The following is a 143,112-nucleotide window of genomic DNA, read 5'->3' on the forward strand; positions in this document are numbered from 1 at the left end:
GCAGCAGCTATACAGGATGTCAGACTAGGATCTCTCTCGGCCCTACCTGGAGATGCCGGGGATGGAACTTAGAACATTCTGCACGTTAAAGAGATGCTCTGCCACTGAGCTAAGCCTCTTTCCCAGGAGACTTTAACCTGAGAAGGTAAATGCTAGTGGCAGCCCAGCTCTCTTTTTGTTCGGCTCCAACTGTTTCACACAATGACATGATGAGTCAGGCTTACAGGCAAGAGTAGGAATAGCCACATCAAAACAATTATGGTGCCCCCCCTTCCTGCAAGTACCAATCTCTTTTCAAAACACCGTGTTCTGTATGCCAATGACAAGCACAGAAAAGGAAGATCTTGACAAAAGAGGTCAGAGCCACACACCCAAAAACACCTTGGACCATTTCCAAGTAAGGAACTCCCAGGCTGCCATCGGTTGAGCAATTTCCCCAAGTCTCATCTGACTGGCTTTGCCCCACACAGAGACAGCACTAGCAGGTGAATTGTCTGCCATTATGTTTCTTTAGTAACACAAAAGCAAGTTTAATAATAATAATGAGAAGAATAAGAATAATAATTTTAAAACCGGGAGGCTGACTATGAGAAAGTTTGAGAAGCCTTCACAACAGCATCCAGACAATAGTTACCATTTGTAACATTAGGCCTTTCTTCCTGTGGAGGCGAGCAGTCACAGGTAGAACCACGGACAACTACCGAGAAGACTACATTTAGGCTGCCTTCTCCAACCTGGTGCCCTCCAGGAGTTTTGGATAAGAACTGTCCTTAGCCTATACCAGCCCAAACATCTGGTGGGTGAAGCCTGGGAGTCGTGGTGCTGAAAAGAAGACTGTGCTGATGGGTGCCAGTGCCCAAAACATTTGGAGGATACCAGTTTCGTGAAGGGTGTTTGGAAAGTAAAGAAAACCTTTAGGTCCCATGGATTCAGCTGGAGGACTCTAAAAGGAGGAAGTGAAGGCAATGCTGTAACTATGGGGTAGCTAGCTGGGTGTGAGGCCTGCAGAGGGGTGCTATTGAGGCTCCCAGCCTGGGGGGGGGGGCTTGCCAAACTAGGTCTTTCACTCGGGTGAAATACAGCCTAGTTTCACCCCTGGGGAAGGATCACCCCCTAAGCCAGTGGTTCCTAAAGTGGGTGGTACCACCCAAAGTGGGTGGGGCAGTGGGCTAACCTAGGGAATAAACAACTACAGTGGTACCTCGGGTTACATACGCTTCAGGTAACAGACTCTGCTAACCCAGAAATAGTGCTTCAGGTTAAGAACTTTGCTTCAGGATGAGAACAGAAATTGTGCTCTGGCGGCGCGGCGGCAGCAGGACGCCCCATTAGCTAAAGTGGTGCTTCAGGTTAAGAACAGTTTCAGGTTAAGATCGGACCTCCGGAACGAATTAAGTACTTAACCCGAGGTACCACTGTATCTGACTTTTAGAAGACATCTGAAGGCAACCCTGCTTAGGAAAGTTTTTAATGTTTGATGTTCTGTCGTGTTTTTAATATTCTGTTGGGAGCTGCCCAGAGTGGCTGGTGAAACCCAGCCAGATGGGCCAGGTATAAATAATAAATTATTGTTATTATTACTAGAGGACTTCTGGAGGTGCAAATGACTACAGTATCAGACTTTGACAAGCTGGTCTCGCTGGATCAGGTTCATCGATGTTGTTGGATTGATTATACTAAAAGTTTTTAATTGGACTTGGAACAAACGTGCAATTAACTGTTACTGTTTTGGATTGCCTTGTGTTCTTAACTTCCTTCGCGGGTCCTGCAAACCACTATTCTGAACAATGCCTTTTTTTACAGGGGCGTGTTCCCCAAATCCTACCGGAGCCTAGAGATGAGCCCTGCTGCAGCCTCAACCTGCTTCAGGACACTCTCTTCCTCAGGCGCTGCAGCAGCAACTAAGCTGTGGTTTCAAACTGGTGTTGACGTTCCTGCATTGCAGCGGGTCGGACTAGATGACCCTGGGGGATCCCTTCTGCGACTCCTCCTCCGCCACCCGCCTCGCCGGCAATTCCCACACAGGCCTAAACACACGTGCTCAGTTCCTCCTCCTCTTCTCCCGCCCCGCCTCAGCCTTCATTGGCGGCCTCCAAGCGGGGCTGGCTCAGGCGGCGGGCGGTTGGTTGCTGCTCCTCCGCACGAGACCCGGCGCGGCGGTTATCCGGGTGCGCTCGCCGAGAGGGGGCGGGGCGGAGGCGACGGAGTCCGGGTACCTCCAGTCCCGGTTCCCGCGCAGCGCTGGAGGAAGAGGCGGCCTGAAAGCGCCGGGGAGGCGTTGCCCGGCGAGGCCGGGAGTTCGCCCCCTGCCCGGGGTGCTGAACAACAAGCGAGGAGGAGGCCGCCCCCGAGCAACTCCTGGGCGAGCGCTGGGGACGCCGCCGCGTCGCTTTCCCGCCACCAGGGTGGCCGCTTGGATAGCGCGGGAGGGCGAGCGCGAGGCGCCTCAGCAGCAAGTGGCGCCGCCGCCCCGCGCAGACCTCGCAGGAGGCGGGAAGCGCAGCCGCCAGGAGGCAGCGCTCGGCGGCGGCTCCCCCTGCCCCGGCCGGCCGCCATGGCTGCAGCGGCGAGGCGACGGCGAGGGACTCGAAGCGGTGGCTGCTGCTGCCGCCTCCTCTGGAGGAGTCGGAAACAAGCGCCCCAGTCGAGAAGAGGTAAGGGCTAGGAGCCGACGGGAAAACCCCTCTCCTCTTCACATATCAGTATTTTGCGGGAAGGTTTCAAGTGCATACTGGAAATTTAGGTTTGCGCCATTAAGGTGGATTAAAGCACTCTGTCACCCTGCTACAGCAAATCCACTGTTTAAAAAAACTGCCTTTTGCAGGAATGTGACATGGCCTCCCTCCCTAAAATATTCGAGCCCCCCCACCCCAGTTGATGGGCATTGCCATTCAAATGGTGTGCGTGCCCCGCGGCTGGTGATCGATAAACCAATATTTTATTCAAGTTGGCACCCTTGTAAAGCAGCCCAAAGAGACAATACGCTTTGAGTTGCCTTTCCTTTTTACCAGCCTGAGAAGGGAAGTATCAGCACCACTTCGGAGGGTCATTGCAAAGCTCCTCCTCCTTTGCATGTTTGCATTTATTTGCTTATTTGTTGCATTTACTTTTCCCAGCTTTGTTTTTTTTAACGAAGAACGCCCAAAATCACCTCCAAACCCATGCCAAAGTTTTGCTGCGAATTCGTAGTTAACTAAGTGTTTTCCCCCGCCTCCCGGGAGCTCGAAAGTTGTGCATATATACTGTAGTTCTTGGGCATCCCGTTTTATCCACACAGCAACCCTGTGAGGTGGGTTAGGTGGAGGGGCAGTGATTGGCCCAAAGTCACCCAGGAAGTTTCTTGGCCAAGTGAGGATTTGAACCCTGGTGTCTTCCTCAAGTCCCAGTTTGACATCCTAATCATTACCCCTTGCTGGCCAATAATGAAGAACTTGGCTTTAAATGCAGGTTCGACATGAGCAAAAGGATACTGAAGATCATTTAAAAAATAGTAATAACTCCAGTTTGCATGTATTATCTCTCATCAGCTGAAGAGAGAGAGAAATGTATATTGCGTGTGGGCTTACAAAGTAAGAGAAAAGCACAAGACTTTTCTCTTGGTTTGGTAGATGTGGGAGATCAGTTTGATATTGCCAGAATAAAGTGGTGCATTTAAGGCCTGTTGGGCAGGGTAGTCTTGCAAGGGATGGAAGTGCTGCAACTAACCCACCTGCCCTTGTTCCTATGGCTGGTGGGAAAAGCTAACTAGGAAATGCCCAGCACCCTAGAGCGTAGTAGCCTGGCAGGGGGATTCCACTGCACTTGGTTGACCAAGTGCACCTTGTAGCCTTGTACAAAACCTGGCAGAGAGACATTCTGCTGTGCCATGCCTTGCTTTATTTCATGTAAAGGACCAGCCTGCCTGGAAATTGCATCTTCTGTCGTGCAGCGAAGTCGAAACCCAGAGTATTCACAGTAAATGAATGAAACTTTATTGAGTTAAACATATTTCTTTACAAACACATAATGGAGGAGAGCAAAGTAAAACCCAGGCACCCCCAAACTCGGCCCTGCAGATGTTTTGGGACTACAACTCCCATCATCCCTAGCTAACAGGACCAGTGGTCAGGGATGATGGGAATTGTAGTCCCAAAACATCTGCAGGGCCGAGTTTGGGGGTGCCTGGTAAAAACAGAAGAATATTAGACTAGGCTAGAGAGCACTATGTGTGTCTTCCTGCAATTGATAGAATATTTGTACAAGGAATGAGTCATCTAGCTGAATGAGTCTGCACTTTTCAGCATTTTCCAACACTTTCTGCACTTTACTGTACTGCTTCTGCTCTCAAAGACCTTTGTCACATGACATCTTCTGAGCTATAGCCATTGCAACAAGAAGCCATGGATTGCCTTATCCTCTGTGTCACAACTTATCCCTGTTCCTGCATGTGTGGAGACGGGTGAGACCGTTTAGTTAGCCTGCACATGTTCAGCAATGCTCTCTTTTTCTCTTGCTTCTCAGGATTTGGGGCTGCAGCCTGGCAGTGTAGACAGATCCCAAGGCGTAAGCTCAGATTCTGTTTATGATAACAGCAGTGCCTGTGGTGAGGCAACTCCCAGCTGCTTTTCCAGTTGCTATGAAATATATCATGGTGTTGCCAAAACTGCTGGAGAGGTCCTGGGCATTGAACAGAATTGTCTCTGTGCTGAAAGTTGTATGGTTGGAAAGGGAGAGAGCTGTTCAGGTTCTGATCCTTCAGGCATCTTAGACCATAGCTGTCAACGTTTCCCTTTTTTGTAAGGGGAATTCCCTTATTCCGAATAGGATTCCTCGCAAGAAAAGGGAAAACTTGACAGCTATGTGTTAGACTATTTCCATTTTTTCTTTACACCTTGTATTACCTCTTCCATCCCCCATACTACTGTTACTTTGGGGAAAATGTGGATCCAAAGCTGTCAGAGAGCCAGTGTGGTGTAGTGGTTAAGAGCAGTAGTCTCATAATCTGGGGAACCGGGTTCATGTCTCCGCTCCTCCACATGCAGCTGGGTGACCTTGGGCTAGTCACGCTTCTTTGAAGTCTCTCAGCCCCACTCATCTCACAGAGTGTTTGTTGTGGGGGAGGAAGGGAAAGGAGAATGTTGGCCGCTTTCAGACTCCTTCGGGTAGTGATAAAGCGGGATATCAAATCCAAATTCTTCTTCTCTCTTACAAACTCTTCAAACTCTCAGTGGGTCTTGCTCCCAGTGATGACTTGGTGATGATGTCCAAAACAGTCTTAGTCTTATGTCCAAAATAAAAGTGTGCACTGCACTGTGGGTTTGGGAAATTGATGGGAGCTGAAATTCAGAAATAAGAGAGGTCTTTCTATAAAGCTATGATGCTTTAGAATATACATCAACTTTTAAATGTGAGGGCATCTCACTACCATATTAAAAAAAGTTGGAGCTTCCAGCAGTACACACTCCTAGGAAATAACAACGGCTACCTTTTCAGATTGCTGGTTCACACTCACGCAAGCGGCCTTTCTTTAACAGAACAGTTTGTAGGGTGAGGAGACAGTTGTTTCTGCACATATTTTTCTTCCAAAAGTGTTTTTCAGCTTACTTGCTTGCACATTCAGTTCCAACTTTATTTGGTTATGCAAACATCAACAGGAGTTTCTTTTTTCTTTTTTGTTCTGAAAGTTGCATGTTGCTTTCTGACAGGCAATATACCTTTAGTCATTGTTCCAACTCTCACTGAAAGGGGAGTTTTCCCATTGACACTAATGAGTACTGGTTTTTGCTTTTTAATAATCGCTTGATTAAAGAGAATGTAATACCTTAAGAGCTTGCAGATCAGCTCTGCTGCTGTGTAATTAAATGTAGCTACTGGAAAACAGTGTCAGGTTTACACATTGGTCCTAATCCTGCTAAGAACAAAGTATATTTAAAGCTGATGCAAAAGCACAGTATCTTTTAGTTTATCCAACTAGTCTCTCGGTAATCCACAAGACAAAGTTTAGAGGCCATTTAAAAATAAGAAAAATAGAAGAGCAAACAGTGCTAAAATAAGTGTGAAGATAAAGATAGCTTTCCCCCTTGCAGAAAGAGGGACATTTTAGTTCATTTAAATCAGTGGAATTAAGCTTGCTTTACTATATATTTGATGGTGGTCATGGTATGTATGTATCCCTTCTTATACTTTCCACCAAAAATTATTGTTGAAGTATTCAGACTTAGAGTGTGGTAGATTCTAACAATGCATTCTTACACTAGTCTCCTCAGAAGTAAGTCCCATTGAGTTCAACAAGGTTTCCTCCCAGGTAAGAAGGTATAGGCTTGTAGTCCAAGTTCCTTGACATTGTGGCTCCAATATATGGTTTATGGATAATCCTCTGGTGCTTAAGACTTTTCATTGTGTTGTGTTGTGTTGTGTTGTGTTGTGTTGTGTTATCCACCTTTTAGTAATGCAATTTTATGTTATGTCTAGTGGGAAGTAAAATTGACACTGCTGTCCAGGACACATAACCTAAATGTGCATGCTGCAACTACTTTGAATTTTGTTATATTAGCCTGTACTGCAAATGTAAAAACCTCTGTCAGCAAGAATACACACTTGATTTCCCTTCCACGTTCTGTCCTGAATAATCCTTGGAGCACACTAGTACACAAGAGGTGTGTAAGGATAGCTCTGCTAGACCACAGATGAGCATCCTTGCTTGTGACAATAGCCAGCAGCAGAGGTGCTTCCCCAAAACCCACAAGGAGGGCTTGAAGGCTACAGCTGTCTTCTCCTCAGCAAGTGGGACTTAGTGGCCTCCTGCCCCTCTGAAGTTGGAGTTACATAAATGAATAGGCATTGATCAAAGAGGTTTAATGATGGTCTAGACTAGAGGGTCTCCAACATGCTGCAGATAGTACTTCAAATGCCTGGCTGAAGCTTGCAAGGAGGCATACTTGATCAGCAAAGCTTTGTTTTTACTCAGGCTGAATGCAACCCATAGTTGCTAAGGGTTTCAACAGCACTGCAATATAAGCTGGGTAAGACTCTTAGGAGCATAATTATTGTCTTAGCTTTTCGGTTTAGGAACTCTTAAGAGAAGTGTGTGCAAATACCAATGCCTTTGCAAAAAGTAGGTTTTGTGATACAATAAAAATTCTAATCTTGGCTTTCAGTTCATTGCCACACGACTTAAAATGCCTACTGTTTCTGTTTTGATATACATTCCCCCCACTTGTAATGAAATTTTGTTTTTACTTGGCTATGATTTGAGATCTGTTACTTCCGTAGGTAGTTGTAAAACTAGTTTCTCCACCCTAACCTAGAGGGATCTGAGCACTGGAGCAAGAGATGACTAATTTTCAATTCTAGTTAACACCAAACTTCTCTTGAGAACTTCAGCTGGAGTGTCTAAAAGATACACAGGGTGTAAGGGAGGTGGTGGGCCTGTTTAGATAGCACGCCCTCAGAGTCTAATGGATCCTGGTGTCTTCCTGAATGCAGGAATTTTCCAGTGGAAAAAGCTGATGATCCTGTTGAAGCTCTCACTGTGGAATGGTGAGATTGGATGTTCAGTTGGCGCAATACTTCCAGAATGGCTTCTCCAGCATTGCGGAGCCTGCTTGCCTCCTTGGTAATCTGGGGATCTTCTGGCTATACAAGCTAGACTCAGACTAGAGCATAAGTAGTGCTCTCCTTATTTCATTCTGAAACCAACCAAGCACTGGCCAGTGCCTACCATGTGGCAGTGTGAGCTGCAAAGAAGGCCCATTTTGCAGCTTTCATTGTATCTTCTAGTCTAGTAGCTGGCTGGAGAGGTTGCTGTCCCCTGCAACGGGGAGGGGCCTTTGGAAAATTCAAGGACCTGCTGTGACCAGCTGGCTACACATTTTGTGGATAAAGTTGCTTGACTTCGGAGTGGCCTTGATTCAGTGGTCGTTGCAGTTCCAGATGAAGTACCCAGTGCCAGAGTTGGTGAGATTGGTTTCAGCTTATGCAGGCAGCTAACATGGGCAAGGCTGTATGCTGACCATGCATTCTCTTGACCCTTAACCCTTCTGGGCTTCTTAAATCTAGCAGAGGGAGTTTAATTATCTGGGCCTAGAGCATGGTCAATGCTTCATTGCATTAGCAATAACTATCAACCAGTTGCAAATACCCGCTTGCTGGGGAAGTGGGTGCAGAGAATTGTGGTGGGGAACCTGCAAGCATTTGTGGTTAACACAGATTATTTTGATTGATTCCCTGGGTTCAGGAATGGCCATGGGACTAACTCTGCCTTGGCTACCCTGATGAATGACATTACAGATAGAGGGACAGGGTATGTGTGAGTTTGCTCCTGCTTTTTGACCTCACTGCAACTTTCTGTACCATTCGCTACTGCATTGTCCTCAACCGGCTCCAGGGAATGGGAATTGGGGTCACTGTGGTACATTGATTTCAGCACTACCTACAGGACCAGGTCCAGAAAACAGCATTGGGAAAGTGCTGTTTGGCTCCCTGGAAGTTATCCGTATGAAGTCCCTGGGAGTGGTGATTGGGCATTTGGGGACAAGGCACCCTCAATGTGTTGATGACTTTCAGCTCTGTTTCTCCATCACATCTGAATCAGGAGAGGCTGTGCAGGCCCTGGACCAGTGTAGACACAGTGGTAGGATGGATGAGCAGGGCATTTTTTTAACCTAAGTATGGGCAGAATTCCTTCGCCACAACCCTTATGACTCTTCCTCACCTGTGACATGTGCTTTTGCTTGACCCTAGTTTACATTTGGAGAAAACAAGATGCCTATTTAGAAGCTGTTTGCATTCTCATCTAGACTGCAATTATAGATTTGCCCATCCTGTTTCACCCGAAACTAAGTTTGCTGGCCACCAGTGCAATTTAGGCCAGAAGAACCACCTGGTTCAAAGCATGCTGCCAATGATTCTGATATTGGTGTTTTGTTGAGGTGCGCAATGCCAAAATGCTGAAAGTCATGCAAAGTGAGAACTGGTGGAAAGTGAGGTCTCTCACTGGTGTGTGTTCCTGAAGCAGACAGCACTGCTCACCCAGAAGCACACTTGCTTGAGAGGTGTTGGTTCACCCAGCACACTAAGCCAAGCCATTGCTTTGCAAAACAGCTTGAATGTGTGGGCTTCCAGAGAGGAACTTGCATCTACTTTGCTCTTTCCTGGTTCTTTTTGCTGCTGCACCTTGCGAAGCTTAGCCATGGCTTGGCTTCGGGTGCCATTTGAACTGGGACTCACTGCTAATCACAAGCTGTAACCAAGAATGGGAGATCAAGGTTTGCCTTAGTGTGACATGCAAACCAGACACACATACATTTTCTCCTCTGCTCATATTTGATGCAATATCCATTCCTGATTGATTTCTTTTAAGCAACGTCTCTCTTATGTGATGTTCATGTGCAGTTCTTGCAAAAACATGTTTTGAGTGTGTTCACAATGCTGTAGGCTTGAGCAGCTGAGAAGGGCTTGGGGATGTACCAGTCCAACTTGCACAGCTGCAAGAGGTTTTGTGTTTTAACATAAATAGAAACATTAAGGGTTGTGGAGTATATAGGGGAGGAGGAGATGTGGGTGGTGAAGTGTTGTTTTGAAGCAAACATACTTTCTCCAATTAGGTAGGACTCACAGCAGCAACTTTGCACTTAAACAATGAAGCACAGGAATAAAAGACAGGAAGAGGAGAGTGGCTGTCGAGGTAGGGCAGGAGGCGGTTCAAAATGCGGTTCTGTTCCTTACAGTCATTGCAATTAATTGATGAAGCTACTTAAGTGTGCACTTCTAAAAGCAGTCCTTTCAAATCCCTGCTAACAGCAGAGGGCTTGGGGAGAGGGAGGAGGAATGCCTACTGAACTCAAAGCATAAATTCACATGCTGGAAAGAAGGAATTTTTTTTTAAAAAAAAAACACTGATTGCAGAGCGGAGTGGAAGACCTCCTACAAGCTGCAAAAGGGAGTGGATTTTTCTTTAGCGGAATGGGAATGGGTTTGACAACAACTGCTGAAGAATGCCAAGATTTCCACACCCTTGCTCTTCCTGTCAGTCAGTGGAAAGGGAAAAGTTGGCACAATGAGGCAATGCCAGCATTTGGCTGCTACAAAGTCTTAAGGCAGGGGTTGACAACCTAAGGCCCATGGGCCACAAGCGGCCCATGGGGGTCGTTTAACTGACCCACGAGCCGCCCCCAAACCGAGCTGCACGCTCAGTGAATCCCCACGCGCTGTGCTAGACCAGTGCCGTGCAGGGACTCACTTCCACGGCGCCATAAATCGTGTCTGCTCATTGGCTTAAGTGTGGTTTGTACGATAAACCATGGTTTCAAAACTGTTTTTATACTGCAGCTGACATACACCCTTGTGGTCTAACCATGGAAACAGGTGCATAAAGAACAGTGAGATGGGATTTCATTTACTATCCCCCCCCCCCCAACACAAACATATGCCTAATATAATGGAACACAGATGGAACCAGATCTTTCAAGTTTAAATACTTTATGTATAAGACTGAGTGAATATATTTCCCCCCCAATCTTTTGTTGCGGTCTGGTGTTACAACATTGCCTGAAAAAATGTACATTTGAGGTTTGGTGGCCACATGCAAAAGAGCTTATTGGGTAGTGTGTGTGTTATTGACTTACCTTGAAAAGGGTTAGGGGTTGATGGGCTGCAACTATACTACTAGAGAAACAAAATACTATTCTGACGTGTGTCATTTCCTAGTATGCTGGTTGCTGACACATTACAGTGCTGAAAATTATTATTGTTTCCTGTTTCTCCTGATATTTACAGGATGTAGACTTAAAAGTGAGCCAGGAATGTTTGGAACACTGTTACGTTATAGAAGATGAAGACTCAGAATCTCAAGAGGAGGAAGAGGGTAAAAGCGACCAAGTGGATTGGAAAGAGAAGCTGAGTCCAGTTTCCAGCTCTTCGGTGAGAGTCATAAAAGTTGTATTGGGCCATATACGGTTAAGTTCTACTCAGAATAGACCCATTGAAATCAAGAGTCTTTTGGTAGTCTTGCCCATTAAGGTCAATGGTTTTATACTGAGTATGACTCACATTGAATTCAGTCCATTGCCCGGGATCCTAAGTTGCTCATCCATTCATGTATGATGGCGGAGATTCTCACCAAGCCCCCTGCCTCATATCCCACACCATATCCCAAGGGTCCTCAAGCTCCCTGGGGTAGATTTTCAGGGGGCTGTAGAAAGAAGGGGGAGGAAGGAAAGACTCTTTCCATAAACAAGACTTCTGTTCCATTCACATTAGTGTTTTTGAAAACTGATTCAAATATTGATTTATTCATGGCAAGTCTTTATGAACATTTTTGAAATGCATATATTCGCAAATATCATTGTGGGAATAACCTGTCATGTCTTAAAAGATATCGTTAACTTCTTGCTGCACCAGTTACATGGTTATTATTTTCCCCAACCCCAAAGTTGTGGTCCGCTCTTTTCTCTTTAACATCTCTGAATTTTTTTTTAAAGTTGATGTGGTTTTGCTTTAAATCATAAAACAGCTCTAGTATCAAGACTCCAGTTCTGACCATTATAAACAATGAATTTATGAAAGCATGTTCAGATAACTGCTGTTTACTAAAAAGTTTTACAGTGTGGCATTTAAAAAAAAAACATGGAAGTGGTGGCAGCTTGTAATTATCAAACTATTAGGGCAAATATTACCACTTCCTCTGTAGCTGCATGAAAATCTAATGGAATGGTGAGCCTTAACTGCTAGTCAGGGGTCAGCAAGGTTTACCTCGCCTGGGCTGGTTCACTCCAACGGAGATCCCTCTGTGGACTGGATTGCAGATGCGCGTGAGTGTGCGCACCCGCGATTTCCAGCGTCTGCACAGATGCGGATTTCTGGCGCTGCAGAAGTGAGTCCCCACGCCACGCTGGTTTAGCACATTGCGCGGGGGCTCACCAAGCGGGCGGCTCATGGGCCGGTTAAATGACCTCCGTGGACAGCATGTGGCCCATGAGTCTTAGGTTGCCGAACCCTGTGCTAGATGGAAGGCAGCAGCCCAGTTCTAGGGTCCTGTTGTAAGCTTTTAATTGGCTGTCACGTGAACTCCTGGTTGTCTGAATCCACTCTCTGTATGCAGCGAACAACATCTCAGAATGTGCTATCCTATAGTGCTTCTTCACAGATGTACTGCTGGCCAGTTAACTTGGTATGAAGATAGCATGCTTTTTTGTTTACAAATGTTACTGTCACTCAGCGACATGCATATTTACTTAATACATTTTATATACCACCTGTCAGCCAGTTGGTTCCTAGGGCAGTTGAGAACAGGATAAAGGGGTTGCCAGCCTCTTTGAGGCCCCTGGGCACATTTAGAATTTTTGAGTTTTGCAGCTGTATACATCTCCTGTGGCTTGAAGTGGTGTCTTTTTCCTGACCCCTCTTACAATCCTAATTACAACTTTCCATTAACAATGGATAAATGTCTATTAATTGTGGGTTTTTGGGGGGGTGTGGGGTTTACAACAGGCTTACAGAAGCACTGCTGGTTCTGCTTTCCCACTGGAAGGTTATTTTCCACTGCCAGCATCACTGACTGAAAATACATTGGAAGTAAGTGTTGCAATTTGCACATAAGCTTGTAAACTGTCTCAAATTTGGAAGCATGCTTCTACAATAACCCAGTTAAAGCAACTCTTTCAGATCCTGATCTTGTCAGAAATGCTGCAACTCAACTGCACCATTTTCCCCTTTACTATTTACTTCCAAAAAGTGTGATTTGCCGAAGCAGAATCTGAAGAATTGTTTTAAGACCATTTCCCCGATTTCTACAGCTCCATTCTAGGTGTTATGATAGAAGACTCTGATTACACCATGGAAGCTAAAGTAGTAAGCTGAACCTGTAGTGAATGAAGTGTAGCAAGTGACTTAGGGGTGCATTAATTTTTCCTCAATTTGACTAAAGGGTTCCACGTGGCACACCTTTCCAAGGGTGCATGCCAGTGGTAGGTGGAACAAATGTGACACTTTGCTTTCAGCTGTTGACTACATTTCAGTCAGGCAAGATCACCCAAGAGCAGTGTGTGACCTGGTGAGAGTCATGAGGGTCAAATGGAAAAGCCCTGGAGGGCCTCAATTTGCCCCAGGCCCTGATTTAGAAAATACCTGTGGTGTCCTACAAGGCTCATCATAATCACCTGTGTTGTTAATCTTATGTGTGGAATTGTTAAAATGATAACTCTCCTGCCTTTGGACAGCACATTCAACAACATGCTGCCCTCCAAGTCTGTATTTTATTAACGTAAGCACCCAGCAGAAGCTGTATCTATTCTAAACCAAAGTTTGGATAGTAGGGGAAGGTGTGTAGATATTTCTAAATAGATGCAAGTATGTGAGGAACTACCTAGCTAGGGCAAACAGCTGAAGATGCTTTCATTTAATATACCGGTAATCATAGAGGTGGAAGGGATCCTGAGGGATCATCTAGTCCAACCCCCTGCATTGAAGGAATATGCAGCTCTCCCTTATGAGGATTGAACCTGCAACCTTTGCATTCTCAGCACCACACTCTAGCCAGGATGATGGGCCCAATGTTCAAGATGTTAGTTTTGAACCTTTTCAAGCTCTTCTTGCATGCCTCAGTATATCTTTCCCTACATTACCTCCACCCCAATGTCTGTTGGATAAGCTCATAAGAATTCTGCCTTTAAAAATGGAGAAGACAAGGTGTGGGCTGTGAAACTCGTTCCTCTATGTTGCAATTTTTAGGAAAACAATTCAAGCTGCTCCTGTTTCAGCAGAGGTGGGTAGTGGTGGTTTTCCAATTTGTATTGCAGTAGATAGCAGACAGGCTGCTGCATCTTACTGGGTTCTTTTTGATGTTTTCCTCAGTACTCTTTCAGGCTGCCATTTTTAGTGATCACACTCTTTCTGTAACAGCTGGTATTTGCAGAAAGCATTCTCTGTGTTTAAAGTATTGTGGGGGAGGGGGAAATAACACATTTTAAATTATACAAAGGGCTGCTGTTGAACTGGCTAGAAACTATTTAACCATAGGGAGAGTTGCAAGGTTTCAAAATAACATAGAAAACATATTTTCATTTTGCTCCTTCTTTTAGGAACACTGGTTGGGAAATACTATGCCTGTTATCAACAGCAGAGGTATGAACCTGTCAAACTTCCACAATACAGTTAATTTGACTCAGGCTATTAGCCGTGATGTTAGTCTTCATGATGCTACAATGATGAAATCAGACCACAATACTATAGTAAATGCAGAGAAAAGGAATTTGGAGATATTGGAGACTCTGTCATTAACCGATTCTCACACGTCGCTAATGAATGGTGTCAACATGCTTGGGGTTTTTGCATCTGATAATTGTACGAATCTAACAAACCAGGATTTGTTCTTGAGCTTGGATGGACATGGATTTGAAGCTTCCTGTTTCTTTGAAGAACGGGATTCTGATTCTGGACTGTCTTTGGATTTAAATCATAGCAATTCATCCCTTGTTTTTACCTGTGACAGTGATGCTGAATCTGCCACCTATGATGATTTAGCTGTAGGAGGCTGCTGCGTAGAATACAGCAAATGTTACCACACAGATTATCAAAGCAATTATGATCTCAGTGCAGAATTGTTTGTAGATGTGTTGCATGATCACACGTACAGCCAAATCCCACAACAGCTGGCACCCTGTGCGCCAGAAGACTATGACTTCATGTGGCCAGAGAAATCCAATAAAGCCAGAAGTAGAAATGGAGATAACACAGGAAAAAACCAAAGCCGTGATGAATACCGCGCAGAAGCCCTGAGAATTCCATTCTCTGTAAATGATATTGTGACTCTGCCTGTTGATTCCTTCAATAGCATGTTATCAAAATACTACTTGACAGATAACCAGCTATCACTCATACGTGACATAAGGCGGAGAGGGAAAAACAAAGTCGCTGCTCAAAACTGCCGCAAACGTAAACTAGATGCAATTATGAACCTGGAAGATCAGGTGTGTCACCTTCAAGCACAAAAGGAAAAGCTCAAGAAGGAAAAAGCCCAGTGCAATAGATCAATTAGCAATATAAAACAAAAACTAAATGATCTTTATTGGGACATTTTGAGTAGATTAAGAGATGACCAAGGAAGACCTGTTAACCCAAGCCAATACTCTCTACAGTGTTGTAAAAACGGCAGTGTTTTGGTTGTACCTGGAAAAGCCATCAAACTGGAACTGAAACAAAATAATCCAACCAAAAAAATGGCTAGATAGAAAATATTTCTCTTTAGCTACTGAAATGGAAAGGGATGTTTCTTAATTATTCTTAAATACTGTGACATTCACAGTTAGTTTACACAGGGAAAAATAAAGTTTGTTAAGGATCTACTTTGATTATCCACATTATCAAAATATTTTTAAGACTTGTATACAAAAAAACCAAATAAATAAAAAGTGTGTACTATAAACGAAATGTCCAAGCTCTAGGTCTGTGAACACAGGCCTAATAGAATCAGTTCTTAACTGAAGATTTCTCTTCATCTGAATAAATTATTAGTTAAACCATATTGCATAATTTATTCAGCTTTGCTAATAATGGGGGGAGGCAGAGTTCTTGCAACTTAAAACTTCATTCTTTCATAGCCAGAACCAGGCAGCAGTTTAAATGCTGAAAAGGGAATTGTTCTCTTTTATTTATTTTTATTCCTAAACTTATCTACCGCTTGATTACTCACAATCCGAAGTGGTGTACATAAAAAAATCCACAAGCAATAAAATTACCATAAGACCAAAACACTTCCTAAAAATGCCTGTTAGAACAAGGAAGTCTGAAGAACGTGCCTGACGTTTCTCAAGGAAGATGCCAGCCTAATCTGTTGCTATTTCCGCACGCTTGTGCCCGCTTCACAAAATACAACTTCCAGTAGTTACAAGCCATGCATCCAAACCACCAGCAAAGACTCTCCCAAAGAACTCAGTGATTGGGCTGGGTTATAATGGATCCGATAGTGTTTAAGAGATCCTACAACTATGTTGTTAAGGGCCTTGTAAATTGTCAGAGCTGTGAGCTTGGTCTGGAAACATTGGCAGCAATTTCAGTGGCCACTGATATCAATAGCTGCTGACAGACCGAGATGGAGCAGAGCTATCCATTCCCACAAACCTACTTTTGATACAGATCTTCCCTCAGGGCGATCAAGGCCGATTCAGTTCCACAACCATTGCTGCCCACATCAAGGCACGTAAATGTAAATCAGTCCCATAAAATATGTGAAGGTGTTGCATTGTACACACAAACTTCTACACCTTTGGCACTACGGAGCAGTGATGTTACCTTTGAAGTGCTGGACAAACTGCTTAGTGTTCAGAGAACCACCCACCACTTCTGGTAGCTAGTCTCTAGATCACCTGCAGTAACAACTCAAGGACACAATGTTGGCTGTGAAGTAGTTCTTTGCAGTCTTCACTGCCACTTGGTAGACAAAACTTTGTGACCTTACAAGTGTTTGATCAGCTTTGAAGTGTTTTCCATCACCTGTGCTCCAGTTGTGTCCCAGCCTTTCATTGCCTGCAGCTCCTCAGCGAACCGAGGAGCAGTGCAGACCCTGTGAATGAATACCCCCATTACACAATGAGACCAGGGTCTCAAGAGGATCAGTGCCTCGATCCACTGGAAAATCCCCAGAGCAGTCAGGAACCTATTTTGTTCCCTTAGTCTCCACAGATGCACCATCCAAATGGGTTCCCCACATTTGCAATACTGAGGTTGCTGCCAAAAGTCCAAATTTCACCAGAAAGTAATCTGACCTTGACAGGGGGGCTATGGACCACACTTGTATACAATCCTTCTACCCGCTACGTGCAAATACTAAATCATGGGTAAGTCCTGTGAATAACACATTCCCCCCCCCCCCCGTTGACACCTTGTCAAACAGGTTTTTGAAACTCTGTACTAACCTGCTAATCTGGTTTGGTAAGGTAGTTATTTGAATGTATGCATCATGATGGTGTCTTGTCAGTCCAAGCCTATCTTTGCATAAAGTCTTAACCATTTATTTAGGTTCGTGTGTTACTGCCTGCACCATCCTATTAATTTTTACTCAGAAATCTGTGTTGAAAAGGGTTTATGCTCAGGAAAGTATATTTGGGATTGCTGTCTTGATTTGTGTCTAGTACCAAATGTTATACTTGCAGTGTTCTGGAAAACAAATGCAGCCCTATCAATGCATAGAAATGGAAAGTAATCAATTGGATTTGCTTTCCTGCAATTTTACAAGCAAAACAGCAAATTAATTGCCACATGAAATGTAAAATGACCACTTAATTGAACGCATTGAAATGCAGGTAGAGCTTGTACTTTATAGAATTTTGAATGGACCCTGTTAGCATTTGAATGGTCTAAATTATAAACTTTAAATTTATAACTTATTTAAATCAATATTTTATATTTTTACCTTTGTACAGTAGTATAAAGTGTTTCTGTTTGCTTATTGTTGTCATTATTAGTGATTTCAGATACTGTTACAATTACTTTATTTTGGAGGAACATGCCAATGAGCTTCTGCAATATAACCAGCCATGCATTACACAGTACACCTGGTAGCAGAGTCCTGGAATAGAAACTTTTCACTCTACAAGTGCTGCGTTAAATTCAGCTCCCTATTTACAATCAACAAGCATGTATGCTTCAAAATAATGAGTGTAACAAATAGTAGAGTAGGTTAACTCTTCCAACACCATGTTCATGCAAAGTTTCTTAAATTTAACACACCTTAAGTACACTTTGATTTGGTTTTTGAAGAGGGCCAGAGTATTGCCCTTAACCACAAAAATAAGACATGCCCTTTTGAATAAATCCTAGCTCAGATATGCAGGAATATTCAGAGAGAGATCATATGTAGCTTTAAAGAAAACCACGGGCTTTACTGCAAGATATAGTGTTAAAAACAAGATTCACAGAGGCAATGTCTTTTTAATGATTTTTTCCAACATTGTGTCAGTGCTTAAGAACTATCTAAAACGACATTCAAATGACATTCTAGTTGTTTGAAGGTGTTTCTGTGCAAGGTTCAATAGATCCATGAGCATGTTTAGGTCACACTGGGGAATGGGGTGCAGAAAAGGGGTTGACCCGCTTAACCAAATACTTCTGCAGATATTGATATTGTACCCACAGCATATTGATACCTCCCTCTTACTTGGACACCCAAATAGGATCTAGCCAACGAGATACCATAAAATATGCTGTGTGTTCCCTCAAAGAGTTCCTATCTTCTAGATTGAAGTGTCATGCAGTAGTAGGGTTTATATTTTAACTGTATGAAATGTTAAAATGTTATCAGACTAGAAATATTTTTGTATAAAAGTTTATTATCACTTATAAAAATATGACACAGTATTTGCTATCTTAAAACATTAATTTTGATTTCCTATTCAGGCTGAATTCTAAGAACAGGTGCTACTATAGTTTTATATATTTTAAAAAGCATTACAATAGGCTGCACTAATATTAATTTAACCTAAAAAGGTTTTATAAAACCAGCAAAACCATCTATTTTGTGATGAGCATAGAAAAATCTTATTTCTTGAAGTTTCTGTGGTTGACCACTTCTTCATTAGTTACCTGCAGCTGGCACCTTCCTGCCAAAGAAAAAGAAAGTATCTGAAGAAGTTTATCATGTATGCTTCTTTGTATCACCTACAGGAAAACTTCAGCAAATGGCTATAATCCAGATGAGTCAAGACCTTTTAGTGTATAGATTGTACCAGAGACAAACTTTAAAAGACAAATATTTGCCCTGAAAAAGCTGTGGCTGGTATGCCTATGACTACAACGGAAGAATTAAACAACATGCTACTCTTTAAATTGCAGCAACAATACATAGCAAACAATGGCAAAGGAACCTGACATTTAACACATCTTCAACAAATATGCAACAAAAACAAATTAGCATCCTAGCCAATTCATTTAGCAAGTCATAAAAATTCCACCTCGTGTATTATTTTCTTGTATACAACTATCATGCGAGAATGGGTGCTATAAACCAGTGAGTAAAATTATTCCTACATTTTAAGTTCTACAATAAGTATCTTCAGACAACACAGTAGACAATTTTCATAACAGTAAGATTTCAGCTGCCCTGAATACCTAAGAGTTCACCATTTTCCTTTAGAGTGTTTATTTTTTAAAAAATTGAAGGATAAAAACATGAAATTGTACCATGTAAGTGAGCTGCAACATACCATTTTAACTAACCATAGCAGGGATGGGACCCTTGCAAAGTTTTAATGGACACTTGGCTGGTTCATTTGCTCAGCAGGTCTATTGCTTGTCCATGGTGCATAAAGCTAGATTCCAGCAGGGGGAAAGATAGGTTAAGCAGCTGAAGTTAAAATAAATGAAAATATAATAGCAAAAACAAAAACCCACATCCCAAGAAACGAACAAAAACAGTAATCTTAAATTTTTCAACCACAATTGTTAACTTGGTTCATTGCTATGTTAAACTAGATAATATACCACTATACTGAAACAGTACACTGTCATATAGTATTAGTTTCTTGTTTTTGGAATATTAAGAAAGGAAAAGTAAATAAGATCTTACCTAAAGAAGTTTAACTGAAGCTTAGAACTATTTTGCTCTACACCCTCAGCTCTCGTTGGCATCCTTATAAAACTACTGTAGTTAAAGCTCTGCAGAAGTACAGCACAGCTTTTTAAGACTGGCTGAACTTAGTGCCGTTCTCAAGAGTTCTCTTGCACTAGACCTGTGTCCCTGGAAGAGTACCTCGCTGGGGATATTTCCTTTCCTTGCCATTGAAGAAGCAGCATCTAAAAGATCTAAAAAGGTGTTTCTCCTTGCAGAGATATCCCTTAAGTTATCTAGGTATTTTAAACCTGGTGATTTACAGAAAACATTATCTGACCACATTTACATGTACAACAATGACTTTGTAGTATTTGTGGGACCTTCTACTACCCACTCCTTGCCTTAATTTACAACGTATTTTAAATAAATCTAAGATTACACAACATTTCCTTTAGAATTATTTTATTAAATCATAAATGTACAACAGCTTCTTAACTCTACACACGCACTTAAATTTTTAAAAGGAAAACGTTATGTCTTATTACACCATGATCCTGGCTAATAGCTTTTCAAAACTTTGAGAAAATTCTTTAAAAAAGGTTTCACATGTCACCTGAAACTTACAAATTTAACATTATCAAAGGAATGCTTCTACACTCTTACAAAGACCACTAGAAAGAAACAACAATTAAAAAGCTAAGAAACTGTCTCAAAGGCATTTTTACAATCCTTCCTCCACAGTAAGGTATGTTATTAAATAATCCAATCCATTCACAAAATGGCTCTCTGCATCTGCTCTGGTGTCTTCTGCCATATCACTGCATATTTATGCATGACTGAGATAAGTTTCCTTAACAATGTTATTCGAAAACCTGAAGCTGTTCTTTTACCTCTGGGCTCATCCTCTCCTATTTATACAGTGAAGCCTGTTTCAACAGAAGTAAAGAGTAAAAAAATAGGTTATGAAGTTATCCATCTACCCAATTTCTTTTTTAAAGGAAAGATAATATCCTAAAAAGCTTTTACCCCTGCAGCTAAAGTCAAGAAACACTGCAATTGTAGCATTTTAAAAATGTACACTCACCCATGAAAAGCTTACAGAAGATCAGTAACGGCTCCGCCCTCCATATCCCCCACTTCCTCCACTTCCTCCAGGACCATAGTTTCCTGTATTGTTAAAATGGAAAGCATAATTAACAGATGAACAGCCATTCTCAAGCTTCATCAAAATCTTACTTTTAAATTGCAATCACCCAAATTGCTCAATTCTACAACAGCCAATTAGTGCTCTCAACATCTTTCAATCAAAACTAACATCAAAGTAGATCACCAGATCTAACTAAATCTACAAACATTCCTGCCTTAGAACTGTGTCAACAGGGGGAGGTGGTAGCTGCCCTTTTCAAGGAGACACAGATCGATCTGTACAACATGTATGCCAGGCTTTCACAACCTGACCAACTCCCACTTGTTTTGGAGTACAAGTCCCAGTAGCCCAGGCCAGTATGGCTAATTAAAGGGGATGGGGGAAGTTGTAGTTTAAAGACTGATGTATGCGAATGGCAAAAGAGATTCCTCAGAATTATGCTACAATTTGGAATGACCACAACTAGGCCTCCAGAAAGGGTTGTGCAGGTACGAATAGGTTTGATTCTTAATTGCTGGGTCACCGGGGGCAGTCCACTTCAATTGCAAGTTACCTCTTGACTTTCTATGTATATACAGCTTTCACGCCTATTGGGAAAAATAAAGCACTACAATGGGAGTGGGTTGCAGGGTGCAAACCCTCCCACTATCACTCACCGGTGTGCTATTAGGAAAAGATAGCAATGACCCTCTTCCTCTCCTAAAGGCAAATCCAGGATTTGTGGGAAGGGGGGGTAGATACTTTTCTATTTCACTTTTCGTATTACCTCCACCATATGGTCCTCCCATGTTCCTGCTTCCACCAAAATTTCCACTCTTCATTGGACCATAGTTTGAGGGCTGTTGGTTGTAGTTTCCAAAATCATTGTAATTTCCTCCTCCATAATTGCCTGAATCAATAAAAAGTTTATGCTGATTAATCAAAATGCTAGCTTTGAATATAGAATATCACAAAAAACATGCCTTCGACTTATATAGAACGCTGTTGGCCATCACATGGACTGCAATGTTTTTTTAATACTCTACTATCAGCCTTTAGATCAGCCGTGATAAACACATTTTTAGACCTTGTAGTTATCAAACTTCAGAACACCTTTAGTGTTCCAGTTTCAAGAGCAATGTATTTTTATCTTGCCTTTCAGGAAATTATTATCCCCCACAGCACCCCAAATAATTTTTTAATAAAAAGACATACTCTGCCACCACAAATACTTTTGAATTCCTACCACAATAGAGAGGACTAAAGCTAAGGCCCAGTGTTCTAATTCCTTTCAACATTACCTCCTCCGTAGTTGTCATAGCCACCTCCATAGCCCCCACCCTGGTTGCCATATCCAGGTCCTCCACCACCATATCCTCCTCTTCCTCCGCCATAACCAGGACTGCCTCCAAAATTGCCACCTATTGTAAAACAAGTCTCAGTAAACATACAGAAAAACATGCAGCTTATATCAGAGTTGAACTTTTATTTCATATAGAGTATTATGACCACAACCATATCCTTTTAAAGAAATAATTATGCATGTAGCAGAGTTTGAACTTTTCTTGGAAACACACTTTTATACCACACGATTTTCCTCTATAAAGCCATGTGTCACATAGTGTGGGGGCTGCTACTTGACAAAAACCTAATCAATAGAAACATCAATATATGCTATCCTGCAAGCCACTTGATACAATTATACTCACGTAATTGCACTTTGCAATAATTATGCGCATGTCTTGAAATCAAACCATAAAGCCACATCTGGTGCTTACAAAGGCACATGGCTTTGCAAGTGCTGATAATCAACAATGCTTGCCAAGGTGCAATACACACATGTATGTGGAAGCCTCGCGGGCCTTATTAGGTCTGGAGGCCAGAGGTCCTCCATCACTGATTTGGAGGAATGATTTGGTTCCAAAAGAAAACTATTACAGCATATTTATATGGTTGACAATGGATTACGGGCATATGATAGCAATTACATCGATTTTGAGTACTTTTAGACCCGACTGGACCATAAAGAAAATTTAATTGCTTATACCATTTCCACTAGAGCACACATCCATACTATGTCTTCCTAAGCAAATTAAAGAGACTAACCTCCTGGTCCCCCGCCATATCCATTATATCCATCACCAAATCCACGACCGCCTCCATAGCCATCTGTTAAAAATAAAGTTTTTCCTATTAGTTTACCTAGTGCAAAAAATGAAAACATTAATGGTTGCTGGTCATATCATATTCACATAAGGAAAAGGAAGACCACCGTAACAGTGTTCTTATTTTTATGGAACCCCAGGTCATAAAAACTTTAACAGATTAGTCTACGTGGGCTTATTTAGTGCTTTGCAAAGATCAACTGACTTACCAGATCCACCTCTGAAGTTACTTCCAGGTCCAGGTCCAAAGTTTCCACCACCTCCACGCGAGTCTCCGAAGCCAAAGTTACCTGAAAGTGTTCATCAGCTTCAGTTAACTACAATACTATTTCCAAAATATTTAATGTAAATATGATGCAATTTGCAAACATACCTCCTCGTCCACTCCTTGAGCTCTGAACCTCTTGCATTTCTTGTCTGGATAAAGCTTTTCTTACTTCTGCATTATGACCATTGATAGTATGGTATTTCTGCACTGTGTTCACAAAAGATGGGGGGGGGAGAGAGAATCAACAAATGATACAACCTTCAATCTAATCCCTCACAGCAGTTTCTGTTCAAAATTAGAGAAAACATTAATGAAGACTGCAACACTGGTGAAATTCAATTTTATACACTGACTTTCTACACTAGTACAAAATGTAAACCTCAACATGCATCCTTTTCCTGCTAGAGGCAGGAGAGCCCAGTTCTATTTTGTTGTTCAGCAGGCAGTGAATACCTTCAGCAAGAAAGGTGTGCATGGTCCCCAGGACACCTTCCTGCAGGAAAGTGGAAGATGTTCTTGCCACTGCTCAACAGAAGAGATCCAAATACCTCTGCCATATCACAATCTGGCAAGCAACACTGATTACTTGGCTACCAAGGCTGGCTTAAAATAGTGGCAACCATTTTCTTGCACAGTATAAACTTGGTATGCAATTTACATACATGCATGTAAGAAGAAATGGCAGCCTGCAGTGGTTACACTACATCCTGAAATGACTTGCTTGCTGATACAGTGATATATAGACCAGGCCCAAACATGGGTACATAAAATATGTAACAGTGACAAAGATTGTTAATAGTATTTACTTACATACAATTTTATCCACTGGATCATGGTCATCAAAAGTTACAAATCCAAAGCCCCTCTTTTTACCAGATTGTCTGTCTGTAATTATTTCAATTGTGTCAATTTTTCCATATTCCGAGAAGTAGTCTCTAAGGTGATGTTCCTCAGTATCTTCTTTAATTCCACCAACAAACAATTTTTTCACAGTTACATGAGCTCCAGGTTTTCCAGATTCCTTGAAAAATAAGTTTAGCAAAACTGCCTAGTTAATTGTTGGTCAAACAAAAAACAAAACCCTGAATTTCTAGTTGCTGGTGTTAATGAATAACTAAAAATGTGAAAACTGTCCATTTCCATTTCTGCTGCATTAAATAAACATCAGAAAATTTTAATAATAGTGTAGGAAACTGACACATTAAGCAGTATTTATTTCAGGAACGTTTCAGCAGTTGTCTTTTTCTGTTATCGCTATGACCTATAATTTTGGCAAAGTGTAACATTCATAAACACTATAAGAATGCTCAGATCACTTCACGCACATTAGCATGTTGCAATGCTGAGAACAATCCTGTAAAATTGTTTATTATCCCATATTGGGGTTTGAGTGGCTTGAGTTCACAGCAGAGGCAAGACTTGAACTAGGAGTTTCCCCATTTGTAACAGTTTGAGGCAATATGCCATGCCCACAGTCAGTTTCTACCATCAAATATATTAACTTTAGATCCCTGGCTTTTGTTGTACGATCACAGAATTGAAAGGAACTCTGAGGATAATCTAGTCCAGGTCACTGCAGCGCAGGAATATGCAGCTGCCCCATCCAGAGATCAAACATGCAAACCTTGGCATTATGAACACCATGCTGTAACCAACTGAGCTTTTTCCTCAGCTGCATGCTGCCAAAATTCAATGAACTGCTTGAGACCTGCCACAGAAAAGTCACTGCATGAAATCCATACCTCAGCACAGGTTAAGGAAGTATTGCTAAATGGGTCTACCCCATTGAGCATGTATGTCCTCCAAATTGCAGTATTTTACACCCAGCAGCAAAAACATTTTCTGAATAATATAAACTTGTCTGCTTTAAGAGATAAAAAATCTCAAATTTAAAACAGAACAAAACTTACCTCCCTGGCTACAGCTCTTTTCGGCTCAACTACTCTTCCATCAATGGAATGAGGTCTGGCAGCCATTGCTGCATCAACTTCAGCCATGGAAGAAAATGTTACAAAACCAAATCCTCGTGAGCGTTTGCTTGCAGGGTCTCTCATAACCTACAAGATGAAGGTTGTGCATTTCAACTATTAAGTTCTAAATTACTAGACAATTATTGCCACAAACATTTTGCTATCACCAATAATTCTATTTAGCAACTACTTTTCTAAGCAGCTGCTAAGAAAAAATACAATTGTACCCTAAAGAATGTAGTTTGAGAATTGAAGTCTGAACAAATGACAGAGGGAAAGAGTTTGGAAACTATGAAAGGCTGTCAGCGTATAGTACTGCTACTAACAGGGATTGCTAATCTGTAGCTCTCCAGATTACTCTCTTCAACTCCAGCTAGTATGGTCAATGGTCAGGGATAATGCAAATCGTAGTTTAACAATATCTGGAAGGCCACAGGTTCCTCACCCCTTGACCAACAACATGGTGTGCTGCAAAAATAAAGTATTTGTCAAGATGACAAAGATGGCTGCTGTGGCTCAGAAAAACAACCAATAATACACACAACACCCACCTGAAATGGCAAAAATAATAAAGAGAAAACATTTCCTCTTCCAGAATACGTACTTTTTAAAAAAGTATTTTAAAATAAAATTAATGGCCAGCTGACATTGCTGGAAATCTTTGATCAAAGATAATAATATGAATTGTGGTAACATTCGTAAACAAGTGTAACATAGGTACAAAAAGAAACACTAACATACCCAATGGCACAATTTTATAGTTCTAATAGTTTTATAGTTCTAATTCTACAATTTTATAGTTTTAGAGTTCTAATTCTACGTGGACATGGGTTTATATTTATAAAATGTCTGCCATACTACATGGCAACCCATGAAAACTTTTAGAAAGTAGACAGCAACGTGGTACAGGGTGTAAAGTTCTAAGAAAATACAGTTAACATCTCAATGGGAACTCCAAAAATAGGTGTTTGCATCCCACCCCTATATTTCATGGAAGAGGAATTATAGGTTTCATAAAAAGTGATGATTGAATATTTCAATTTTCTGATTTTAAAAATCTATGCTAATCAATGGATAAATCAGGAAAGCTTACTGACATTAACCTGTCACTACCCGAAAATAAGGGACGCGGGTGGCGCTGTGGGTAAAAGCCTCAGCGCCTAGAGCTTGCCGATCGAAAGGTCGGCGGTTCGAATCCCCGCGGCGGGGTGCGCTCCCGTTGCTCAGTCCCAGCGCCTGCCAACCTAGCAGTTCGAAAGCACCTTCGAGTGCAAGTAGATAAATAGGGACCGCTTACTAGCGGGAAGGTAAACGGCGTTTCCGTGTGCGGCTCTGGCTCACCAGAGCAGCGATGTCACACTGGCCACGTGACCCGGAAGTGTCTCCGGACAGCGCTGGCCCCCGGCCTCTTGAGTGAGATGGGCGCACAACCCTAGAGTCTGTCAAGACTGGCCCGTACGGGCAGGGGTACCTTTACCTTTTACCTTACCCGAAAATAACATTTTCTATTTGTGTTATTAAGAGATTCTAGACTTAAAGCTACAAATAGTATACAAGCACCATTAGCTGCAAGGAAGAACTAAACTTCTTAATCTCAGAAAAGATGCAATTGTTCTCATGGGTGATCGATGCCTATTAACCATTGAAGAGTGTATCTCACATTCAGCACAAAGGAAACAGAAGTCTGCTCTTCTAGACAAATCTGCACACACTTATGGCTGCTAATGAACCAAACATGGTTTCATCCTGCATCCTGTCTTCCAGTGCATCTGGGTTCAAAGAGGACCAGACTAGCAACCAGAATATATTGCCTATTTTTTTCCAGATTAATTTTTCCCCATACCCAAAGCTATCTAAAAGCAAACAAAGATTAATGCACACAACTTACCACACAATCCGTTAACTTTCCCCATTGCTCATAGTAGTTTCTCAAACTTTCTTCTGTGGTTTCGAAGCTTAAGCCACCAATGAATAGTTTGCGGAACTGCTCTTTTTCCCTCTAATTCAAAGGAGAGAAAAAATATTAATATAGCATACAATTTCTTCCTAAACACATACTAGATTTTATATACCCAACAATAACTGAGACACTATCTTTTCTATTTGGGTCAAGCACTTCAGTTGGAAAAATATAAAAAATACATAATCTAGGTTCTATGTTTGCCAGGAAACAACTGAGAAAAGCCTTTTTGAACTTGATGCCTACCAAAGAAACCCAGGATTTAATACAAACTGGAAAATAGTCGTAGCTAATCTTTTTGATTCTTTACAGCAGGGGGAGGATGTTGAGCTGAGAATCGCGCAAGATTTTCCAGATATGTGAACCTACAGACCTCACAATTTAACATCCTGATAATATGGCTTCAAGCGCTGATCAGTATGTACTCTAAGACTCAGTGTGTGTTCCAAAGTAGAATTTCTATGTCATTTGTGGCAAATAAAAACCTCCTAACCTCTAACAATGTACAGTAGTACCTTGGTTCTCAAACGCCTTGGTACTCAAACAACTTGGAACCCAAACACTGCAAACTGGGAAGTGTTCCGGTTTGCGACCTTTTTTCAGAAGCCAAACGTGCTCCGTTTTGAGTGTTACACTGAGGTCTGTCTGTTTTTTGTATTTATTTTGCATTTTTGTTTTTGCAGTTCTTTTTGTTTTGTATTTGTAACTGTATGGAACCCAGTTCAGGTGCTGATTGATTGTGTGACTGCAGTATGTTGTTTATTGCTTTCATTTTATGGATCAATGGTCTCGTTAGATAGTAAAATTCATGTTAAATTGCTGTTTTAGGAGTTGTTTTTGAAAGTCTGGAATGGATTAATCCATTTTGCATTACTTTTTATGGGAAAGCACACCTTGGTTTTAGAACGGACTTCTGCAACGGATTAAGTTTGAGAACCAAGGTACCACTGTATTTTATTGTTCCCTACCAAAGAGCACTACATGAGGTCACCTTTCTGGCCAAACAAAGGTCTGACTCTCATCTCCATCACTCTCAGGCACTGGAATAAGTAATATTCAGGAGTGAGAAAATCTACTTCTAAAACTACAGCAGATTTAAATTACAGTATTGTGACCTAGGACACTGTACAGAAGACATAGCTAGAAAGGTTCAATGTCAAAACAGTCTAGAATACTTCACCCATTTCACAATGATGTAACCATTCATACTCCTGGTTTCTCTAAACTGCAATAAGAAACACTGCCAGTTTCTTCTCTACTCTTTTTCAAAGTCTGCAACATAGTTGCACACTACAAACTTCTACAGATGGTATTGTTTCTATGTATGCTATTTCAACAATTATTATGTGGATATTTAGTATAAGACAAGCTGTTAGTTCAGGGGTTCTTTCTATCCCTATGGCCCACTTGAGAGGGCAAAATGATGAAGGACAGGCAGTCACAAGATGGACCAAGCTTGTTTTTTCCAGCTCTGGAGGCTAGGACCTGAACCCAAAGCAATGGATTCAAGTTACAAAAAAGAAGATTCTGACTAAACATCAGGAAGAACTGAGAGCAAGAGTAGTTGATAATGGACTCACACAAGAGGTGGTGAACTCTTCTTCCCTAGATGTTTTTAAGCAGATGTTGATTGCTATCTGTCCTGTATGATTTAGTTGCAGGGGGTTGGACTAGATGACCCTTGTGGTTCCTTCCAACTCTACAATTCAGTGATTCTAAGAGGTTGCCATAATCAACTGGCAATTACTGACATCACTATTTACTTACATGTGATCCCTCTTGATAATTGCCATACTTTTTGACACAGTAATTTCCTTGTGGCATTGAGTTCCATAGTTCAGCTTTCCTCAAGTCAAAAACACTGGCTCTGGAGGTGACATGCCCTAGCACTCCCATTTTAGGCAGAATTCACTAATCTAGTCTCTAAAACAGAGCCACATTAGTTTGTATATCCTGGCCCCAAAAAAGATGCCTCTCAAAGTATTCATCTATCCATCAGTTTGTAGAGAATAAGTAAGTTTGCTATATACTTACTTCCTCCAATACTAGCTTCCTTCTCTAATCACCATGCTCTCTATTCCAAAATTAATAAATATTACCCCATTCTTCTTTCATTTCCAGGCCATTTTTACTCAATTCAGGGAGGTGATTAATGTCTTCTTGTGAAAGTGGGTGGTCCCTACCTGCTTGAAGGAAGCAGTGGTAAGACTGCTCCTTAATATGCCCTCCCTGGATTCAGAAAATCTAAGTAATTACTGGCCAGCTACAAATATCCCCTTCTTGGGCAAGGTTCTTGAGTTGGTGGTTGCAGACCAGATCCTGGCACTCTTGGAGGAAATTGATTTTCCAGATTCATGTCAATCAGCATTTAGGCCCACTTTCAGCCAAGAAATTACTTTTGTTGCCCTGTATGATCTCTGTTAGGATAGGAGATATGCATCCCTGTTAATTCGCCTTCACCTCTCAGTGTCTTTCAGTACCATCAACCATGGTATCCTTGAGTGAAAGTCCAGGATGGGGGTAACTCGCACCGATTTGCAGTGGTTCTGGTCGTACTTGGATGGTAATTTCTAAAAGGTTATGCTTGGGGAGAGCTCTTCAGCCCCATGGAGCCTTCAATGTGGGGTTCCTTGGGGTTCAATTTTATCCCCTATACTGTTTTATAAACATCTACAGCACATGAAACTGCTGAGTGGGGTCATCCAGAGCTTTGTAGTACATTGCCAGCAATATGCTGCTGGCGCAGCCTCAAGGACTGACTCTTGCCTAAGAACCAACCTAAGCCCTACAATAACATCTCAGGCCCTTCTTTGTGTGCCTCCTCCATGAGGTCATAGAATCATGCAACTATAGAGTTGGAAGGGATCCCAGGGGTAATCTCGTCCAATCTCCTGCAATGCAGGAAATTACAGCTAAACAATCTCTGACAGAGGACCACCGAACCATTCTTTGAAAACTTCCCATCTTTTGAAGGGTGGCAACACAAGAATAGACCATGGTTCCCCATTTGTGGTATTCTCTCCCCAATGAGGCTCGCCTGGTGCCTTCATTACATATCTTTAGGCACCAGGCAAAAACAATTCTATGTAACCAGGCATTTGGCTGATTGAACATTCCATGGCCTTTTAAATGTGTTTTGTATGAAGGTTATTTATTTGTTTTTATTCTTGTTTATGTAAATTGTGCTCTGGTTTTGTATTGTTATGCTGTGAACTGCCTATGATTGTCAGATGAAGGGCCATATACAAATTTCAAATAAACTTCCTCCACCTACATGGGTACATGCACACAGGGCAGCTGTCCAGTTCCTAATGCCAGTACAGTCATACCTCAGGATAAATATGCTTCAGGCTAAGTATTTTCGGGTTGTGCTCTGCAGCGACCCGGAAGTAACAGAGCATGTTCCTTCCGGGTTTTGCCGCTCGCGCATGCACACTGTCAAAATGACGTCACGCGCATGCGGCGAAACGCACCTGGTGCATCTAACCTTCTATTCAGGATGCGAATGGATCCCGTGGTACCACTGTATGTTATTCTGAGATAGAGTGAAGTGTTCTTCTAACCAAAAGCTTCTGGAGAGGCTTCCTAACTCATAACTTGGGAGGGGGGAGGCATGTTTAGAGGAGCCAAGAATGCACAGGAACATCCCAGAGGTGCTTTTTTTCCTCTCTCAATCCCAATACAACTGCCCATTTTGCCTCCTGCCTTCCAATTTTTCTCCTCCCCTCACACTTGGCCAGCCACATTGATATCTATTTATTCTTTCCTCCCTTCTACCTGCTGCCACTGTGCACATGGGGACCTGCTGTTGAGAAAAAGTGGATGTATGAGAAGGCACTGACCAGCTCCTTGAAAGGAGACTGAGGCCCATCAATAATCCATGTCCACAGCTTGATAAATATACTGTTGTTGTTTTTTGCCACCACTACCCAAATTTAGGGCACAGAAATGTGCATAAGAACACCATAGCCAAGAATAAGGATACAAGCAGAAGATTGCCTGTATATCAGTTTTCCAGAGCACAGTACTGTATTCTCCACACAGTATTCCTCAGCAGAAAACAGAATTTGAAATGAAGATTTTCAGATTGTATGTGAGGAAACAGTTTTATATGTATGTTTCTTCCTGAGAGCCCTGTTGAGCATAATCCATTTTAAAACAGCAACCATGTTTAATTCATACTAAAATAAATCATAATTATAGTGGAAAAGTTGCCATAAAATAAGGGATGATAATTTCAACAAATTTGCAGGCCAAATAACCTACTGACCAGAAAAACAGCATTATAGTCTGCCCCATATCTTTTTCACAAAATGTGGACCATTTTCAGTTCTCGGTGTGTTTCAAAGACCCCATAAGCAAGAAAATTTTTATTACTTTTAAGATAACTGTGTTTTTCATACTTTTAAAGCTTTACCACACTTTGGTTTTACAACATAATAGAAGTTGACAAAATATTCTAGACTGATCGGAAAATAAAGGAGTTAAGTTGCATCTACTATGCATTCCCCACATTTACTCCCCAAAAAGCATGTTTGTCGACTTGCTCTCAAGTCTAACAGGGTTGAGAAACAAGGGTTGTCCAAGCAGTTTGTGGGTCAGACCTAGAAAGGTCGCCATGGGGATTTAACATTACTACTGACTCAAACCAACAGCAGTCTGGAATTACTTTAATTAAGAAATGTAGCCCTGTACCTAATAACTGCAACTAATGCCACTGGATATTAGCAGGGAGTGTGCCCTACTGACCAACCCCTACCTTTTAAGATTCTACTACACTCCCGGAAATACTATTTAAAAAGTTCCCGAGGCAAACTAATGCTATTTGTTAAGTGCGATAAGGCCCCGCGCTTCGCTGCGTTTAAGCCTTCAAGCCCCAAAGGTTCAAGGAAGTAAGCGGCAACGTGTCTGCTGAGGCAAACTCTTTTGATTTATCGACTTTAACATAACGATCTGAAACACCTCATGAGGAAGGCAGATGCGAGTTTATAAGCCTTGCTCACCCTTCAAGAACTTAAGAATGCAATAGGGTTGGCTGCTCCTCCGCCTCTCCAGCGAGGATGGCTCCGCCATGTGACGGCTCCGAGAACTCGAGGTGCACAGCGGGCTGAGAGAAAATGGCGCCGAGCACCACCGGGAGGGGGCTCGTTCCCAGAAGGCCAAGAAAGGCTACAGCATTCCGCTCTGCTGCGCATGCGCGCTCCCCTCCCCCCATCAGATTAGGGAGGAGGGCGAGGGAACCCGCCTTTTGTCTTTACTCGCTCCTTCACTTCGTACGCTTTCGCTCCCTCCTTTCCGTACTATACATGTACATACGGCTCAGTCCTTTTCCAGTAGACTGGAAATGGAAAAAAACTACTGACCTCCATAATTCTCCCTAGTCCTATGTGGGGGGATCCCTAACTTGTCTTAACTACTTAGCCGCCACAGCCTCCCCCCGCCTCCTCAAGGGCTGCCGTCCCTTCCAGAACCTTCCACACTAACGTCTTCAGTAGCAGGCGACAAGCGCCGCCAACTGCGCCACCAAGTGTTTTCCAGTTAACGGACTCTGCGTCATCTCAAGTATCTACGCTACTGGCGTATTGTGCCGCAGTTAGTCCCCGCGCTAGTCAGCACCACTACACCGCAATCCCTTCCACGCAAACTGACTAACACCCGAGCTTTAGGTTTCTCCCGCTAACGTAACGGAGCTACGTGCTTTGCGTAACGCGGTTGGAGAATGCGACCCCGTCTTTCTGGTAATGGCGGACCTCATTCTTACGTGGTTAAAAATTAAAGCATCCTTGCCGCCCCAGGTGTTTTTTTTAAATACGCGAAACCACAAAATTGGCGCGACGTAACGGGGCAGAAAGTAATAACGAATCGAGCACTCTTCCACAGTGTACTGCTTTTTGCTTAAACCATCGTTAACCTGAGGTAACGCAAAGCCGTTTAACATGGCGAGAGATGTTTTTGAAAGGGACATCCAAAATGCGCATCGTCATCTCCAGCGAGGCCATCGACTGTTTCCGGCGACGTCCGGCTTTGGCCGAAGAGCGCCGAAGAGTACTCGAACCTCGAAAAAGCACCTTCGATAATTTCCGGAAAGAGCCGAAAGCAACAAAAGCCCACCCATTGCTGTAGTCCGGAAATTGCCGAAGATGCACGAAGACTAATAATCGCGCCAAAAAAAAAGGGGAGTATAATTAACCAAGGCCCCATCCACCCCGCTTTCTATATCAGCTTAACTAGCACTAACCTAGCGGCGCAAACGGTATGTAAGAGTGCGCTTTCTCCTCCCGCCCCCTCAAGCGCTTCCTTTGTCGCTTGGGGAAAATAAAAGCCCTGTCATTAATGGTATTCAAATTCAGTGCTGTATTATATAGGTCCTGGCAAAAATATCTTCCGTGAGCGAGCGGCTGACGACACCCGCCATTAGGCGCCTCCTGAGCCCCTTCAAAAAACAACCCACGGGACCAGATCTAGCCCCTTTTCCCAGCACCCGCCATTTACACCCCACCCCCGCTCTCTCTCTCTAGCGCCTTGGCTTTCCAGGAGGCTCGCCCGCCCGCCAACCCCATAAGGACACAATGAGTGTAAAAAGGTCGGCCATTACTGAGCCACGCCGTCCGTTACCTCACTCACCCAGTCGCTCTCCCGGTCTCCGCGAGGCATTTTCGGCCGGTTGAGGAAGCAAAGAAAAGCAAGAGAGGAGACGAAAAGGTCTTTTTTAAAAAATTAAAAATCGCTGCGGTCTTTTTTTCTGAGGCGAGCCCCCCTCAGCAGGCAGGCAGGCAAGCAGGCGCGGTGACGGCGGCGGCGGCAGCAGCAATGGAAGTGTGTGAAGCGGCTAACGACTGCGCGGGCGGCGGCGACGACGTCGACGGCGGCGCAGCAGCGAAGGGCGGGAACGAAAGAGGGCGGAGCCTCTGCTTCCTCGCGCAGCGGCGCTGAGGGGAAAAAAAAACCTGCCCAGCCCCCCTCCGCGCTCCCGCCCTTGGCTGCGGCTCCCTCCCCGCCCCCCTCCTCTTTCCCTCCCTGCCCTTCCGCCTCGCGCGCGCACTCCCCGCCCCCTCAGATGTAGCTGCTGCCGTTGCCGCCGCCTCAGTGCGCGCCGGGAGCCAGGAGACTTCGCGGGAGCCGAGCGCCGCTGTGCACATCATTGGAAGTCCGTATCTTTCGCTTTCTTCACCCCCCGCCTCACTTTCCTATTTCCTCCCCCCCCTCTTGTAACGGCCGTTCGGAATAGCAGGACGGCGAGGGGTGGGGGGGAAAAACCAGGGCGCCTCTCTTTCCCTCATTATGAGGATTATGTTTTATGTAACTCTGTGAGGGAGGCTCAGGCGTGGCCGCTTTCCCTTCCCCACCCCGCTCCTCCCGCCTCAGGTTTGGGCCGCCGCCGTTTCTTTCCGCGCCTTGTGGGGCCTTAAAAAAAACCAAAAACCCCACAAGTCCTCCTACCAGCTAGGCCTTTCCCACCCCCGAACCCGCTTTGGGGGCTATTTGTTTGGTGGTGGGGGTGGGGGAAGAGGACGATGACCACGCATCCCCACCCCGCCTCGGGCCTTCACTTCTGAAGTTTAAAAATCGCTTGCTCCCTAGTTGGTGTCCTAATGGGGATTGTAGCCGGGGGCTGTTTCTCACTCCGCTCCCGCTTTTTTCCCCCTCAAAAAAAGAAAAAGAATCAGCAAATGGTGATGGGAGGAGGAGGAGGAGGCACAGGCCGCGAACAAAGCAGAGCTCAGAAGCGTGGACATCTATAGATATAGATGAAGGTTCAGTGCCTTGGGTGGGGGTGGCGTTGGGGTTGCAGATGGGGGTCAGAGCGTGGCGGTGTCTTTTCAAGCTCGTCGAAGAGAGGAGGCGGCGACGGCGGCGGCAGGAAGTCGTCCTGAACGACGCGGTGATATGGCGCTTTCCACCGCAGCCGATCCTGCATCTTTGCCTTCTCATGTTCTTGGTGATGGGAGAGGCCCGTTTGGGTCTGCTTTCCTTCCCCCTTGCGCGCTCACCTCGTGCTATTAAGACCCATTTTAGCTTTCATTTCTTTGCAACAGGCCTTTGTTGCTCTCGCGTTCCGGGTTTCTTTTCTTTCCTTTCTCCTAAATGGAAGCACGATTGGCCTGGCTTGAAATTGTCCTATGATATCTTATCTCCTGCAAGGTGGTGGTGGGAGGCGCTCAGGATTGCTGAGTGCAAGAGAGCTGCGGGGGAGGAGGGAGGGGGTTGGTCTCTCCCTTGCTTTGCTGAATCTCATGGCTGTGATGCTACTTTTATAGCTCTGCAGAGGAAACGCCATGAATCAGAACTGCAGAATTTGAGAAAGTATTTTGTATTTACAGTTTATGTGTAAAGTTATATGTCAAATGGTGCAGTGGTCGCCTATATAGTAGATGTACTGCTGATTAATAGACTAATCCTGAATCTTCTTGAATGGTTGCATCTAGCACTGATCTAAGTACATACAAATGGATTCAGGATTCTGTAATATACCTTACAGTTGAAGATTTTATTTCATTATAACTTGTTGTCTTAGAGATTTTCAAAATAACAATTTCCTTCAAACTTTTTTTTTAGTGCTAACTCGGGATGTGTGAGATTTCACTAGTGAAAAGGCATATAATGTATTGTAGGTAACTGTTATTCCAAATAATAACTAGCATAATGGAAGCTTAACTTCATACTCTATTAATGTACTTGAAATAGCTTTTTCCCCATCACCTGGATAGAAGAAGGACCATACTTGTACTGAGATGCCTTTCTCTGAGTAATGCAACATTCCTTTTGTCATGCATTTTTCTAGTAAAAGCTCAGCAAGTCTGCAATAAAAATGGCCACCAATAAATCTACATTGGTAAGTTCATGACCACCTAAAATATGTAAGGATTTTACCACCATATTTCTTCAGATTTATTAAGTTGGCATCTCTGTGTAAAAAGATACATCCACATCTCCCCTCCCCAGCATTATTTTCCAAAAAACACCAGGCAGTGAAAGTGGGTGATATCCAAATGACTTGGACTCATTTGGCTCAAGTAACATAAATCCGTTGATTTCAGTGCATCTTCTGAGTATGGCTGCATTGGATATCAACAAGTAAGGTTGCTGGAAACCACTCTGAGGTAAATTTTTATAGCAATGTGTTTTGTTATTGAAGTGTGATACATGAATCAATTCCTCACCTCTGTTTTATAGAGGCAATAATGTACGTTTCGCTTGAGGAAATGGTATTGCGTGGGTGGTAGATTGCAATCTAAGAGGGCGTGTGGTGGCATCTCGTGCCAGTTCCAGTTTACATTAGCAATTATATTGTGGTAGCAACATACCTAAGGGACGTGGGTGGTGCTGTGGTCTAAACCACTGAGCCTCTTGGGCTTGCCTTATCTTCACAGGTGGTAGGTATGTAAGCCATGGTTTGTTTGCATATGATCATTTAATATAACTGATCATGATTCCAGCACATACTAAAACACTTGACATAAGGTCAGAGTTGGAGGTCTTGGTTTAATTGAGGTTGTTTTCTAAACACTTGGATGCCTGGGACACAAGAGACCTGTTCAGGCATTAAAGCCTTTTGATGGTTGGAATCATGCAAAGGGGAGAGTGAGACACTTGCTGGCCCTGCTACCTGCACTGGTGCACAGCCTCCACACCTTGTGTAAGGTGTAATGTGATTTAGAACCCTGCACATGAGGAGCACAAGTACTGCAGACCTTTGCCCTCCAATGTGTGGAGGGCAGTGGGGACAGGGCAGAAGAGGCAGGTCCCTGGTGCCCCCTAATTTCCAGAGTTTTAATGCATCAATAAGGCTTAGTTATATTTTTTCCTTCTGAATTAACTGTCACCCTTCATTCTTACACTTAAAATGATAAGCATATACATGCTTCCTCAATTCACACCTTGAAAATTTGGCACATGTTTTTTGCAACTACAGTGGTACTTCTGGTTGCGAATGGGATCCGTTCTGGAGCCCCGTTCGCAACCTGAAAGGAACGCAACCCACGTCTGTGCACGCACGGGTCGTGATTCGCCACTTCTGCTTTTGCACGTCTGCACATGCGTGAGTGGCAAAATCTGGAAGTAACCCTTTCCGGTACTTCCTGGTCGCCGTGGGACACAACCTGAAAAAACGTAACAAGAGGTATGACTGTACAGGGTGGTGGCCTGCCCCCTTGTCACCTGTGTTCACTCAGTCAAGGATGAAGCTGCGTTTCTAAGCAGTAGGAATATTTTTGGGAATTCCCATGCTTTAGTTAACTTTGTAGCATAATCCAGTACTATTCAAAGTGGTGGTCCTTGATCAGCTGCTGGTTCAAGGCAACTCCACCATAGTCCAGGTTGGGATGCTTCAGGGACCAAGTAAGATATTGGTCCCTGGCACATGAAATTGGGAAATGTTGCCCATCCACCACATCAGATAGTTTGAGAAGCACTGGCATCCTTCCTCACTCTTGTAAGCTTAATACAACTTGAGAGAAGATCCATGTGCTTCTCTAGCTCCTAGTTGAAGGTGATCGTTAGAATGCCTATGCTCCTCCAAGATGTAGTGTGTGTCACCAACTGCACAAATTATTCCCTTTTACCTCTGGAGCTGGAGAAAGAAGCTAAAATGATTTACATGGTAACAAATGTACACTGAGTGCCTTGGCTTTCTAGCACCCAAATGAATTCTTACCTTGCCTTCCAGCTGCAAACGTGGAAGGGAAGAAAGTAGGTCAGCGTCCCCGAGTAGCACTGAGTGATTGAAGCACTTTCGGGTATCTTGTCCCCATCACTTTTTTGAGCTGGGGAAGCAGCACTAGGGATAATTTCTAGTCTCAAGCAGAAATACAGTGCGAGGTGAGGTATCAACAGCTCAGTTCTGTGCAGATCTACTCTGTGGTAAGTCCCACTGACTTAGATGAGGCACTGCTAGATAACTGAGGCCAGGCCAGCCAACACTTAGGGACTTGTGATCATGCAGTCTGATGCATCATTCTTTTTTCCCTGGGATAATGTTTTGCTGCACATATATTACTAAAGAGAGGAGAGAATCAGTAATGCTTTTGCCCCTCCTCATTCCACCAAGTATGGAACGAGGATAGTAGTAGCTTCATTTTTCAAGGAACACTTCAGCTCCTCTCCTGGAGCCGTATTGGCCCTTGGCATGCAATTTAGAAGGTGCTGAACTAGGAGTATTATCAGATAGTTCCTAAGAGAGGAAAGTGATCTCTTAAGACAAGTGGCAATGGGAATTCAATAGTAAAAATTAGTTGTGTCTGTAAGATTCAATAAGTAAATTTAGAGATGTAGCATTTCTAGAAATTTGAATCTATGGAGGAAAAATACTCATTTTTTGTTTGGAAAAATGGAATTCAGTGGGGACGGGTTAAATATGGACGCAATACTGGCTTTGTTGTCAAACCTAAGCTTATTTTACTGCTTTAAGAACATAAAATTCATCATTGATCTATCAGTTGTCCTATTTAGTGTGTTTATTAAATTACATATCAATCCAAGAGATGTTTACACAGAAAACACACCCATTTGGTTTTACTCCCAGGTGAGGAGACAGGAAATGGAAGAGACAAGTTCTGGCGCTATTTATTTTGTTACTGCTCTTCACATTTCAGAGTTTAAAACTCCTTCAGGAGCTGTAAAAAAATTGGATCTCCAAAAACATTGAATTGTGAACTTAAGCTTTTTTTTAAAAAAAAACAGTTTCAAACAGGCTGTGAAGGTTGTAAATTAACAGAAATTTCTTTCTGTGTCTCTGCATGATACTCCCATCATTCCCAATAGCAGTATTCCATACAGAAAGAAAATTCTGGGATTTTCACAGAACAATGCTTTTGGGGAACCTAGAAATTTGCAAGTGTTTACAGCTCCTAAAGGAGTGCTTAACTCCTAACAATGCGTACTACTGCCCAGTAAGCACTGGGTCTTGTATGCTTTTTCTCGCTCATCATGGTGCTTCCTGCTCACACATAGGATTGCATCTTTAAAAGTATTGGTGCATTTAACTAATTTCAAAGAGTAGATAATAGATTTTTCTCAGTGTTCCCCCAAAATTTTCCTTTGGGAGGGGGTAAGGAGGAGGAGGAGACAGATAATGTCCCCATTCAACAATTCTCAGCTTTTTTCCATTTGCTTTCACATATCTATCTACAGTATAGGTCTTACGTAATATATTATTACATTGTACAATGGTATGCCGTTATTAGTATGCATAAATTTTAATTATGCATCAGTTGCTTAAAAATACGCTGGGAATATTTTTAAAAAATCTAGATCAACAGTTGAGCTTTCAACTGAGGGTGCAATTTGAAAATTGAGAACTCATTGTATCAGTGCATGGTTTCTAAGGAAGGGATAACATGAATTGCATATCCCTCCACTCCGCCAAGAGCTTAAAATACTGTAGGTCTGTTTGACAGACTGGTGTATGCCCCCTCCTCACATGCAAGATTGGACATGAATGATCAGCTATATAAAGCTACATAAAGCTGAATTTCAAATGGTGGGTGGGAAATACTCACTTGGATGTGGGGAGTGTCAATGCAGAGACTTAATTAGTAATATGGCATGCATACATTCGTAAACTTTTGATTTCTTTTGTGCTTTATTCCAAATGTTTTCAGGGATATGACAGTATAACTGCAGAAGTAGGTTGCTAGTTTTGTATTATCTCTGAAATTCCCATAGTTCGAGAGGAAACAACCCCTACACTGGCAGTCTTAACTGCTGGAAACTGTCTCCACATATTCGCATTCCCTTGGTAATCTTGGTAGCACTTGGAGGGCAAGAGACATTAACATTGCCTGTTTGGGCATATTATGTGCAATATTCTTGTACATATGTTTTTTTTTCATTTCTGCCATACCCATTTTGAATAGGTGATTTCCTATATCATACTTCAATATCAGTATCAAAAGACATTTGCCATCTGGCACTCACGAAAAGCAAGTATATTATTATAGAGCTGACAGAACATGGGATTTCTGAATCATGGCCATTTCTTCCTTCAATCTAGTTTTCTCCAAAGGATTGTTTGGTGATCAATATACAACATGATTTCCTCATGTTTGCTATTTTGAATGCCTAAGGACAGTGTTAGAAACTGAGATATGAGAGCTAGGAGCTAAAGGGCACCTTAAACCTAAGTTATTCTGTTGCACAACAACAGAATATCTCCGTGCGCGTTTTATAACAAGAATACAAAGCTGAAAATGAATGAACTGCAGCTAAAATATTACGTTCATTTTTCACATGGTCTAGACCAGGGACGTCCAACTCCCAAGAGACTGTGATCTACTCGGGGGGGGGGTATAGCAGTGATCTACCCATTTTGATGCAGGGAAAGACCATGGGGGAGGGGGCGGAGACATAATTCTAAACAACATGAGCAATAGGGATCCCGCGATCGACAACGATCATCCGGGGATTGATCTGTCGATCACGGTCGACCAGTTGGACACCCCTGATCTAGTCCTTTCCCTGCCCACCCCCTAATATTCTTAAGAGGGTCTCTTCTCCAATCTTCAGAGGGTAGTTGGAAGTGGAAAGGCAGGAAAAGGTCCTTCTTTCCTTTTACTGTAGTTTTAATGTGAAGTCTTAGGTGCAGTACTGTGCCCAGAGCTCAGAAACTGCTTGCACTAATGAAATTACCTGTCACGCCTGCCTGAACAATGGGAGTTTCGGACACTGCCTAAGGAGTGCTTCCAAAACTCTGTCTGCTATTCTGCACTTGACTCTTGAACTGCAGCACTTTTAGCATGACACTAATATACTGGTTTCAAGCCAATGCATAGGGAAAATTTGGGAAAATAATAATCCTGTTACACTAAATTGTGCATTACTGAAGTTGGAATGCTTTGAGGATGATGTGGATGTAGTACTTTGTTATCTGAATGTTGGCTGTTATAAAGTTCCAGCAATGCAGTAGGCATTTGTATTTGTGAACAGTAAACACAAAGTTTCAACCTGGCTTTATCAAGAGCAACTCTGAAACTTTTGCACAAGTATGTTTTTGCACATGTATGTTCTGCTGTCTATAATGAAAGTCAAAATCATGCATGGGTGTAATTGTTAAATAAATGTTTCAGATTTAGCATCTGACAAATGCTCAAGCTGCTATTAACTGTTGTTGTTGAATTGCTATTAACAAGGCATATATAACTCACTGGTCTTCAACTAATGGCTCAGGACCCACTACTGGGTTGCTAACTGATCGAAGGTGGCTTGCAGCAGCTGTACTACCACAATATAAAGTGAAAATTTTGCCATTTGTAGTAAAATTTAAGAAATGGGTTCCCAAAGGCATGTTTCAGTTGAAGGTAGGCCCCAGGTGTGAAAAAGTTGAAGACTATTAGTCTAACATGTATGCAAGTAATTTAAAAAGCTAAAAAAGCTCATCCTTCTATCTTCCGTGTGCCTTCCCAAAATTCATTTTTAAAGCTTACTTTTTATACAATATATTTTAATACCCATCTGTACAAAGCGAATGGCAATAAGCTATTTGGAACAAAATAGCAAAAAATTATTTCAAACAAAAAGATTTAGAATTCATTGCAAAAGAGATTTGGAATTAACTTCATTGACCCAGAAGGGTTCTTTCTACAATAATTTGTTCTCTCACTGAGCAAAATACGAAATTTTCCATGAGAATCTAAGTCCTGTAGACCTAGAATTCAATAGCAGTATAACTGTTAAAATATATCTTTTCAAATGATTTTGTTTTGTAGCATAAAATGGGGAAAAAGCAGAATGGCAAAGGCAAAAAAGTTGAAGAAACAGAACCTGAAGAATTCGTTGTGGAGAAAGTCCTGGACAGGCGTGTAGTTAATGGCAAGGTTGAGTACTTCTTGAAATGGAAAGGATTTACTGAGTAAGGAGCTTCATCCAGAACTACTATTTTCAGTGCTTGGTTGGTTGGGGGTGTAGGCCACAGTTCCACGTGTAGAGCTGAAAACATTTTGAAAGAATCACTTTTCCCTGTAAATCTCTGACTTGCCTGTTTAGAAATGATTTAAATTAATAATAGCGGTGTGGTGGGCTGCAGTAAAAAAATTAAAAGAGCTCTGGCTGTGTGGACTCCTCTTCAGCCCATGCCACCGATGGCAATACCTCCCTTCACTATTGGCAGTATGTGTCATTTGACACCCGACTGTAACTACATTGGTACCTTGGGTTACAGACTCCACTAACCCAGAAATAGTACCTCGGGTTATGAACTTGGCTTCAGGATGAGAACAGAAATTGCACGGCGGCAGTGGGAGGCCCTATTAGTTAAAGTGGTACCTCAGGTTAAGAGCAGTTTCAGGTTAAGAGCGGACCTCCAGAACGAATTAAGTTCTTAACTACAGGTACCATTGTAATCCAAAAGATGCTGATTGAACTAGAAATTAAAACTGAATTAATATGGTCAAGAACCATGCTGCCATCTTTGTTAACACACATTAGTCACTTTAGAAAAGGTTACCAATCTTAACTACAAAAATAATCTGCTTTTTTCTTCTCAGTCAATTCTATACATCTTGCTGAAAATGTTTCTTACTGTACTGGTCCTTGTGGAGTGCAAGACCTCTCCTCTCACCCCATCTAGTTTGCAAGGTTTTATAAAGTGTAACATAGTCTCTCCCAGTTATGCATAATTAACAAGCATATGTTTTTCTAGAACCTTGCTAAACATGCTGCTTCTTTACTATAAATAGCAATATAGCGGCATAGACCAAAGTAAGCATTCCAAGGTTTTTAAAAAGAAAAATCCAGTTTACCAGGAACAGAAGAATATTGATTCATTTTTCTCTGGCACTTGTGAAAGACTAGAAACTCAGCCTAAGTCTAGAAACATCCAAAAAATTCTTTGTCCTTGTGTGCAATTCTGCATGTTTGCAAACTGAGCATTATTACAGGGCTCAATTGACTTATATAGCGTTCCTTATGTTACTATTTGTGGACTCCGAAATAATAATTCAGCTTATTTAACAAACCTTACTGTCTACACTGGGTAACCCATGACCATTTTCCCATAATCTTAAGTCTAAATGATTGTATACAAGTAGGTTTGAAATATTTTTACAGAATCCGTTGTGACTCAAGTTGGCCCACATAAAATTAAATTGCAGAGAACTATGACTTCAGTGTCTTTAATAACTGACCACAATTTAGCATTTTGTTAGGGTGGGTGGTTTGACGTTATAGAGTTTGGCCATCTGATCCAGATTTCTAATTACTTCCATTCTTTTTTTCATGAATTTTGTTTCAGTGCCGATAACACATGGGAACCAGAAGAAAACTTGGATTGCCCAGAGTTAATAGAAGCTTTTCTGAGTTCCCAGAAAGCTGGTAAAGAAAAAACAGAGGGCGCCAAAAGAAAATCTCTTTCCGATAGTGAGTCTGATGACAGCAAATCAAAGAAAAAAAGAGAGTCTGTAAGTTGGTTTAGTGTTTGGATTTCTCCTAAAAAGTATCTCCTAAGAGCTGTTATAGCCCAGTTTTGCAAGCTGCTTGTACTAGGTTACATCTTGGTAACCTCTTTAACAATCAGTCTGAAAAGTTTCTAAAAATGTCTTCTGATCTGCAGAAAACTAATTCTTTAGTACTGTGAAGTTATCAGTATGTTCATGGAAAGTGAAATGAAACAATTGATGGGTAAAAGAACTGAAAGCTTGGTGTAATTTTTTTTTTAAAAAATTTTTGCTGACATTCTGGAAGACATTTGAGGGGATTTGTGTGTTCTATGGCAGCTTTTCTACAATAGTTGGAACGTATTTTAATGTTACTCCATATTTAATCAAACAGGTTGATAAACCCAGGGGATTTGCAAGAGGTCTTGATCCTGAGCGAATAATTGGAGCCACAGACAGTAGTGGGGAACTTATGTTTCTTATGAAATGGTAAGTGGTAGAATGGAAATTTCAGCAGCAGTGCAAAGTGTGTCTTAGACTGACCTTTATAAAGAATATAATTTTCCTGTTATAAACTGACTGATAGGATGTAAAGACTATTGGTGGTTGGGTTGGTCCTCCCTCTTGAGCATTGGTAATTTTGGTCCTTTACCACTTAAAGGAGTTTAGAAAACTTAAGGGCACTCTTGTTGCTGTTTAGTACCAAACTAACTAGTACTAGGCTTTAGACTGAAGAGAGCCCTAGCCTATTTTGTTACCACCTCTATCAAACTTAAACCACTATTGCTGGTATTTAGTTTTTACTGTACTTTTATGAATGATTATTTAAATTGTTACAGCTTAAGACTGAATTTCTACTCCAAAGACCATAGCTACACACTTGCAGCTCAGTTTTATTCATGTGTTCTTGAAACAAAGGCCTACTTACTCCTGCGGCATTAGCAGCTACATTCAGAAATCTCCCCCAACAGTTACTATTGACTACTTTACCTCTCAGTTCCAAATGACTGCTTTACTGATGGCATAAGATACCCAGTGAACAGCAACTTAGGTTTTGTTACAAATGGGAAGAGATACCTAGTATGCCCCCCCCCTTTGAAGAGCTGCTACTGCCCAAGATTCTCTGTTAAGCAAACTTTGAATAATTAGAGCAGGAATTCTGAATTCCTTTGACCCTTTTAATGATAAGTCTATAACAGGTCAGCAGCCGTTTTCAGCTGTGAGCCGGTCCACTGTCCCTAAGACCATGTGGTGGGCCGGACTATATTTTTTTTGAGGGGGGTGAATGAATGCCTATGCCCCACAAATAACCCAGAGATGCATTTTAAATAAAAGGACACATTCTACTCATGTAAAAACATGTTGATTCCCGGACCGCCCGTGGGCCGGATTGAGAAGGTGATTGGGCCGCATAGACCCCTGGTCTATGATAATCATGTACATGCTTGCCTGGGAATAAAGGTCTGCTGCATTAAATCAGACAAACTTTTGCATAAATGTGTCTAGGATTGGGTTGTGTGCATAGCTACTACTGTAAAGGTCGAGTAGCGGTACTTCAGACTGCAGGCTCACGAAATCCTGAATGCATGTTCTTTTCTTAAAACAGGAAAGATTCTGATGAAGCAGACCTGGTGCTCGCCAAAGAAGCAAATGTTAAATGCCCTCAGATTGTAATTGCTTTTTATGAAGAACGGCTAACCTGGCACTCATGCCCAGAGGATGAAGCGCAATAATTGTTTGAGTTATCCCCCTCCCCCCTTTTTTTATATATGTATGATTATAACTTACCAGAAATGTTGAAAGCTGCGTTTTAATGAGACAAGTTTGATTATTTTTGAAGTAATGTGTTTTGCATAAACAGAAAGAAAAAAAAGAGTTTGTGCTATTTGCTTTGTTTTATTACAGGAGAGCATTTGGTACTGCTTTCTTCATTTTAGGCAAAGTGTTTTATAAAACTTGATAGTTATAGTGAACCCTAATGGCAGATTGATCAAATTCACAAGTGTTTTTGTAGTTCTATACGACTGTTGTGCATGCATCTTTCCCCCAGTTTAGTCCTTTCAAGTCTTTAGTATTTGTGGCTACTTGGTTCTTAAGGGACCAGGTAAAAACTTTTTAGTAAGTGGAAGGTGCAGGCTGTATATTATTTACTTTATTGTAAATACTGGTGAACACTTATCAATAAAATAGTTTTATATTATTGTTCCTTGTTTTCCAAACAGTGATAAGCTTAAGAATCTTCAGAAAAATAGCACCCTCCAATAAAAGCCCTGGCACAACGTTCACCAAGCAGAATTACTGCAATGAGATTTTGCATGGCCCCTACAGTTTTGCCCACAACTTTCCTTGGCTTGCGTCTTAGAATAAACTAACTTTTGTTTTGAGGTGGCCATATAAATCTCCAGTAGCATGCTTTTAAGTTTGACCCAACTGGATCATGAGCAATATTACATTTCTCAGTTTCTAGAAGGTCAATGTCCAGACTTGGTTGCCATTTCTCCAGTCAAAGCAATTTGGTTTCTAAGGTGTATACACCAGATTGAGATGAGTTTGGCAGAAGTGTATGAGAGGATACAAAGCCATGTTTTTACCTAGGGCCATACTACAGACTGCTCTGGCATGATGTGTGCAACACAACAGCATAGCTCAGCTAGTTAGAGCATGGTGCTGATAACACCAAGGTTGCTGGTTTGATCCCCATACCTGCATTGCAGGGGGTTGGACTAGATGACCCTCAGGGTCCCTTCCAACTCTATGATTCTATGCAATATGGGCTAGTTCCTAAAAACCTACCAACTGTTGATTTTGTGCAGTGACTTCATGAGAAACAACCCAGTATGTATAATAGTGCTGTGAAAATAACTTTTTTCTAAAGTGAGCTAAACTCACTGTCTCTCGCTGCTGCTTTAACTGCAGGTGGAGCAAATTTCTGGATGTATACCTAAGTTCACATATGGCCTTTACACAGTACAGTCACACTTTGGAATTCGAACAGCTTTGTTGCTGAGCGTTTTGGCTCCCGGATGATTGAAAACCGGAAATGATCATTCTGGTGTTCAAACGTTCTTTTGGAAGCTGAACGTCCAGTGGGGCTTCCGCAGCAATTGGCTGCAGGAGCTTCTTGCGGCCAATCAGAAGCCGCGCCTTGGTTCCTGAATGTTTTGGAAGTCGAACAGACTTCCGAAACAGATTCCGTTCGATTTCCAAGGTACGTCTGTATATGTGAATAGCAATTTTGAATCGTTCCCTCCTTTACACGCACATGGAAATACTAGCAATGTGTATACACACGTGTATAAATATATAATTTGGCCATTCAAGCCACTGATACAGTAGCTTTATGCTTTCTAATTCATTGAATTGTAATCACAACAAAGGGGCTGCACACAATGGCTGAATCATATCCCCTGCCAGTCTGTCTTGTCCATATAAGGGTATTCTTCCAATATTATGATTATAATGGTGTGAAGAAGAGAGCTGGATTGCACTCATGCAGGTAGAACTATATTGAAACTTTGACATAGGCCACAGCAGAGGGAAAGGTCTGAAGAGGGGAACCTGTTGTATACATGTGGATTTCTGGTATAATTTTGAACCCTGTGTTCTTCTGCTTCTTAATCATACTGACCTCTCTTCAGACCCCACCAGTGTGGAATATGGCAGAGATGTGATGAGGCAGCACCATTGCAGTCCTTTTCTTTACATGATTATAATTGTATTATGGGATGAATACAACTGATAAAACTAAATTATTATTTTTTAGGTAATAAAATATTTTTTAAATGGGGATAATCGCCATCATAAAGCTGTTATGTATTCCTCTTTTGCAGGTGATTATTCATCATAAGCTGTCTTTACTAAGCAGGTTCCCCAATGCACTGGTGTTACAGGAGTTGTACTGGTCCTATTTTTAAAATGGCATTCCATAAAATGCAGCAAAACCATTAGTCATAGAAATGGGGTTTCACCTATTTTTAGGATTGGTAGGTAAATGGCAGTTTTTGAAATAAAACTTGTTCCAGTCTCAATCTTGATAATAATCAACATGATCATTTGAGAAAACAACTTTATTTTCTTTTTTAATAATACTGTAGCATATTAGGACCAAAATGCATACTAGGGTGTCAGGGATTTACCTGCTAGTATGCACAGAATTTTCTTGGTAAGGATAGAATAAGCAACAAATAAATTCATGTAAAAAAAAACAAAAACAAACCCCACTAGTGCTGAAATGAGAGTGTTTAAATTTCAAGATGCCAACTTTACAATAGCAACTAAATTTAAAACGAGCTGTGCACAGGGCAGTGAAAAGTTTTTGAGATACCTGGACTGCCATTAAATTCCAGCTTCCTAGTAGACATTTTCATCTGCATTGCTACAGTCAGAAAAGGAAAGGATGCACCCAGTTCCTTATCTTTAGAAAAACTTTCTATTGATTCAATGTGTTACTGCTTGATGGGAAGATTACTGTAACTGGAGATGTAGTAAACTTAACAGTCTGAAGCCCCTTGGAATACAAGGTGGTAAATGTGAGCTTTTTTTTACTGACTTAAGTATTATTGTGCTTTCCCTTGTCGGGTCAGTACATGAGCTGGTTTTAACAAGAATTCTCAAAACTGGTCAAAGTGAGCTACAATGCATCAAGTATCTCCGAAGTGATAAAATGGCTAGAATGGAACATTTCATTTATGAGACAATTGAGTCTTCTAAATATAGTATTGGAAAAAATAAGGTTTTCATATGTGGAATTGACTCCCTACATTTCAATAAAACATTTCCTTGCTCCTGTTGTTGCTCCCATCCTTATTTTTCCCTGTCTTTTGGTGCTGCCCAACAGTGTTCGTGTTGCAGATATATATGCTTTGGGACCCAAACCTTAAGAGTGTATGAATGAATTGGTTTTACAAGTGAGTAGGTGAAAGTTGTGTGCGAGTAACCTGCTTGCTGTGTGCACAAAGATTAATTCCACCCATCTTGGGACAGGATGGCTTCCTAAAACACCATCTCCCATATTTTAGTGTCATGCAAAAGTCCTGCTCCACTTCAGCAGCTACAGTTTCAAACCTGGCTAGTTGGGGGGGGGAGGGTGGACGGACAGGGAAGGCTTCACATTTCTAGATGGCAGGGTGCATGAATAAAAATCACATTCTTTTTGTGAACATGGAAAGGAAAAGCTACCTTGGCCACGGCATCCGTATATTTTTCAATCTCTGGATGATAATTCATTTTTTGCTGAAAGTTACGCAGGTGAGTGGTTATTGCAGAGATAGGCTTGGGCCATATTGGTAAAGACTTAATTCTGCAACACCAGATAATTTACAGTTCTTCCCCTCCAGCCTTTGAATTAAATGGTAATTGCTACACAGTTGCTGCTTTCTACACATGCAGACAAGCTCTCGTTTGTGCATGTTACTCTGCTAAGTGCATTTGATCATGCAGGTTTGGGGAACTTTATGGTGATTTATCAAATAGTACCTTGTAGGATATGAACAGGCAACCAACAAGAATGTGGTTCGCAGAATAAGATCCAAGAACATATATACATATAACCATATATATATATATATATATATGTGTGTGTGTGTGTGTGTGTGTGTGTGTGGTTTAAACCAGGGTTTCCCAAACTTGGGTCTCCAGTTATTGGACTGCAGTTCCCATCATCCCTGACCACTGGTCCTGATAGCTAGGAATGATGGGAGTTGTAGTCGAAAAACAGCTGGAGACCCAAGTTTGGGAAACCCTGGTTTAAACCAAAATATTTCATGGCATCTGAATCCCTGCCCCCTCCTTGTTAAGATGGTTCGTTTTCGTTCAGCTTTGTTCTTTGTAAAGCAAGGATCTGCCCCTGGTACTGCATTATACGTATTCATCATGCAAAATAAATGGAACCTGGTAATAGCCCTTTTGTGTTATTGTGCCTTCATTACAGATGCCCAAATCCTTTAAAATGTTGCACACTTCAGATTTGGGAGCAGGGAGCGGTATTTGTGTGACGTTACTAATAATCTCCCATCCTGACATCTGGACGTCAAGGGCTGATTTTATAATGACTATGAGATAGGCAGAAGGCAAACCAGCGTAATCTTCATTTCTGACCGCACCCCCCCCCCCCCCGCAGTCCTGGAAAGACTGCATGCTGTAAAAGATGCATTGTTATCTTATTATGGAGAGAAGATCTGTTGATCTGACAAGTTCAAGGACCAACGATCATATTTCCAGCACCTCTCCCCTCCCCCCTACCCGCTCCTATTGCTCATTGCAGCACCGGCATTTCCGCATGCACGATCTACTCTTACCGCTCCTTCCTCTGCGGCTGCTCCATCGCACGCGCGACCAATAAGAGATCGCCTGCAATGACAGGAAATAGGTCCCTTCCAGCTCCCGATTCTTTTCCTAGATCTACTGCCGGAGCCTGAATTCACGTGCAACCCGGTCCCATGCACGTTTGCTCAGCGGTGAAAGTCACCGACGTCTGTGGCGCCTACTCCCAAGTAAATATACATAGGGGAGCAAGTAGAAGCCTTAGTTGGCTGGATTTTTATTTTATTTTTAATGTTGCACCAAGCAAAGGCAGAACGGGACTCAGGGGACGGCAGTTTAATCTTGGCAAACCATTGACTCGAAATAATGACTTTTTATCTATTTTTGCTCATGCTGCAGAAACATCAGCAAGAAAATACGGTACTAACGCATTGGGAAGCCCCGCCCACCCGGCCCGGAAAGAGTTAAGATGGGCTGTGTGATATTTGCCTATTCCTCAGTTGGTTAAGCTTGTAAAAAACATAAGTCGCTCCATGTCAAAAACAAGGATTCAGAAGAGTTGCATGCGCTCCGCTATGAATATGTGTCTCTTGTGAAATTCGTGGTTTTAAGCACAGTTAAGCATTTGAGTCAAGTTGTATTCTATAGGATCAGGTATGCCTAACATGCATATTTTAGTTTATAACCCAAGGTCATAGAATCATAAGACTTGGAAGGGCCATCTAGTCCAACCCTCTGTAATGCAGAAATCTCAACTAACGCATCCATAACAGATGGCCATCCCAACTCTGCTTAAAAACCTCAAATGAAGGAGAGTCCACAACGTCCCAAAGAAGTCCGTTTGGAACAGCTCTTACTATCAGAAAATTCTTCCTTATGTTTAACAATAATAATATTTTTTTATTTATACCCCGCCCTCCCCAGCCTGAGCTGGGTTCAGGGCAGCTAACACCAATAAAATTACAATAAAACATAATAGGGGGGAAACAAACAAAAAACAAACAAAAAAACTATTTATACGGGTTAAAATACAATTTAAAATGCAGCCTCATTTTAATAGTAGCCCAAAAATCAAAACCTTAAGGGGAGGAAAACATAAGGGTCAGACTGAGTCCAAACCAAAGGCCAGGAGGAACAGCTCTGTCTTGCAGGCCCTGCGGAAAGATGTCAAGTCCCGCAGGGCCCTAGTCTCTTGTGACAGAGCGTTCCACCTAGTCGGGGCCAGTACCGAAAAGGCCCTGGCCCTAGTTGAGACCAATCTAACCACCTTGCGGCTTGGGACCTCCAAAGTGTTGTTATTTGTGGACCGCGGGGCATACCAGGAGAGGTGGTCCCATAGGTATGAGGGTCCTAGGCTGCATAGGGCTTTAAAGGTCAAAACCAGCACCTTAAACTTGACCCTGTACTCCACCTGGAGCCAGTGCAGCTGGCAAATCACTGGATGAATGTAATCCCGCGGCAAGGACCCCGTAAGGAGCCTCGCCCTGGCATTCTGCACCCGCTGGAGTTTCTGAGTCAGCTTTAGTGGGAAACTCCTTTCTTTTAACTTGAAGCATTGGTTTGTGTTGAGAGAGTGTCTGTGCTGTTGCCACCTTGTATATTGGCGTAGTTTTGTATATTTTTCCTCGTACTGGGGGGACAGCAATGAGAGCCCTCTCCCTGATAAAGTATCATGCTATGTCCTTCTGCCTGCTCTTTGTGTCATGCCGCACACCCACACCCCCAGCAGCCATTTTCTGACTGTCGCCCATAGTACTTTCTCGAAACTGAAAATATGCCCACCGGTCCTAAAAAAGGTTGGTGACCCATTTGTTGAATCAACGTTTGTGCTTTCAGAGTCTGTAAGCTTGGAGTTTACAGAGAATTATTTACAGTGCAGCAAGGGAAAGGCCGGCTAAGAAGTCTACACTACACTAGTTGATAATGCAAGCAATTTTTTGCTCTAATCTGTTTGTTTTCATTTTTGGACAGTTTTAAAGACAGTTGACTCAGCAGTGTTAATTGCAACTTACAGGCAAGGAGCATATCTGTTTTACTTTTATGTGGATTTGAAAGGGCAGGCACTTATGAGAGCAGCTGCCTTGGCTTAGTGTTTCGCTGATAAGGAATGGTCCACTTCTGAAGGACAGTGATGAATAGTGTGGACTCCCAGGAAACATGGCGAACTTTCCTATGAGGGAAGGTTTTGTGTTTCTCCCCCTCACCTTTCCTCAGTTGGCAGCCAGGGTATCCCACTGGATGAGAGACAATAAAAATTTTATTGCTACAGATCCAAATAAGATGAAAGTGAGGTCTGGAGTCTTACACAGTACCAACCAGTCGTCAACAGGTTTACCATACCCATTGAGTCAATCACCCATCTCCTACTACCCTTCTGAGAAAAACCCCACCCCACCATCCCACTTTATATAAGGGTCTGGTGACTTCTGTTTCAGTGTATCTGAACAAGTGTGCATACACATGAAAGCTTATAGCCAGAACAAATTTAGTTGGTGTCTAAGGTGCTACTGGACATTTTTTTAAAAAATATTTCCAGTACCAACATGGTCACCGCATTAGTTCAGACCCAAAATGCTTTATACAAAATCCTCTAAAACTCCATTTACAATTTTAATTCAGAAATCTATGCTGGACTATTGTGACTCAGCAACTGGAGCCCAGAGAGGTGGAGGATATTTATTTATTTCATAAAATTTCTATATCACTTGATTATAGGCAAAAGCCTCAGAGCTTTACTACTGCAGCAATAGGTAAAGAAAGGTAAAGGACCCCTGGACGGTTAAGTCCAATCAAAGGTGACTGGGGTTGTGGTGCTCATCTCGCTTTCAGGCCAAGGGAGCTGGCGTTTGTCCACAGACAGCTTTCTGGGTCATGTGACCAGCATGACTAAACTGCTTCTGACACAATGGGACACCATGATGGGAGCCAGAGCACACAGAAACACTGTTTACCTTCCCACCACAGTGGTACCTATTTATCTACTTGCACTTTGATGTGCTTTCGAACTGCTAGGTTGGCAAGAGGTGGGACAGAGTAGCATGAGTTCACCCCGTCGCGGGGATTCGAACCGCCAACCTTCTGATCGGCAAGCCCAAGAGTCTCAGTGGTTTAGACCACAGCGCCACCCACAATAAAGCAGGTTTGCTCAACAGAAAAACCTGACACTTTGAGGAAGAGAGCTGCATTTTCATCCAGATGTGTCTTGTTTGCTGTCAACGTTGGAAAGCTGGCTGGAAGGTGTTGCTTGTTATGCTTTGCATCAAGCTATTTCAGCCGCATGACGGCAGATTCATTCATGGTAGGCAGTGCCAGCAGGTGGCACTCTTCATTAGAGTCAGGTCTTGCCATCCATTGGCACCCCAGTTGTTCTTCAACAGAGGCCTAGGTATACTTTGTGCTGATGAAGAGGAAGACTCGCTGGAGATTTCAGGAGAGAAGTTCTGCTACCTGTCCCAGGGTTGATATACTTCTGGACAGAGCTGTTCTAAAATTCTTTTTTCAAAGTCAGTCGGTGGGGCAATATTTTATTACTTTTAGTCTGATATTTTTGTTCTAGACCTTTGGGGCAGAAACATTTGAAGGCCTCCTCCTTTGTTTATATGTTGCATTTACACCCCAACTTTCCAGCAATGAGCACCGTCCCCACTTCCTCATAATCTTATGTTCACAGCACCCCTGTGAAGTAGGTGCGGCTGAGATACAATGAGTTGTCCATAATCACCCAGTGAGGTTCATTATGACTACATGGGAATTTGAACCTGGGTTCCACCATAGTCCATCACAGAAGACTCATCATACTTCCAAAAGTAATTCTTTAATTATTTCTCATCATACTTCCATTTGTCTACAATGCAGCTAAATTAGGTATGATGTGAACTGTAGTCCAACAATATCTAGAGGACCTCAGGTCTGAAGAGCCCAGGGCCCTCAACTCTGTTTTAGGTGCTTTTTGTCCAACCAGCAGGTAAGAAAAGGTTAGACAGTTTCTTACTATTGCATCAGAGGAACTTGGATCTGATTGTTCCAGTACTGTACCTAGTCATTAGATGCATTCCTCAGCAAAGTTAGACTGCATGGGACACTGAGTTTAATTCCCTTTGAGACAAATAACTACCTGCATCAACTACCTGGTGAACAGGCCAAAAATGTTTGCAGCTCCTTTGATCTCTTCGATGGCATTGTAAGTTGAAACTGCAAGAAGAAGAAGAAGAAGAAGAAGAAGAAGAAGAAGAAGAAGAAGAAGAAGAAGAAGAAGAAGAAGAAGAAGAATAGAAGTAGTAGTAGTAGTAGTAGTTTGGATTTGATATCCCACTTTATCACTACCCTAAGGAGTCTCAAAGCAGCTAACATTCTCCTTTCCCTTCCTCCCCCACAACAAACACTCTGTGAGGTGAGTGGGGCTGAGAGACTTCAAAGAAGTGTGACTGGCCCAAGGTCACCCAGCAGCTGCATGTGGAGGAGCAGGGAAGCGAGCCTGGTTCACCAGATTATGAGTCCACCGCTCTTAACCACTACACCACACTGGCCCACTTTGCTTCTGAAAGTATACAAATGTTAGGGGCTGCAAACATACTTTATCTTTTCTCTGCAAAACTCATTCATTGGGCCCATCTGCATGACACTTCCTTGTCATTTACATAAATCTTAGGGTTGTATTGGAAATAACCAGGGAGTCAAATCAATCTAGATGTTCTGGATCAAGAATGCTAAACATACAATCCATGGATTTTTTGGTTAAAGGCTGGATTAATCAAACCAAACATGAATTTGAGTTAAAAACCCTCACTCTGAACTATTATTTCAAAGTTTAACCCTAACACGTTTAATTTTATGAAAATGTCACATGCTAGCAGACCACATTCATATGTAGGCCACAGAGAATTATGAAGAAATGCCAGCTGATAATTATGCTTAATGAATGAGTTGAAGACTTAGTAGACATATGGAAATTATGTGTTTATTTTACAATCATGTTTAAAAGTTCTTGTGGCCTTTACAGGCAATCATCTTACAGCACAGCACGTTCCTGATATCAGAAATGTTATAGTTGAACAGCAATATGTTGTTGTTTATCATGTGTATTCCACCACCATCACAGCTAGCAGTGATTCCTGTGATTTGGGGGTGCTTTCTGGAATGAGACAGGTGCCTATTGGATAGTGCCTTTGGGACCCCAAGGGTCATCTAGTCTAACCCCCTGCATTGCAGGAATCTCAGCTAAAGCATCCATGGCAGATGGCCGTCCAACCTCTGCTTTAAAATCTCCAAGGGTGATGGGAGTTGTAGTCCAAAAACAATTGGAGACCCAACTTTGGGAAACACTGCTCTAGGATCTACTATCATATTCTCAAAAGATACACTGTTCGCTAATTATAACGAACCTTCTTCTTCTTCTTCTTCTTCTTCTTCTTCTTCTTCTTCTTCTTCTTCTTCTTCTTCCTCTCTCTTCCCCCTGATAATTAGTTTGCTGCTAAATATATCCATTCCATTGTTTATGTAATGGTCCATGGAACTGCTGTGTGTGTGCATGTGTGGGGAAAATTATTGCAGAGCTTTCCACTGTGTGAACCCTGCAACTTCAGGCATGGATAGAATTAATCACACCCAAGTTTTTAATAGAATATGGGCGTCAAGGAACATAACAGTCTTATAGGAACAAAGAATCATAGAGTTGGAAGGGACCATGAAGGTCATCAAGTTCAACCCATTGCAATACAGGAATCTTTTGCCCAATATGGGGCTCAAACCCATGACCCTGATACTAAGAGTCTCATGCTCTACCTGACTGAGCATTGATATTTCTAGTTCCGGCGGTGAGCAGATCTAATGGTTGCTTCTTCATGATACATTGTGACTACGTTCTGGAAAAGATCAGAAGCCTGTGCTTTTGCGGAAAGTGCTGCTGCAAATTTCCAGTTCAGTGTGACAAGCAAGACTAACCAGAGGCCTTTCTCTTGGGTATTGTCGGCCAAGGGGTGTTAAAGACGGATATAACCTTTTTTATGTATGCTACAACAGCAGCAAGAATACTCATTGCAAAGTACTGGAAGACACAAGATCTACCCACTCTGGAAGAATGGCAGATGAAGGTGATTGACTACATGGGCCTGGCGGAGATGACGAGCAGAATCCGAAACCAGGGAAGAGAAGCAGCGGAAGAAGAATGGAAAAAATTTAAGGACTACTTAAAGAAATATTATAAAATTAATGAAAGTTAAAATGATGTTGGATTAGAAAATAAATGGTTACTATTAGTAATGGATAAGATAAGGAGAATAAGTAAGATTAAACTAAATTAAAATAAGGGAAGATTTGCTGAATAAATGATTAGAAATTGGAATACAGAAAAGGGAGGCATGAGGAAGTCGGAGAAGTAAGGTACAAGAAAATAAGATTGGAAATTATACTTTTTTTTATTTGTTTGTTAGTTGTGTTTATTGTATTGTATTGTTATGTTTTTGTTGTTAAAAAAATCCTTTAATAAAAAAATTTAAAAAAAAAGACAAGCAAGACTGGTGAACAGCAGGAAGCTTGTGAATTATACATAATAGAGCAGGTGGGTGATAATTACAAGACAAATAACGTAGCGTGAAGAATTATGCGTGGTTCAAAGGATTGCTTCCAGCAGCCATTGTTTCAGGACCACACAGTATGAGCTCTCCCTCATGCCACAATCGTTCTCTCTCTTGTGCTCTCTCACACACACATATAAGCTTCAGATGACATTAGCATCCTTGTGTAATCAACCCCCTTCCCCCCAAAATATACCAAGGCAAGCGAGCAGATAGTTCTCTTTAAATCAAGCACATGAGAGCTTAGGTGGGATTTTCCTTTCATTTGCTACACCAATTTTCCTCTTTCTAGCTGAGAGATAATGGAGTGCGCCTCTAGGGGCGAGCAGCACTGAAGTGACCTCCCTGAGGCACAACCCTGGGCAGTGTGTATGAAGATCCTGGGCTGCCCAGTTGACAAGACCCCCACACCCTCTCGGCTTCACTGGTGTGGTCCAAAGGAAAGCAGAGCAATAGGTTTGGCACCAGCTTTGCTGCAGGAGTTGTCAGAAGGAATAATAATAATAATAATAATAATAATAATAATAATAATAATAATTTATTATTTATACCCCGCCCATCTGGCTGGGCTTCCCCAGCCACTCTGGGCAGCTTCCAACAAAATATTAAAATACAGTAATGCATCAAACATTAAAAACTTCCCTAAACTGGGCTGCCTCCAGGTGTCTTCTAAAAGTCAGATAATTGTTTATTTCCTTGACATCTGATGGGAGGGCGTTCCACAAGGCGGGTGCCACTACTGAGAAGGCCCTCTGCGTGGTTCCCTGTAACTTCACTTCTTGCAGTGAGGGAACTGCCAGAAGGCCCTCAGAGCTGGACCTCAGTGTTGGGCAGAACGATGGGGGTGGAGACGCTAATTCAGGTATACAGTTGTACCTCTGGTCACGTACTTAATTCATTCCGGAGGTCCGTTCTTAACCTGAAACTGTTCTTAACCTGAAGCACCACTTTAGCTAATGGGGCCTCCTGCTGCCGCCACGCCACCAGAGCACGATTTATGTTCTCATCCTGAAGCAAAGTTCTTAACCCAAGGTACTATTTCTGGGTTAGCGGAGTCTATAACCTGAAGTGTATGTAACCAGAGGTACCACTGTACTGGGCCGAGGCTGTTTAGGGCTTTAAAGGAAGGAAGTGTACAAGACACCATCCATCCATCCTAGGGACTTCAGTCCGGATTTGTGTAGGGTTCACTCCCTTAGCCTTTTCTTCTCCTAAAGATATCTTACAAAGCAGTAGAGGTTTAGGATCAGAATTCCCCCCCTCCTAGATGAGCTGCTTCCCAGGGTGACAAGCCCCATCTGCCCCACACTTCCCTCTACAATGTGTGCAGAAACTGTTTTCTTGACCATTGGACCCACTACTGCTGTTGTCTGTTCAGTCTGCCGGTGCCTGCAGGGGAAGTTCCTGACTCACCAAGAGTTTGATACCCTTTGGCTGTCCTCACCTGGTTTAACAGCTCAGTTCAAACCATTCCCAGGATGTGGCCACTGTGGCATGCTGACAGCTTCTTGGAGCCACAGGTGAGAGCTGAATTGAAGGTGGGGTGCCCAGAAGGAGCAAGGTGTGTCCCCCACCTGGAGTTACTATCCCTCCCCAAACAATTGGTATGAAACTTGGCAGGCCAGGAAGATCATGACATGGTATGTTGTCGTAATTTGTTTCTCCATTTTAGATGCTTTCCTCAGGCCAGCAAACAGGATTTGTGGGCAGATTAGTGGTGATATGGCAGAAAGGTTTTGTTTGACATGAACTTCTGCATAACCCAGATTTTGATGCAGGGTTATTCTGCATGCTTTTCAATGCCCTTTGTGAACTTTAGCAGAAAGTAACCAGCAAAACACAAGGGTTTCAGAGGTTGTACTTTAGGTATGACATTACAATTCATCTTGCATCTTACTTACTCATGACAAAGATTCCTTTATTTTGTTAAAACATTCTACAAACCAATGTAAAGCAAGCGGCAGCCTAGCACAAAATAACTAAGCAATCTAAAACCAGTATAATATTTTAAAACTAGCAGATTTAAATGAATACCGTTGTTATGTACTGAGTTGAATAGGATCCAAACTGCAGCAGTCTGGTTGGTCCTAGAACAATAGGATCCAAAAGGCAGCAGTCTGATTGGTCCTAGAACAATAGGATTCAGAATGCAGCAGTCTGATTGGTCCTAGAACAATGCAGCAGTATGATTGGTTGGCAGGAACTACCCAATCATGCTCCAGATAGAAGTGAATCCACAACCTGATTGGCTTACAGTAGAATTCCGGAATTAGCCAATCATGTGCAGCCCATTGTGTAAATAATGTATATAAAGCAGATACTTTGAGGGGACATTCATTCATTCCTCCTCACCACTATGAGCTGAATAAAGAGCATGAAATCACTTCGCGACTCTGAGTATATTTCAACCGTATTTATACATTTGTAAATAAAATTGTAAGAAAATAATATTCTAAAATGGCAGTGACCTAAGAACAACGGGAACAAATTAATTGCTGTGGATTTTAAAATACGGCGCCAATTGCATATCCCTAGAAAATTAGTTCTGTAGGGAAGGGGTTGTCCCTGAGAAGACCCATCACTCCTGCCCACCATCCTAACTGATCCTAAAGGTAAGCAAACAAGCAAGACCTCAAAAACTGCTTAATGCATGGCCAGGTTCACCTTCAAATGCCCTGAAAGTGTTTCGAAAACACTACTGAAGAGCTGATCGAGGGCACCTCCAAAACCCTTTGCAACACCCAGCTATCAACCGATTGTCAGGTCTTGCAGAACAGTCTGCAATGTTATTTGCAAGACTCTTGGCTCTTGAGAAGTCCCTGGCAGAGCATTCTTCAAGAACTCCACGACGTCTGCCGATCAGCCAGGTCTTTCTTGCAGAGTGCTTTGAAGAGCTCTAGCGCAGGCATCCCCAAACTCGGCCCTCCAGATGTTTTGGGACTTCGACTCCCATCATCCCTAGCTAACAGTACCAGTGGTCAGGGATGATGGAAATTGTAGTCCCAAAACATCTGGAGATGGGCCAAGTTTGGGGATGCCTGCTCTAGCGTATGTCTCTGCATGGCTTGATTTCAATTTGCATAGGCCAAAAGATGTCACCAGGTGTCACTGTGATGGGCAGATGGGTGGCTATGCCTACCTGCCAATTTTGTCACTGGTGGAGATGATGACCCGGCCTGCTTGGAGAGTCACTCACTGTGAGTGTAAACATTACTGAACTAAGTGGACCCAATTGTGTGATTAGGTCTAAGGCCACCTCCACTATAGTTCTCTCTTTGGTCCTGCCTCTGCAGGAGGCAGGACTAAATGAAGGTTGTGACTTGATCCAGCAGGTCTTTCCTGTTCTCTAGAAACCTGTTAGTCTTCAAATACATAATGGATAAGTCTATCAATGGCAATTAGCCTTGATGACTATATTATCCTAGCATTGTCGGAGGCAGTAGGCCTCTGAGTAACTGTTGGCTAGGAATCACAAGTGAGGAGAATGATGCTGTGCTCATGCTCCCTGTTAACATCTGGTTGGCCAATGTGGGAAAAGGATGCTGGACCAGATGGGACAGGACTTGGGAACATTTTTTAAGCCCTGGGGGCACATTCTCACACATGGGCGACCTGGGGGCAGAGGAAAGATATAAAGATGGTGGACATGGTCAGAGGCACAAAAGTTTGAGGAGCAACTGATATGACCCTTGCCTTTGTAAAGTAGGCTACTTTCAAGCCAGGCAAAATTCAGGATTTTCCCACACATACCTCTCTCCATCCAAGCAAGTTACAGCCATTATCCTAATGCAAGGACACATTATTCCCAGCAGGTAAAATCCCTGGGTGACTGTTATAAGAAAAACTGCTCCCTTTCCCTTATTATGGGGTATTCCAGAGTCCATATAGAGTCCTTAAATGGGTTCCCTATCAGTAGAAGAAATAACAGAGGCCAACCAGAGTATATTGTCTCAAGGCAAATCTAAAAAAATGTACTATAAACACTGACAACTGGGAAACACTGGTCTGCAAGCGCCCCAGTTGGAGAAGAGCCTTTACCAAAGGTGTCATGGGCTTTGAAGACACTCAAAACTCAGGACACAAGGGAGAAACGTGCTAAGAGGAAGGCATCCTTGGCAAATCCACACTGTGATCAACTCCAGTCCGCAAACCAATGTCCCCACTGTGGAAGGATGTGTGGGTCCAGAATTGGCCTCCACAGTCACTTACGGACTCATTGTTAAAACCGTGTTTATGGAAGACAACCTTACTCAGCTACGAGTGATCGCCAAAGAAGAAAATTGAGAAGCAGTTTTATTCAAGGAACTGTTGCAACAGGATCTCCACAGGAGGGAGGAGAACCCTGAACAATGGTGCGTAAGCCCTTATATAGACTTTTAAATAAATAAATAAATAAATAAATAAATATAATAACAATTTATTATTTGTAGCCCGCCCATCTGGCTGGGTTTCCTCAGCCACTCTGGGTGGCTCCCAACAAAATATTAAACAGAAATTGTCCACCCTGTAGCCCAAGACCACCCCCCTAAAACATCATACATACATCACAGAAGGAGGCTGTCTACAGAAGAAATCTTGCCTCCCAGGATACCTGATAATGGTCACTGATTACATTACCCAGGCAATCTGGCCATTCTTTTGTGATGGTTAATACTTTAGTTCCTGAATCCAGGTCACAGGCTCACCCTATTCATACACAAATGTGCCCTTAAGACAGGATTTGCAAGCAAAAAATGACAATGGGAAGGCTTTCTCCATTTGCCTCCATTACTGCAGAGGAATATTTTAGGTCATTGGGAGAGTCAAAAGGGCTTCAGGATTGCTCTCCCACACGATTTCAGACACATGGTTCATATATTGAGATATGTGTGCATTTATGAATATTCTATATTTGAGACCTTAAAATTCTTATAACAGTGACCTTGGGCCTTTCAGCCTAACCGGGTCGGGGGGGGGGTAATAAAAGGAGGAGAAACATGTACACCACCTTAAACTCCTTGGGCCAGAGGCACCAGCTTGCAAGGGAGACTGATGTTGCAAGGGTGAGTATTGCACCTTCCCCCTAAGCTGTTCAGAAGCTTTCCAGGCCTTGGGCAGGAGGCACCAGGGGAAAATTTGGGGTACTAGCCTAGTTTCCATAGTCGTGACCGCATGCCACTGGGGATGGATAAAAGGAAGGCAAGGGCGTGTCCTGGGAAGGAGAATGAACCTGGAGGACTGCATTTGGGTTCTGGGTGTGAGGTTCCTGATCCCTGCTATAGGCCTTTGGTCTGGACCCGAGGCGTCTGATGTTCTCCAGTGCCGCAATCATCTTTCTCTCTCTCTCTATTTGGGGTACCACAAGAAAGTGGCTGTTTGTTGTTTGACTTTTCATTTTATCTGCACAATTGTGTACTGGATATATTTAAAAGAATGTGATGTCTGCTAAGTATCTGCTTTTGATGTTCTCAAGTGCCGCAATCATCTTTCTCTCTGTATTTGGGTTACTGCAAGAAAGTGGCTGTTTGTTGTCCGACTTTTGATTTTCATTTTCTTTAATTGCACAATTGTTGCTTATTATATATATATATATGTAGGGGATGCGGGTGGCGCTGTGGGCTAAACTACAGAGCCTAGGGTTTGCCGATCAGAAGGTCGGCAGTTTGAATCCCCGCGACGGGTTGAGCTCCCGTTGCTCAGTCCCTGCTCCTGCCAACCTAGCAGTTCGAAAGCACGCCTAAGTGCAAGTAGATAAATACCGGTAGGTACCGCTCTGGCGGGAAGGTAAACGGTGTTTCCGTGCGCTGCTCTGGTTCGGCTTAGTAATGCTGGCCACATGACCTGGAAGCTGTACGCCGGCTCCCTCGGCCAATAAAGCGAGATGAGCGCTGCAACCCCAGAGTCGGCCACGACTGGACTTAACTGTCAGGGGTCCCTTTACATACATACACACACACACACACACACACACACACACATATATATGAGAGAATGTGACTTCTGCTAAATATCTGCTAAATGTGCAGCGCTAAAAAAGTGGAGTCTGCTAAATAAAGCATTTCCCCACTGAATTCATCTTCCCAAGCCCTCGGCGCCTCCTTATCAAACTTGCGGGACCCAGACAGGCTGCAATCCTGCTTCCCTTCATTTCCCCGCCACCCCCGCCTTCCTCCAGCTCTTTCTGATCAAGCCAGCCGCTCTCCCGGCCTCCTTCCATTGTTATCCCTCCCGCCTTCCCCCCCCCGGCTCCTCGTCGCAATCGCATCACGTGACGCCGTCCTCCGCGGCTCCTCCTCCTCTGGCTGGCGGTCACGTGTCTGCGAGCTCTTCGCTCCTGCCCCGAAGTCGCCTCGGCGGCTGCTTTTTATTCATTCGCCTGCGCGTCTTAGCGACGGCAGCGCACAATCTCGGGCTGCTGTTGCTGCCGCCGGTCTCGTTGCGGGAAACGGCGCCTAGGTAAGTCCACCGAGAAGCAGCCCCACCAGGCAGGGCAAAAGCGCCTCGGCTTGCCTCGCGGTTTCGGTTTCTACGAGAACGAGGAAACCCAGCTGGGTGGGCGGGATGAACGTCGGAACCGGGTCTTTCCCCCAGGGCTGGTCCGGGAGATGGTCTCTCCCCTGCCGTCACCCCCCCCCAGGGGGTTGAGGCATCGATCTCACCCCGACCCGCTTCAGACCGCTAGCGATGCCTCCTTGGAAGGCAGCGGCAGGAACCATACAATTGGAAGGGACCTCTGAAAGTCATCTAGTCCAACCCCTCGCAGGAATCGTTTGCCCATCGTAGGGCTCAAACCCACATCCCCCGGTCCTGAGTGCGCTTAGGGCAGGAGGCTTTAAGAAGAGTCCCGGGGGGATCTTTTTTTAAAGAGATCTGGCGGCTTTCTGGCTAGGGTGCCTTTGTTTTAAGCGCGTTGCTGGTGCCCAGGGTGAAAAAGTGAATACAGGAGAATAGTAGTAGTAGTAGTAGTAGCTTGGTAGGTAGAGCATGAGAATCCTAATCTCAGGGTCATGGGTTTGAGCCCCATGTTGGGTGAGGGGGTTGGACTAGATGACCCTGGTGACCCTTTCCAACTCTTATGATTCTATGAACAACAACGCTGCCTTTCCTCGTCCTGCTGGGACGTCGCTGTGATTCACCTCTGGAGATTAAAGCTCTTTAGCAAAGAGGAAAATGCACGAGGTCAGTTTGTGGGTCACCTCATAGGCGTGCCCAGCCCGGCATTTGTCACAGCTGATGGGGTGACGAAAAGCCTTGCGCTGGAAGTGATAGGAAGGTTGTGCATGCTTTTCGGTTTGGATGTGTTCTAGGTCATTTCCACAGGCACACTAGTCTCCTTAGGTAAGAGGTGGGGATTGGGATTTGATGGCTCTTAAAGGTTGCTGGAAGGCAATATCCTTACTGCCCATTGGCCCTACTGGCTGGGGGTTGATGGACTTTGGGAGTCCAGCAACTTACAGGGGGCTTCAGGTTCTCCATCACCACTTTAGGAACTTAAGAAGCTGCCTTATAACTAAATCATGCCATTGATCCCCCTTGCTCTGTGCTATCTCTTTTGGCAGCAGGGGCTTCCCAGAGTTTCATAGAGGGGTCTTTCCCATTTTTTTCTGGAAGATGCAGTCACAATTTCTAATGGATATCAAAATTTTAAAAATGATCGCCAATACAAAATACAACCAGCGTGGACTGTCTTGAGTAAATCGGGTGCCAAACAACATCCAGACCTTAATATTTGTGTTTTCATGTTGCATTTTTATGTTGTGAACCTCCTTGAGAACTTTGGATGTAGGGTGGTATATATACGTAAAAAATAAAGAAGAATAAAAACAACATGAGAGACCTATGGAAAGCAATCACATTTCTAATCAATATTACGCTTAAAAAAGCACAAATAAATGCTGTTTCAAAATAGAATAAAAATGGGCTGTCTGGAATAAGGAAAAGTGGGATGCCAAACAGTATTCAAATATTTAATATGCATTTAGACTGAAAGGGAGATGGAACAGCCTCTTCCTGAAAGTTTAGGTAGGTGAAGAGTGGAAATCAGCTGAAGGAAGAGGGGATATTAGGATTCTATGCTTCTTGGATCTTGCTTTTAAATTTCTGCGTCAACATTATATTGGCTTCCTAGAGAACTTCTGCCCTGGGGCAGCTCTAGAAATCAAGTGGGTAAATAAATATGGGGAAAGCAAATTGTCAGAGAAGGATCTGAAATATTTTCCTTGAAGCTTGCATTTGTTTTATTCTGGATTGCTTTATCTGATGTTTTAATGTGTTGCAAACTGCTTTGAAATATTTTCTTTTAAAAATATAAAGCATTATGAAAATGGAAATAACAACAATAATAATAATAATAATACATTTCACTGCAAAAAAAGTTGCCTAGACCTTCCGTTGTAGCCCACACAATGAGTTTTCTGCTTTTGACAGCAATTGCAATGTACTGTGCTAGATGCTGTACGACCATTAATTGTACAGTGGTTACATAAGCTTCAGGTTACATACGCTTCAGGTTACAGACTCCGCTAACCCAGAAATAGTACCTCGGGTTAAGAACTTTGCTTCAGGATGAGAACATAAATCGTGCTCTGGCGGCGCGGCAGCAGCAGGAGGCCCCATTAGCTAAAGTGGTGCTTCAGGTTAAGAACAGTTTCAGGTTAAGAACGGACCTCCGGAATGAATTAAGTACTTAATCCGAGGTACCACTGTATTTTTGTTGCTTCTTTTATTTCTTACAGATTGTATTTGTTGTATGCTGTAGAATCCAGACTGTAATACAATGAAGCACAATATAAGGAATAATAGAAGCAAAAATCAGACTGATCTAGTAAATTAGATCGGTAGTTGGGATCCTTTTGAGGGTCTCCCTTGAGAGAGTTGGTGGACTCTCCTTCCTTGGAGGTTTTTAAGCAGAGGTTGGATGGCGATCTGTCATGGATGATCTAGTCAAGATTCCTGCAGTACAGAGGGTTGGGCTAGATGACCCTTGGGGTCCCTTCCAACTCTACAATTCTGTGACTCTATAATTCCATTGATGAGCCAACATGACAGTGATGAGGGACTGAAGATTGGAGTGATCATTCTGTGATACTATGGCGGTGGACAAAGCTGCATTGTAACTTTTGAATAAATGTGTTTTAATTAAAACAAATCGGTACAGCTGTTTATTGCAATGGGTGTGCCATGTCTGATCTTCAACCACACATCCACAAGCACATTGTAGACCACCTGGATGTAGCAGTGGTTTGTGGACCATAATTTTGAGAACTGCTGCCCTGCATCTATTTGCTGTAGCATTGACAGTTTGCACTGGGCTTAGGTGACTTCCGCATACTGGTCAAACACAGCTGGGCAGCTAGCAATAAACTGAACTGAAGCTCCCTATGTGGACCTGTGGATTGTTCAAAGGTTAAAGGTTAAGCAAAACAACTTTGGCATCTTGTGCAATTGGGCATTGTATAATACGACTGAGAATTTAGCAACAATAAGCGCTCCTAGCACAGGCAGCGAACTGGAGCTTACCTGGCGAGTATTTTCCATCAGTGGAAACTATGGCGCATTTGAAATAGCTACAATTTAGATGGCCTCGCGTACCAGCAACTAATGCGCTTATATTGCATCTCTTGTAGTTTTCAACAAACATTTGAAGTTTTGACTGATCCGCTTTGGGTTGTTGCCTGCTAAATCCTATCAACAAGGTTGCGTGTACAAAACAAGCTCCCATTACTCTTGGGTAAGTACTCAATGATGCCTTGAGATTTATATTCCTTTTTGAGATTACTGTGTTGATACATATGGTATAACATGCATTGCTGCCACAGCAAGTAATGAAAGTTGTGGGCATTTACAGAAAGGGAACTGATTGTGTCAGGAGCCCTAGATCAAAGAATAGGCCAGGGATGGGGAACTGGTGGCCATTCAGATGTTGTTACAGTTCCCATTCTCCCTGACCATTGGCCGTGCTGGAAGAGGCTGATGGGAGTTGTAGTCCAGGAAGGGCTGGATAGCTTGGTTGGTTGGAGTGTGGTGCTGATAATGCCAAGGTTGCAGGTTTTATCTCAATAATAATAATAATAATAATAATAATAATAATTTTTTATTTATACCCCGCCCTCCCCATCCAAGACCGGGCTCAGGTCGGCTAACAACCAATAATAAAAACAAGTTGATTAAAATACAATTTAAAAGATTAAGATACAACATTAAAACAATTAAGGAGCAATCTCTTCATAGGAGGAGAAAGGAAAAAGAAAGAGGGGGAGGGAATCAAATTGGCTCCAAGCCAAAGGCCAGGTGGAACAACTCTGTCTTACAGGCCCTGTGGAAAGAGATCAGATCCCGCAGGGCCCTGGTCTCAAGAGACAGAGCATTCCACCAGGCCGGAGCCAGTGTAGAAAAGGCCCTGGCTCTGGTTGAGGCTAATCTAACTTCCTTAGGGCCTGGGACCACTAGGGAGTTGCTATATATGGACCTCTCGGGTGAAGACATATTTCTCCTGCCTCTACAGTGCCCTAAGTGGCTGTTGCTTCCTCTTTCCCTTGGGAGTCGGTTCACAGAAATTACTTTGCAAGTGGCTCTGCAGTAGGAGGCCTTGCATTTGTCTTCTACAGTGTGCCGTGAGCACAGTTGCTAGAAGGCAGGAGTGACCAAGGAAGACCTAGGACTCATGTTAGGGTCTCAGTTATGATGCTAATTTAGGGGGCCTTAATGAATGCACCAGGGACGTGGGTGGCGCTGTGGGTTAAACCACAGAGCTCAGGACTTGCCGATCAGAAGGTCGACGGTTCGAATCCCCGCAACGGGGTGAGCTCCCATTGCTCAGTCCCTGCTCCTGCATAAGGGACAGCTGCATATTCCTGTATTGCAGGTGATTCTCAGGGTCCCTTAAACTCTATGATTCTATGAAAACATCTGGAAAGGAAAACATCTGGAAGGTCACAGGTTTCCCACCCCTGGAGTAAGGTGGTGATGCTATCAGCAGGAAGCAGACTGAGGAGGCTGTTTGTTTTAGCTGTTCTTCAAAAATTCCTTAGCTGTTCCCAGCCAACATTTCAGGAAATTAGTTGATGGGTGTTGTAGGAGAAAAGTCAGGTGCCAAGCACCCCAGATCTGTGATTCTACTCTCATGGTCTGCTATTCTATGGAGGCAACTGGTCTGTCCTCATTAGCAAGCAAATAAGTCAAAGGAATGTGTCTTCTTGCCTCTTGCTCAATTTTGTACCCATTGACACTAGTAAGAGGAACTGTTCTAACTAGATAATGCTTATGGCTGTGCCTTTTCTGATCCTGGGACATTTGCTTGTCCAAGTCAAATACATGAACAGGAGTGGCACTTAGATAATAGTAAGCAATACTTTTTTTTTGTTGGCATCTGTCTGTAACAAAAATAAAAGCTATGGACGGTGGCTGTATAGGCAGCCTAAGATAAATACTTTTGCAGTCAAGAGTTAATAATCCATGGAATAAAATTTAATTTATTTAGGTTGGCCTAATTGGAAGTAATAAAGAATGAACACCCATCTGTGTCAACCTATCAATGTGCATACTCAGATGTAACACCAAACTGTGGTTTGGCGTTACATCAAGGGTAGGGAACCTTTGGCCCTTCAGGTTTTGCGGAAATACAACTCCCATCATCCCTGACCATTCACCATGCCTGCTGGGGATGATGGGAGTTGTAGTTCAACAACATCTGGCGGTTTCTAAGGTTCTCCACTCCTGTGTTACAGTGCACAAGCAGAGTCCCCGGGAGCCTCAGGCGCACATGTTCCCTCATCCTCCTCCCTTCACAAGCTGCAGTTTCTAAACTGACTTCTTGTTTGTTGGCAAGCCAGAGTGTGTAGTTGCGTTCAAAGGCAGCAATTTCTGGTTTGCTGTAGTCATTGTTTACTCTTAAACCAGGATCCCAGACAACAGTTTGACACTGGTTTGAGAGGCTGATTGAAGAGCAAATTATGGTTTGGGTATACCAGAGTTTGCCACATGTTGCTGCAACAGCAAACCATGGTTTTCCAAGGAGCTTTCTCTGTGTTTTCCTTTATTCTAAGCATGCGTACGATTGGTACCTTTGCCCGTGGTCCAGGCAGGAGTGTTGCACCATTCTGCTTGTGCATAAGAAAGAGAGATGGGGAACCTGTGGCCACCCAGACACTGTCTTGTAGTATTCTTCCATTTCCCCCTACTATATTGCTCCTTCAGCAAGCCGTTGCTTCCCCATTTTTACCTTTCGTGATTGATTTCACCAGCTCTCATGGCTTCTTCATTGCATGCCACCTCTGGCAGGCCCACACTTACCTAAATAATTGTTTGGCATTAGTCAGAAGCATGGAAAATCTGAAGTAGCCCTGAGCACAGTGGAGTAATTACAGATAGAGAGATGACGCAGTCACAGGTGAAGAGGTATTTCTCCTGGCTTTACAGTGCCCTAAGTGGCTGTTGCTTCCTCTTTCCTTTGGGAGTCGGTTCACAGGAATTACTTTGCAAGTGGCTCTGCAGTAGGAGGTGTTGCATTTGTCTTCTACAGTGTGCCGTGAGCACAGCTGCTAGAAGGCAGGAGTGACCAAGGAAGACCTAGGACTCATGTTAGGGTCTCAGTTATGATGCTAATTTAGGGGGCCTTAATGAATGCACCAGGGACGCGGGTGGCGCTGTGGGTTAAACCACAGAGCCTAGGACTTGCCAATCAGAAGGTCGGCAGTTTGAATCCCCGTGACGGGGTGAGCTCCCGTTGCTTGGTCCCTGCTCCTGCCAACCTAGCACGTCAAAGTGCAAGTAGATAAATAGGTACCACTCTGGCAGGAAGGTAAATGGTGTTTCCGTGAGCTGCTCTGGTTCGCCAGAAGTGGCTTAGTCATGCTGGCCACATGACCCATAAACTGTACGCCGGCTCCCTCGGCCAATAAAGCGAGATGAGCGCCGCAACCCCAGAGTCGGTCACGACTGGACCTAATGGTCAGGGGTCCCTTTACCTTTAATGAATGCACCAGTCCTACCCCTGACTCCTCCCAATTTTCGCCTAATCATACCTCCCTTGCACCCTTCTAAAAACAGTAGCTCAGACATACCATCGCAAAAGGACCAGATTCCCTCTGATCCTTTCCTGTCCAAGCACTAAACACGTGGGTTAAACATCTGATAAGCACCCTCAGTAAACAAGTCAGGGGAAGCCTGGAGACCCTGTTGCCTTCTTTGGCTAGACTTGTAGCCTGCCTGAGAGAGACATTGCGGGGTGGACCAGGTGAGCTGACTGGGAGGAACCCTTACACAGAGGTTGGAGGGCAAAACATGGCCTTGGCTTTATAACGTTATATAGCCGTTGTTAGGAAGCCATTATAAAAGGTTGTTGGCAATGGTCTGTCTCGAGAGACCAGGGGTTTGCAAACTTTTTCAGCATGGGTCCGGTCCACTGTCCCTCAGACCTTGTGGGGGGCCAGACCATATTTTGAAAAAAAAAAATGAACGAATTCCTATGCCCCACAAATAACCCAGAGATGCATTTTAAATAAAAGGACGCATTCTATTCATGTAAAAACACGCTGATTCCTGGACCGTCCGTGGACCAGATTTAGAAGGCAATTAGGCTGGATCTGGCCCCCAGGCCTTAGTTTGCCTACCCATGCTGTAGAGTGCGCCTCCGGGAGTGAAGTCAAACTCTTGCGTTAGCAGCACAGAAGTGACCTCGCTGGGGCGTAAGGCCTGGCAGAGTGTATGGAGGTCCGGGACTGCCCAGACAAGACCCCTAGTCTTGGCCTCACTGAGCAATATGTTTGATACCAGCTTGGCTTCATGAGTTTTTGGAAGGAGGCGTACAAGACATCATCCAACCGTTTTAGGGACTCCCTTCCAGATTTGAGAAGGGTTTACTCCTTAGCCTTTCCTTCTCCTGAAGATATCCCGCAAGGCAGTGGAGGTTTAGGGTCAGATTTTTCCCTCTTCTAGATCAGGGATGTCCAACTTCCAAGAGACTGCAATCTACTCCCACTAAAAAAAAACAACTGGCGGTGATCTACCCATTATATTGACCAAGGTTGTTGAGCTTTTTGGGGGAGCATTGGTCAGAGTTGTTCAGCTTTTTGGGGGGAGGAAGACCTAAAGTTGTTGAGTTTTATGGGGGGGGCAATCGATCAGGATCACGCGATCGACCAGGGACGAGGGACACCCCGACCAGTAGATCGCGATTGACCTATTGGACATCCCTGCTCTAGATGGGCTACCTTCTCATGTTAATGGTCCCTGTCTACCCCTCACTTCCCTCTACAGGACATGCAGGAAACCCCTTAAACTGAGTATTTTTTATTTTATTTTATAAAATAACTACTATTCCCCCCCTTTATTAATACATGAGCTGAAGCTAGCCTTCTCCAACCTGGTGCCCTCTAGAAGTTTTGTACTCCAACTCCCATCAGCCCCAGCCAACACGGCCAATAGTCGAGGTTGATGGGATTGGTAGTCCATCAACATCTGGCAGGCACTAGGTTGCTGAAGGCTGGCTTTAGGCAAATGGAATGTGTTGATTATTATCAATGAGTTGTGCTTCAATGGGACGCGGATTAATGAGAGCTATTTTTAGCTTCCACCTCTGCTGTTGGCAAAGGGTGAGGCCTTGAACGAAGAACTGTTTTTGGCCTCAGGCTTCACATCTATGCATTCAGAGATGAATGCAAGTGTCACAGCGTTGTTTGTAAAGCAGGGATGGCCTTCCAGACGTTGGACGTTTATATCTACGCCACTCCCCTTTTGGACGCCATCTTAAATCGGCTCCAGGCAGCAGAGCTTTTGATTGCCAGGGATCAGGCCGGGAATTATGGGAGTTGTAGTCCAGCTTGTTGTAAGGGGAAACACAGGCCAGTCTGTCTGACACTTCCCAAACAGAAAGTGCTGTGGCAAGTCATGAGAACCAGTAGCTGCGGTTGTGGAGTTCCTTTGCTTTTATGTAGTGAATTGTGAATCGGTTCTGAAGAGCCACTTTGTGTGCTAAAAAACCACCCTGATCCTTGAAATAGTCTGCTCAAAGGAGGGCTGGAATGTGTGGAGTCGACGTGGAGATAAACCCCTCTCCCAAGATAGTTCATTTCATAGATGTGGAACCACCAGAGCCGGCCCGCCCATGAGGCGTGGTGGACAACCTGCCTCAAGCACTGGAAGTGAAAGAGGCAGTGCTCCAGCCACCCCATTGCTTCCGCCACTGAGAGGGAGGTGTTCTGGCACATGACATTGCTGCTCATCTTCCTGGCCCCCCCCAGCAACACTTTGAGGAGTGCCCTGATGGAGGAGTGTGTGTGTGTTTGGTGGGATGGGGTGGTGGACAATTCCTGTTTTGCCTCGGGTGGCAAAATAGGATGTGCCACCCCTGGGAGCCACTATCGCAGCATCTCCTCTTTCCACAGAAAGATATTGGGAAGAGCATTCCGATGGTTAAGAGCTGTTCAGACTTGCCTTGGAAGGTGGCAGGCTGTCCTTCATTGGATATTTTTAAATACAGTTGGGATGTTAGGGATTCTTTCGCTGTGATTCCTGCATTGGGGGGAGATGACCCGTTGGGTCACTTCCCGCTCTACAGTTCTAGGATTCTATCTATCTATGGTTTTGTACAACCTCCCTGCTCTTATGTTAAGCTGCTCACCTAAGTAGACCTCTTCTTCAAGGAGCTCAAGGTGATGTCCCCCCGCCTCTCAATTTTGTCCTCACAACAACTCTGTGAGGTGGGCCTTATCTAAGATGTTCAAGATGGTATATACATGGTTCTAACCTCCTCATTTAATTCCCACAATAGCCCTAAGAGGTAGGCTAGGCTGAGGCAATGACTGGCCCAAGGGCACTCAGTGGGCTTCCTGGCTGAGTGGAGATTTGAACCCTGGCCTCCTAGGCTCTAGTCAAACACTCTAACCATTACTCCACCTGCTCAAAAACCTAGATCCTGCTCCAGTCAGGCAGGTATCAGACATCAATATAAGCTTAATTTCAGTCCAAAAGCCAAAATATGTTATCTGTTAGTGATTTACTTTATCTCATCTTGCTAGATGTTCAGCAGAGATTAAGGTGAGGCAAAATCACTAATGTGTGAGTCAGCGGTAGTGGTAAGAGGAAAATGTTAATGCGTGTGCATTCCTGGGTGGTTTTTCTCACCTGTCTCTACCATTTGATTTTCGCGGGAGAAAATTAATTTCTCCCCTATTCTCATACTCCATTTAGAAAGAAGAAAAACAAGACACAGGGATTGAATCTCATGTTAGGCATACTCAGAGAAGACTTGTTGAAATGAAAGAACAAGAGTAACTTAGGTTTATTAATTCCACTGGGTCTACTCTTGAGTAAAACTTAGTTGGCTCCAATGCATTTCATTATGTAAGAAAGAATCCTATTTACTAAAAGTCTGACTAAGTTTCCGGAAAAGAAAAACATTGTGACACTGTTCCAATGAATATCCTGGTTTTCTTTTCCAGCTTCTTTTGCCTCCGGGTTAAACTCAGTAGTCAGTCATTTTGCATGTGCACAACAACAACAATTAACTCCTGGGTAACTACCAAAGGAATGTGTGAGTGCCAATTGCCCGTGTGTCAGGTGGATGCATGATAATGAATCAGATCATCCTTTTAGTATCTTTGGGCGGAGATAGTGTGTTGAGAAATGGAAGTGTCGTTTAGCCAAAAAAATTATTTTGCCAGGGGTTCCAAAAACAACATCCTGGAATGTTGTAAGAGTTGTTTGTCTTCGAAGGATTTTCACAAAGCCTTTTAGCCCTTGCCCGACCGGTGTGGCGTGGGATTCATTTTCTGTTCCAACTTTTAGCAAGCGGGAAGTTCAAGCTGTACATGTGCTCAGGAAATGCATAAAGAGAATTGCACTGGCATGTTTAGAAACAAGTGGAACACACCCCACCAATGTAAATAAATAAGTTATTATAATGACAATTAACTCCTTCTAATTATTCATTAAACAATTCACAGTGGTACCTCGGGTTACATATGCTTCGGGTTACATATGCTTCAGGTTACAGACTCCGCTAACCCAGAAATAGTACCTCGGGTTAAGAACTTTGCTTCAGGATGAGAACAGAAATCGTGCTCCGGTGGCGTGACAGCTGTGGGAGGCCCCATTAGCTAAAGTGGTGCTTCAGGTTAAGAACAGTTTCAGGTTAAGAACGGACCTCTGGAACGAATTAAGTATGTAACCAGAGGTACCACTGTATTGCATTTCTACTCCTTTCCTTCAAGAAGACAGGCATTGCCCTTCCACTAGATCTTCTCGGCAGTGGTCCTGGTGGGTAGGTTTGGCTGAGAGATAGTGACTTTTGTAGTGTGGTTTGTGACTGTGTGAGAATTTGAACCTGGGTCTCTCTCCAGTCCTTGCCCATCACTCTCTAACCCTAAGGATTACCCTTGAGGGGGCACTGAAAAATTGGAGAAGGTGGGCATTTATTGCAAAAGAAAAGGAGCAGGGACTGAGCAACGGGAGCTCACCCCGTCGCGGGGATTCGAACCACCGACCTTCTGACTGGCAAGTCCTAGGCTCTGTGATTTAACCCACAGTGCCACCCGTGTCCATCTTACCTTTATAGGTAACCAATAATTATGTCTGAGGCCACATCTGCACCAATACATTTAAAGCACTACTGTACTGCTTTGACCAGTCCTGCCTTCCCCAAAGAATCCCAAACCGGAGTGGTGTAGTGGTTAAAGTTTTTGACTAAGACCTGGGAGGCCAGGGTTCAAATCCCCGCTCTGCCATGAAGCTATCTGCAATTGCTAAACTTGGAAGGATAGGAATCCTGTGCTAGCCTCCACCCACCATTCAAATGCAAAAGAGAGCGGCCTAACCCCGAACTTCATTGAGCTATGGTTCATTGAGCTAAATTCATTGAGCTATGGAAGGATCTCTCAATCTCCCTATATCCTTATGTAATCAGGGCAACTTACTTCAAGTCTTTAACCAGCAATACCAAGAGCCCTGAGCTTGTCTGTCACCACCCTCACCCCCAAGAACCAAACATACCCATTGATTGACGCTGTCCGCTTTAAACTGTTTACAGTACTGAATTTTACATTGTTGTAACCTGCCCTGGCACCTGATGTTAAAAGGGCTGGTAATGAATTCAGTACATTATACCCATGACGATATTGTTCCTCTGGCATCTCTTTGTTCCATTGTAAAACTGTGTACAGCAGATTATCCTTGTTCTTGTTTCCAGTCACTATAACTTCTTCTGAACCCATGAAGTGAGCGTGCTTTGAGGAGAGGTCTTCCTAGCATTCTCAGTGCCCGATGAGAACGGTCTCAAAACTCTTAGAAGGCCATTGAAGAAGAGGCCTGATATCAAGGCTGTTTATTTATTTAGTACATTTACACCCCACCTTTTCTTCCAAGAACCTGAAGGTGACATACATGGTTCTCACCTCTCCCCCCCCTTTTTAAAAAAATCCTCACAACGACTTTGTGAGGTAGGTTAGGCTGAGAGGCAGGGACTATCAGAGGGCCCGGAGGCCAGCTGGCTAGCCCCATCTGGGCCGCCTCCTTCCAGTCTTCCTGCTTCGAAGACCACCAGCATCTGTTCCGACGTAAACCAGCGACCCAGACTTCAAAGCCAGGCACACTATCAGCAGAGCGAACTGCGCACGCAGAATAGGCGTGAGGCTTGTGAAAGCATACTACAACTACAGATTTATTAATCATAAATCAGGGCAAAGAAACATGTCTCTCTCTCTCTCTCGTCTTCTGAGAGAGAACGGGAAAAGCAAAAGCTATACACACAACGGAAGTTCCCAGCAAGCTGTGCTGGAATGTAAACAGACATGTGACGCGCAACAGTTCCACACGTCTGCTCCTTAAGGTCGAATAGAAATGTTAACAGGGAATGTCCCAAGATCACACAGCAAGCTGCATGCCTGAGTGGGGATTCAAACCCTGGTCTCCCGGGCCATAATCCAACCATCCAGAGATGGAAAATAACCGGGTGCCAGTCACATTTCATGACAGGCCCAAGCAGCCTTTTGCAAGGAGTTGGAGATGTCTGGTCACCACATTTTGGCCACTAGCATCTTTATCTGGCTAGCTGGCGCAGCTGCCAGGCAGCTGTCTTGTGGGGCGGCACGGCACCAAACGAAACACGCTTTTTGGTTCTGCGCAAGCCAATTGATTTGCGCAGGAGCTTGGCACCCAAAAACAGCTGCATAGATCAGCTGGTCTGTGGGGCACTTAGGCATTCCATTGTGGTGACTGAAGCCGAGGTTTAAGTTGCCATTTGGCTCCCAGCTTTTAAATCTCAGTTTCTAACACTGTAACCATCAGACCACACACTGTCTCTCGCATCTTGTTTTTCAGCATAGCCAAACAGATGCCTCTGAGAAGCCTATAGGCAGGACATTTCTGCCTAGCAGATCCCTTTTACTGCGTGTTAAGAATGTCCAATACCCATTTCCTAGATCTGCATGCTTTTTGAGAGCCGACTTGCAGGGCAGCTCTGTGCCTTGGCTTTGCTCCTGGAAAACCCTGACTTTATGCCTCTTCTGGTGCTCCTGTACACCAGACTCTTACAGCAGACCTTTCCAAACTGTGTGTTGGCTGCATTGTTCAGGTGTGTCGCACGAACACTCCCCACGCAGCTCTCAGGGCTTGAAAGGGGTTACTTTAACCCAGGCATAGGCAAACTCAGCCCTCCCAAGATGTTTTGGGACTACAACTCCCATGATCCCTAGCTAACAGGTCCAGTGGTCAGGGATGATGGGAATTGTAGTCCCAAAACATCTGGAGGGCCGAGTTTGCCTATGCCTAGCTTAACCTCTGGTTGGCTAGTAAAACTGAATTACTGTGTCACGAAATGATGCATGTCTAAAAAGTGTGTCATCAACATGAAAAGTTTGGAAAGATCTGTCTAACAGGAATATGTCTGCTGCCTTCATCTCACCTACTTGTGCTGGACCCCTGAAGAGGCGCCAAATGACAGAATCAACAGCCTTCTCATTTGTTGCTCTTACCCATTTCTCGGCGCAACACCCGTGACTTTATTTTAAGCCTCTGTTTTCCTATGCTGTTCTTTCGACTTCATTAACTCCTGCACCCAGCTGCAAACGGGCAAGAGTGTGCTTGATCCCTTCAGAGCTTGTTCCTAAGTACACATGCATTAAGCCCGCATTTGCAAAGAGCACAACAGAAGACTCATGCAGAAAAGCTTTCTGCCCTGCCCAAATTGCCCTGTAGCTTGAAAAACAGCTGATCAGTATTTAAAGTGGCCTATTCCCAGGCTCATCTGATGTTGAAAGGAAGCCCCGTTATGTGGTCTTCCCTAAGAAAGTTGCAAAACTGTGAAAAGTTTCTTCTTTTGGTGATTGCTTCAGGCTTTGTCTGGGCCCACGCTGAACTTCCTGATTCTCAACTTTGGGCAATGGGATAAGAATACTGAGGAAGGAAATGCCTTGCCCAGTATTTTCATAAAGATTGTGAGTTATTTTGGAATTGCCAAAATGTTACATAATTTTCTTCCACCATTGAATAATAAAAGAAAACAAGAGTCAATTGGTTGCCACATCTCGGCGTGCAGAGTCCCTTTTCATTTTTTGCAGCAGAAAGTGTCACTGTCAGCACACTCTTGGAAATTCCTTCCTCATCCTGTGCCCAAGGTTGTGTCGATCAGCTATATGTAAGCAGTGCGGGGTTTTGCACCATGTAAACATCGCTTTTTAAATGACCTTCCTTAAACTGCATAAATTCAGTTCATTATTATGAATGAGGGAAGTGGCTTCTTGGAAATGTTCTCATCGGTGGTCAAGGGGGAAACAGCCATCTAAAAGATGCTTTTTAACAGCATGGCTTTATCAGGAGCATGGAATGAAATTTGAGAAGTACCGTAGATTGGCTCTAGAAATCCTATAAAGTGGCAGAGTTGCTCTCTTTCTCTCCCCTGAACCTCATAGTGCCCTTGACCTCCCATAAGGAGTAGATCCTGCCACAGTTCAAGGAACAAGTTTTTTTCTCAGCAATGCACCTTACCTTATGTCAGAGAACCATAGTTAACTTCCACAAGCGGAACACAACAGAAGAGGCTGTAGAAAGGTACAGGGAAGGCTTAATTAAGCACATCTCTTGAAGACCCTTGCAAGGCTAATGCAATTTTAGGCTACATTAATAAGACCATCAGGAAGCTCTTCCAGTGCTTGACCCAAATCTACCCTTCTATTAGACCTGACCCTGTCCTCTGGGGCACAAGGGAACAAGTCTGTGCCCTCTTCTGTGTGTCAACCATGCAGCTATTTGAAGAATGCCGTCATGTTCCTCCTTCAACCTTTCCTTCTCCAGGCTAAAGATACTCAGTTCTTTCCATTGTTGCTCATAAGAATTGCTTTCCGTTGCCCTGCTTGTTATTGTTGCCTTCCTCTGAACCCATTTCCATTTGGACAAAAAGATCACATTCTGTACAGCTCAGTGGTAGTAGCAGTAGTTTTTGTTGTTGTTAATCCATTTTCAATGTTAATTACTTAAGCTTGCCACTTTTATTTTTTAGATAGACTTCACATGCAGTTTGCAAGATGACGCCAAAGCATGAAAAACAGGTAAGTGCCTCAATTTGTGTGTGTGTTGCTTTCTTAGTTTGGAAGGGGGTGTTTTCCTAGAAATATGGAACTTTGTTTTATACTACTAAAAGCAGAAATGTTCTGCAAAAATGCTTCTGCGTTGATCAGCCACTATTCAGCGAACAGCTTTCACCTTGGGTGTGACTATATCACCAACCAGCACTGAGTAAACAGGGCAGATTATATCTGGGGTAGCATCTTAGGAGACGAAGTAGGTTGTGTAATTGCTGGAATGAAGAGATGGCAGAAATAGTCCCCCTGGCTTGTATGTTGTAATGCGGCGCATGGGGGAAGTCCCAAGTATCTGGCTCTTTTGCAAGCAGGGGTCACAACGAAATGCAATTCTGCTGACATAGGCTGTTCCTCAGTGCTTGGAAGCAAGTTTGGGAGACCTTTGACCTTTCAGATGCTGCTGAACTACAGCTCACATCATCCCTGGGCATTGGCCATGGTCACTGAGGTTGATGGGAGTTGTAGTTCAGGACAGCCAAAGGTTCCCCACCTCTGGCTTATAAGAGCCATGTGTACAGACTGGCTCCTAGACAGGAGTTGACGCCTGCTACGCTCCTCCTTGGTCCTTTTAGCTCAGCGTGACATGGCAGCTAAGCCAAGGTTAGACTCAGAGTGTCGTCCAACCTAAGGATTGTGGTTAAGGAGGGGAGACCTTAACTGCGATCCCAGATTCTTGGATCTCGTACTAAGCCAACCTTTGGCTCAGCTGCTATGCTGTGTTGAGCTAAAAGGACCAGTGATGGGAGCGAGCCAGCAGTAAATTACACCAAGTTGGAGTTAACCATTAGCAAAAACAGGATCTGCACAGGAGGGTTAGGCCTAATGAGCACAGCAACTCATCTCCAGCAGGACTTGCCCCCAAAGCAGTTGTGGAGACTGAAGGTGCCCGACTTCCCACAGCTGCTTAACTCCCCTCCTCTTCAGGGTTTTCCCCACCCAAGCAATCTGAGATTGCGCCTGTGTGAAGCTAGCATCTCAGCTCTTTTCATGCCTCTCCTGGTTCTGTGAGACCAGGGGGGCTTGTTGCAGCAGGAGGGAGAGACACATGTGCCTCTTCTCTGCCTCTTGGCTTCCCTCCTTTCCTCCTTCTCATTCTGGACTTCTCTCTGCCACAGACTTTCCCCCCACTCAGTAAACCCTGCTACCTCTTCAGCTTCCGACACCACCTCCTCCCAGTCTGCTCCCGCTTCTCCCTCTGACCACTCATTGCTGTCCCATTCCCCGAGCTCTGAGCCTTCGCCAGCTGGTTTCTCTGCATCCAACCAGTCCGTGACAACCAGGGAGGAGCAAATGGGCTGCAAACTCCTCCCCCAGGACCTAGCTCATTCACACTGAGCCATGGTTTAGTGTGAGACAGTAGTTGTGTTCACACTAAACCATGGTTTGGCGTGAACACAACTACTGTCTCACAGCCTAATACATCTCAAAGGATTGTGAAGATAAAAGAGGGGGCCATGCATATCACATCAAACTCCTTAAGGGAAATATTGTCAATGAATGCATCTCATGCTTCTGCACAATCACGGCATGTGCACCCTCTGGCTTATCCTGAGTCAGGTCATTCATTCATGTAGATCAGCGCTGTTTCCATTGATTGACAGAGGGTCTGTAGTCCCTAGAACGAGGTCATTCTCAGCTTGACTTCTTAACATCCTGCTAACTGGAGACTTGGGGGGCTGCGTGTGTGCTCTCCCACTGATCGGCGGCCCTCCTAATTGTCGCCAACATTGCTCTCACATGGGCTTTAACGAAGAGGAAATCAGGAGCTTCGTTTCCCTCGTCAAAACAATTTTGTGTGTGCAAATAAGCCCACAAGGAGGAGTTCCAAGTTGCCCTTGTTAAATGTTTGGGGGCAGGCAAAGCCAACAGCCTTTAAAATGCAGAAGCCCTGTTACGTTATTGCTGATGGATCTTCCCATTAAAAAGGCATTGGAATCGAGGCACAGTGGCATTAAGAAGAATTTGTAGTTCATTCATGCAAGCACAAATGTAGAAATAATACGTCTTTATATGGGCCTGGTGAGTTTGTTTTTTAATGAGCCCAAACCAAACGGACACTTGGGTTCAATGAGACAGAACCAAAATCACATGCTGCTAATGGCAAATAATGTGGTTATAATTGTATACGGAGCGACACCTTGATGTTTCTAAGCATCTTTAGGGCTAATGTTAGGGACATAACAATGCCAATTTATTGTGAGCTGTTGGTTCAGTGAATGAAAGTTAGCATGAAAAACAGCTGTCTGTCTTTTAAAGTGGGTGGGGGATCTCAGGCCCCAGGTCCTCTCCAAGCCACACTTTGAGACCCGCTCCAAACCACAGCTCCTTTCTAGCCAGTATACCTGTAGGAGTGTCTCCACCCCCATCGTTCAGGCTGGACACTGAGGTCCAGCTCCAAGGGCCTTCTGGTGGTTCCCTCACTGTGAGAAGTGAGGTTACAGGGAACCAGGCAGAGGGCCTTCTCGGTGGTGGCGCCTGCCCTGTGGAGCTCCCTCCTACCAGATGTCAAGGAAATAAACAACTGTCTGTCTTTTAGAAGACATATGAAGGCAGCCCTGTTTAGGGAAGTTTTAAATGTTTGATATTTTATTGTATTTTAAATTTTTGGTTGGAAGCCGCCCAGAGTGGCTGAGGAAACGCAGCCAGATGGGTGGGGTATAAATAATAAATTCTTATTATTGCCACACCCTTCCCTCCCAGCCTTTCTGCCCTCTGAGTGTTTTTGCTTGATTGAAATGTCTCCTGGAACTCATGCTTCTTGCTTGTCTGGCAGGAAGATAAGGGAGAGTCATAGGGCCTCATAAGAGAGAGTCGTAAAAACAAACCTACCAAGATGAAATTTACATGTTCTGCACCCACCCTTGCCTCTGGCCCCTAACTCCCAGAATGTCCTCAAGGCAGCACAGTCCCCAGGCTGCAAAAGATTACTGTATTTTGAGGGAAGCAGGAATTTTTAACTTTCGCTTTTCATTTGAGGTCCTGCTCATTAGTGGCAAGCTTGTGGGGAAATAATTGACATGGAATCCACAAAGGGAGTTGCTCTTTGTACAGCAGGTGTAGTTTGGGGAAGTTAGCAAATTTGAAAATTGCCTGAGAGATGGGTTGCCACTTCTCCAATCCGTTTCAGTGGGCTGCTGCTTAGCTGGCCAGTCCACTTCCCTCTGCTCTGCTGTTCTCACACCCCATCCCCCAATATATTGACCTCCAACTGGTGACATGCTAGGCGTTCCACCCCCCCCCTTCTTGTCCACTTTTTGGTAGAGAAACACCCCCTGGCTTGATTGGGAATTGGGCTTGGTAAACGGGAAGTCGAGAAAAAGTAAATAGTTTGGATTGCTCCAGATTGTGCCTCCAGTGATCTTAGGAGTGCGCTGAAGTCTGCGCATTTTCTCTTTTTAAAAAATATATTTTTATTAAATATTTCTTAGTTTACAAAAATATGTGCATTGTTTCTTTTTTCAAGTTGTATTTTCTACAGATCAGATTCGTTTGTAGTGAGACATTAGTGTTGTATGCATTATTAGCTTAGGAAGAAAAGAAGGGGAAGGTGGCGAGTGGGAGTGGGGTCAGGTGGTCATGCTTCTATTCTTCTACTCAGTGTATGTGTGGGGTTTTGTGTCAGCATCACTTGTATGCGTTCTCTTACTACTGTATTCACTTGTTATATTTCCTTGGTGGGGAGAGAGGTTGGGGGTGGCCAAGGGTGTGATTAGTTGTCTTTGGTTGGCTGTAGTGAGATTTGTTTTTGTGTGTGAGTGGGGGTGTGTGTGTTTGTGTGTGTGTGTGTGTGTGTGTGTGTGTATTTTTGGATCAGGTGAGCCAGATTGATTCTCATGCTGTTGACGGATTCTTTATTGTCTTGTTGGGCTATGTATGTGATAAAGAGGAACCATATTGGGGTGAAGGCATCTTCTTCTATTTGTCCCCATGTCAGTTTCAGTTTACAGTAGCTTGGTTCTCGAACGCCTTGTGACTTGAACGTTTTGGTTCCCAAACGCCGCAAACCTGGAAGTGAGTGTTCCGGTTTGTGAACTTTCTTTGGAACCCGAACGTCCGGCGCGGCTTCCATGGCTTCCGAGTGAGTGTATGAAGCTCCTGCAGCCAATTGGAAGCTGTGCTTTGGTTTTCGAATGTTTTCGGAAGTCAAACAGACTTCCAGAATGGATTCCGTTCAAGAACCAAGGTACAGTGGTACCTTGGGTTACATATGCTTCAGGTTACATATGCTTCAGGTTACAGACTCCACTAACCCAGAAATAGTACCTCGGGTTAAGAACTTTGCTTCAGGATGAGAACAGAAATCATGCTGCGGGGGCAGCGGGAGGCCCCATTAGGTAAAGTGGTGCTTCAGGTTAAAAACAGTTTCAGGTTAAGAATGGACCTCTGGAACGAATTAAGTACTTAAACCGAGGTACCACTGTACGGCTCTATTGGTTAATTTTTCCAATAAGGCTGTTTCCCATACTATGTGATACCATTGGTCCATGCTTAACTCCTGACGGGTCTCTCCAGTGTCTGACTATGATGCTTCTGGCTGCTGAGAGTAGGTGGGTTATGAGCTCTTTATAATGTGAGCGGGCATTATTATCTTGGAAGATATTTAGTAGGGCCCATTCTGGGGTGACTTCTAATACTTGCTTAGTTATCTTGCATATTTCTTGTATGACTGATGTCCAGAAGAGTTGGATTTCGGGACATTCCCACCACATGTGGAGGTATGTGCCTGTGGAGGTGCATCCTCTCCTGGAGTCTGCACATTTTCTAACTGGCTGCCAATTATCCAAAATCTGACTACGAGTTTTCCAGTTTCTGGAGCCTGCCTTGTGCTGTCCCTGCCGCTGACCTGGCAGCGGTTGCGGCAAGGCAAACCCACTGCTTTGCTCTGTTCTGTCCCTGATGTGTCTCCCTACTATGGCAGTACTACAGCAGGTCGCAGGGAAAATGTAATTTTCTCAGGGCTCAGGTGCCATGGCCTGGGGAAATTATATCTTTCAGGGTACCAAAAGCTAGGCTTCTTGGTGTGGCCTCAGTTGGCAGAGAATAACTTCTCCTGGCTACCCAAAAGTTTCATATCTGAGTCGTTTTGAACTTGGGTCTGCTTGATTCAGTTGCATAACTCTGCCCATTATTATATCCCTTCAGCTGCTAGGGGAAGATGAGGCGGCAGCTAGTTCTGTTTTTCCCCATTGCTAATTGCTTTCTCAGACTGCTCAGCAGTTTGTAGCTCCATGAATCTGCAAAACACAAGTCTATGTATCATCTGTTGTTTCCTTCTTCCATTTCTTATAATGCTTACTCACTGCAAATTTAATATTCTTCCTGGTGTTATTTTTCCGGTGTGTGTGTGTGTATAGCCATAGAATACTAATTTTAACATTCTAGTCCAGTGTTTCCCAAACTTTGGGCTCCAGCTGTTTTTGGACTACAGGGCCCATCATCCCTGACCACTCGTCCTGCTAGCTAGAGATGTAGTCCAAAAACAGCTGAAGACTCAGGTTTGCAAAACACTGTTCTAGATTGTCACTTAGCTGTTCTTGCTGCTTATAGTCATAGATCAGCACTGAGGAACCTGTGTGGCCCTCCAGATATTGTCGGACTACAACTCCCATCATCCCTGGCTAGGACTGTTAGGAGAAGGAGAGCCATTGTTTCTGCATCTCTGCCATAGATGCATAATCATCCAGAGAGCTCCTCAGCAAAAGTGTGTGTTGTTCTGAGTGCTTGTTCCAGAACATGGGTTTTCTCGAAGCACAGAATGGCAACCATCTTTCTCTCCATCCCTTCATGGATTTCACAGCCTTGCTAAAATCGTTGTAGCAATAGTGGGAATAGTGTGCTAACCTCTATTTCCTTAGAAGACTGGGGAAGCAAGGCAGGAGGGGAATTCCTCTTGAGTAACAAAGAATTTAAAATACCACCTCACTTCTGCCCCCTCTCCCCATTTGGGTATTGCTGATTGCCACCATTCAGTTCATTTGCAAAACCTCGTTTTTATATTAGGTACTGCAATTTATGGCAAATAAAATAATCAACCAAGGTCATGCAAATATATTCTGTATTCATTTTACGAAAACATTCTAGCTGCCTTTTCTATGCCAAGTGTACTTAAGGTTTAGAGAACTAGTTTGATGTAGCTGTTAGTGCTGGACTAGGACCTGGGAGTGCAGGGTTCAAATCCTTCTCAGCCATGAAGTGAGCCATCCACTATCTCTCAGCTGGACCTACCTCTCAGGTTTATTGTGAGGATAAAATGGGGAGGGTGAAGAGCCGTGTACACCATCTTGAATTCACTGGAGGAAAGGTTTAGGGAAGCTTTTAATGTTTAATAGGTTATTGTATTTTAATATTCTGTTGGAAGCCGCCCAAAGTGGCTGGAGAAACCCAGCCAGATGGGCGGGGTATAAATAATAAATTATTACTATTATTATTATAAATGTAATGCTAGCACTCCCTGTGGTACCTGTCCTAAAAGACCTACGTTGGCTCCCAGTACGTTTCCGAGCACAATTCAAAGTGTTGGTGCTGATCTTTAAAGCCCTAAACAGCCTTGGCCCAGTATACCTGAAAGAGCATCTTCACCCCCATCATTCAGCCCGGATACTGAGGCCCAGCTCTGAGAGCCTTCTGGCGGTTCCCTCACTGTGAGAAGTGAGGTTACAGGGAACCAAGGATAGTGGCACCCGCCCTGTGGAACGCCCTCCCATCAGATGTCAAGGAAATAAACAACTGTCTGACTTTTAGAAGACATCTGAAGGCAGCCCTGTTTAGAGAAGTTTTTAATGTTTGATGTTGTCACTTTTTTATTATTAATATTCTGTTGGGAGCCGCCTAGAGTTGCTGGGGAAACCCAGCCAGATGGGCGGGGTATAAATAAAATATTATTATTATTATTATTATTATTATTATTATTATTATTATTATTATATCATAGTGTGTCTGGCTGCTAACCAGAAGGTTGGTGGGTCAAGTCCATCCAGGGACGGCTGTGGGTAGGATTCCTGCATTGCGCACGGGGTTGGACTAGATGACCCTTGAGGTCCCTTCCAACTCTACAAGTCTATGATTCTAGGAACATCTTAGAAATCATTTCCCTCGTGCTTAAACTGGGCTCTGGAAAGCAACTGGAGCCAACAAGATTCCTCAAGGAAAAACTCTCAAATGACCAGTTTGGTAGTCCCAGTAAAGATATTGCCTAGCTGTTTAATACCCCTCTTAAACCATTGCCAAATATTTTTAGCAAACAGGCAGCATGTTATTTGGTTTACCAGTACCAGGATGTCTGTGTCACCAAGAAGGTTTTTGTGAATCTCCACTGTTAAGTACATAATTATCTGCATTGTCTGCATTTCATTTCCCTCTGACCTCACTTTTTTTGCACAATATTTTCCCCTCCCCAAATCATGTCTGTACCTATAACTCAGGATGTACCTATAACTCAGGATAACATTCGATCCACCTGATGAAGTGGAACCCATGCACAATCAGTTGGTTAGACTTTGTTGTTGTTGTTGTTTAGCCGTGTCCGACTCTTCGTGACCCCGTGGACCAGAGCACACCAGGCACTCCTGTCTTCCACTGCCTCCCGCAGTTTGGTCAAATTCATTTTGCTAGCTTCAAGAACACTGTCCAACCATCTCATCCTCTGTAGTCCCCTTCTCCTTGTGCCCTCCATCTTTCCCAACATCAGTGTCTTCTCCAGGGAGTCTTCTCTTCTCATGAGGTGGCCAAAGTATTGGAGCCTCGGCTTCAGGATCTGTCCTTCCAGTGAGCACTCAGGGCTGATTTCCTTCAGAATGGATAGGTTTGATCTTCTTGCAGTCCATGGGACTAGGTGCCTCAAAAGCTATTTCTTGTTTTTTTGCTGCCCAGACTCACTTGGCCACTCTTCTGGAAATCCCTTTCATGTATCTGGTGAAAGGAGGTTGTTGCTTTGGTTAATCTCTTGAGAAGCCACAAAAATCCTTTGCTGCTTTTACTGTGCACACTTCTAGAATTCGCTCCCACAGTAAACAGTGACGGCCACCAGCTTGGACAGCTTTGAAAGAGTTTTATCTCACGGAAGATAAGATGTTCAGTTACGTATACTAGTAGCAGACACTGCTAAAATTTGGGGTTGGCTTTTACAGCCCAACTCTCCATCAAAGGATTTAAGTGTCCCCTACGTCCATTATCTTTATTTTGCAATAGAATTCCCCCCCCCCCTTGCAAGGAGGCGAAGACACCAAACAAAGGTGTGCAATAAAAATTTATTATTATTATTATTATTATTATTATTATTATTATTATTATTATTGGCTTTTAAAGACTTTAGAAATTGCCCAGCCCCTTCACCAAAGACCACCCAAAGCATTACACACATTATAGAAAGAGGCAAGCTACAACAGTTTAATAATAGTATTATTTATATGCCGCCCATCTGACTGGATTGTCCCAGCCACTCTGGGCGGCTTCCCACAAAAAACAGTAAAACACAATACAAAATCAAGCATTAAAAACTTCCCTGAAATTTGAGATTGTAGCTTGTCTCATGTCTGACAAGATCAATCGGGATAATGGTCACTGATTGTATTACCTGGCCAAGGTGGCCATTCTTTTGAGATGGTAAATACCTTAGTTCTTGAATCCAGACCACAGACCTGCCCTATTCATACACAAAATAAACCCTCAAGAGACAGGATTTGTAAGGGAAAAGAACCACCAGGAGAGGTTTTCCCAGTCTATTTCCTTGGGCAGAGGAAATATTTGGGGTCGTTAAGAGTCAAGATGATGTCAGGATTGCTCTCCTGTGCTATTTCAGACATGTGGTTTATATACATATGTAAGTGTGTTTACCTTGTGCACTTAGGATCACTTGATCACTTGACCTTAGAATTCTTAGAACAACTGAGTACCTGTTGCTGGAAATCACAAATGGGGAAAATGTTTTTGCACCCAGGTCCTGCTCCCAGGCTTTCTGAGAAGCACATTTTCTGACCCTAAGCACATTTACTAGGATATAAGCCCTTTTAAACACACTAGGACTTTCTTCTGTGTAAACGTGTGTAGGATTTTGCTGTAAAATTGTATTTCTTAAGAAGGTAGTCTTTAAAAAAAGAAGAAGTAGATCTGTTGCTTGTTTAAGCACTGGATATGGGAGAGTGCGAAGGACAAAGGATCAAGGTAAGAGAGAAAGCAGAGAGAGAGAGAGTAAATACAGAAACAAAAAGCTGCCCAGCCTACCAGCAATAAAAACAACATGTATGAAAGAGAAAATACCTAGCTAGGGCCCTTTGAAATGAAATGGGGAAATTCCAAGGAGAAAATCCCTCTGTGTGTTTTTCCATAATGTGTTACCTGGTGTGGTTTCCTGCATTTTTCAACTCAAGCTAAAACTTCATACAGCAATAGCGAAGGTTGACAAGTGGTATTGGGGTCTTCCTCCGGCGGGTGAAGGCACTGCCTGTCTAGGAAGGCAAAGGCTGGCTGCACTTCTTCTGCTCTGTGGTTTGTTCTCTATGATGCAGTTGTGGTCGGTGTGGGGTGGGCGGGTGCCAGTGCTCACCTGATCGTCCCATCACTGGCATCGCTGTATCTTACTGAGAGGTGGAGGAGCGAGGTGGCAGCAGGGTCCGTGTTGTGCAATCTCACCATCAGGAGCACTGGTGGGTTTACACCATGCTAACCTTCCCTGTCTCTTGGGTAAGGCATAGCAACTCCCATGATGGGAGGTCAGGTAAGGGGGAAGAGTGTTGTGCAAAAATAGAGCCGTTGTAAGTTGTATGTAAGTCATAAGCCAAAACATTGCCCATTACAGTGGAACTTCGGTTTTCGAGTGTCTGGGAAGCGGAAGAATTTGGAACACGAACGCCGAAAACCCAGAAGTAATCGCTTCTATTTTCGAATGTGCCTTGGAAGTCAAACGGCTTCCACTGCATGTTTTTCCATTTTTTCAATGGATTTTGCCAACCACCCATGGATCCTTGGTTTTCAAACGTTTCGGAAGTCGAACGGTCTTCCGGAACGGATTACATTCGAAAAGCAAGGTTCTACTGTACCATGATTTGGCAGAAGCTTTCTTGGTTAACCTAGAGCATTAGGCTAACATTCAGATTGGTTTTATATTTGAAAAGCAAAATACCTTTCTCTCTCTCTCTCTCTCTCTCTCTTTCTTTCTTTCTTTTTTTCTTTCTTTCTTTCTTTCTTTCTTTCTTTCTTTCTTTCTTTCTTTCTTTCTTTCATTGTGCTGGGGAAAAGGCATAGAAGCCTTTGACAGTGTTCTGGTTTGTCATGTAAATAACAGTTGAATTGTCCCTCTTGCTTCATCTGGACTTTCCCTTTAGATAACGTGAAGCCAGATCATTTAAATAAAAAGGTTGGGCCTGCCAAGATTAACTAAAAGTCTGTGGCCTCCAGGCAAAGGTTTCTTTTGATCTCCTGCCCCCTCACCCACACACATCCCAATTATCTTTTGTTTTCTTCAATGAGGCAATTTGTGGGTGAGCAATTATATCCACAAACTGGTAGGTTTGAGCACTAAACTCAAAGCTCAAAGAACGGACTTCGCCCTGATATGAGAATATGGATAACGTTTTCATGCGCTGAAAGGAATCTGTTTTTCACTGGGTTTTTCTCAAACTGTGGCCCGGAAAGGTGTGTGGGGATGGAAACCCAGAGGGGAATAGTAGCATCTAGAACAGGCATAGGCAAACTCGGCCCTCCAGATGCTTTGGGACTACAACTCCCATCATCCCTAGCTAACAGGACCAGTGGTCAGGGATGATGGGAATTGTAGTCTCAAAACATCTGGAGGGCTGAGTTTGCCTGTGCCTGATCTAGAAGCAGATGGGGCCTTACCCCTCCAAGACCTCCGTAAATTTCAACGGAATTTATATTGCCCTTTCCTGGGGAACTGCCTCTGTACCAGCCTCTTACTTGCTCACAGGAGCTGAGATGGCTTTTCACCAAAGGGACTAAATTCTGTACAGTTGATGGAGTTTAACAAATGTTATGGGGTTCAGTATGGGCCGGCTCAGCATTGCCATTCAGGATCACCAAAAATAGAGGATCTGGTACGCTTTTTATTGGGGTGTCCTTTCTATTGAGATCTGAGGATCTGCTACCTTGAGCCCCTTAGTGTTGGAATTACTAATAACAGCTCTCCTTTCAGCATTCTTTCTGTATTTTTATCTTGTGAACTGCTTTGAGATCTTTGGATGACGGGTGATCTATAAACCATCACCACGACCACCACCACCATCATCAATGTGTATTGGCCATAGAAGATTATTATGTGACATTTAGGACTGTGAAATTTGTTCCATTGGCTGTAGGGAGGCGGAAGACACTTGCCATTTGAGATGATAATGAATGTTAAGACATGTTGATCAGTAGTAATAGAATAATTTTAATGATATTTCAGTATAGTTCAAAGTATTTTGTATGCACCTGCTTTGTTATTACTGTTTTAATGGTATGTGTGAATGGCCTGATTGACTTAACGAGCATTAAGCTTTGTGAATCAGGGCATACAGCGCTGGTGGCACCGTGGTCTAAACACTGAGCCTCTTGGGCTTGCCAATCAGAAGGTCGGCAGTTCAAATCCCTACGATGGGCTGAGCTCCTGTTGTTCTGTCCCAGCTCCTGCCAACCTAGCAGTTTGAAAGCACACCAGTGCAAGTACATAAATAGGTACTGCTGTGGTCGGAAGGTAAACAGTGTTTTTGTGTTCTCTGGTTTCTGTCAGGGTGTTCTGTTGCGCCAGAAGTGGTTTAGTCATACTGGCCACATGACCCGGAAAGCTGTCTGTGGACAAACGCCGGCTCCCTTGACCCGAAAGCGAGATGAGCACCGCAACCCCGTAGTCGCCTTTGACTAGACTTAACCATCCAGGCATCCTTTACCTTTTACCACATGTGTTAGTGCCTATGAAAGAAGGCTCCACTTAACTAGATCTGTTCATTGTCATGTGGGCACTGGTGCTATGCCCAGGATGGGAATGACTCAGAGGTGCAACCTGGCACATATATTACACACCTGGGGCATAGGAAGACTCTTTGGAAGCTTCCTTATGCAGAGTCAGAGCGCTGATTGATCTAGCTCAGTGTTGCCTACACTGGCATCAGCTCTACTGGGTTTCAGACAGGTATATTTCCCGGTCCTGTCTTGTGATGGCAGGGAGTGAACCTGGGACCTTCTGTGTGTGATCTATCACTGAGCTGCAGCCTTCCCCCACAAACCACTGAGCTATGGCCAGGGGAGAGCTAATCCTCATGTTAGAAGAATTTGGGTCTTGTTCCTTTGAACAAATGCTTCTGTTTGAACAAATGCTTTTAAGCCACTGCTTTGCAGTGTCAACCGAGGGCACTCTCTGCTCCTTTGAGTTTCATTCTTCTTAAATTGTTTGCTCAGCAATAGCAACACAGGTGGGCTTTTCTAAGGAGACTCCCCACCTGTTCGGCAGCAGCTGTTGCTGGCATAAACCGGACAGAAAATTCCTGAAACTGTAGCTTAATAATCACACATTGGTTCACTGGAAATACACTACATTATTCAATTTAGAAATTCCCCTTTGGCGAGCTGACAAGTAGTTTTTCCGGACATGTGCCACAGGCAGGATGAGTCATGGCTTTTCATTTTGCTTCCTTATTTCTCCCCCCTCCGGAGCCCTTATTTAAAGCCTGTGACATTAGCTAACGATAACAGAAGTGGCTTGGGAACAGCCTCCTTCAAGACTCTCTTAGAAGAAGGATTCTTAACTTGCATATTCACCACTTTTTCATTATTATGCGCTTGCAGGAATTTGTCACGGTCTTGGTGCGAGACCCTCGGATAAAAAAGGAAGACTCCTGGCATTCACATATAGACTATGAGATCTTCATTCATGTAAGTACACCAGCTACAGGGAAATTGCTTTTGCAGCACTTTTGCCCATGTCCTTTGATCGCTGTGTACACATGCAAACTATGCCTTACAGCGCATGAGACAAGCGGTTTCTTTAAACTGATGTGGGTGTGGGTGTGTGTGCTGACCCCCAGTTCAGGGGCCCGATCAGCCCCTCAAGCCTGTTTTTCTGCCACCTTCCCTCCCAATTCCACCAGTTTTGGTGGCAGCAGGAAAAGGAAAAAATAAAATAAAGGAGACACAGCACTGTGGCAGTCAGTGTCTTGACGCACACAATCCTTTCCCTGAGTTAGTTCTTGGTATGAGCTTTCGTGTGCATGCACACTTCTTCAGATACACTGAAACAGAAGTTGCCAGATCCTTCTATATAGTGAGAAGGTGGGGAGGGGTATTACTCAGAAGGGTGGTGGGAATGGGTGATTGGCAGATAGCTGTGATGAGCCTGTTGACGACTCTTAAGCTCATACCAAGAACTAACTTAGTTGGTCTTTAAGGTGCTACTGGAAGGAAAAAATTTTTTTGTTTTGACTATGGCAGACCAACACGGCTACCTTTCTGTAACTGAATCCTTTCCCTGGTTATCAGCTCTGATGTGATGCTTTTTGTGGCTCCACATGCCCTTGAGGTTTAGCTGTGGTCTCAAGCCTTTAATGTGGCAGGCTCTGACCTGTGGAACTCCTTACCAGTAGAAGTTTGGCTATACAGTCCAGAAAGGGCCTCTGCCAGCCAGTTCTTAACCCAATGGTGTCTGACATTTTTTTATTGCAATGTTGTGTTTTTAGTCTGCGTGCTGCCTTGTGATGTTTTCTACGAAAGTGCCAATTATGCTGCCACCCAGTATAACTGAAGGAGTGTCTCCGCCCCCATCGTTCAGCCCGGACACTGAGGTCCAGCACCGAGGGCCTTCTGGCGGTTTCCTCACTGCGAGAAGTGAAGTTACAGGGAACCAGGCAGAGGGCCTTCTCGGTGGTGGTGCCCGCCCTGTGGAACACCCTCCCGTCAGATGTCAAGGAAATAAACAACTATCTGACTTTTAGAATACATCTGACATTAAAACATTAAAACATCAAACATTAAAACTTCCCTAAACGGGCTGCCTTCAGATGTCTTCTAAAAGTCAGATGGTTGTTTATTTCCTTGGCATCTGATGGGAGGGCGTTCCACAGGGCGGGCACCACTACCGAGAAGGCCCTCTGCCTGACAGATGACCCCTCAACCTCTGTTTAAAAACCTCCAGTGGTGGAGAAGCGACCACCTTTCTTCAGATGCAGAAAGGTATCTGAAGTAAAAAGAATACATTGAGAGTCCTTGGGAGTGTCGTTGTTTTTTCTACTAAAACACAGACAGTTTTATTTAAGTACATAGGGACTCTGTCTTACTCCAGGCCCACACTGGGGAGAGTGCTGTTTCGAATAACTTGATATTTTTGTTAAGGCAGTTTATTATTGGGTAGTTATTGAATCCTGTACCCTAGTTTTACCTGCTTCAGATGTAATGGCCAAGTCTGAAGGCTGCAGCCACCCTTTTGAATTTCACCCTCTTGTCTGAATCCACATACCTGCTCTTTTCCCACACGTCAGTTCTTTTCATCCGCTCCTGGTTTGTGCAAATTACAACTTGCCCAGATCTGATTTCTTGGCATAAATTGGGTGGAAAGGAAGTGTAGCATTATGCACAGAAGTGTCATTTCTGATTGTTCAAGCTGCAGTTTGGAGAATAATCCTAACCCTTCCTTTCTCCCTGTGGTCTGGAGCTTTGATATGTAAGGAGAAATAATCTTCTTGATTTAATCCAGTACGCTAGTGAGACTAGGAAAAGCAATCACATGAGTGATAACACGGGGCATAGTTTCATGAGCAGGTGATGCATTTTATCTTTCAGGCAGCAGTTGGGTGACTGACTTGGTCTCCTGAAGCAGCTATCACTGGCATCTGTGATAATTGCATTGTATTTAATGGAACAGGATAAGGACATTGGTGGAGATATAGGGAAGTACTTAGACTTCTAGGAGTAAGAATCAGGATGTTGGATGGGCTTTAAAAAAAATGTAGACTTTAATAGTTTGGTTCTGTCGCTACACACAACAGCATCCACAGTCTTCCTCAAACATTACATGTAATAATAATAATAATAATAATAATAATAATAATAATAATAATAATTTATTTATACCCCGCCCATCTGGCTGGGCTTCCCCAGCCACTCTGGGCGGCTTCCAAAAAAATATTAAAATACTGTAATACATCAAACATTAAAAGCTTCCCTAAACAGGGCTGCCTTCAGATGTCTTCTAAAAGTCTGGCAGTTGTTGTTCTCTTTGACATCTGGTGGGGGGGGGGAATTCCACAGGGCGGGTGCCACTACCGAGAAAGCCCTCTGCCTGGTTCCCTGTAACTTGGCTTCTCGCAGTGAGGAAACCGCCAGAAGGCCCTTGGTGCTGGACCTCGGTGGTCTGGGTAGAACGATGGGGGTGGAGACGCTCCTTCAGATATACTGGACCGAGGCCGTTTAGGGCTTTAAAGGTCAGCACCAACACTTTGAATTGTGCTCGGAAACGTACTGGGAGCCAACGTAGGTCTTTCAAGACCAGTATTATGTGGTCTTGGCGTCCGCTCCCAGTCACCAGTCTAGCTGCCGTGTTCTGGATTAGTTGTAGTGTCCGGGTCACCTTCAAAGGTAGCCTCATGTAGAGTGCATTGCAGTAGTCCAAGCGGGAGATAACTAGAGCATGCACCACTCTGGCGAGGCAGTCCGCAGGCAGATAGGGTCTCAGCCTACGTACCAGATGGAGCTGGTAAACAGCTGCCCTGGACACAGATTTGACCTGTGCCTCCATGGACAGCTGTGAGTCCAAAATGACTCCCAGACTGCGCACCTGGTCCTTCAGGGGCACAGTTACCCCATTCAGGACCAGGGAATCCTCCACACCTGCCCGCCTCCTGTCCCCCCAAAACAGTACTTCTGTCTTGTTAGGATTCAACCTCAATCAATGTATCAAATTCAATGTATCAAAAGCTGTGGTGGAAACATGGCCTTGTGCTTTAGATGATAATTATTTTAACCTGGCAGTCACATGCAAAGATGTTCCCGTGATCTGATTCAAGGTTCTCCTGGATTCTCTGTTTAACTGTGGATTGCTTGGGACGGGGTTTGCAGATTATGGTCTGGGAACTAAAATCCTCTTTTGGATCAAGAGGATTTCTAGGCCTTGGCAAGTACATCGGCTGAAACCTCCACGTTTTCCACTTGAGTTGCAGCTCCAGCAATTTGCACTATTCTGGCAGTTTTAGAAGGCACTTGTTAGGTGGCACAGAGGCCTGCGGTTAAGAAAGAGGCCTGCTGAGCATTTGCTACCTCGCCACGCCTTGCACTCCTCCTTCTGGCAACTTCTGAAGCTAAGCTGGTGCCGGACATATTGCGCTGCTTTCCTTTGGACCACATCAGCAAGGCTGAGGTCTTGTCATGTGGGCCACCCAAGACCTTCATACAAACTGCCCAGGTTTGCTTCCCAGGAAGCTCACTTTACTGCCGCTAGTGCAGCAGTTTGACTTCACCCCCAGAGGCACACTCCATTGGATGGATGCAAACAACGAAGTTCTTTGGTACTGGGAAGGTGGTGTATCTTCGAGTCACGGTGAACAAGTCCTGTTTCTTTACAGACAAACAGCATGTGCTTTACGAGGAAAACGTCTTGCGTCCGGCGGCGCTTTCGAGAATTCGTGTGGCTTCGCCAGAGACTTCAGAGTAACGCAGCGCTAATGTGAGTCAATGTCCAAACGTTTCTGAAACTCGCTTTATTAAAGCGTACACATAGCTTTTTCCCTCTCCCAGAGGGTAGGTTAAAAACCTCATTTTTTTTCTGAAAGAGTAATCGGAAATATAGCCTTGATCTAGTGCTTTGCGGGGGAAGAAGTGCTTGATCTTTCTCGCCTCCTTGTCAGGACCGGCCCTACTAATAGACAGAGTGAAGCAGCTCCCTCAGCACAGGAGATGTTGGGCTGGGGGAATGGCAATAAAATCCTGGAGGTTGTGCTCTGTGTGCCGCATGCCTTGTCCCCTAGTCTGCTTCCCTCAGGGCAATGAAGGGCGTGCTCTGTTTCCAGTGTGGAAATAAGATTCAGATGCCAGTTCAGTTGGCTTTTGCATGCAGGAGGTGCAGGGCTTTTCCTTGTCCTTTGCCTTGGGCAGCAAAATATCTTGGACCAACCCTGCACCAATAATCGGTGTTATATGTTTGCAGGGTAGGGAACGTGGAGAAGAGGGAAGCAAAGGGTTCTATTCAGACCATCCCTGTAGTACCTCTGCCTTTCCCAAGTCTCTTGTGCTATTAATAATATCCTGTATTATTTATGAAGTCCTTGACGTTTCGCTAAGTGCTGTGCAAGGTAAAGGATGCTGAACGTTTTGCTAAGTGCCTGGCAAATAATTAAAACAGATAGGCCTCTGCCAGAACAACTTAACATATTTTTTTTACATGGCACAAAGGAAGGAGAACATTTTGTGGACGAGGTGCAGAGGAAGCTACTACATCAGTCATACATGAGAAGGATACCCACCCGTTCAGCAATGCACATGCAATTCCAGTTTAGTGTGGGTACTGTGGTGTAAACCACTGAGCCTTGGGCTTGCCGATCGGAAGGTCGGCAGTTTGAATCCCCGCGACGGGGTGAGCTCCCGTTGTTCGGTCCCTGCTCCTGCCAACCTAGCAGTTCGAAAGCACACCAGTGCAAGTAGATAAGTAGGTGCCGCTCCGGCAGGAAGGTAAACGGTGTTTCCGTGCGCTGCTCTGGTTTCGCCTAAGTGGCTTAGTCATGCTGGTCACATGACCCAGAAAAACTGTCTGCGGACAAATGCCGGCTCCCCCGGCCAGTAAAGCGAGATGAGCTTCGCAACCCCAGAATTGTCTGTGACTGGACTTAACTGTCAGGGGTCCTTTACCTTTTAATCATGAACAAGCTGTGATTTTTCATTCTCATTTGCTGGCCATAGTTTGTCAATTCAGACATCGCACCAAGCCATAGCTGAGCTCTCCTAACTATGGCTTTGTGTGCTGTCTGAATCGAGCTACTGTTCTTAGGAAGCTGGCTTTGGTCATCGCACAGATAGCACATTCAGAACACTCCTCTGCCGGTGAAACTATGGTCTTGAAAGCACATAGGGCCACCACATCATGGAAGCCAAGAGGTCTGGGTCAGTGCCTGCATAGGCCATGCCTGGGAACCAAACGTATGTCACCTTGTTTTCCAAGATGGAAGAAAGCTGAGATAGCGATGTAAAAAAACCCTAATTGCTGAGGGAAGGAGGAGTAAAGGATAGGAGATATACCGCCATCTAACATTTCATGTATCAAATGAAGGAGAGTGTAGTAGCCCATGGAAGCTGTTGCTGCAGTGTATCAGCTAACATTTAGTTTGCCCCCAAATGGCTCATAGCTTTTGCCACAACAAGCGAACATGGCTGCAACTCTGAAGTTTGCTGTCAAAGTGTGTGGCTATTAGCTTTGCCAGGTGTTAAGTAGTTGCGCATAGAAATCCCAAGTCAGTATTGTTTCATCTTTCTCCATCTGAGTTCAGCAATCCTTTTAACCAGTGCTATTTTTCTGGAAAAAGAGGTGTTCACCAGGAACGCCTCCCTTGTTCTCTTATAATGGCAACGGCGCCCACCTAAGAGGTGCTGAAACTTGAGTTCCGGCTGAAAAAAAAGCCCCGCTTTTAACAAACAAACCAACATAAGCATTTTTATTCATGTTTTTCATTTTGGGCTACTCACGCTTTCTGGTTTGTGTGTGTGTTTTAAAGACAACTTCCAGAACTTCCAGCCCGAACGCCCTTTTTCAACACCAATAACCCCCAACACGTGGACCAGCGCCGACAAGGCTTGCAGCAGTTCCTCCAAAAGTGAGTTCGCTTTCTTCTTCTTCTTCTTCTTCTTCTTCTTCTTCTTCTTCTTCTTCTTCTTCTTCTTCTTTCCGTTTGGTGGTTTTCTTGTTTTAATGAGGTCATTAATTTCCGGGGCCTTCATCCCTTGTACACGACAGCCACCTTGTGGCCACAGTTGTGCATTTGCACAAGCTCCCAGGTAAGGGGCTGCATAATGTGGCTGAGATGCTGAGCACACTGTTTCCATTCCTGTAACGTTTTGTTTACTCTGGGATCCCCTCCCACTTTTACCCTTTGAAGCAGCACTGTGTGTACGTATGTTTTTCTTGAAATATGATACGGTGAAGAAACTAAATTGCCACTCCCTGGTATAAGCTCAACAGACATAAAATAGGCAAGAGGCTTAAATTGTCCTTTTTTGCAGCACAAAGAATATTAAAGCCTTATTTGAATAACGAGGCAGCGTATGTATTGTGTTCGGTATGTATTGTGTTGTGATGAGGATTCCAGCATCAGTGGGAGTTTCACGGCAATAATTGCTCTTTTTTAAATATTAATTTTTATTAGTTTTCCAGATTTTAACAAATCCATCCAAATTATTTAAATTTAATACATTCCCCCCCAAAATAGGTTTCCCACTCCCGTTACAAACATATGTCCATTACATTCCTGATGTTATTGCGTCATTCTTCTTTAACCACCTTCTCAACCTTCTATTATACCGTATTTTTTGCACCATAGGACGCACCGGACAATAGGACGCACCTTGTTTTAGAGGGGGGAGAACAAGAAAAAAAATTCTCCCCCTCTCTGCCCAGCGCCCCTTCAGTGAAGCGGCAGGAGGCGCTGCGCAGAGAGGGGGAGAACTTCCCCCTCTTGTTTTCCCACTCTAAAACAAGGTGCCGTTTAAGGTGCGTTCAGGCGGCTACCTTGGAAGCCTGGAGAGCGAGAGGGGTCGGTGTGCACTGACCCCTCTCGCTCTCCAGGCTTCAGGTTCCTTTCGACCTGCTCTTTGGGGCTGGCGGGGGGAAGCCCACCACCAGCCCCAAAGAGCAGGTCGGGAGCAGCAGAAAGGCGCAGCGGAGAGGCTCCAGCCATAGCCGCGCGTCACCTCTCCAGCCGGGAGAGGGTCACGGGGGGCTTCTTTTGCCCCACGCATGCTCTCCCGGCTGGAGAGGTGGCGCGCGGCTAAAGAGGCTCCTGCCATAGCCGCGCGTCACCTCTCCAGCCGGGAGAGGGTCGCGGGGCTATGGCGTCTTCGCTCCATAGGACGCACACACATTTCCCCTTCATTTTTGAAGGGGAAAAAGTGCGTCCTATAGAGCGAAAAATACGGTAATTGCTTTTTAATGTACCTGCAAATTAGAAGCATAGTCCTCAGATTTCATAAGAACATAAGGCAAACGTGCTGGATCAGGCCAGTAGCCCATCCAGTCTAGCATCCTGTTCTCACAGTAGCCGACTGGATGCCTGTGGGAAACTGCCAAGCAGGACCCGAACACAAGACCCACACTCTCCTCTTCTGTGGCTTCCAGCCAGTGGTATCCAGAAGCGTTGCTGGCTCTGATTGTGGAGGCAGAGCCAAGCCATCATTGGTTGTAGCCATTGAAAGCTTTATTCTGTATGATTTTGTCCAACATTGCCTCCTGTGGCAATGCATTCCACAGCTCAACTATACACTGTGTGAAGCTGTACTCTCAGTTCTGAATCTTCCAGCCTGCAGCTTCTTTGGCTTTCCTTGAGTTCCAGGGTTGTGAGAGAGGGAGAAAAACTCTTCTCTGCCCTCCTTCTGCATGCCAGGCATAATGTTATAAAGGTCTATTGTGTTAACTTTTCTCTAAACCAGTGTTTCCCAAACTGGGGCTTCCAGCTGTTTCTGGACTACAGTTCCCATCATCCCCGACCACTGGTCTTGCTAGCTAGGGGTGATGGGAGTTGTAGTCCAAAAAACAGCTGGCGACCCGAGTTTCCTGAGCTCTAAACTGAGAAATCCCCAATGGTGCAAGCTTTTTTCATAGGGGGATTGCTCCATCTCTGTGATCATTTTGGTTGTGTCCAGCAAGCATGCGGCTGCTGTCGAACCTTCTCCTTTGGAATGGTGAAATCGATTAGTAACCCTCTTGAAAATCAGTGGTGCCACCGTGGTTGGACTTGGGGCAGACGTCTAGGGCTCTGCTCAACAGAGCTTCTTAACGCTGTTAGACCATTAAGTCCACAGTGGTCCTAACGGTCACATCCTGTCTACAGGCTTCCTCTACAGTGGCCATCTGTTTGGCCACTGAGAGAATGGGATGCTGGCAGGGCCAGATTTAGGTTTGATGAGGCCCTAAGCTACTGAAGGTAATGGAGCCCTTTATATGTCCACCTGTCCTTTGTCACAACAAATTGTCGCTGTTTTTTGTGTTGAATATATGCTACATGGTAATTTATGGACCTAATAGGTATCTCAAGCCATTTGCACATAACAAAGTAGTATTTTATCAAAGTAATTGTTGAACGTACATTTTGGAAATGCACATCCAGGTTTTTTTCCCTTTAAATTTTTTTGGGGGGCCCAAGAGAGCGGGGCCCTAAGCTATAGCTTGTTTAGCTTATACATACATCCGGCACCAGAGCTCCCCATATGTTCTTATATAAAATTACGACGATTGTAAATCCATTCACCAACCCCTGTTCACATGACCAATCCATTATTGATGGCCGTTCAGCAGTTAAAAAGAATCTTGTTCAGGTCTATGGGCCAACACTTTTTTCAGCTGTAAAAACAATCCTATTCTAATACAGTGGAACCTTGGTTCTCGAACTCAATCCATCCCAGGAGTCTGTACGACTCCTGAAACCATTCGAAAACCAAGGCGCAGCTTCTTATTGGCTGCAGAAGCCTCCTGCACTCAAGCGGAAGCCGCTTCAGGTGTTCGGCTTGAAAACCAGAACACTTCTGGATTTTCAGCGTTCAGGAGCCAAAACGTACGAGTACCAAGGCATTCAAGAACAAAGGTACGACCGTATTGTATTATTGGTATTAGAGGCTGCGAATAGCACTGTCTTGTCATAATGCTATATAACTACACTCATTTTTTTTTGCTATTGGCATGCTCAAAACAGTTTATTTTTGCCAAAATAAACCTCATTTCATATTTGATCCCCTGTCCCCTCCACACCTTTAGCTTCTATCCTGTCGCATAAAGCTTCCCATAATTTTTCTTCACCACAGTGAGATTACCTAGGAAAGATCCAGCGAGGGAGAGCCCTGATGTACTTTCATTGCCTGCAGCTGCCATTTTTTACTGGCGCAGAGGACTCTTATTCATAAGCAGGATTTATAACGTCTGGGAGAAACAGCTAGGATTATAGCTCCTGTTACAGTGTTTATACAAGCATTCCCTTCCATCCTGTGGCCACATAAACATCAGTGCGCTGATCGTCTGATGGAGGATCTGCCTTGGGGTGTCGCAAACTGGAAAGGCTGGGGAATCCCCCATCTGTGCAATGTGTAGTGAGGGGTGTGGGATCCTGTATTTATGTTCCTTGGCTCGTGGGTTGAGCAGGAAGATGGAAGAGGAGAGAGTTGCATTGTGTAATGGAGCATAATTCATAAATAAGGGATTCCCAGCCTTTCCAAGGTGCAAATTCCCTGGAAAGGGAAGAAATGCTCAAAATAAACAAACCGATTTTAGCCCAGAGATGTAAGAGAACTACTACAGCCAACAGGAAAATTGAAAGCACGTTCCTAAATTAGAATTAAGAAGCCTCACTCACATAAGAATAGCCTCTGAATTGCGTAATGCAATTATGTGGCCTTCTTGGGCACCCAAATTGTGCCACTTTTGAGATCAGGACCTCCGCCCCATCTAAATTTCCTGCTCACAAGCCATTTCTCCACCCGCAAAACCCATTTTTCAGTGCCACAGTCAACTGAGGGCCACAAAACACCCCTGGATTTACCCTAGGGGCCATCAGTTGCTCACCCCTAGAAATACGTACAAGACTGAATAGCATTAGGGATACCTGTATTCGTGAGACAACTATGCAGACTGGTTTTTCTACAGTGAATATAGCTTTAAATTATTGTGCAGGGCTGAATCAAATGTTCCCACGGTTGAGGTTTGCGGGCTTGTGGACAGAGGTTCTCTGCTTGCCAAAAGTCCCTGGTTTCAATCCCTGCCCCCTGCCTGGATCCCTGAGGAGACAGAAGAACTAAATGGGTAGAAAGGCAGCTCCTTATGTTTCAGAGGAGCTAAAGGTGTTCAGAGGCCTGCAACTTTCCTGGCGAGCGGAATCTGAGCTTGCCCTGCTGAGAACCTTGAGGGAAAGGGCAGAACATGTCCCTCAACATTGGACATGCTCTGTTCTCCTACATCTACCCTCCTTGAACAGATGCACAGTCTATGAAGTAGTTGACAGTGTGAACTCTGGCCTCTTATGGGGGTTGTCTCCATTTATTGGAGCAAATGAAAGGAAACCGCCCTTCCTAAGGGAAGGGGATGAAAGAAGACCCCCCACACACACACCACCACCAATGTTGTGGAAGCTTAGGTAGGCCCACCGCTGCTCTCTCTGGCACGATTATACTTCCTGCTGCCTGCTGGCATGGGAGAGAGGGCAGAGGAGCAAGCCAAGAATACCTGTTGCCAGAGGCAAAACTAGGCTTTACTTCTCCCCCCCCCCAAAAAAAACATTTCTGTACACACACACACACACGGAGGCTCAAGGGTGCTCCTCTGGAGGTTTCACCTGGGCAACCCCCCCCCCATTACGGCGCTGCCCTTTGCTGAGAGTGACAACAGGTTTTTTTAAAATGTACCAGATTTTCTGCAGAAAGAGTGAGTCCGCATAACATAGGGGGTTGTGGAATGTGTGCTGGAATTCAATGCCCACAACACCATGGGGACAGGGCCAGATTTAGGTTTGACGAGGCCCTAAGCCAGGCTTCCTCAACCTCGGCCCTCCAGGTATTTTGAGACTACAGTTCCCATCATCCCTGACCACTGGTCCTGCTAGCTAGGGATCATGGGAGTTGTAGGCCAAAAACATCTGGAGGGCCGAGGTTGAGGAAGCAAATTGTCACTGTTTTTTGTGTTGAATATATGCTGTACCGTAATTTATGGACCTAATAGGTCCATACACAATGCAAAACACTGTTGCTGTATGTAGGTTTTATTTTATTTGTTTTTTATCTTATATTTTGGAAATATACACCCAGTTCCCCCCCCCCCCTTTAAACTTTTGAGAGTGGGGCCCTAAGCTATAGCTTGTTTAGCTTCTACGTAAATTTGGCACTGCATGGGGATACTGTTTCATAAATCGGGGTCCTGCAGTCAGAACCCCTCTGCAAACACCCTTTCTTGGGTTTCTTGCTATTAACCACCTCAGGGAAAATTTTGGATTTTAAAACAAAAATGGCAGTAACCCAAATTCTCCCCTAAACTATAAGGATGGCTGACCGCAATAAACTAAACTAGAACACCTTGGTATCGACCCATATCTACTTACACTGATTCAAAGTTTACATTCTAATAACCAAATATATGTTAAAGTATCAAAAGATGGTAGACTTGCAGGTCCTATTCTATAAGGATGGCTGTTATTGTTTTCTTTTCCATGAGATAACTACGAAAGAATGCATTTGTAAATGCAACAAAACCAAGAAGGGGTTTTCCAATGTCAGCAACAAAATGACAAAGTCACAGGAAACAATTAAGATATTAAGTGGAACAAGCAAACAGAAGCAAAACCTACCATGGCCACTATATAATAACAAACAAGGTACACTGTGTACAAGACACTGGAATAATCCAAACAGTACACTCCAAATAGAAAACAAATCAATTCTCCAATAAATATGAAATGAAACTTCCAGAACTGGAAGTTGTTTCATGCTTTTTCAACCAATGGCTGCTAAGAACCCCTTATTCTCAGTAGAGCATGAGACCCTTGATCTCAGGGTTGTGGGTTCAAGAACCATGCAGGGCCAAAGTTTCTTGCATCGCAGGGGGTTGGACTAGATGACACTTGTGGGGCCTCCCAACTCTACAGTTCTAGGATTGCCTCAATTCTGTAGAAGAATTTCTCTCTCTTTCTAGGTAGTGTCAGTACAATAGACCCTGAAAACATACATGTAATATGTATGCTACCTTTTTTTACACATGGAAAACTCATTTCAGTTTTCAATTTTGTTAAAAATATTTTTTTTTTGGGCATTTTTATTTTTTTGGTAAACTTTATTGCAGCCTCCGTTTCGCGAAGATTCCTGCTGAAACATCTATGTGTGTGCATTCAATAGAGGGCACCAGAACACAGGCTGTGTTTGCTTGTTTCTGCGGTCTTGTTTCGCCGCCTCCTCCTCTGCTCCCTCCCTTCCGCTGCCTTCACATCGTAATATGATGTAAATGGGCTGAGTAAATTTGTTGAAAACAAAATCAGAGTGTTAACCTTCTGCACACATACAGGCCTGCATCTGTCACTATATTGGGTTACAGAAGATACAGGAAATCTTTAGTTAGGATTAAGTTGCGCTGCTCAGCCATATGCTCTCCTCCAACAGAACAGTGTGTAATATACCTAATAAAATCATGTTGAAAAGAACCAGATTTTGGCCTCTGTCCAAACAAGACCAACCACATGTTTTGCCTTTATTAAAACATACTTGTTTTCAGCTCGGGGAGGAGAATTTCATTCTGATTCAAGCATCCTGAGCCCTCTGCGGATGGTCTAAAAGCAAACATCGCAGAGATTACTTTATGCACAAACTGTTCCTTGGAGGAGCCAAAATGTGGGTTTAGGCTCCCGTTCCAGCAGAGATTAGGATCTTAAAAGCCTCTTTGTATGCAAATGCTCCAAGCTTCATGTGAGCCAGGATCTTGACCCACAAATATAAGAAGCAACAGAGAGTGCCTCTGAGCATGCGCAGACTGGTCTTCCCTTCCACCACTAGGTAGGGAAGAGTGCGGCCACTAAGCAGGCCTCAGGCCCTTCATGGGTCCGTACAGGTGTGTACAAAAATGTGAAATCTGTAAAACCCTTTGATTGTATCCCACTTTAATAAGAGCATTGAAGCCTCATATAAACCTATTTTTCTTCTGTAAATTCAGGTGCTCTGCAGGTGTTGCCATTTTGGATTTGGCTGGTAACGTCAAACTGCAGTGTGAAAATTTAGCCCTCTTTCTCCCTGTCTCTTGCCCTGGGGTGTTTTCCTTGAAAGATACCCTGCTCCCATCAGCTAGGTTAAAAAAAAGGGGGGGCAAAGGACCCCTGGACAGTTGAGTCCAGTAAAAAGCAACTATAGGGTGCAATGCTCATCTCGCTTTCAGACCAAGGGAGCCGGCGTTTGTCCACAGACAGCTTTCCGGGTCATGTGGCTAGTATGACTAAACTGCTTCTGGCGCAACGGGACACCATGACGGAAACTAGAGTCCACAGAAACTCTGTTTACCTTCCCGCTGCAAGCGGTGCCTAGTTATCTACTTGCACTGGTGTGCTTTTGAGCTGCTAGGTTGGCAAGAGCTGGGACAGAGCAACGGGAGCTCAACCCATCGCGGTGATTAAAACCGCCAACCTTCTGATTGTCAGGCCCAAGAGGCTCAGTGGTTTAGACCACAGTTTAGACAACCCCTTTTTTTGCTGATAGAATGCAGAAGGAGAATGACTGCGTTGGCTATCCCTGCCAAGCCTCACTGCTGATATAAAGGGTGGTCATTTCTCCCACCTTGTATGCATGCCAAAGGGGGGCTATACATGTAGAGACCCTCCAGGCAAAGGGGAGATCCTGACTGGGCCTGGATCTCCCCTCAGATGTGCCTACAGTAGCATGCATGCAGAACCCCTTCTCACATGTGCTGTGTTCCTCTCAAGATATGAGGCAGGCAAGCAAGACATTTACATCTACTTGTGGTTAGCTCTGCAGCAAGCCTGCAACTTAGGATCCTAGAATTGTAGAGTTGTAAGGGACCCAAGGGTCATCTAGTCCAGCCCCCTGCAATGCAGGAATCTTTTGCCCAATGTGGGGCTCGAACCCCCTAGTGCTGGGCATCATATATTACCCCAAACTGATTTGAAGTCTATACTGTGGTACCGGTTTCATAATTTTTGACCTGGAAATATATTGCAAAACATGGTTGGGGTGTGTGTGTGTGTGTGTGTGTGTGTGTGTGTGTACCCGCTAAGCAAAAATCACAATGCGGGAAAAACTCTGAAGCCAGCCAATGCCTCTACATAACTCCATCCTTCATTCAGACATTGTGATATATCGGTATATCCTGATGTTTAGCTGGTGATATATCACAATGTTGAAAACCAGATATCGCCCAGCCCTAGAACCTGTGACCCTGTGATTAAGAGTCTGATGCTTTACTGACTGAGCTATCCCAGCATTTAACTTGTGCACATTCAGATTTATGCGCCTGGCAATAATAATAAAAATAGGGCACAGGCATCCAGGAAAAAAGACTTTGGCAGTCCTTCCCACCATTGCACCCAAGGTCTTTTAAGGTGATTTTGACATTAGGCATGATTCCCAGAACATAACCCCCGGGGCTTACTATACATTTCAAGTAGTAGACCCTCTTAATGCAAAAAATATTGGAGCCCCACGGTTTATTTCACAATAAAAAGCTTGGGGGAAAGATGATTTCAGGGCATGTGGGTGAACAAAACCCATATTTCAGTTCACAGGTTGACTCAGCATCGACATGTTTGCGCTGCCAAGTTCCTGTACCTGTTGTTTAAGGGGTGTCTTTCTGATTTATTATTTCTGGTCCCTTCACTTCTTTCATAACCTCCAGATGGCACTGTTAAGCAGAAAAGAGAGTAACTGTAAAATAACGAGCCTAATGCAAAATAAAATTGGAAATTGAATTATAGCTATTGGGGTGGGGGCAGGGAGCAAGGAGGGGGGGGGGAGAAGGTAGCCTTGAGGTGCTGACCAACCTGTGCTTTTATCACATTGCTGTTCCCAAGTGTTAGCAAGTTAATAACAGGGCTTTGTCGGTTCAAGGCTTAGCAGAATTGCACTGGACACGAAATAAAGCTAAAATGAATTTCTGTCCAATATCATTGACATTAGTGCTCATTACTTTTGTGGCGCAACGCCTCAAACCATCAAAAATCAATTTTAAAGATTACCGATTATTTTATAAAGAAAATAAAATACATTTCAAACAGCAACAAAGCAGGAACAGAGTATACTCTCATGAACAGTGACTTAGGCTTTAGTTGGGTGGCAAAATCAAACTACTGATAGCACCATTTTTTTTATTATTACCAAAAAAAAAAACCTGCTGAGAACTGAATTGCATGCATGCTGTATTCAAATGTCTTTTTTGTTACAAAACTCTGAATTTAAAAATAGGGATGTCAGTATGTTGTTTTTAAAAAATCCTACGTTCTTCTTGATCTTGCAACAAATTTAGAAAGCAAACACTGATGATACTTTCCTTTTTTTTAAAAAAACAAACAAACCAATGCTACTGCTTTGTGTGAATTATGGTTTGAAGCCATAGAAGCTACTGAAGGCATCAAGAAAGGTTTCTGAGTTAAGATTAAGACCTACTGAGTTTGATGGAAGAATTGAGCAAGCCGGTCCCTTTCTTCAATGTAAAATGCTTAACTTTGGCTACAATTTGATCCGTCGTTTATTAACAGAATTCAGTATATCGCATGGCTTTAGATGTGCTGGAGTTCAGAAAAGTCATTCACACTCTATATACTATTTATGTATTTCATTTATACCTCACATTTTATCCAAGAAGCTCAAGTTCTCCCCCTCATCATTTATCCCCAACAACCCTATGAGGTAGGCTAGACTGAGGCAATGACTGGTCCAAGGTCACCCAGTGAGCTTCATGGCTGAGTGAGGATTTGAACCCCCGTCTCCTCGGGCCTAGTCCAACACTAACCACTGCACCTCATAGCAAGTGAGGTATTTGGAGATTTGCTGTTGTTTGGATAGTTGCAGGTAGAAAAAGGCTGCTTCACTCACCGTTAGGAGGGTAATAGCAAGCCAGAGAATATTTGCTTAATTCTTTATATCTCCCCTGCCTCATTGCAGTTGGAAGCGCTCAGATAACGTGTGGCATATTGATGGTCAAAGGTATAGTTGCACTCTGAGCAGACCCATTGAAAACAATGGACTTAAAGTCAGTTGTGACTTTTAAGTTCGGTCATTTCATTGGATCTACTGTTGACTATAAGTATCCTCTTCGGTTGCATGCCTAACTCCACTTACCTGTGGGTAAGGCCCATTGAATTCAGTAGGCCTTCCGAGTAGACGTAGTTAGGATTGTGCTGTGCGCAGGATTTCGCCACAGGGCAATGAACCCCAATCCATTAGTGCTCATGGACAGTTGATGTATGCCCAGGCATTCTTAACCTGTCTGCATGCGGTATTTGAAATCTTTGTTGAATATACGGCACTCAAAGTGGAGTGGGTGATCATCCCCTTTTTTCCAGATAAATATATAGCCACCCCTGTTTTTTTCAGGTAGACATAACCGATTTTGGCTTAACAACCTCACTTCCTCTTATTCACCTGACACTGGAACCATCCCACTTCCTTCTTTAATCCTCATAATAATTAATACTGTAGATTTCCAGGCCTAGCCTATCTATTGACTCAATAGGCTTTTGCTCAAGACTTATTACACTGTATCAAGTACTGGACCCTTCTGAGAGAAGATTTTAATAACATTGTCTAGTTTTAATGACCAAATGACACTTGAGACAACCAGAATGTGCTTTTATGCTAACCTTCCATGGGGCAGGCAGGGGATGGCTTTAGTTGGCCATACTGAACGAATGGTCCCTTAGAGAAAAACGTTTACTTTGATTGGTTTCAGAAATGAAAGTTGGGGGCTGGATGCTATGAACTATTTATTAAAACAGCTAAGCTTTTCTGTGTAGTATTTTAAGGACCCAATTCTCCAGTTACTGGGAGCAGTCCACTTGCATTTTTAAAAATGTTTTGCAAAAACCAGATTAGTTCTGCCAGGGAGGGGGAGAATGCTGTTACTGTTTAATACAGTTTGTGCTAATTGCACATTTAGTTGAATTAAACATTTTATGCAGAACTGAGTGTTTTTTTTTATTTTAAATGTGTGTATTGCAATTATAGTTTTGAAAAATCACTGAAATGTAAGGTTCCCTTGCTCCAGCTTCCACAAATTACTTTCCCAACCTGTGTAACAGTAGATAATAATTGCACATGGCATTCAATTTGTACATATCTTTAAAATACATATTTTTTGCATTTGCGCATTAAATGATTTCTGTTTTACAGAGGCATTTGAAGGTCCAAATCTTACAGCGCCTTAGACTTCGTAATGTTTTTGATGTGTATACAAAGTAACTGATTCTGAACCAGTTTCCATAGTAGTATGTTATTTCAGCCCTTTCGCCCCAGCCAAAAAAGTAATTGATCCACATGGTAGTAGCAGATGGTTAAATGGGAAAAAATGCCCTTGGAATTATTCTTATAACAGATGTTCAAAACTATTAGTGCCATGCTTTTATTCACCTAAAATTCCAAATAATTTATTAAAGAAAAGCACACATCCAACCATGCCAACATATATACTGGATTCAAAACTGTATTGGAAGTTGAGTTAAAAATATTTTTAAAAGGAAGACATTGTTGAAAAAATGATATCGGAAGGTGGTTCATTTTTTCTCTTTATTTTCTTTAAAGGATTCTGCAGAATCCTCTTCTGCTTTCAGACAGTAGACTTCACCTCTTTGTACAAACCCAGCTGAACCCAGAGGACATTGAGGCATGTGTATCTGGACACACGAAATATTCCGTCGAAGACGCAATCCACGAGTTTGCCTGTTTGAAACGACGGTTTCCTGTAGAAGACGAAGGGAGGAAAAAGGAGAATTATGCAGATTCCGATTCCGAAAGGTTACTTCCTTACATTTTGCTAAACATGCACATACGATAATAAACACAGTTCACTTTTGTTGTTGTTGATGCAGTGCTAAGATAATGAAAAAATTAATTGACTGAGATTTTATTGAGCTGTGACAGCTCATCATAGAAGTCTTCACATACACCTCCACACTGAATTAATGAATGCAGTAGAAATTCAATTATCTGCATTCTGATTATGTGAATTTCATTTAGTCAGACTTGAATTATTCGCGTTTAAATTATCTCGCTAAAAAAAATATCCAACTGCACTCCAAATGGCTAATTAAAAGTCCAAATTTCCTGTCTCTCTTTTGTGACTGGGGATAATTAAAGTTCTCCTCTGTTACTCAGGCTTTGAGTGTGTTGTGAAAACCAATTTCCTCTCTCTTCTTTCTCTCCCTCCCCCCCCCCTTTTTTCCTCTGCAGTTCATCCTCAGGGCTTGGACACAGCAGTGATGATAACATTTCCCATGGATGTAAAGGAAGCACAGACACAGTTCCTGAAGAACCCTGAAATATCATTTATGTGTTGCCATCACTCCAATGACAGATACACAGCTTCTATCTTGGTTGAAAGTTACAGATGACATAGACTGACCATGCGCCCAACTTCCAAGGCATGCCTTTTCTCTGTTTTCAAAACAGCCTGTTCATCTGCTATGTATGCATTTTGTAGCCTTTGTTATATTGAACGATACAAATACTGTCTGCACCACAACACCTAAATCAATGAGATTTCTTAATGTGATACTGTGGGGTTCACTGTAAGGGAAAGGAAAGGGGGGGGGACCCTGGAATATCAACATTCTGGGAATCCACAAAATCTATTTTTATTTGGCATTTTAAATGGTGATACTGTGGTGGTCTTTCTACTGTGGTGTTGACTACGTAACTCAGCTGCAACACAGAAAACCAAAACGCCATTCAGTCATAAGGTAGCAGAAGAGTAAATGACCAAATGGGTTTTCTGAAAAGTATGTTTTGTTATTAAGCTTTCACCTTGAAAGGGAATGCTTGGGTACAATGCTATATGGTCAGTTACAGGCTGCTTGAATTAAATAGGCTTGACAGTGCAGTTCTGTATATGTTTACTCAAAAGTAAGCCAGATTGAGTTCAGTTAGGCTTGCTCCCAGGCTGCAGTCCTGCAATCTACCTGGCAGTAAACCCCAGTTGAGACATATATAGGATGGTGCTGTTATCCTGCCTAACTGTGGCAACAGGTCTTACTTTTGTGTGTGTGGCTAAGAAACACGTGTCTTGTGAAGAGGCCTATCATTAAAAAACCTGTGCTGTTACATGGATACACACACACACACACACACACACACACACACCCAAAACAAAACACTGTTTTAAAGTGAATGTTCTTGCAGGAGGATGAAGGAAGGGAACACGTTAACCAGCGAGTAACAGAAATAAACTTCTGGAAGAAAGTTTGCTGTATCACTGCAGATGTTTAAAGTATCTAGCTTGGCAGTGCCATAAATTAATTTGTGTATGTTTTGACAGCCCCACTATAACTTCACTGGCACTCCATCCAAAATTACATTTATTAGGAAATAAGTTGTGTTCAAATCTAGTAAGGCTGAAATCCTGTGCCTACGTACCTGGGAGGAAACCTCCCTGAACTCTGTGACCCTTACTTCTGAGTAGTCAGGAATAGGATTACACTGCAGTTGTGTTTTAAGGACCAGGGTGAGTTTGGGGGATAGGAATGGGGAGGCCAGATAACTACCACGAGCCAATGATTTTTGTGTGCATGTGATGTCAGCATTTGCACAATGTAAACTTCATTAAGTGTCTTGCAGATAATATTTTTGTTGAACTGTACAAAAATATCCAGGGGCCCAATCACTGAAAGGGAGCTAGCAGCAAGATACATATTTAGGCTGCTATTGGAAAAATAATAATAATTTGAGCCATTAAATATACAGTGATTGGAATTGTTGCTGAAAAATTAGCAACAGGCATTAAATAGGAAAACTGCAGCAGTGACTAAAATGAACTGGAAGGAGACATTGTTTACTTTTTAAAATGACATAGCTGTGCTCATTACTGTTAATTTGAAGCAATTTGTGCACTTTAGATTTAGTAGTCTGCGAAGATACCAAGCCTAAAAACCCCTTCAACATCGATGTGATTGCACTTACTTGATATTTCCTCATTTGGTATTTAGTTATTTCAGCCTGAGCATCATTTCAGAGTTTATTCAGTCTCAAGTTTGGGATTTGTTATGGTCAGAGTGTTGTTTGCTTTATCACACGTTGCACAAATTCACATTTTGTATTGTTACTGTGTATTAGTTGCTTCTTCTACCTTGGACAGCTGCCTTTCGCACTGTAACTGTGATTTTCTTTTTTTTTGTACACCAAATATTAGTGAAATATTTACATGCTGACTCTTCTGTGTTCTACCTTTTTAATATGTGTAGAAAATGTTTGTATTTTGTCACATTTCAAAATAAAATATCCTGTAAGTATTTTATTATTTTATTCTTTATTTAAATGCAGGGTGCTGACTTGCTTCTGGCTAGCATTTGCAGTGTGTTAATGATGAGATTTACTATAATATTTTGTTTTCTAATCATATATCATTAACATTCCCCCCTTTTAATGTCAATTAATTCCCAGCTTTTAATTTTTTAATGCTTTCCCTTTTTATGTACATTCAAAATATAAAGGAGAAAAAATGTTATATTTCCAAAGTTTATATTTATCCATTATTTCATGCAGGCTAACAGCTCAAAAATATTTTTGTTCTTTGTCAGTATCTACTGGTAGTAGGAGCAATATTTTATTTTTATTTTTTATTTTACACTTTTTGGCATAATACACAACACCTTACAGAAAACATATTGCAACAACCTGGTATTTGGAACAACTCAGCTTTTGCAGGAAACAAGAAACAATACACAATGTTTCATTTTAATTAAACAGTTTAGAGTCTTTCCACACACAACCCAATGTAAATTTAAAAAAAGTACTCAGCTCCTTTGCTTCCTGGTAGTTATAAAAACATTAACCAAAAAAAGTGTTTTCCTTCATAGGAAACTAAGTATTTTCACGCATAAAAGGAATACTTGCTTTAGCAATGCATCCAATTTTGCTTAAATTGTAAAGTGTCCCAATAGTTTAGTTTCTTTTTAGCAAAGGCTAAAAATCCAGACTTATGAGAGAGAAAATCAGCATTTATAAAATACCATATTGTTTTTCTCTCCTCCTTTTGAGTACACTGCATCTATAAAAACAATTCTATACACCCTCCTTCATTTATTTGAAAACGCTCAGAAGTGCTACTGCTTCTGTATATTTTGTGCACTCTCTCTCTCTCTCTTTCATATTAATTTGATACAAACCCGAAACAATCGGACAGAATAGTTCCTTTTGCCTGAAATGTTACTCTTCCCTTAAAAATGGCTTCGCTCCGGTTCTACATCGAACAGCAAATACCAGATACACAACTACAAATAGGGCAGCGAGGGGAGGGTTAGAGAGGGTGAACACCGAGCAGGGAGAGTATCCTTCTGAGAGTGTCTCGAACTTCCCAAAAGCAAAGTAACCCTTTCCCTGCTGGACTCCTGCGACTTGGAAACCAGGCGCGCATCCACAAACCCAACTTTCCCAAGTATTGGCTCCATCGCAGCGCTTTTCCTATAACTTCTTTCCTTCTCACGGATTAGTTGTTGCTGCTCCTCCTCCTCCAGGTGGATTTTTTTTTTAAAAAAAAGAAAAATAAAGATGGGACAGTTGACTTTAGCAACACCCCTGAGTTGATTTCCACTGCCTAACTTTTTGTTGCTGTTAAGGCACACAAACCCGCACGGAAAAATCTCTCTACTAACCATCTGCCCGAGGACCCAAACAAGGACTACCTTAGTTCTCAACAAGCCTCTCCATCCCTCCCCCCGCCCCAAAGTCTTTGCTCCTCTGGGTACCACCTGGAGTAACAAGATTTCTGGTTCCTTACCTCCAAGGGCCTCGATCCACTCTTCCATCCCCCGCCTCCCCCTTCCAACCCACATGGCTGGACCTTTTTTCCCTAAACCCCCCCTGCAGCAGCAGCAGCAAATGTTGCGCGCTGAAGTGCGGGCGTGTGCAAGGCGCTTGCTCAGCAGCAGCAGTAGCAGCGCGCGCGCCCTCGCTCCCCTCCCGGGGACGCTGCTGCTACTGCGTTCCGCGCGCCCTCCATGTGCCCAAGCGCTGCCGGAGGCTGGTTGTCGGGGAGGGAGACGGAGGGGGGGGGGAGAGAGGAGGCTGCCGGCCTTGATCCCGTAACCCATAGCAACGGGCCAAATAAAAGACTAGCGGCGGCGAGAGGGGGGGGGTGGGGGAGAAGACGGGAGAGAGTCAAGCTTCGTCTAGCTCATCCACCGAGCCGGCAGATCAAAACACCAACCGATTATTTTGCTTATTGTTTTGATCTTCCGGCTCCGGTGATCCATAGCTTGCAGATTATAGTGTTTACAGGCGCGCGGGCACAAATGAAAATATAGCGCGCGCCCGCGAGCACACAAAATCTATATGTTTGCGTGTTATATGTACAGTGCTTTCCCCCCTAAAAAAATTACTCTCGTATTCCTATTGGTATTGAAATACTGCCCCCCAATGAGGCCAAACGTAGATTCACAAAATCTTTAGGGGTATGCGTTCCCCCCAGGAAAAAAGCACTGTAATATGTATATACAGACACATGCATGCATATTCATAGATACATAATAGCGTGCACGCAGACACATAAAGAAATATACGTATGTGTATACAGAGATATATACAGACATACATGCATAGGAATATACCTACATATGTATAGCGTGTGTTCTCTATATATGTATGTCTAGACACATAAATACATACATATAGTGTGTGCATGCTGTATGTATGCACACACACTCATCTATGTACACGTGTACGTGTGGATGCGGATAGAGGCAAAGAAATTGGGCGTATGGACAAGTCGACAAACAAGAACTTAAAACATTACTACTGCAAGAACACACATATGTAGACATATATAGATATGAGTGCGGGTGGGGGGTGTTTTTCCAAGCAGCAGCCAAGCGATTCTAAGGCTTTCTCTCCGTGCTTATCTGGCCTCCTGATTTCTTTCTCTCCCTTCTGTTCCTCCCGCGCCCCATTTGCATGAAAAGATAAACATAGAAGGGGCTGGGAAACGTTAGGCAAATGGGCTGCCGCTGCCGCCGCTGCAGGGCGGGGGGCGAGGAGGACGCCAGGCCCCGGCGCGGCGGGGAGGGCCGCCTTTGTTATGCAAGCTGCCTCCCCGGCTGCCGGCTGTCGCGGCTGCGCGTCCAGAGCGAGGTTGGCCGGTGACTCTGGGCAAGAAAGGTCATCGGAGCTGGGAGGGGGCTTTGTTGTCTGCTAGGCTCTGTGCAGAGAGAGGGAGCTGGAGAAGAAAAGGAATCGCAGGGATGGGGAGCTGGAATAGAGGCAGGAAGAAGAAGATGCCCCCTTGAAAAGGAGGAAGAGCCTGTTTTAAAGCTGCCTGGTCAAAAGTTTTAAACGGGGAAAAATCTGTAGGCCACACATTCCACATTTGATTGGAGCAAAGCAGCAAAGGCCCAAAGTCTTCATAGGGTCACCCACTATATAATTGGATTATTCAAAGCTAAATTATTCTGAAGTGGGCTGGCTGTTGTTTGTTCACTAGGCCTTGAATGTCCCAGGGTAAGCTATGCCCTTTAGGTAAAGGTAAAGGGACCCCTGACCATTAAGTCCAGTTGCGGACAATTCTGGGGTTGTGGCGCTCATCTCGCTTTATTGGCCGAGGGAGCCGGCGTACAGCTTCCGGGTCATGTCGCCAGCATGACTAAGCCGCTTCTGGCGAACCAGAGCAGCACACAAAAACGCCGTTTACCTTCCTGCTGGAGCGGTACCTATTTATCTACTTTCACTTGATGTGCTTTTGAACTTCTAGGTGGGCAGGAGCAGGGACCGAGCAACAGGAGCTCACCTTCTGATTGGCAAGCCCTAGGCTCTGTGGTTTAGACCACAGCACCACCCGTGTCCTTTAGCAAGAAAGAGAATGAGAGAGAGAGTCTCCTTCTGCATGGATTTTTCAGTTGGCCCAGAATAGTCCCGCTCTCTGTTTTGCACAACACTTTTAAGTGCACAGAATCCCTTGCAAACTTTAAAATTTGTCCCTCTGATGGCGCTGTCAGATGTTGCCCGTTTCGCAGATGGGAGAATTGAGAGGCTGAAATCTCCAAGGCGGAGTCTCACTTTTGTCTGGAAGTCACATTGCCTGATCTTGCAAGCCTGAGCAATAAATGTCAGGCGCATGGCAACTTGGCAATGGCTACCTGGGGACTGGTGAAAATGCACACTGCACGCGCTCAGGGGCATCAGGTATGTTCCAGAGCTAAGAAACAGTATCCTGACTGAGACTTTGTAATGTGTCCATCAGCTTGGTGGGCTCTAAGCTTGGGCCAACTCCGAGTGTTTAGTCCTATTTCAGCTCCTTTTGTGCCATTATTTGCTTCTCTCCTTAGTTAGCCCTTCCTCAAGTCTTTTGAGCCTCTCTGCATCTTAACAGATCATAGAATCACAGAATCTAAGAGTTGGAAGGGACCCCAATGGTCATCTAGTCCAACCCCCTGCAATGCAGGAATTTCAGCTAAAGCATCCATGACAGATGGCCACCCAACCTCTGCTTAAAAACCTCAAAGGAAACAGAGTCCACCACCTCTAGTGTGAGTCTGTTCCACTGCTGAACAGCTCTTACTATCGGAATGTTTTTCTGAATGTTTAGTCAGAATCTCCTTTCTTGTAACTTGAAGCCGTTGGTTTGAGTACTACACTCCAGAGCAGCTACCCCCAAACTCTGCCCTCTAGATGTTTTGGGACTACAATTCCCATCATCCCTGAGCACTGGTCCTGTTAGCTAGGGATGGATGGGAGTTGTAGTCCCAAATCATCTGGAGGGCCGAGTTTGGGGGTGCCTGCTCCAGTGCAGGAGGAAACAACATGCTCTCTTCCTTCATGTCCTTAAGATATTTGAAGATGGCTATCGTACCTCCTCTCGGTCTCCTCTTTTCCAGGCTAAACATACCCAGCTCCTTCAAGCACTCCTCATAAGGCTTAGTTTCCAGACTCTTGATCATCCTAGCTGCCCTCCTCTGCACACGTTCCTTCTTAAATTGTGGTGCCCAGAATTGGACACAGTATTCCAAGTGTGGTCTGACTAAGGCAGACTAGAGTGGTACTGTTACTTCCCTTGATCTGGACACTATACTTCTGTTGATTCAGTCCAGAATAGCATTAGCTTTTTTTGCTGCTGCATCACACTATTGACTCATGTTAAGCTTTGAACTAAGGAGAGAAGATGGCTTTGAAGAGCAGATGGGCTCATGCCAAATTCCGATATCCTCTCAAAATGAAGGGCAGTTCCAAAGTATTTCATATTCTCTCTCTCTCTCTCTCTCTCTCTTTCTCTGCCTGTATGGCTTCCATGTGAGGCAGATAAAGCATTTGTTCGAGACAAAGTTATGAGAAAAGGTTCAGTCCATCATGCAGCGAAAGGCACAGGAGCTCTGGCAGGAAAAAAGTCTGCAGCCCTGCATGTGGGTCAAGAGTAGCGAAACCTCAGAAGAACGAACAGTTGGGGAATGGCGTTTTCTGCCCCCCTTCCACAATTTTTTTGAAGTGAGGATCAGTGTATTAGATGACAGTTGTTTTGTTACTGCAAAGCACTGTCATTGCGTCAGTTGGAAAAGTCACCTTTCCTTTCTCAACCCACGCTGCAAATCAGAAACTGCCATTTCCAAAGCCTGTGATCTGTGTGTTCCTTTTGCAACCCCCACTATTTAGACAGCTCAGAATTTGCTGGCAGCAGAAGCATAACTTTCACCCCTTATTGAAAGGAGAGTGTCTAAAAAACAACAGCCTGGTGGAATATGGATCCTTATTTGAAATACAGTATTTATAATAATCTGCTCAGAGATATGGCCTCTGTGTCAAGTCAGTTTTTAAAAGCAGATGGCAGAGTAGGAAGGAACATGCATATTCCAAGTCTGACGGTTGATGGCATGTTCTACACAGATTGGCAGCAGTTCTCCAGGTATTCAGACAGGTGTCTCTCTCAGCCGTACCTGCAGATGCCAGGTGTTGAACTGAGGACTTTTTGCACGCAAGGTAAATGTTCTGCCTCTGAGCTGCAGCCCTTGCCCATGTAAAGCAACATATTAGGTAAGGTAAAGGTAAAGGGACCCCTGACCATTAGGTCCAGTCGTGGCCGACTCTGGGGTTGCGGCACTCATCTCGCTTTATTGGCCGAGGGAGCCGGCGTACAGCTTCCGGGTCATGTGGCCAGCATGACTAAGCCGCTTCTGGCGAACCAGAGCAGCGCACGGAAACGCCAGAGCGGTACTTATTTATCTACTTGCACTTTGATGTGCTTTCAAACTGCTAGGTTGGCAGGAGCAGGGACCGAGCAACGGGAGCTCACCCCGTCGCGGGGATTCAAACCGCCGACCTTCTGGTTTAACCCACAGCGCCACCCGCGGCCCAAAGCAACATATTAGCCTGACTAGAAATCACAAACCTTCATCCCACAATACTAGTTAGGAGAGGGCAGATTGTGGTTGCTTGGTAGTGGGAGGCAGCCTGCACATGCTCAGAGGTTGGTTTGTTTTGTTGTTGTTTTTAAAAAAACCTTTGCACGTCTCCCAGGGCTATTCCATATTCCATGAAAGCAGTTTGAGGAGGGGGCACTGTGTACTGCTGAGCATTAGCTTAAATTAAGCACCAGCGGAAAAGGTAGAATGGCAGATTTTAACAAGGCACAGTGCTTATTCCCTGTGTGTCTGCCAGGGTCGCCATCTCCTTACTCTCTAATGTGATTGTGTAAAGCACTTTTCAGTCACAGGTGTCAGCTTCTGAGCAAAGGCGTAATAACTCATAGCAAGCATATGACTTTAACTCAAAGGGACAATCGGTACATATTTCACATGTGTCTGAGGCACCGGCATGGCAATGCCACCAACCAGCCTTAGGTTGCTGGAAGGATGTGACGTGTGATCTCATGGATCCCCAAATACTGCGCAACTGCTGCTGGATCCCATGTTATGTCATCCATGATGCCACAGCTGTCATACAGGTGCAGATGGATTGTGTGGAGACCCACTGAACTGTGTAAAAAGGGAGCGGGTGGCGCTGTGGTCTAAACCACTGAGCCTCTTGGGCTTGCCAACTGGAAGGTCAGTGGTTCAAATCTGTGCGATGGGGTGAGCTCCCGTTGCTCTGTCCCAGCTTCTGCCAACCTAGCATTTTGAAAGCACGCCAGTGCAAGTAGATAAATAGGTACCGCTGCAGCGAGAAGGTAAACAGTGTTTCTGTGCGCTCTGGTTTCCATCACGGTGTTTTGTTGCGCCAGAAGCGGTTTAGTTATGCTGGCCACATGACCCGGAAAGCTGTCTGTGGACAAATGCCGGCTCCCTCAGCCTGAAAAGCAAGTTGAGCGCTGCACCCCATAGTCGCCTTTGACTTGACCATCCAGGGGTCCTTTACCTTTTGTGTAAGCCAAGCCTAAAATAACTTTTTAAAAAATTAAACATTTATAAAAATTGGGGCAGTCTCTTTTTCTCATACCACAATATTTGGGGCAGAATTATTCTAGACTTAAATTTATGTTTTGTTTTAACAAGTATAATATTACCCAGAAAGCACTTACTGTTATTTTGTCAAGCTGTGTATGTTTGCAAGTGGATGAATATACACACATAACACAGCCATTGAGGCCATGGCCCAGAGTTATGAAGGTTTCTCATCAGTTTTGTTTACAGTAGTTCCTCCTGCCCAGCCCCTAAATTATTTCAGATGCCTTTTTATCTTTCTGACATGACAGTAGATGAAAATAAACAGATGACTCTGGAGTATTCTAGAATGTGCACCACACACATCACCTTTCTGCATTGCTTCCTTAAATCTCTTCCAGGGGTGACAGTACTCTTCTACCTAATATGCCAGTGCCCAATTTTCATATTAATTTTTGAGATGGTAAAAAAAATAAATCCATAAGAGGACATGGGTCTTTTTTATTTCCATTTTTAAATGGTGAAGCTTACTTTTGAATTCCCTCTAGCTGGTGAGCTGAGATATTTCTTAACTGTGTTTAAAACGAAATGTTAATGTTGTGGTAAATTTTTATCTTGCCACAAGGGGGGGTGTATATTCAGACAAAAGTTTCTTTTTGCGAAAAGGACAAAAGCAGGGGTTGGAGTTGGACAGAATCCCACAGTGACCTCCCAAAAACGGATGTGAGAATTAAGCTTCCTCCCTATTGACTGAATAGTCTAGAAGGTTCTAGATGTTCACAGTGTCTGGAAATTTAACAATGGTACTTCATTTTACTCCTGTGTTTTTGCAAAGCACACAAAAATAAATGCCATAGAGAACCTGCCTTAGTGCCTTGGGGGGTCGTCTCCCCTCCCACAATATGCAATGAGAGAGTTAGCCTTTCTTTCAGGTTGGTAAGGGGAGGAACAGATTTCTAGGGTCCCACTCTCCTAACCTCTCCCTCCCCCAACGCACTGCAGCAGTACAGCTTTTAATTTAATTTTAAAAAAAACAAAAGCAATTACAGAGAAGTGCAAATCCAATGCATGACATTTAACACTTGGCTGTGGCAGCCGGGCTGTGCTTAAATGGGGGCCTTTCTGTGGAACAACAAGAGCCAAAAGGCCTTGTGTCATGGAGTAATGTAAGACACAATCTCGCCTGAAAATGCACAATGAATCGGGAAGGATTTATGTAATTAATTGACCAGTCTTAACCTGTTATCGTGATGTAAGGAATTTGGAACTCATTAATTTGGGCTCTGACAGATTTCATATTAGAGCTGGCAAATATGGATTGAGCCTCTTATTCGTGTAGCAGCTGGAATTTCCATGACAGTGAGGATTAGTGAAGAAGACCTATTGCTGGAGTCAAACTGCCTCTTTTGTAATCAGCAGCCCTGCTCTGCATTAAAGGGATAATGGGAAAAATAGAGCAGTGGGGGGAAGGGAGATTACCCTGCCGGCAGAGGAGAGGATGGCAGTTTTGCTCGCTCTGCTAATATTTATATTGAGCACCAGCTTTTGCAGTTGAATGAAAACATTAATTGCAATCATAAAGTGAGGGGAACTGATTTTTCCCCCAAACAAAGGGGCAGGAGACAAGGCTGCCTTGGGGCCTGGTACTGTTCCCCAGCCTTGTGAGGGTGTTCCCTCCTTTTAAATGAGGAGTTTTGAGGGTCACATTTGTCATAGAAACCATGGCCTCTGGGAAGCACAGAAACCTTAGTCTTATAAGGAGCAAAGACAAGCAATTGGGTTGGTGGCTGAAGAATAGGTACGCACTTAGCACATAGCAAGGTACCGTATTTTCGCTCTGTAGGACGCACTTTTCCCCATCCAAAAATGAAGGGGAAATGTGTGTGTGTCCTATGGAGCGAATGCAGGCTCCTTGGCTTCAGCGATAGCAATGGGAAGCCTCTGAAGTGCAGTGGGAGCACTCCCTCTGTGCTCTCCAGGCTTCAGGCAGCTACCCGCAAGCCTTCGGAGTGTGCCCCCAGCCCTGCAAGCTCCGGGAGTGGCGGCAAGGCTGCGCGCAACCTTGCTGCCGCTCCTGGACCTGTTCTGGGGGCTGGGGTCAGGGGAAGCTCAGGCTTCCCCCACCCCAGCCCCACGGCTAAAAACGAAGCCAAGAGAGAGAGCGGGATGAATCCATCCCGCTCGCTGTCTTGGCTTCTGCCAAAGCCGCGCGCAGCCTCTCCCAGATGAATGGATGGATCCCGCTAGCTGTCTTGGCTTCTTTACTCTTTGGGGCTGGGGGGGGGAATATTTTTTTTCTTTATTTCCCCCCCTAAAAACTAGGTGTGCCCTATGGTTTGGTGCGCCCTAGGGAGCGAAAAATACAGTACATAGAAAGCTGCCTGATGGAACGCCCTCCCACCAGATGTCAAGCAGTAAGTAATTCTACAACCTTTAGAAGACATCTGAAGGCAGCCCTGTATAGGGAAGTTTTTAATGTTTATGTTTTATTATGTTTTTGTGTATGCTGGAAGTCACTTATAGAGTGGCTGGGGCAACCCAGTCAGATGGGTGGGGTACAAGTAAGACAATTATTAAAATTATTACATTATAATAAAAATAAAAACAAAAATTATTACATATACCAGAGTGGCTAGGGAAACTCAGCCAGATGGGCGGGGTATAAATAATAAATAATAATAATAATAATAATAATAATAATTATTATTATTATTATTATTATTATTGTTGTTATTGTTATTGTTATTGTTATTGTTGTTGTTGTTGTTATTGTTATTATTGTTATTATTACTGACCATCTTGTGCCTGATTCACACCGTGCATTTAAAGCACTGTGATACCACTTTAAACAATCCTGGCTTCCCTCCAAAGGATTCTGGGAGCTGTAGTTTGGCTAAAGGTTCCAAGAGCTGTGAGGAGAGGGCACCCCTCTTCCCCTCAACAGAGCTGCAATTCTCAAGAGTTCCCTGTGAAGAGGGATTGACTGTTAAACCGCTCTGGAAATCGTTATCATCTGCAAGGGGAATAGCAGGGCCTCCTTCTAAGTTAGCTCTCAACACACTTAACAAGATGCAGCTCCCAGGATTGCTTGGGGGAAGCCATGACCATTTAAAGTGGTATCAGTGCTTTAAATATATGGTGCAAATGTGGCCTTGGTTAGTATTGTCACTATTAACAGGCAGCAGTTCTCCAGGTTTTCAGGCAGGGGGCGCTCCCAGCCCTATCTGGAGACTGGAGACCTTTTGGGTGCAAAGCAGATGTTCTGCCTCCAAGATGTTCATAACCAAGATCAGGCCTGCCATCTACTGCCACTACAACTTTCTATGCTCTTTCAACAGCTGCTGCCGCCGCCTCTCCAAGTCTGGCTGCTGTGTTTCCTTAGGATTGCACATATCCCATGCATGCGTCTACGGTCATTTTAAAATATCCATTGCACAGAAGCACACATAGCCGTACAGTGGTACCTTGGGTTAAGAACTTAATTTGTTCCGGTGGTCCGTTCTTAACCTGAAACTGTTCTTAACCTGAGGTAAAACTTTAGCTAATGGGGCCTCCCGCTGCTGCACGATTTCTGTTCTCATCTAGTCCAACCCCCTTCAATGCAGGGATATGCAACCGTCCCATACGGGAATCGAACCTGCAACCCTGGCATTCTAAGCACCATGCTCTAACCAACTGAGCTGTCCATGCGCTCTATGTGTGTGCATTGATATGCACACACTTTTGACATGAACCAAGCACACAAAACAGTTGCTGGGTATGGTCTCTGGGTGTGCTGGCAGCAGGCTGTGGGGCTGAACTGCACGGACCCACAACCTCCCTCATGCACTCTTTCAGCATGTGAAGAGGAGCTCCTATGAACCCCTTTATTGTATGGCTAGCAGGTTTTTTGTGTGTGGCAAAATGGATGGGTGGCTTGAGACTTGACAGAAGGACTTTACCATAATGGCTTTATAATCATCTCCGCCTGTAGAAGTTAACACCCATCCACTGCTTGGAGGAGAAAAGAAAATCTGGTGGAAGGTTTGCTAATAGATTTGAGAGTGAATTTTTTTTTTTTGACTTGAGCTCTGCTGGACTGGAAGCAGACAAGACGAGGTGCTGCTGCGTCACCTCAAAAATCTGATGCTGGATAAGTGGTTTGTGTGTGAGCTATTCCTGTTTGTGCTATACCTGCTTGTATGCTGGTTAATAAAACTGCAAGCACCAAAAGCCTTCCTTGCTTGGGAACTAAACTAGGCACCATGATCTGATGTATTCTTGCCTCTCAGGGAAATGTGAAGAGAGTCAGATTGCCATCAGACATTGGATATTGTTTGTGTAAAGGGCTGTTGACAAAAGCAAATAATCAGATTCTTCACAGAAATTGAAAGAGATGGAGACTTCACAGCAGCAGCTTGCAGCGGACCTTCAAAGCCTAAAAATGTTAAGTCCAGTTGCAGATGACTCTGGGGTTGCAGCGCTCATCTCGCTTTACAGGCCGAGGGAGCCGGCATTTGTCCGCAGGCAGATTTTCCGGGTCATGTGGCCAGCATGACTAAGCCGCTTCTGGAGCAACAGAACACCAAAACCAGAGCAGCGCACAGAAACGCCGTTTACCTTCCCACCGCAGTGGTACCTATTTATCTACGTGCACTTTTGGCGTGCTTTCAAACTGCTAGGTTGGCAGGAGCAGGGACCGAGCAACGGGAGCTCACCCCGTTGCAGGGATTCGAACTGCCGACCTTATGACTGGCAAGCCCAAGAGGCCTCGTGGTTTAGACCACAGCGCCACCTGTGTCCCAAAAATGTTACTAGCCTGCAGCAATTTTTACTGGCCTGCTAAGAGGCTACAAGGCTATGTTTCCAGGCAGAAGTGAATCCCTCTCCTGTGACCAGCATCAACAGGAAGCAGGAGCGCTGGTAAATATTTTTTTAAAAACTTGGGACACAGGTCCATGATATGAATCTGCATACAATTTGTATATGCTGTGTATATGGATGCAAATTTAGGATGCCTTTCAAAGGGGAAAGAAACAAAGTCTTTCATTCCCCATATTGAATCTGGATTTACTGCTTCTGCATGGGTTTTTCCTTAATGGATTTCCCACAGAAATGGTAAATCTAGATTAAATGGCGAAATCATGTGGAGCATTTTGTTGAGGACAGCTGCACCAAATTTGCACAGCAGCGCTGAGGCATGTGAAAGCACCCAAAGAAAAGTTGACAGAATAAGGTCACCTCCACATCATACATTTAAAGCACTTTTATACTACTTTAACAGTCATAGCTTCCACCCTCCCCCCAAAGGATTCTGGGAGCTGTAGTTTGTTAAGGGTGCTGAGAGTTGTAAGGAGGCAGCTCACAGAACTGCAGTTCCCAGCATGCTGCATAAACTTCAGTTCCCAAATTCTTTCATGGAAGGCATGGCTGTTAAAGGTGGTATAAGGATGCTTTAAATGTATTGGGTAGGTGTGACCAGAGTGCAGGGATACATTTTCCCTCAGAAGTAAGTCTTGTTGAGTTTAATGGGTCTTATTCTCACAAAGAGGGTTCAGGATTGTGGCCACTGTGAGGAAGCTGCCACAAAATAGTTAACCATGACTTCTTGAAGAATATGTTTGTGTGTAAAAGAGAGAGAGAGAGAGAGAGAGAGAGAGAGAGAGAGAGAGAGAAATATTCATAGGGCTCATCAGAGTATTTGGGGGGGGGGTGGCTCTGTGGGTTAAACCACAGAGCCTAGGACTTGCCGATCAGAAGGTCGGCGGTTCGAATCCCCGCAACGGGGTGAACTCCCGTTTCTCAGTCCCTGCTCCTGCCCACCTAACAGTTCAAAAGCACGTCAAAGTGCAAGTAGATAAATAGGTACCGCTCCGGCGGGAAGGTAAATGGCATTTCCATGCGCTGCTCTGGTTCGCCAGAAGCGGCTTAGTCATGCTGGCCACATGACCCGGAAGCTGTATGCCAGCTCCCTCGACCAATAAAGCGAGATGAGCGCCGCAACCCCAGAGTCAGTCACGACTGGACCTAATGGTCAGGGGTCCCTTTACCTTTACCTTTACCTATGTCTTATTGTTGCTGCCATTCTAGACTAAATTGCTTTGGATAACCTCCATACAACAAAGTACTGACATTTTTGATGTCTGCAAATAAATATCTGAACAGCTACAATTTTTGCACTTTTAGAAGCAGCATCAGCAGGAAATGCCACTTTAATTAGGTTACAGATGGACAACCTGCGAGCTTCTATGTTATTGAGCTCCCAAGCAGCCTGGTCTATCTTCAAGGGGGAGGGGTGCTGTCCTTAGTACCCTGTGCCCATTTAGACAGAAGTAACTCCCACTATGTTCAAGGGGGCTTACTCCAAAGTAAGAGTGCATAAGCTAAAAACCATTTTGCTTAGGCAAGCCTACCAAGAAACGTGATTTTATTTACATTTATTTACTTTTTCGGTAATTTTATCATCTGCTGTTCTTAAAGGTTGCTTTTGTTGTTATTCTTCTGATAACCACTTAGAGATATATGTTTTGATGAAGTGGTATATCAATCTCGCGGAATAAATAAGGAATACCTGAAGCGGTTCCCCAACCCTGCCTTAGGTGAACGACTATGGTTTTCTTCCCAGAGTGCTGTGAGAAGTGGTTCTTCTTACCCTCATCCTGCTCAGATCAGTAAATCTTTGAAAACTGGCTAAGTGGGAAGGGCTGCCCAGTTGAGAATGACACAACAATGCCAAGGACTTGCCTGTCTCCCTGTAAGCATGAACTTGCCTAATCCTTTAAGCCATCCAAATTGGCAGCCTATGCTACATCTTCTGAGAACAAATGCCACAGTATATGGGCTGTGTGGAGAAAGTTATTTTGTTTGTTCCGAATCTTCCAGCTTCATGGATTGACCCAGATTCTAGTATTCTCTACACCGTCTTATACACCTGGATCATGTCCCAATGCCCTTGCTTGCTTGCCTTTTTTTCTAAGCTAAACTTTTTTTCTAAACTTTTCCCTCAAATGTGTCCTTTCCTCATAGGTGAGATGCCCCAAGCCCTTGATTGTTTTGGTTGCCTTTTTTCTGAACCTTCTCCAGCTCTACAATATCCTTTTTGAGGTGAGGCAACTGGAACCGTACATAGTATTCCAAGTGCAGTTGCACCATAGATTTATATAATGCCATTTTTATATTGGCAGTTTTATTTTCAATCCCTTTCCTAATGATCCTTCACACGGAATGTGCCTTTTTCACAGCTGCCACACACCAGCTCAACATCTTCATCAAGCTATCCACTGTGACTTTAAAGTCTCGTCCCTGGTTATTCTCTGCCATTCCAAACCCCATGAGCATACTCATGAAATTTACTATTTCTTTTTCTTTTTGCCTAAATGTATATTGCTTTACCTAGACAGCATCTAAAAAAGCAGAGACATCACCTTGCCAACAAAGGTCCGTACAGTTAAAGCTATGGTTTTCCCAGTAGTGATGTATGGAAGTGAGAACTGGACCATAAAGAAGGCTGATCGCCGAAGAATTGATGCTTTTGGATTATGGTGCTGGAGGAGACTCTTGAGAGTCCCATGGACTGCAAGAAGATCAAACCTATCCATTCTGAAGGAAATCAGCCCTGAGTGCTCACTGGAAGGACAGATCCTGAAGCTGAGGCTCCAATACTTTGGCCACCTCATGAGAAGAGAAGACTCCTTGGAAAAGACCCTGATTTTGGGAAAGATGGAGGGCACAAGGAGAAGGGGACGACAGAGGACGAGATGGTTGGACAGTGTTCTCGAAGCTACTAGCATGAGTTTGACCAAACTGCGGGAGGCAGGGGAAGACAGGAGTGCTTGGCATGCTCTGGTCCATGGGGTCACGAAGAGTCGGACACGACTAAACGACTCGACAACAACAACATATTGCTTTAAAGGTGGGTACATTGAATTCCATTTGCTATTTTGCTGCCCCATTCACTCAGTTATGCATTGTGCCAAAATTATTCCCTTTTAGAAAAGCTTGACCTAATGCTTGGTAATGCTAATATCAGTAACTTGTAGTTTTCGGACTTGTCTGAAAGAACATGGGTACATTGATCACAACCTGTTGTAAAGAGATTGATTCAATCGGGAGCCGCTATCCCCCTGCTACCACCCCAGGCAGCGTCATCCTGGGACTTAAAACAAATCTTAAAATGGCTATCTATGAAATATGTTCTGTGCCAGAGTATTATTATTATTATTATTATTATTATTATTATTATTATTATTCCCCGTCCATCTGACTGGGTTGCCGCAGCCACTCTGGATGGCTTCCAACGCATAGAAAAACATAATAAAACATCAAACATTAATAAGTTCCAATGCAGTGCTGCCTTCAGATGTCATCTAAAAGTTGTGTAGTCCTTTATCTCCTTGATAAAGGGCATTCCATCATGTCCCTTTATGGATTTCTGAGGCAAGGAAGTCTGCCTCTTCCTCCTTCAGGATTCTAAAGCGATCCAATGTATGCATTTTGTCTTCAGGAGGAGAACATGTCAATCAGTTCACTGAAACAGCAGTGTTGAGGCCAACACCATGTCCAGAAGTTCATGGGCTGTAGAAATAATTTGGTGAAGCTCACCACTGAACTGTGTAACCTCCGGATTTGCCTTTGCAAGACAGTTATCTCAACTTGGAGCTTCTGAATATCTGCCTACCTGACTTGAATACCAATAATAGCTCTCCCCTTCCCAGGGCTGGCAATGGTGTCTTTAAGGCTGCCTACCAAAGTCCAATCCTTCTTCCATGCTTGTTTCCAAAGAAATGGCAGCGATGACCCAAAGGGGTAGGGAGCACCTGATTGTTGTCACCTGATTTGTTCTGCCAGCTTTCAGTCTTGGCTTCTCTAAGAATGGCCTTGGGCAGGCAGAGGCAAACTCTGGCCCGCTAGATGTTTGGGACTACAATCCCCATCATCCCTGACCACCGGTCCTGTTAGCTAGGGATGATGGGAATTGTAGTCCCAAACACCTGAGGGCCGGAGTTTGCCTATGCCTGGCCTTGGGCTTCCCTTTGCTCCGTCCAAACTATTCTTTTCTATTGTTTCTCTGATGTAAGTGGGCGCCCTGCTCCAAAAATCTTAAGAAACAAGTAAAAAAACGGTCCCAAAACTTTCTGGGTGCCGTAACATCTTGCAAGTTTTGATTATAAATGGAGAACTTTGCAGGGAAGATTCCTAACTCGAAGTTGGTGTCAAGACTGATTTTGTTTGGATCAATAAAAATCCCTCCTCCCATCTTTCTTTAGTCCTACAGATATTTACTGAGGTGAGCTCAGTTATGTCCCGTTGAAGTCACTGGGTCACGAGCTCCCTTATCCAGGTGCGGGATTGCAGCCATCGCTTGTAAATCTAGTCCACAGCTGTGTAGTGTAAATAATACATACCACTGCGTCTCAGGACTGCCGGCCGCGGGATTATGTGCTGATTCTCCCTCCTGATTAATTTCTTGTTCCGAGATGCCAGCGGTGCAGTTTTACCAGGAGATGTCAGCTGCAGAGTTGCTTTCGCCTCTGTTGCTTCCGTTTCGACGCTATAAAGAATTAACTGTTGGGGTGCTGTCAGCTGCTTTGTACAACATATATTACAGCATGAAGGGAGAATTTTAATAAGACCTCCAAGGGGTTTCCTGCCACTTTGAGCAGAAAGGTTTCCTACGAAAGGAGGAGCACGGGGGCTCCCAGGAGACGGCAGAAGAAAACCCTCCCATGGAGTAGGGCCAGTGCTGTCCCATTTTATTGTCTATATGTCACGACGGCGCTCACATGAGCCTGACAGGCTGTTCATTCCTGCCGCGGCTAGTGTGGCTCAGTGTCATTTTCTTGGTCGAACATCTTCATTTCAGACTTGTTACAAGGCCTTAACAAGTGAGTCGGGTTCTATGTGTTGGCTATTGGTTGGCAGGAATAGCTGTAGGTGTACCTTCTGGGCTGAGTCAATTTGATGGCGGGATCCCTCCATAGGCTGTTTAAAAAAAGAGAGGCTCTGCCACACACCTATCCAACATCAATTGCACAGAGCAGGAGACTCTTAATCTCAAGGTTGTGGGTTCAAGACTCATGCTGGGCAAAAGATTCCTGCATTGCAGAGGGTTGGACTAGATGACACAACTCTATGATTCTATGATTTGCACACAGTGTTGGATTAAGACCTTTGGAGGCCCTAAGCACTTAAAAGATTTGGGTGCCCCCATATATTTCTAATTCCAAATATAAACATGTGAATATTGGTAGACCAAGTGGCATTTTACCAGTTCACCAGACTGCTAATTGAAGAGATCTCTGAGAAAGAAGACGGGTCGGATAAACAGGAATTTATCATGAGAAGACACATCAAGGCTTGGTATGTCGGCAACGGGACTGGATGGAGGGGGGGAAAACTTTCCTTTCTTTTCTCTATGTGATTAACCAAGAATCCCCCCCCCCCACAAGTCAGAAATGCCACTTAAATGACCTAAGCTGATGATTTAAGACTGTGTGGAGATAATTTTCTAACCAAAAGCATGTTTTAAGGAGATCATGGAAAGTATAAGAGCTTTGGGATGACGCAGTAAAAAACAGTGTTGCAATTTTGGCAAGTTCTGTCGAAAGACTTATGTCTGGGAGGAGGAATGGATCTGTTTTCATATTGTGGGCAAGCCTCCTCAGAGGACTAAAGAAGGCCACATATTTGTGAAGATTAATGATGGAAAGAGTGCTTTTATTTATGGAAGTGATGATATATGGAAACCATCTCGATATGGTGATTGGACGAACGGAAAAATTCACACAGGATTACAACTGGTGTTTACCTGCTTAAGGAGATTATCAGAAGAGATCACAAAGAAAAAAGAAAAATATATGAATAAGATGAGATGTGGGAACAGCAAGATAGGACTGGATAGAATTATGAACATTATTTGGACAGATTTGTGGATATTAACGCAGCAGCAAGAAGATGATTAGAATCCCCTTCGGAACTTGAAATATGGGTGCCCCCAACAAAAAATTTAAAATTCGGCTTTGTAATTCGGAATTTATGTGTTGTGATTTGATTTGATTGGTCGGTTAATAATTTTTTTTTTTAAAAAAACTTACAACTGTGAGCTAGAACTTAGAGCTATGTCCCAGACATAGCTGGAATACTGCAGTCGGAAGCAGTGTCCTGATGAAAATTGTCAAAAATGTCGGAAGTGTTGTTTTTTGATTTAGCTTAAAAATAGCTCCAAAAAAGTGATTTTGCCAAAACAGCTCGGCAACTTTGACCAAAAAACAACAAAACTCAACAACTTTTGTGTCCGGATTTTCACTTTTTGAAATATGGCAACCCTAATTTCACAGGAGCTCATTCGTTCTGCAGTCACACTTATTAGTCAAACAAACAGAACGCCCAAGGAAGTTCAATCGAAAGCTGACAAATCAAGCACCTTTCCGTCCCCGATAAAACTTTTTAATAGGGTGTGTTGTGATTGCCTGTGCATTGGGAGAACGACTCTGCAACTGCTCTGTAAGGAGCGCTGAGTTTCCGTTTCCTTTTTGTGTTTCAGGCTGAAAAGGCAGACGAGGCTCTGCCACGTGAGTTAGCCCCTTCTAATTCTTTGTCATCCTCAGTCGGCGCTGCTCATTGCGAGCTCATTCCGCGGAGATCTATTTTGAATCAACTCATACATTATTAATAGTACATGTGTAGGTCAGAGAGATACTAACCCTGACAATCACATCCCTCACACCCTCTCTTTAGCATCAGAAATAAGGAAGAAGATGGGATTAATCAATATGCAACATCCTAGACAAATCTTACCCAGGTACAGTTATATACACACGGGAGGAAGGTATTGTGGATGAGGGCTTGGGGGGGGGGGCGGGGAGCACCCAGATCTTTACAAAACCTGTCAGAATGGCATTAATCTTGCATGATGAATAATGCGGCAACTAATGAATTTTTAACGCCTTTGAAATGACGGAGATGGTGAGACGTCGGAGGCAAAAGTAAATTTGATCAAATGGGGGAATACTTCTGATCAAATGGAAATATTGAACAATGCGTGCAACCGTGTTCAAACATCCATTTAGGTAATACAGAAAGCTGTTATATACGGAGAGATTATATTGCAATGTTCACCGCAGTTCGCCAAGCAATGTTCATTGCAGCTTCTGACTGGGAAGAGAATTTGTCCCTACTATGCAATGAGTTTGTCAACTCAATTGTAAGACGGGTGGGAATGTAAGCAGTAACTTTCTAATATCGCAATTCTCTTCCATGGGGCTTACTTCCAGGTATACGATTGCCACGTAAAACGAATAAATGAATTGATTTGTCGGCACATTGCATGGTGATTGCTAGCGACTTATCAGAGTTGTACTCAAAATCCTGAAAGATGATCCACATATTCAGTCTGCGTATTCTAGGATCATTAAAGTCTGAGGATGAACAACTGATATGTCAGCCCTTTGGTTTTGAGACTTTCATTCTGTTTGCATATTCCGCATGAACCCCTCGTGGTTCCAATGGGCCATCTTGCTAATTAATGGCAAACGAATAAAAATGTTGCTCAGGATATTGCTTGGTGAACCAGCAGTTCATTTTTCAGACATATATTTCCGTAGAAATAGAAACTGAGATCTGTTGGGGCCAGACCAGCTGTAGCAAAGACCTCATATACCCAGCTAGCTTTAGCCTTATGGATACAGTTCTCTCCATATGAACCTACCTGAGATCATCTTCTGAGGCCCTTCTTCATGTGCCTCCTCCATGTGAGGTCTGGAGGAGGGTGGCAACACAAGAGGGGACCTCTTCTGCAGTGTCCCCATTTGTGGAATGCTCTCCCCAGGGAGGTTCAGCTGGAACATTCATTATACACCTTTACCTCCCTGAGATCTATGGGTATAGGGTGGTATCCAAACGTATAAAACAAAACAGCACAAAACAAAACAAAATTTTGTTATAGCACAAATGTTATACTAATGATGTTTTTAATATCCCTTGGGAATGTTTTTATAACCAGGCAGGCACCTCAGCATATACAGTGGTACCTCGGGTTACTCACGCTTCAGGTTACATATGCTTCAGGTTACACACTCCGCTAACCCAGAAATAGTGTTTCAGGTTAAGAACTTTGCTTCAGGATAAAAACAGAAATTGGGCTCTGGCGGCACGGCGGCAGCAGGAGGCCCCATTAGCTAAAGTGGTGCTTCAGGTTAAGAACAGTTTCAGGTTAAGAACGGACCTCTGGAACGAATTAAGTACTTAACTCGAGGTATCACTGTATTAGCAGTGTGGCTACCTGCCATGGTGGGTGGGAGACCAAATTTTATGAAGGAAAGCCACTCAAAAAATTATGGCATAAGAGGTAGGCAGATGAAGACCATCTCAGAGACTGCTCCAATTGGATGATCCCAAGCCAGCCCACAAGGCCAAGTACCACCAATCAATCCAAGAGAAGCATCATCACCATCACCACCATCATCATCACAATAATTTATTATTTATACCCCGCAAATCGGGCTGGGTTTCCCCAGCCACTCTGGGTGCCCCAACTTCCAACATATAAAAAAACATAATAAAGCACGAAACATTAAAAAGCTTCCCTATACAGGGCTGCCTTCAGATGTCTTCTAAAGGTAGAGTTACTTATTTCCTTGGCTCGGGAGTCGCATAACTCCATACCCTCCAACATTTCTCTGATGAAAATAGGGATGTCCTAAGGAAAAACAGGACATTTCCAGGGTCAAATCAGAAACCAGGATGGCTTCTGTAAATCCAGGACTGTCCATGGAAAAGAGGGGCACTTGGAAGGTCTGGAAAGGTAAGTTGTGGATCGAGGGCCCGACCCCCGCTATGTGAAATAAACACACAAGGACACGTGATATAAGGTTAATGGGCAAGAAAAGGCCACAACTTTATTGATTACAGCAGTGAAAAGGTATTGGCTTAGGCATTGGATGACTATAGGAGGTGGGTTTATTCAACAGTAGGTGGAGCCTGTTGATGCTCATCCAACTATAGGCTCACCCCTGATGTCACCGAGGGTCGTGCCATGGCCTCCCGCCAAGCAGGCATCGGACGGAATACACGACCGCCAGATTCCTTTAACGGAATAACCCACGGTAGATAGCATAGGCGATGGCCACACCTAGCCCTTGACACACATGAATCCAATGCCTAACCTACCCACCAATACCACAAAAGTTGTGACGATTGCTACGAGGTAGGCGAAAAAACCAAAAAGCCTAATGCCAAATGGAAAAATTCCTACCAGGCCCCCCAGACAACCGGGGCGACCAACCTAAGGTCCATAGCAAGGTCAAAAAACCTAGACCCTGAGCTAAATGGGAGTGGAGGGTGGGTGACTCGCTGCGGGACGATGACGACTGAGGAGGAGGCGGAGCTGGAGCCGCAGCATTAAGCTGCTAAACACGCCCCCCGGAGACACCTGGTTGGCTGCCTCCGGTGGGCATGGGCGCCAGCCAGGTGAGGAGGGGCGGGGGCTAAGGCCCCCGGCCAGGGGCGGAGCTCGGGCTCCCGCCCACAACCACTCCCCTCTCTTCCAGGGAGGAGAGTCTTTACTGCAGTTAAAGTGGATTACAGTGTTCTGCCACCCTAGTGCAAAAAATCCACTGAAGAAACAACAACAGAGTTTTTGCACTTAGGACAGTGATGGGGAAATGAATTGAAAAGTGTGGCATGATTAATGGAGACATATAAACACACTCTAAACAAATCAGGATGAATGCTCAGTAAAGGGTCTGTTCACATTACCACCATAGAGAGCTTTACATTCAATAGCTCTTTCCCTGCTAGCTGTTCACATCTGCACAGTTTCATTAGTGTCAGATTCATTTCTGTTTGTGTACACATTAGGGGATGTTGGGAGGTGAGGGTGTGTTTACCCTATGCCAGGCAAGTCCAACAGGTAGATTTGTGGTAGATTACTGGTAGATCACTGGCTCCCCCCCATAAGCTCAACAACTTTGGCTCCCCTGAAAAATGGGGCTATTATGGGGCTTTCCTCCTTTTCCTCCTCTCTAAAAAAAGCTCAACAACCTGAACCCCCCAGTTCAGATTTCTAACCCTGTCGCAGTCTCTTGGGAGTTGGCCACCCCTGCCCTACGCCAAGATGTTCACATCTCAGCAATAGATGAATTGATGTTGTTGTTGTTTAGTCGTTTAGTCGTGTCCGACACTTTGTGACCCCATGGACCAGAGCACGCCAGGCACTTCTGTCTTCCACTGCCTCCCGCACTTTGGTCAAACTCATGCTGGTAGCTTCAAGAACACTGTCCAACCATCTGGTCCTCTGTCGTCCCCTTCTCCTTGTGCCCTCAACCTTTCCCAACATCAGGGTCTTTTCCAGAGAGTCTTCTCTTCTCATGAGGTGGCCAAAGTACTGGAGCCTCAGCTTCAGGATCTGTCCTTTAGGAATGGCTGAAGGAGTCCCGCTGATGTGAAGCTGGTTTGAGAAGCAACATAGGATACATAAGTGTGAACCTGGATAAAAACCCCAGCCGTGGAAACACAATAAGTGCATAGTAAACCGGAGTGTGTGGTCTCATCAAGGTTGATCATGTGAGATGTTATTTCACCCACTGTATTCGTATTCTGTACCTTCAGAGTAATTATTGTACATAGGAAGAGAAGATAATTACTTTGCATGGGTGTAGCGGGGGTGGGGGGCGGCAGCTGCCCCCTAAATCAAGTAAATAAATAAAAATACTTAACTAAAAGTAGAAATAATCAGAAGATTTGAAATTCAAATGCTCGCTGAGGTCACTTGGATGATGTTGTGGCGCACTTTAGTGACACAACTGGCAACCCGACTGAGCAATAGGCGTGGCTTCCGCAAACTGACCAATCGCATCGCAGGTAGCTTCGTTCTGCCCCCCCCAACATAAATTCTAAATCTATGTGTTTTCACAGACAATAGCAAAAACCATGTAAAGATGTATTTTTTTTACTTCATAAAATGCATACACTACTTGATTATAAAAAAAGCTCCTCAAAGCGGTTTACAAAAAGATAAAATAAGAAAATGGAGAAAAAAATTACAACAATACTTTAAAGTTTACAGAAGTTAAAATACTAGAACAGATTAAAATTACCTTTACAATACCTGTGTTGATTATGCCTGTAGACCCCCAAAGTCTGTGTACTCCATTGTCTGGAGAAGTTAAGAGGAGTCTTTCAATATACTACAGGCTCTATCTGAGGTCACTAGAAGTTTGTCACTGACTTAGTGAGGCCATGAGCAGACCTTATATTGGAAATTGCCAAGAAACACCAGAACAAACTGTTTCATTTATAAAATGTCAGGAAGAAATTACTAACCTCTTACACTTATTAAAAATACTGATATAGGACAATTAATTGTACGTATCAGTTTTTTTATTACAAATAAAATAAAACTGGAAATCAAGAATTCCTCCTTTACAAAATAATTGTTGGGAGAATGCATCTTTCCCTGTCCTTGTTGTGCCAAATAATAAAATGTGTTTTGTTTCCCTAGATTTGAGGAGAATTAACATGTATCTAATTGTTAATATTTGATCCTTCTTTAATTATGTATGATTTCAAGGAATGAATCTGTCAAGTAAATAATGAAATGCGTACATGCAGCATATGTAATTAGGTTAGGTGCATAAATCCAAAGTGCTCACTTAATAGTTGTCAGTGCAAAATTTATTAATAATGAGAAATGCTAAGTGAAGAAATCCCTAACCATCTACTCATTAGTAAAGGGCTATGGTAGTTGCAAAAAAACAGAAAAGGAAAAGAAGAGCAAAGCAATTTCTTACTCATTTCTTCAGCATTTAAGGTTATTGGGAAACCATTGTGCAATTTCATTTCTTCTCTGTTATGCACAGAGAAGGAATATTCTCATAGGATTGGGAGGCACGTGTGATTTTCTAAGGAGACGTCAAGTGAGAAGGTTTTGGAAGTGTATATAGATCAGGCTTGGCCAACCTGGTTCCTTCCAGATTGGACTTGCAGCCCAAAATATCTAGAGGACATAAATTTGGCCACGGCTGGTTGATACTTACAGAGGAAAAACCACCGTGCAGCAGCTTCAAGCACAATAATTCTTATTGTGGCCCAATAATAATAATAATAATAATAATAATACCCTGATTGTACATTTTATTGGGCGAATTATGATGCTCAAGATGCATGTTTGGGCCGATGGTGCCCTACCCACAAGTCAAGGTGCGCAGTGCCCAAGCCCAGCACCAGATTTAGGTTTGATACCCTAAGCTACTGAAGGTAATGGGGCCCTTTATATGTCCAGCTGTCCTTTGTCAACAACAAATTATTGTTTTTTTTGTGTTGAATATATGCTATATGGTAATTTATGGACCTAATAGGTATCTAAAGCCATTTGCACATAACAAAATATATATTTTATCAAAGTAATTGTTGAACTGAATTACAAGAAGAAGTATATTAAACCAGTGATATTTTAGGGAGCAGGCTATCAGGCAGGGCCCATTACTTACATCATAGGAGCCTACACAACACAAAACACTGTTGCTGTATGCAGGTTTTATTTTATTTGTTTTTTATCTTATATTTTGGAAATGTACATCCAAGTTTCTTTCCCTTTAAATTTTTGGGGCCCCCCAAGAGAGTGAGGCCCTAAGCTATACAGTGGTACCTCGGGTTAAGTACATAATTCGTTCCGGAGGTCCGTACTTAACCTGAAACTGTTCTTAACCTGAAGCACCACTTTAGCTAATGGGGCCTCCTGCTGCCGCCGCGCTGCCAAAGCACGATTTCTGTTCTCATCCTCAAGCAAAGTTCTTAACCTGAAGCACTATTTTTGGGTTAGCGGAGTCTGTAACCTGAAGCGTATGTAACCTGAGGTACCACTGTAGCTTGTTTAGCTTATACATAAATCCGGCACTGCCCAAGCCTGGCCAAGCAACTTTGGCACTATAGATAAAATGTCCTACAAATGCCTCTCCTTGGAAGTCAAAATACAACAATACACTCAGAAAGGAATAATTTCCTGGCCTTTCTTTCACTCCAGATCAGCTCCCCGAATTTGCTGCTTCGCTCTCTCTGCAATGTTAGGGTGGGCCTTGTATATCTTTTCACTGAGGGGCTGATGGGGGTTCAGAACATCAGGGGGCGACTATGCTGGTTATCTGTGGTAGACAATCAGCATTTGCAAAGTTCACTTCGGCCACATTCACACCATCCATTCACATATTCATGATGATGCCACTTCAAATGGCCCTGGCTTCCCCCAGAGAATCATGGGAGCTGTAGTGCGTTATGGGTGCTGAGCGCTGTTAAGAGACCCCAGTTCCCCACTCAGAGCTACAGGTCCCAGAGTTGCCTGTGAAGACGGGCAGAATGTTAAAACGTTCTGAAAATCGTAGCTTTGTGAAGGGCAGAACAATGCTCAGCACCCTTACTCAAAGACAGCTCCTGGGATTCTTTGGTGGTGGTGGGGAAACCATGGCTGTTCAAAGTGGTATGATACTGCTTTAAATATATAGCATAGGGTCGCCATTTTTCAAACAGTGAAAATCCATCTGGGCCAAGGTTGGTGAGCTTTTTTCAGTTCTGCCCAAAGTTGGTGAGCTTTTTCGGCAATTCTTTTTTGCTGATTTATGGAAAAACGGCAAAGCTGCCATGGGCTGCCATATGTCCTGGATTTCCCCAAAGATTTTCCTCATTTCTGCCCGGACACTGCTGCCGACTGCTGTTTTCTGGACGTATGGCAACCCTCATATAGTGTGAATGTGGCCTATGAGTACATTCTGCATCCTGTCGTTCGCTGGTGTTTATCTATCCACCAGTGCTCCATAGCAAAGTTTAATTTTTATGAGTTCAGATAGGGAGGCTGAGATTTCTTTGAAATCCCCTTTCTCTGATTAACTGAAGAGTAATAGCATGAAATTTCTAGCCTTCAATAAATATCCTATTGATGTTTATGTCCAAGTTAATCAGCGTCGGGGACTGGGGTGTCCGTTCCTTCAGCATTAGTTAGGCAGTAGTTCAAGGTGATAAATCCTATCTGCAGAATGATATTCCGTTGACATTTCTATAATATTAATCAGATCTCCTTGTCAGGTTTGGAGGAAATTTGTTTAACATTCATTAGGTTTTTTCTTTAAAAAATAGACAGTCAACTGCTTCTCTCCCCCCCTCCCCCGGCCAAACGTGCTCTCTTTCAGCTTTGATTGACAGGCAACACACACACACACACACAACCTGAAGGGCTGGGTCACTGGACTCCATAAAGTGAGAGCTGGTGGTGGTGGAGGAGGAAGCCTTGAAGAGCTATCTGATTAAATTGGACAAAAGCTCGTCTGCCTCCGAGCCGCACTCTCTGTCTTGGGGCCTCCTCTGCTGCAGTGTGCACGCAGAATGCAGGAGAGTGTGACGTGCGGGGGAAAAAAAGAAGCCCATTTGCATTACCCTGCAGTCATTTTTATATGTGGAGGTAATGAAGTTGTCAGCAGAGCCCTGAGTGTGGCAGAGCAGTGCCTGATATTCAAATAGACTTGGCACTTCTCCTTCGCTCCCTCCCACCTCCTCCTCCTCTTCTCCTTCTTCCTATCCCTGCAGCTGATGAGGAAGAGAGAGAGCTGGGGGGGGGGGCTGCCTGGGTTCCCGCTTCACCGATTCCTCCGCTCCCACTGAATGGGTCTGCCCTCTCGCTTGGTGGAAGGAAGAGAACAGCTGCGCCCTTGTTTGTGAATCTATTGGTGGCCGCACACTGGCCCAGGCTGGTTGCAGATACCGAATGTCACGGTCCGACTGCAAATGACAGCAAAGAGGTCAGCTGCTCCCCCCACAGATACAGAATATAAGCGGAATGAGGCTCTCTCTCGGTGTTGGTGCAGTTTTAGCCCTCTGTTTATGTTGAGCTTTCCTGGTCTGGTCTTTTTGATATTCACATAATTATTAAATCCAGGCTGGTTTAGAAAGAGTAGCAAAAGGAAAAACGGGCCAGGTTATTTTTTAACATTCTTCTTCAACCTTTGGCTGATTAGCATCTGATACCCTTTTAAATGTGTTGTGGGAGGGGGGATTGCTGATTTGCTTTTGTTCTCATCTTTAGTACGTATTTTGTGTTTTTTATATTGTACTTTTATGTTGTGAACTACCCTGAGATCTACAGATGAAGGGCGGTATGCAAATTTTAATAATAATAACAATTATAACAATAATACAAATCAAATCACTCTATCTCTTGTCTGAGCACCTCGGCTGTAGTTGATTTACACATCCCTCAATGCATTTATGCACTGCAGGGAAATGGAAAACCAAGGAAGCTAACTTCTGCACTTCAATAAAGAGGGAATTTGCAAACACAAATTCACCAAATAAGGAAGAATGTAGAAAGGGGAGGGGGCGTGATTGTGTGAAATTTGCATTAACTCATCAAAATGGGTGAACTGTTGCATTATTGCTTTACTGTTTTAGTAGACTCTGGTTCATGTTATTCTTTATAGTCTACAGCGTGGATAGGGAATCTCAGGCCCTGCCGCTCTCTCTGCCTGCCCCTCAGGAATCTCCCCAGGCCACACACTCTCCCAGCTGCACTTCTCACCAGCCCTGCGTTGCACCTCCCTTGAGCTGTTTTGCCTGGCTAGAAAATTCCCTCAAACTCTGATCACCCTTCTTGCTTGCCTGGGTAGACCAGGAAATGTGAGTGTGAAAAAACTCACTGACTGTAGAAAACAAAAACTCACACTTGTTGCTCTACACATGGTTGCCTCTGACCATGCCCACTTTTGCCCCTTGGCCCATCCTCTGATGGCATGGGGCTCCCAGAATTATTGCCCAGAAGACAATGTGGTGCCCAGGTTGAACAACGATGTCTCTGCCCTGTTTTATACAGCAGCATGATTTACAGTCCCTATGATCAGGACTAGTCCAAAACATTTTGCTGACAGAGGCAAGGTACATGATTGTGCCTCCACCACGTCCTGGGAACATCCACACCAAGCCTTTAAAACACGTAGCTTCCCCTCCGCCCCCCCAATAATAATCCTAGGAACTAGTTGCTAACGGTGTTGGGATTTGCATCTCTGTAGAGATAAACTACACATCCCAGGATTCTTTGGGAGAAGCTACAACTGTTAAAGTGGTACATACCCTCCAACATTTCTCCAATGAAAATAGTGATGTCCCAACAACAACAACGATAATGATAATATGATACCCCACCCATCTGACTAGTTTGTCCCTGCCACTCTGGGCAGCTTCTAACACGTATAAAAACATCAAACATTAAAAAAACTTCCCTACACAGGGCTGCCTTCAGGTGTCTTCTTCAGGTTATATAGTTCCTTACCTCCTTGGCTCAGGTGTAGCATAACTCCATTCCCTCCAACATTTCTCTGATGAAAATAGGGACATCCTAAGGAAAAGCTGGAAATTCTGGGATTAAGTCAGAAACTGGGATGGTGTCTTTAAGTTCGGGACTGTCCCCAGAAAAAAGGGACACTTGGAGGGTGTGGTGGTATCCAGGTTCTTTAAATGTATGGTATATGGATCATGTAAAGAAGCCAGTTAGCTGCAATATTGATGACGATGACAATAATAATTTTATTATTTTTACCCTGCCCACCTGGCTGGGTTTCCCCAGCCACTCTGGATGGCTTACAAGAGATTCTCCACCACACCTGAGGGCAGCAGGCTAGTTATGGGGGTGCAGGTGAGGCCAGCTGGCACTCCCAATTCTGTTGTCCATCACAAGGGTACAACCAGCCTCTGCCTTCCAGCACCAGCCACAAAATGATGCTGCTAACCCTGTTAATCATGCCTTCCCAACAAGCCTGTTCTATAAAAGGTAAAGGTAAAGGGACCCCTGACCATTAGGTCCATTCGTGACCGCCTCTGGGGTTGCAGTGCTCATCTCGCTTTATTGGCCCAGGGAGCCGGTGTACAGCTTCCGGGTCATGTGGCCAGCATGACTAAGCCGCTTCTGGCAAACCAGAGCAGCGCATGGAAACCCCATTTACCTTCCCGCCGGAGTGGTACCTATTTATCTACTTGCACTTTGATGTGCTTTCGAACTGCTAGGTTGGCAGGAGCAGGGACCGAGCAACAGGAGCTCATCCCATTGCAGGGATTCGAACCACCGACCTTCTGATCGGCAAGTCCTAGGCTCTGTGGTTTAACCCACAGCGCCACCTGCATCCCTAAAAAAGGTAAAGGACCCCCTAACAGTTAAGTCCAGTTGCAAATGACTCGGGTTGTGCTGCTCATCTTGTTTTACAGGCCGAGAGAGCCGGCGTTTGTCTGCTGGGTCATGTGGCCAGCATGACTAAGCCACTTCTGGTGCAATGGAACACCAAAACCAGAGCAGCATATGGAAACACTGTTTACCTTCCCGCCGGAGCAGTACCTATTTATCTACTTGCACTTTTTGGGGTGCTTTCGAACTGCTAGGTTAGCAGAAGCTGGGACCGAGCAACGGGAGCTCACCCCATTGTTGGGATTCAAACCGCCAACCTTCTTATCAGCAAGCCCAAGAGGCTCAGTGGTTTAGATCACAGCGCCACCCGCATCCCTAGTGACCTGTTCTATAGCCGGCAGCTATTATTCTTTTTTCACCAATGAGGAATTGAGGCAGAGAGAAAGTAAGGCTTAAAACATTCTGAGGTCACTCCCCTTGCCTACTGCATTTCACCTCACATTTCTGCTTGCTGTACACACCCAAGAAGGGGACGGAGGTGTCTCTGCCTGATGCACATTGCCTGACTTTCATTCCCTCTACGCAACTGAGCTTCTATTCAAGGAAGATGTTTATGGGGAGATTATACAATGTTGCACCAAGCAAATGCGTCCCCACACTTTCCAGTGCATTTTCCTTACCACAAAAAGTTCCACTTTGGGAGGAAAACAGGTTTGTTGCACATGTATGCTAAATCCACTTTGGTTTTGCTTCCTGAATTTGTTTTATCATTATTTGATTTCACAACAATTACATAGCAATTGATTTTAATAAAACCTCAAAGTGGTTTACAAATTTACCAGTATGCAGAAGCAGCCTTACACTTGCACATTTGATCAGTTGTTTAAATCATTTAAGTAAGCATTATATTTTAAAATAGTAATTGAGGATGGAGTTTCTTGCGTGCTGATGCAATTGTTGGCTTTTTTTGCCAACCTAAACATCTGGTTTTCATGTGTATTTTAAAGTAGCCATAGTGAATGTCCATGGAGCCAACAGAGATGGTGGTTTTCTTTCCTTTCCTTTCTTACCACCTGGTTTTCATGGGGAGAAATCTACATTTTGTGGTTTTGTGCTTAAAATCTGCATTTTATTTTTTTTTTCTCAGTGCTTGCAATATGGAAGACACTGGATTTGAGGCCATTAAAAAGAATTGATTTTACTGGTATTTATCTGCCCCAATATTCTCATTCTCAATTTTAACCCATTGATTTGTTAATTATTTGCAGTAAAGCATACTTTCGGTGCACTTATGAAAATGATCAATGACTCTTAGCCCTGGAATCTCAGGAGATTTTTTAAATTGTAAGCAGTGTTTTAGAAGCAGCGGGTCAAGCATTTGCAGAGGTTTTAGACTGAATATTGACTGTATTCATTGCTGAACTGACTTTGGTACAGTTAGAAAGCTGGCTTGTACTCCTTATCATGTATACCCAAGCACTGTCAATTTTATGTTGCGAGGTATTGCCAAGTCCACTTTTCGAAAGTGCAGAAGTGAGCAGGCAACAGAGATAGCCATAGTTGTATTTACTGTGTGAGGCACAGAAGGGTGGCATGCCTCTGGTGGTAAAGAACCAACACCATGCACATAAGAAATACTGCTGTTATAAGTATTTATTAACTTGTATGTGGGAGAATTACTCCACTTAATGCATCAGATTACCACCCAGGGCATATTACTAGAGTGGCACTTCTTCTCATGCAAGCCTTAGGAAGCAATTACGTTCACTGTTGAAGCAAGAAAAATTGCACCAGTGGTAGCATTATCTTTCCATCTGTCTTATTTTGGTTAGTCCCTGTGCTCTGTTGTAAAATATATTTTCCATGGTGATACATTCCAAAGTCTGTTGCAGATAAGAAAGAAACAAATACAGTGGTACCTCGTGTTACGGATGGGATCCGTTCTGGAGGTCCGTCCGTAACGTGAAATGCCCACAACTTGAAGGGTTGCGTCTGCGCAGGCGCTCGGTGCGATTTGAGGCTTCTGCGCATGCGTGAGCAGTAAAACCCATTCTGGTACTTCCGCGTTGCTGCAGGACAGAACACGAAAAGACACAACATGAAGCGGACGCAACAGGAGACATGACTGTAATAGTGGTACCTAAAAGACTAATAGGGGCAAAGCAGCAGGAGTCCACTTCATTGGATATATGAAATGTTTCTTGTCCCCCCACAAAAATTTTATTTAAAATAAAGATAAAACAACTACATATAATTAGAGAATCATCTCCAAATGCACCACAGAGCTTTGTCAAAGTGTAGATGCTAAAATCATCACAATATTTAATGTGAAATATTAGCTTTAGCTGAGAGAGATATGTGGGTCCAGAGAATTTGGGTATCTCTTGAATGTGTTGTATGCATGCATATATATTTGCCAGCTGGATATAGTATTCTGAGCATCTGATGAAGTTGTGGCAAAGAGTTCACTGGAAAGAGGGATTGACGGTTAAACCCAGTGCTATTTTTCTAGAAAAACTCACCATGAACACCTCCCTTGTTCTCTTACAATGGCAATGGCGTCCACCTGAGAGGGTCCAGAAATGAATTCCGGTGAGTTCTGGCAGAAAAAAAAAGCCCTGGTTAAACCACTCTGAGAATTATAACTGTGAGGACCTTTAACAAACTACCTTTCCCAGGATTTTTTTTGGGGGGGGGTATGACTTATGTAAACATGCAAGTTCCTCACTTCGAAGCAGCCAAGTAGGAATAGGCTGAGGGGAACCTTCAAGTGATCATACACTCAGGCTGTGTGTGTGTTCATAAGTCCTAATTAGGTTTTCCTCTTCTGGGTTAAGTAAACACGCAAGACGGGAAACTGAGGTCAAGAGATGGGGAACCTACATGAGTCGATGAAGGTCCCTGTTGCAGATGGTTGCCTTCCTACTGGTAGAGAGGGAAAGTGAGGGTGGGGATGGCAGAGGCAGTATACCGTACTTGTCCCTGCAATCCCCCATTGTGTGTTGATTTAACC

The 143,112-nt window shown here is 43.8% G+C and overlaps 4 protein-coding genes and 1 long non-coding RNA gene across 12 annotated transcripts; 3 read left to right on the forward strand and 2 right to left on the reverse strand.

The window, feature by feature from the left end:
- The first annotated feature begins 2,146 nt into the window (after nt 1-2,146).
- NFE2L3 (NFE2 like bZIP transcription factor 3) lies at nt 2,147-21,846 on the forward strand. Of its 2 annotated transcripts, XM_053410009.1 has the most exons (4): nt 2,147-2,654; nt 10,756-10,899; nt 12,469-12,552; nt 14,058-21,846. In XM_053410009.1, exon 4 carries the CDS (start codon nt 14,079-14,081, stop codon nt 15,204-15,206), a length of 1,128 nt encoding a protein of 375 aa, XP_053265984.1. In that variant the 5' UTR covers nt 2,147-2,654; nt 10,756-10,899; nt 12,469-12,552; nt 14,058-14,078; the 3' UTR covers nt 15,207-21,846. The 2 variants fall into 2 exon arrangements, with proteins under 2 accessions (XP_053265984.1, XP_053265985.1); XM_053410010.1 differs by lacking the exon at nt 12,469-12,552.
- On the reverse strand, nt 18,283-33,887 carry HNRNPA2B1 (heterogeneous nuclear ribonucleoprotein A2/B1). Of its 3 annotated transcripts, XR_008332931.1 has the most exons (12): nt 33,627-33,887; nt 26,940-27,050; nt 24,992-25,138; nt 23,892-24,102; nt 23,187-23,288; nt 23,023-23,103; nt 22,755-22,817; nt 21,950-22,069; nt 21,436-21,558; nt 20,607-20,689; nt 19,176-19,280; nt 18,283-18,572 (listed from the first exon to the last, which is right to left on the reverse strand). XR_008332931.1 is itself a non-coding variant. In XM_053410011.1 (11 exons), the coding sequence occupies exons 1-10, from the start codon at nt 33,663-33,665 to the stop codon at nt 20,628-20,630; spliced, it is 1,059 nt and encodes a 352-aa protein (XP_053265986.1). In that variant the 5' UTR covers nt 33,666-33,886; the 3' UTR covers nt 19,968-20,448; nt 20,607-20,627. The 3 variants fall into 3 exon arrangements, 2 of the variants coding, with proteins under 2 accessions (XP_053265986.1, XP_053265987.1); XM_053410011.1 differs by lacking the exons at nt 18,283-18,572; nt 19,176-19,280 and adding an exon at nt 19,968-20,448 and having other exon boundaries at nt 33,627-33,886; XM_053410012.1 differs by lacking the exons at nt 18,283-18,572; nt 19,176-19,280 and adding an exon at nt 19,968-20,448 and having other exon boundaries at nt 33,636-33,885.
- Nucleotides 33,888-34,022: 135 nt separating this feature from the next.
- On the forward strand, nt 34,023-45,578 carry CBX3 (chromobox 3). 2 transcript variants are annotated; one of them, XM_053410020.1, is made up of 6 exons: nt 34,024-34,158; nt 35,794-35,844; nt 41,714-41,856; nt 43,237-43,402; nt 43,773-43,867; nt 44,985-45,578. In XM_053410020.1, exons 2-6 carry the CDS (start codon nt 35,821-35,823, stop codon nt 45,109-45,111), a joined length of 555 nt encoding a protein of 184 aa, XP_053265995.1. In that variant the 5' UTR covers nt 34,024-34,158; nt 35,794-35,820; the 3' UTR covers nt 45,112-45,578. The 2 variants fall into 2 exon arrangements, with proteins under 2 accessions (XP_053265996.1, XP_053265995.1); XM_053410021.1 differs by lacking the exon at nt 35,794-35,844 and having other exon boundaries at nt 34,023-34,158.
- Nucleotides 45,579-62,496: 16,918 nt separating this feature from the next.
- On the forward strand, nt 62,497-109,720 carry SNX10 (sorting nexin 10). Of its 3 annotated transcripts, none has more exons than XM_053410016.1 (8): nt 62,497-62,646; nt 65,817-65,920; nt 77,681-77,729; nt 90,537-90,623; nt 94,301-94,401; nt 96,440-96,538; nt 108,201-108,413; nt 108,849-109,720. In XM_053410016.1, exons 3-8 carry the CDS (start codon nt 77,706-77,708, stop codon nt 108,934-108,936), a joined length of 612 nt encoding a protein of 203 aa, XP_053265991.1. In that variant the 5' UTR covers nt 62,497-62,646; nt 65,817-65,920; nt 77,681-77,705; the 3' UTR covers nt 108,937-109,720. The 3 variants fall into 3 exon arrangements, with proteins under 3 accessions (XP_053265991.1, XP_053265992.1, XP_053265993.1); XM_053410017.1 differs by having other exon boundaries at nt 77,685-77,729; XM_053410018.1 differs by lacking the exon at nt 77,681-77,729 and having other exon boundaries at nt 62,498-62,646.
- Nucleotides 107,724-112,709, reverse strand: LOC128424145 (uncharacterized). Of its 2 annotated transcripts, none has more exons than XR_008332933.1 (2): nt 112,390-112,709; nt 107,724-108,358 (listed from the first exon to the last, which is right to left on the reverse strand). It is a non-coding gene; the product is annotated as an uncharacterized LOC128424145 (long non-coding RNA). The 2 variants fall into 2 exon arrangements; XR_008332934.1 differs by lacking the exon at nt 112,390-112,709 and adding an exon at nt 111,779-112,258.
- Nucleotides 112,710-143,112: the final 30,403 nt, after the last annotated feature.

This window comes from Podarcis raffonei, chromosome 12 (genome assembly GCF_027172205.1).
Source record: "Podarcis raffonei isolate rPodRaf1 chromosome 12, rPodRaf1.pri, whole genome shotgun sequence".
NCBI lineage: Eukaryota > Metazoa > Chordata > Lepidosauria > Squamata > Lacertidae > Podarcis > Podarcis raffonei.

Excerpts from the sequence above, each read along its gene's own strand:
- NFE2L3 (XM_053410009.1), top strand. The coding sequence starts at position 14,079 with ATGCCTGTTATCAACAGCAGAGGTATGAACCTGTCAAACTTCCACAAT.
- SNX10 (XM_053410016.1), top strand. The coding sequence starts at position 77,706 with ATGACGCCAAAGCATGAAAAACAG. Across the intron at positions 77,730-90,536 it reads CGCCAAAGCATGAAAAACAG|GAATTTGTCACGGTCTTGGT; the intron begins GTAAGTGCCTCA and ends ATGCGCTTGCAG. Across the intron at positions 90,624-94,300 it reads ACTATGAGATCTTCATTCAT|ACAAACAGCATGTGCTTTAC; the intron begins GTAAGTACACCA and ends GTTTCTTTACAG.
- CBX3 (XM_053410020.1), top strand. The coding sequence starts at position 35,821 with ATGGCCACCAATAAATCTACATTG. Across the intron at positions 35,845-41,713 it reads CCACCAATAAATCTACATTG|CATAAAATGGGGAAAAAGCA; the intron begins GTAAGTTCATGA and ends TTTGTTTTGTAG. Across the intron at positions 43,868-44,984 it reads CTTATGTTTCTTATGAAATG|GAAAGATTCTGATGAAGCAG; the intron begins GTAAGTGGTAGA and ends TTCTTAAAACAG.
- HNRNPA2B1 (XM_053410011.1), bottom strand. The coding sequence starts at position 33,665 with ATGCCTCGCGGAGACCGGGAGAGCGACTGGGTGAGTGAG. Across the intron at positions 23,104-23,186 it reads CTCAAGGAGTGGACGAGGAG|GTAACTTTGGCTTCGGAGAC; the intron begins GTATGTTTGCAA and ends GAACACTTTCAG. Across the intron at positions 21,559-21,949 it reads CTATGACAACTACGGAGGAG|GCAATTATGGAGGAGGAAAT; the intron begins GTAATGTTGAAA and ends TTATTGATTCAG.